The sequence below is a fragment of the Schistocerca americana genome, chromosome 1 (genome assembly GCF_021461395.2).
Source record: "Schistocerca americana isolate TAMUIC-IGC-003095 chromosome 1, iqSchAmer2.1, whole genome shotgun sequence".
Classification (NCBI taxonomy): domain Eukaryota; kingdom Metazoa; phylum Arthropoda; class Insecta; order Orthoptera; family Acrididae; genus Schistocerca; species Schistocerca americana.
The window spans coordinates 1,104,984,117-1,105,127,716 of NC_060119.1; the positions used below are offsets into that span (position 1 = coordinate 1,104,984,117).

The window sequence follows — 143,600 nt, forward strand, 5'->3', positions numbered from 1 at the left end:
GAAAAAATACCATAAAACAGGTCAACACACAGTGTTTATTGCAATATAAATCTACACAAGCTGCAGCAAAAGATACTGAAAAATTCAACTCCACTGGTGTTGTAATTATGCTAAACATGTACACTCAGTCCTTAATCAATGGGTTTTGCTAGATGAATATGCAAATCTGTTATTCACTTGGTAGTTGCTGACAGAAATCCCATTTCTTAGCTGGAATAATATTGAGACGTGAAGACTACGTCTTTCTTCCTGAAACTTTTTATTGGCAAAAGTTTATCAGACAAGACAGGGAAAAGTGAAGTTTTATATGGCAACATATTTCTCCTCCCAGTTTTTTTTTGCAATGCTTTGATAAACACACAGATGCACAATGTTATAACTGTTTCTTCTCCTTAATGTAGTAGGGGGTGATGCCAGAAATCCTCTGTTCCGTCTTGCAGACAAGGAATTCATTGTCCTTGTCACTGGTAATCAAAAATGGCTCTGAGCACTATGGGACTTAACATGTATGGTCATCAGTCCCCCAGAACTTAGAACTACTTAAACCTAACTAACCTAAGGACAGCACACAACACCCAGTCATCACAAGGCAGAGAAAATCCCTGACCCCGGGAACCTGGGCGTGGGAAGCGAGAACGCTACCGCACGACAACGAGCTGCGGACAGGTCACTGGTAATCAGTGGAATCCAATTGGCAGAGTTACACACATTAAAGAATCTCTTATCCTTCTCTATAGGCAATCAGTGGAATCCAATTGTCAGTGTGATACACAGAAAGAATCTCTTGTTCCTTTCTATAAAGGCATGATTCTACCACATGGTAGGAAAGTATCCCCTACAATGAGGAATTTCTATTATAGTATGTATGGATGATCAAGAGTCTGCAAAAGGGAAATTATCTGCCAATTGTGCCCAACTCACTGTTCAGATCAGATTCTGAACCCATCATACAGTGGATTGGAATGTATAAGAATATATTTTGGCATTCATGAAAATGTCTTTACTGAGCCTCTCTTGGTAATGCTTTCATGCCAAAAACCCATGAAAGCAGTGTTACTACCAGTATTACGTACTGGAAGATTGTGGCAAGAGTAATACCATTGATAAAATACAGAAAAATAATTTAACTGTCGGCAACTGTGTCAGCACAAAATTACTATTACCTGTTGGTTTACTTTTTCTGGTATCAGCAGCAAGTGTTTTGTATGCTGTTTCAGCCCTAGCATGATGAAATGTACCTTCCTTTTCAGCTTTCTTACTTCCTTCAGCAGGCTCTGCACTAACCACCTGCATAAAAAGTTTATTGCAATAAGAACTTGGCAAACACAATTTTAATTTAAAATCGCTTCTGAAAATATCTCTAAACCTACTGTAGCTAATTTAGTTCAGGGTACTTCTGCTGGAGAAAGAGACATACAATTACGCCTTCACAGATCTGGACTGCAATGGCAACTAACAGTTTTATCTCAAAAGTAGTGACTTTCTTGGTTTAGAAACAATTCAGTTTGTTTCTTCATTATATCTATGTCATGATCCAGGATTCTGTGAGGCCTGTTCAAATGCTTTCCTCTTTTGTCTTCAAGGTGTGGATTACTCTTTAATGTGTTGATAAAAATTTGCACACTCTGAAGTGTAATACACAAAACATTACACAGTGTCTTTCGGCAAATGCATACCTTACTGATTTCTAAAGGCAAATGATATGTAAGTGAACAACTGTGACAAGACACACTTTCTTCTGTTGTTCATCTCTTCACACCAGTTGTCTCAGTGCACTGGAAAACCAAAAATTATGTTTCTGCCATAATCAAGTGCATAAAATATCCAAATAGGTTGCACCTGATAATTTGCCGATAAATTTCCACGTGAAAACTGACAGTGACAAATTCTTTCCTAGAAAAGAACAAAATTCAACTTTGAACATCTCTCACAAAATCTGCTATATTTAGGGGAAGTATTCCAGTGGGATAGAAATTGATAGATGTGCTGTACATATACTGACAAACAAATGACTAGTTTTTCAGAAAAACTGGATGATTTATTCAAGAGAAAGAGCTTCACAAATTGAGCAAGTCAAAAAGCATTGGTCCACATCTGGCTCTTATGCTAGCAGTTATTCAGCTTGACAACTGATTGACAGAGTTGTTGGATGTTCTACTGAGGGATATCATCCTAAATTCTGCCCAATTGGCATGTTAGATCGTCAATATCCCAAGTTGGTTGGATGGGTCTGCCCATAGTGCTTCAAACATACTCAATTGGGGAGAGATCCAGTGACCTTTCTGGTCAACGTAGGGTTCGCAAGCACGAAGACAAGCAGTAGAAACTCTTGACATGTGCAGGGGGCATTATCTTGCTTAAATGTACATCCAAGCTGGCTTGCCATGATGGACAACAAAATGGGACACAGAATATCACTGACATACCAGGCTGTGCTGAAACTGCACTGCGGTTGACAACCAAATGGGTCTTGTTATGAAATGCAGTGGCACCTCAGACCAAATATTGTCAACGTACCACTGTGCTGTAAGAGTGCTGTGGATGACAGCCAAAGGGGCCCTGATAAGAAATTCAATGGCACCCTAGACTCCTGGTTCATGAGCCGTATGGCGGGCAACAGTCTGGTAGGTATCCCACCACTGTCTGGGATGTCTCCAGACAAGAATTGTCTTCGGTGATGACTCCTGCTTCGAACTGAGCCCTGACGACCAGCAAAGACTTGTCTGGAGACACCCTGGCTAGCAGTGTGATACCTACCTGATTGTCACCCATCATACAGCCCAACAACCAGGAGTGATGGTCTGGAGTGCCACTTCATTTCTCAGCAGGACTGCTATGGTTGCCATCCGTGACACCCTTAAAGCACAGCAGTTAGTCGACGATATTCTATGCCATTTTGTTGCCCTTCATATCAATCCACCCTGGGCTTACATTTCAGCAAGATACAGTCTGCCACACATGGTGATTTTCTACTACTAGTCTTCATGCTTACAGAAAGTTTGGAGTGGTAATGGCAGGGCCCTCCTACCAGCTCAAGATTTTGACGTTCTAAAATACCAATTGGACAGGATTTGGCACATATCCATCAGGTATCAATCAATGCCATGGCAAATAACTGTTTGCATGAGAGGCAGAGGTGGACCAATGCATTACTGACTTGCTCAATTTGCGAAAGTCTTCTCTTGAATATATCATTCAATTTTTCTGAAATTGTAATAATTTGTTTTTCTGTAAATGTATATCACATCTAGCGATTTCCATTTCATTTGGATAATTCCTTCGGGGTGCATTGGCTAAGAGTGTATAGGGCACCTGCTATCCTTCAACACCTTGCATATATTGTCCTTCACCTCATAAATATTAACTTAAATTTCCTTCCTTTATTCAAACACTGTTGCTCTCCACTCATTACGACAACATTCGGTGCATATCCCAGAATGATAAGTTACAATGTTTTGAGGTTTGACAACAGTACCAAAAATAATGCAAGATAGAAACAATTTAACCAGTAGATAAAGGAGATCAGATATAATGCTATCCCAACTCTAACTCGCTTTTGGTAAAAATGCTGGGTACAATATTGTTTGGGCAAATGATTCATTTCAAGAAATTAATCAGGTGCTAATAAAAAGAAGCAGAATAGATTTATAGCTTTTGCACAATGGGAAAGGAACTATCAGTTTACTTGCTTAGCAAACATACTTCCCAAATATTCTAACTACTGAAATCTCGTTAGCTTCTCCATGGAACAAACATAATATTTGATAAAAAAAACTTGTAACCTACTCCTTACCTTTTTACATCGTCCTCATGGTTTAACAGAATACAAGCAGTTAAATTATTAAAACTATATCAATACAGTTTCAAATTTATTTCAAGCAACACAGTTCTCATTTTTATACACTTTTCCTTCTTCGCCAACTATATATTGTAACATCATCAGTATTAATATCAGTACCAGTCAAACAAAGGAGAATATTAAATATAATACATTTTTCTTACAAAGGGTTTTTATTAAATTTATAATTCAGTATGAGGTGGAAAGTTGACTAGCTCTGTTTTCAAGGCAGTTATGGAACATAAAACATGATTCACACACCCACTTTTTGCTTTCGACAGTTCATGTTTTGGCAGTCGTTTTTAGTCAAGAGTATTTGGGGGAGACCCCTACGCAGTCTTATCACATTCCATACCAATATCAGTCTGTACTTCTCAGCAAACATTCTAGAAGACCAAATTAATGAATTTCTTGTCATCTCGTTTTTCTTCCACATTTTTGATCTGCAAAAATTTACAAAGAGTTGGCATTTGTTTTATACTGATTGCTTTTTATGGAAAATACTGCCTTTATTTGAATGGATTTCTGTTACCTTTACAAAATATTCAACAAAAGTATTGCATACATAGTGTGCAAAGGCTCTCTTCTTCAACAAAGAAAAATCTGTGGGTTTTACAGAGACACTCTTGACTACAAATAAAATATACAGCACGAGTTCTCTGAAAACTTCATTTCATTTCAACAAATATGACATGCATTCTTATGTGGTAGCCATAACGTATCAGCTGCAACACATTTCAACAATGTATTACAAATGAATTAGAAACACAATTGTTTCTACCTCCTACTTTCAACACATTCTCTACAATTGGCTAAAAATACATGCTACCAGCCAAAGTAAAGAGAAACATGTCTCAAGTCTTAACACAATAAATATTCCATAAATAACATGACATCCCCTACTGAATGTGTCAGAGGGCACAATGTCAGAATACAAAACACTGAAATGACTGGGTGGTGCCACCAAATTCAAACAGCACTATAACATATCTTCCAGCTTTTCTATAACAGTGGACATCTTATATCAGATTATTTATCCTATTTACATTTTTAAAAATCCACTGAGAGCACCAAGCATTATCAATGTAATTTACACGAAATAATTTCTGTTGCTGATTGAACAATCTAATTCAGTTGCTCAATGCACAGTTCTTATTTTGATCACTTACAAAGTATTACAATATTGTAATTGTAAACATTTAAGGATCTAATGATGTTGTCCTTTAAGTCATCACTTTTCACTTAACTTTTTCTTTAAGTCCAGTCAAATTTATTTCACTGTCACCTAACTATGGTCAGTCATCACGTCGTCATTTGTAATGCAAAGAATTATTAATTTTACGCATTTTTCATAGCTTCACTAAGTTTCACCATTAAAGACAGGCACAACATTGAATGCCTTTTAGAACCAAATTTACTTTGCGCAAAATGTTAACAATTCTTGGCGAGCAGGTAACAAAGTGGGGGCATGAACTACAAGGTATCAGTAAAGAAACTGAAAATGTTGTTCATTACAGCTTCTGTATGAGAAATTAAAGAAACTATACCATTCAAAAAGTGAAAGTTATCAGTTTCCACAATGTTTATGTTTCCTGTATTTTTCATGGCATGTCAAAATAAAATGAAAAAGTAAACAGTGTACATCATTTATTATACATAACGTAGCATTCAGAGGAAAAATACTGGAACAACACAGATGTACTCTGAGGGATTCTGTTAATAAAGGTAGATATACAGATGCAAAGTAACAGGACTGGGAATGGAACAGAAAGTAGTAGTGTGCGTTTTGAAAGGCATGAATGAAGCGAGGAAAAAACTATCATTTGCACTGACAGACTTTGTTGTGGGTTGTCAAAGCTTTTACAGTGTTCTTTACAGTAATTTCTATAGCATGTCGGGACAATATGAAACACTGTATCAGCATTTAATCACCCCAAATATTTATGAATTACCTCTGCATAACAACAAAATATGCCTGATATCAGTTCCTCTCCTTTTCATTAGAGAGATACTCTTTCAAGCTACAAACCAATTGAATACACACACATTCAAGAGGCCAGAAATGTCACAGCAAATTTTCACATTACAATATCATAAACTGCTGTATTTAGTTACATCTGCACAATGCTCTACACATGCAAGATATATTACAAACATTATTTAATTAAGAAAGTACTTTCACATAGCATTCATCTTTTAGGGTCCAGGCAAAAGAAACTGCATATCCAGGCAGAGGAATGGAACAGAAATCTACCGTCAACTGTGAAAGCTAGACACAATTACTTCAAGTAACACAAAAGTGTGTCTTTCAAGTGGCAACTATTACTCTGCTCCTGAACATCACAGATTCTTACACCCAGGATTCAGTGACCCTGTTATGAACTTGGACCCACAAATATTCATTTTTGTTGTATTAATTCTATGATGTTTCACAACCGGAGAACAGGAGTTTTCAGTTCTGCAGAATAATAAACAGCAGCACACAAGGCGTGAACTGAGACATTGTTGCAGAAAGAATATTAATTTTGTATTTCTTTTCTTCTCTGCACATCATTAGTTAGTGTTCTTATTTTCCGTGTTCCTTTTAAATGATCACAAAATTGCTCCATTTCTTTAAAATTTACAATTTTTGCCAGTTCAGTTCACTTCAATAAGAACGAAAATAAACTCCGAACTACTCACGAGGCGACTCTTGTGGCCCATCATCCAGAGTTTCAGAAATTGAAGCCACCCATTGGAACACTCTGGTCAGCATTGAACTGATACTGTTGTGCCTCTGCATCGACTGCTGGAGCAACTCTCGCATCCTCCTCCTCACTTCCAAAGTAGTGCTCAATTATGTCAAATGCTTTTTGATAGATGTCCATATTTTCATGTGACTGCAAGAATTCTATCTTATCCAGACCTGAAACAATAATGAAGTAAATTATTTTCAGAAGTATGTATAATTGGGTTGGACATTTTTTCACTGGTCAAAAAGATTTCCAGTTCTTGCATCCTGCACAAGGAGCAGCATTCCAGAACATGCTGTTACTAATAGCAAGAATTTATGATGTAAACACCAGAGACACAAACTACAAATTATCTTTGTACGACTATATTTGAGAACCAGCCATAAGTTATTTGTGTTTGTGTGTGTGTGTGTGTGTGTGTGTGTGTGTGTGTGTGTGTGTGTGTGTGTGTGTGAGAGAGAGAGAGAGAGAGAGAGAGAGAGAGAGAGAGAGATGGGAGAGAGAGAAGAGGTAAGAAACAAATTCAATAACTAAAATAACAAACTTCTTGGCAGATTAAATTAATATGATAAAGCAGGATTAATGTGATAAAGCAGGACTAGGACCAGGACATTTAAAACCAGCGCACTCTACTGCTGAGTGTGCACTTGTGTTAACAACTGAACAAAATGTTCAGTATCTAAAATTGTGTGGGAAAAAAGGGTAAAATTTTAACATACAAAACCATTTCAAATTATGAAAACACTTTGTTATTGTACTTCAGCACACTTTACAGAGCCATGTAATTGTGACAGATCATATTAATGGAAATGAAAGGATGCAAATGAAGAGAAGATGAAACTTTCTCCAAATAAATCACTGTGCACCAATGTACCAAATAATTCAGACTTATTAAAAAATTTAAACTGCGAGGAAAACTGCCTCAAGCCATCCTCTTTATATTTCAAGGTCATTGCTCTTACAAAATAAACTGTTAACATCCATTACACTACAAAATGGTAGATGGTTGGAGCAGGTGAAAACTTCATAACAGTAACTGAACTCATGTAGGTAACAGAGTTGGAACTACTGACTGTCATGATGTCAGAGGCTATAACCAGGAGCAAAATTATGACTAGCTACTGATACTAGCATTAGCCACTTTACTTTTGTCAAATATTGAGTGATGATAATGGGCTTCAGGTCTCATCACTGGAATGTAATTTCAACAACACGACAAAGTGTATTCACTGTCTGGTGCCCCAAAGCTAAAATTTATTTTTGGCCAGATTGCTTCCTGAGGCCTGAGGAAATCAGCCCTGGGCACACGCTGTGGTTGATGTGTGCACTCTCACGGAGTGCTGCACTGAGGAGAGGTATCGTTGTCGGCCGATGATGGCTGTCACAAGTCGGTGTTCCAGAACATCCCAAAGGTGTTCTACAGGATTCAGGGATGTCATTGTCATGTAACCACTCTGCCACAGGCCGTGCATTATGAACAGGGGCTCGATTGTGTTGAAAGATGCAATCACCTTCCCCGAATTGCTCTTCAACAGTGGAAAGCATGAAGGTGCTTAAAACATCAATGTAGGCCTATGATGTGATAGTGCCACACAAAACAACAAGGGGTGGAAGCCCCCTCCATGAAAAACATGACCACACCATAAAACCGCTGCTTCTGATCACCAGGCATTTGCATACCCACACCCTGCCATCGGACCGCCACATTGTGTACCACGATTTGTCACTCCATATGATGTTTTTCCACTGTTCAATCATCCAATGTTTATGCTCCTTACACCAAGTGAGGCGTCATTTGGCATTTACCGGGTTGATGGGTGGCTTATGAGCAGCTGCTCAACCATGAAATCGAAGTTTTCTCACCTCCTGCCTAACTGTCTTAGTATTTGCAGTGGATCCCGATGCAGTTCAGAATTCCTGTGTGATGGTCTGGATAGATGTCTGCCTATTACACATAACGACCCTCTTCAACTGCCGGCGGTCTCTGTCAGTCAACAGACGAGGTTGGCCCGTACATGTCCTTTCACGTTTACACTTCACCATCACATTGGAAACAGTCGGGTTAGGGATGTTTAGGAGTGCGGAAATCTCGCGTACAGACATATGACACAAGTGACACCCAATCACCTGACTACATCTGAAATCCATGAGTTCCGCGGAGCACCCCATTCTGCTCTCTCATGACGTCTAATGAATACTGAGGTTGCTGATATTGAGTACCTGGCAGTAGGTGGCAGCACAATGCACCCAATATGAAAAACGTATATTTTTGGGGGGTCCGGATACTTTTGATCACATAGTGTATGTTCACTGACTGGCTGACACAACTGCCGGTGTTTCAGATTTTCCACCACACTGCACAGAAGAAGTGTCAAATTCAAATTACAATCTTGTCACTAAAATTTACATTCCCTTGCAGCACTAATCCATATCCAAGAGTGTTCAGGTGCCTTCCTCGTATACATTGCACAAGTATTGTTCTATTAATTGCTAATATACAATCAACTTGCTATTTAAAACTGTATAAAGAAGTAGTATATGGACAGAAGAAAACTAATAGCAACCAAAAATACTTCAGATGACAATAAAGAAGACTAATGTCAAATGACAAAAACATTGGTGAAATACATGTTGATATGAAGCCAGTGAAGAACACCGAAGTGAAGTAGCACTGGGAGCCTTATTACCAATTAAAGAAACACAAACAAGTATCAAATCCAAACTGTGTATTCAGGGTAGCTGGAAAACATTCTCGAAAGAAACAGTATCACTGCAATTGTAACAGCTGCAACATACACGTAGCATAGAACTGATCCGAAGTATCTCATAATAAAGATGCTATCCTGTTGCGTACAGCAATTCTCATTCAGAAAGCACTCTCAGGAAAAATGTGGAACATTATTTTAAAACAAGACTGGTGTATCAAAAACAAAAGTATGGGTAACATCACCACGGACCAATATCGCTTAGCAGACCATAGTTAACATTTAATGGTTCACTTGAATGTGAAGCAAACTGATCACTGGAAGTTCCCATCATAAAATCAACTAAATAAATACTATTAATATAGGAGATTATTACCCTTCTCCTCGAATTAAATGTGACTTTCATCGTCACAAATGGTTATCATCAATTATGGCTCTAGGATCTGCCACCAGATCAGGTTATTTTGTTAATCCTACAATAAATCCTTGCTTTCACATAGTGAATGTTCATTACTGCTGGCAATCAGAAGCTGTTGCTACTTGTCAGCAGAAAGCAGCAGTTGCCTTGTGGGAATACTGTGGGATACTGAAAACATTATCCAGCAGCAGATCTGAGAGCCATATACTGAATATATCTGCTGAGAATACCTGAAGAGTCACAAGAAACGCTTATGTTTTTGCAACTGACTTATCTGCAGATTAATCAAGATTCTTTCTGGCCAATTAATCCGTGCATTATTCTTTCCTTCTTATACAATTGTTTCTTTTGTTAAGTTATTTACATATGAATGATTATAATGTTACCACCCAATTTTTTGCTTTCTTTGGGATAACTGTTTCGTATTCATGTGAAAGTTAAGTTTGATACATTTACTTGTTATATATGACTACTGCTATCTTTTCATACGAGTGAATGTAACTTTTTTTGCAGTGTCTATAGAACACACTTACAGCTACAGAAAACAGTGACAGATAGAAGTTTGCCCATAACTGCCAGCAAACTCCAGGTATTTTTAGTACAATGATACACAAAAATTCTCAGCCATACTAATTCACACGGAATTATACAAATTATGTATGGTTAGGCAACAAAGCATTTTTCTTTCGAAAGAAAAGTAGTTCTAAATGCACTGTAGAGCATTTAATTTTACTGAAGTGTCATCACACAATACATTTGGGAGGAATTTTTGTAAATTTGCACAAAAAATATTTACCATAGCATTCTTCAATAAGCACTGCATAGGGATTGATGCCTCCATGTGTCTTAGCATCTTGGTCACCTAGCCTGAGTATGTTTTCCAGACCATTCAGTGCCACCTGGACAATCTTGGCATCCATCACTGTCAATAGGTCACACAACGGATGTATGCACCCCTGAAACAAGAATCATTTTAATGGGTCTACCCCTGTTGAAATCATTAGATAAACACAAATTTACAAGGACACAGAGCAGCTGGCCAATACAAGGAGACAGAGAGAGTACTGCCAATACACACATGTAAAAACAGAGGAAACTACACACAACAAAAAAAGTTTTGCATCACCACAATTCCCAGAATTCCTGGAGATAGACGTTGACTGTGTATATTGTATCACATTGTATCACAGACACAAACCCTTTGGCTGTTCAGAGATTTCCACGAAACCCGCCCAAGGACGTAAACAACCAAGCATGAGCAGCGCGTATAAGACGGAGGGGGTCTGACAACCGATCAGTTCCAGTCACTCCACTAGGAAGGAGGTACACTGCTCGTCTTGTCTGTAGTTCAACCATGCCTAGACAGTCAATACCGCGGTTCGATTGCATCCACATTGTTACTTTGTTCCAGGAAGGGCTCTCAACAAGGGAACTGTCCAGGTGTCTCTGAGAGAACTAAAGTGATGTTCGAACATGGAGGAACTACAGAGACACGGGAACTATCGATGACATGCCTCACTCAGGCCGCTCAAGGGCTGCTACTGCAGTGGATGACGCTACCTACAGATTATGGCTCAGAGGTACCCTGACAGCAATGCCACCAGGTTGAATAATGCTGTTCATGCAGCCACAGGACGATGTGTTAGTAATAAGCTGCATGATGCGTAACTTCACTCCCGACGTCCATGGCGAGTTTCATTTTTGCAACCGCGACACCATGCAGCACAGTACAGATGGGCCCAACAACATGCCGAATGGACCGCTCAGGATTGGCATCACGTTCGCTTCACCGATCAGTGTTGCATATGCCTTCAACTGGACAATCGTCGGAGACGTGTTTGGAGGCAACCCGTTTAAGCTGAACACTTTAGACACACTGTCCTGTGAGAGCAGCAAGGTGGAGGTTCCCTGCTTGTTTTGGGGTGGCATTATGTGGGGCCGATGTACGATGCTGGTGGTCATGGAAGGTGCCGTAACGGCTGTACGATAGGTGAATGCCATCCTCCAACCAATAGTACAACCAAATCGGCAGCATATTGGCGAGGCATTTGTCTTCATGGACGACAATTTGCACCCCCATTGTGAATGACTACGTTCAGGATAACAACATCGCTCGACAAGAGTGGCCAGCATGTTCTCCAGACATGAACCCTGTTGAACATGCCTGGGATAGATTGAAAAGGGCTGTTTATGGATGACGTGATCCACTGACCACTGACGGATCTACGCCGAATTGCCGTTGAGGAGTGGGACAATCTGGACCAACAGTGCCTTGATGAACTTGTGCATAGTATAACACGACGAATACAGGCATCCACCAATGCAAGAGGATGTGCTACTGGGTATGAGGTACTAGTGTGTACAGAAATCTGGACCACCACCTCTGAAGGTCTCGCTGTATGGTGGTACAACATACAATGTGTGGTTTTTCTGTACAGGTTCCAGAACTCGAGGAACCAAGGTGATGCAAAACTCTCAAGGAGGATAGGATAGGATTTGGAAGGCTGGGAAAAATAGGCAGCTCGATCAATGCCCATGCTGAGAGACCCGCTCATTGTGAAGGTGAACGGAGACGTGAACAATGTAAGGTTGTTCTTACACGTTGTCTGAACATCAAAGTGTGCATAAGAGCCTAAGAGACAAAAGTGTTGGTGAGTAATGAGAATAAATGAAACCGCATCTGCTTAAATGGGTTGTAGTGCTGCAGGCAGTAGTTGTCTATCAGCACAGTCTTGAAATGATCCATCTGTGGATGATAAGAGTGTTTCCTGAAATAGTAGTTGACAGCACGAGGTCCAAGATTTAATTTAACTGTTAATCAGACATTCAGTTAAATGCAGTGGCATATAGTATTCTGTGAAGTTTAATTACAGAGGAGAAGGCAATGAGTAACAATGAAATGGTTATCATCCATCAGAAACCTCATGTGACACAGTGAAAGTCAATTTCCCGATCTATACTGCATCCTGCTTTAAGATGAGATAAAGAAAAGATCTACAAGACAATATACAACTAGAGTATAATTGCTGGGAAGGTATTGGTGAGAGAAGATCAAAGGTAGTACATTAGTAGGTGCTGTGTTAGCTTCAGTACAGAGATGACAGACAGAGAGGAGTAAAGATGTGTTGAGAGGAAGATATGAGAAGGTAAGAATATTATGGTTAAGACACAAGAAGAAATCAAACAAGGAGATCAGGGGGTGGGGGTGGGGGAATCAACAAAAGCAGCAGCTGCTACCTTCACAATTCTCTAATATTCAAATCTCGTATAGCACGCAGAAAGAATAAACACCTATATCTTTCCGTACGAGCTCTGATTTCCCTTATTTTATCATGGTGATCGTTCCGCCCTATGTAGGTCGGTGTCAACAAAATATTTTTGCATTCGTAGGAGAAATTTGGTGATTGGAATTTCGTGAGAAGATTCAGTCGCAATGAAAAACACCTTTCTTTTAATGATTTCCAGCCCAAATCCCGTATCATTTCTGTGACACTCTCTCCCATATTTCGTGATAATACAAAACGCGCTGCCTTTCTTTGAACTTTTGCGATGTGTTCCGTCAGTCCTACCTGGTAAGGATCCCACACCACGCAGCAGTATTCTAAAAGTGGATGGACAAGCGTAGTGTATGCAGTCTCCTTAGTAGGTCTGTTACATTTTCTAAGTGTCCTGCCAATAAAACACAGCCTTTGGTTAGCCTTCCCCACAACATTTTCTGTGTGTTCTTTCCAATTTAAGTTGCTCGTAATTATAATACCTACGTATTTAGTGGAATTCACGGCTTTTAGATTAGACTGATTTATTGTGTAACCGAAGTTTAATGAGTTCCTTTTAGTACTCATGTGGATGACCTCACAGTTTTCGTTATTTAGGGTCAACTGCCACTTTTCGCACCATTCAGATATTTTTTCTAAATTGTTTTGCATTTTTTTTGTAATCTTCTGATTACTTTATTAGTCGATAAACGACAGTGTAATCCGCAAACAACCAAAGACGGCTGCTCAGATTGTCTCCCAAATCGTTCATATAGATAAGGAACAGCAAAGGGCCTATAACACTACCTTGAGGAACGCCTGAAATCACTTCTGATTTACTCGATGACTTTCTGTCAATTATTACGAACTATGACCTCTTTGACAGGAAATCGCAAACCCAGTCACATAACTGAGACGATATTCCATAAGCACGCAATTTTACTATGATCCGCTTGTGTGGTACAGTGCCAAAAGCCTTCCGGAAATCCAGGAATACGGAATCAATCTGAAATCCCTTGTCAACAGCACTCAGCATTTCACGTGAATAAAGAGCTAGTTGTGTTTCACAGGAACAATGTTTTCTAAGTCCATGTTGACTGTGTGTCAATAGACCGTTTCCTTCGAGGTAATTCATAATGTTCGAACACAATATATGTTCTAAAATCCTGCTGCATATCGATGTTAACGATATGGGCCTGTAATTTAGTGGATTAATCAATGATGGTGGATGTAACAAGGGCTCTGCTTAGAATGTCATTAAGCAAAAAGTGCGCAGGTGCTAACTGCAGTACATCAAAAAGGAAAGCAACGTATTTGACATTTACACACTACTTAGGTGAAACAGCACGCTCTTCTACAGTGACAAATAAATTACCATACATGCTGCTGAATCAGATGGTAAAAAGTAATAAATTATTGCTTCTATTGCGGCAGTAATGTTGAAGTGATTTCACCATTACCAGCACTGGAACTCAAACCTTGTCTAAGTGATCCTGTCTGGCATAAAGTCAAAGAGCCTCAGCAATAATTACTGTGATGAACAAGCCACAAACAGTATGAAAAAGTCACAGGTAGCAATATAATTTAAACCCATAGTAACATGTCACATTAAATCAGTGAAGTACTAAATGAACAACTGATTAGCCTTACCTGATCTACAAGATAACGTATCTGATCTGGAGTACCCCCAGACGTAGCATTAGTGATGGCCCAAGCTGCTTCTTTTCGAGTTTTGAATTCGGCTTTTCCCAGGATATCAATGAGAACAGGAAATATGTTGGCATCAATGACAGCCTGTAAACATATGGAGAAAGTGTGATGCAGTTCGGACAGTGATCAGACAATGATAAATTCCCACAATTGATCAAAAACAATTACATCAAATTTCCATGACCCATGCCTTAAGCTATAGCAAGTAATAATACTGTGCAAGAATCAGTAAATCAAATACACCTATATGCTTATTTATTTCAAACAATGGAAAATCCATCATGGAATGTAGCAATATTATGAAAAGGAAAGTTGTTACTCACCATATAGCAGAGATGAGTGGCAGATAGGCACAACAAAAAGACTGTCATAAAAAGCTTTTGGCCAGTAACACCTTCGTGAAAAATAGACACGACACGACACAACAACACAAACACGCAAATGCAACTCTCGCACACGCAAATGCAACTCTCGCACACGCAAATGCAGTCTCAGGAAACTGCAAGCAGCTGGACCAGCGCATGATGGGAGTGGCGATTAGGTGGGGGTAAGGAGAAGGCTGGGGAGGGGAGGGACAGTACAGTATGGGTGGCGGACAGTGACGTGCTGCTGGGGAGCACGCGCGAATGATGTGGAGACGAGTAGGGCCGCTAAGTGGAGTCGGGAGGTTAGATGGAGGGCAGGGAAGTGGCGGCGGTGGTGGTGGTGGTGGTGGTGGTGGTGGTGGTGGTGGTGGTGGTGGTGGGGGGGGGGGTAGTGGAAATGGAGAGATGTAAAAAAAACTGCATGCGGCTGTGGAATGTAGGCTGTGTAGTGGTGGAATGGGAACAGAGACAGGGCTGGATGGGAGAGGACAGGTGCTGCTGCTCGCAGTGTAGCTTCAGTTGCCTGAGACTGCAGTTGTGTGCGAGAGTTGCGTTTGAGTGTGTGTGTATGTATGTATGTGTCTGTAGTCTACTTTTGACGAAGACCTTACTGGCCAAAAGATTTAATTGTGACAGTCTTTGCACTGTATTTATTTATTTCATTTTTAATCCATTAAAAAAAGTGTCAATGGTGCAAGGTCATATGAGATTATACAACACATGCAGAACTTAATTAAAAAAAAATAGATTAATACAAATCAAGATGGGTGGATTAGTTAAACAAGCCCCTACACTCATTATGCAAATGGTTTGTCATGTTTTTAAAGTGACTTAAGTATGTTACAGTTAGCATAACACAATGACATAGACATACGTGTACACGTGGCAATTTTGTAAATTTGAGCAACTACTATATACACAAATTAAGTTAACACTCTGCACAGTGGCTGATGGGAGCGACCATAAGTGATATATGCATTTAGGGTCGCTCCCATCAGCCAGCATGCTGAGTGTCAATTTAGTTTGTGTGTATATTAACACATGGAAAGCTCCACCACATATACTGAGATAGGGGACAAAGGGCACTGTGAAGCTAGCTAAGGAATAGCAGTTTAAACATGCCTATAAGTAGTATCCTCTGCTGTATTGAACAATTCACTTAGTTTTTGCCTCTGCCTACTGTCTTTAAGGTAATCATGTCACACAAGATGTGTTACTAAATACTGACAGATCTTCAAAAGATCAACAGATCATTTAAATGTGAATATTCAGTCATCTCAGTGCTGAAGTTGGACTGGAAGATGAAGCCCTATTCCATAATCTTCAGGTCACCCACATCTCTATTTCTGATGGGAACATCTGAAGAAACTTATTCATAAGAACATGGTGGGCGCAACTACAAAATGGTAACAAACTTGAGGGTATCCAAAACACACAGCTCAATATGAGCTTTAGCTTTTCTCCAAATGGTGTGTGTCTAGAGTGGACATTATTTAAAGCAACTATTGAGTTACAAAATAATATGTTGTTACACCTGAGTTACAAGATTAAATAATAAATTAAAGTGCACTGTAACATAAATATGCATATGAAAAGCACATATTTTTATTCAACCACACACGTCAGCAATTTGCTTTTATGAAGAATTACTGTTATCCCTAAAGTGTAATTGTTCAGCTCCGATGTTGACAACTGTAAGTAGGATGTAGTGCAGAGCACGCTTTCTGAGGGAAGCAGAGAAGCAACTTGGATGAATGAAATTCTGCTTATGTCTCATAGCACTGGAGCTACACAGTCATTGTCCCCTGTACGAAAGTAGAAGTGGCACATGGAACTACAGTTTCAATTACGATACTAACTTATTGCTGCAATTATGTATCAGTTCTCAAAAGCGGCTTTCAGCAAAACTTAATTCTTTTTCTTGCTACGCTCTACATTTTAACCAATCTTCACTCAGGGGAGAGAGAGCTCCTGCAATGGGAGCAGAACAGCTGTATCACAAATGATGAAATGAAAAGACCCTACAGAACTACACAATGCTCACTACATATTTTAATGACTGCTTTACGGCTAAAAACAATACCGTTAGTGTTAGATACGTAATACTGGCAGCAGCTGGACACTAAACATCAACAATACAAAGTCTTCAGACTGTTACACAATCACAACTAGAGAGACCAGTACGAAGAAAATGTTCGACTAGTAGTACGTGCCTTGGATGATGGTGGAATGCCAAATGATTTATATTTTCAAAATGTTTTCCAATGATCACATATTGGATGCATGTTTAGTGATTTTTAGCATAACTTACTGAAACTTTTTCCACTATGGATATATTCCATTAAGGAAATGGCACCAAGAGACAGGAAAGGACACCAGGTCCACTCAGTGTGTACGCCAGGCGCCGCATCAAACATGTTGAAGAGGCTATTCCAAGAGCCAATGAGGGAACAGGGTGCAATGAACTGCAGATTGTGGCGCACTTTGGAACAAATGATGCCTGTCATCTGGGCTCCAACATCATTCTTGGGCCATTCCAGTGAGAAAGTTGAGAAGACCAGCCTTGTGCATGGAGTTTCAACAAAGCTAACAATTTGTAGCATTGTCCCCAGAACTGATTGTGGCCATTTGATTCTCAGTCAAGTAGCAGGACTGAGTTAGAGACTTCGAAGGTTCTGTGACAAGCTAGGCTGCGACGTCCTGGATTTGTGCCAAAGGGATGAGAACTGTAGGGTCCCCCTAAATAGATGCGCACTACACATCAGAGGCTGCTACTCAGGTAGACGACTGTGTGTGTGGTGCACAAAAAGTTTTTTTTTAGATTAGGCAACTCTCCATCCAATCCAGATAACAATAGCTGTAGGAAACAAAGAAGTATCTGTGCAAAATCAAAAGAAATGCCTGCCACAACTGAGAGTATTAAAATCCTAATGGTAAACTGCCAAAGCATTTGCAACAAAGAGTCTCAAAGTTTGCACTGCTCATGAAAAGCAGTTAAACTTACATAATACTAGATACAGAATGCTGTTTGAAACGTGAAATTGGTAGCTGTGAGATTTTGGAGGAAAATATAAGTGTATATTGAAAGGATACGATAACTAGTTTGGACAAGAAGAGAATAGAACCTTTCGAAATGTGGTGCTACAGAAGAATGCTGAAGATAAGGTGGGTAGATCACGTAACTAATGAGGAGGTATTGAGTAGGATTGGGGAGAAGAGGAGTTTGTGGCACAACTTGACTAGAGGAAGGGATCGGTTGGTTGGACATATTTTGAGGCATCGAGGGATCACAAATTTAGCATTGGAGGGCACCGTGGAGGGTAAAAATCGTAGAGGGAGACCAAGAGATGAATACACTAAGCAGATTCAGAAGGATGTAGGTTGCAGTAGGTACTGGGAGATGAAGAAGCTTGCACAGGATAGAGTAGCATGGAGAGCTGCATCAAACCAGTCTCAGGACTGAAGACCACAACAACAACATTGAAAGGATAGACAAATGGGAAATGGAAGTGGTCTATTTGTCGCAGTAGACAAGAAACTCAAATCCACCAAGATAGAAATTGAAGTTGCATTTGAGATTGTCTGGGCACAACTCTGTAACAGGAGTGGGCATAAAATGATAATTGGTCCTTCTATTGGCCAGAAAACTCATCTCCTGATGTAATTGAAAACTTAAGAGGAAACCACAGTTTACTTAACTTTAAACTTTCAGAACAGGTCAGGAGCATGTATAGGAACTCTAGCTCAAGTTTAGAAGAATAGTTGACCACACAATGGATAGATATATACCGAGTAGAACAGTTCATTATGGGAGGGATTCTCCTTGGCATACAGTCACAGTAAAGAAACTTCTAAAGAAACAGAGATTACTGCGAAATAGGTATAAAACAAAGCGTAGGGCTATAGATAGATGCTGAATCAAATGCCTTTGGTTGTCAAGAGAGCAATGCACCTTCAGTGACTACCATATCAGAATACTGTCAAATGATATTTCACAAAACCCAAAGAAATTCTGATCGTATTTAAAATCTGCTGGAGGCACCAAAGTTAGTGTCCAGTATCTAGCGAATGGACGAACTGAAATTGAGCATAGCAAATCAAAAGCTGAAATGCTTAACTCCATTTTCAAATGTTCCTTTACAAAGCAAAAGTCATGACAACTGCCCCAATTTAATCCACATATCACTGAAAAGATGAATGAAATAAATATTAGTGTCAGCGGTGTTGAGAAATGGCTGAAATTGTTAAAACTGAACAAAGCACTAGGTCCCAATGAAATTCCTGTCAGATTCTATGCCGTATTTCTGGCTGAGTAAGCCTCTCGTAACTATAATCCACTGTGGATCCTTTGAACAAAAACTGTGCCCAGTTCTTGGAAAAAGGCACAGGTCACACCCGGCTACAAGAACAGTAGTAGAAGTTATCCACAAAACTAACATCCAATATTCTTGACATCGATTTGTTGGACAATCTTACAACATATTATGAGCTCAAACACACTGAGATTAGGCAACTCCACCAAATGACCACCTCAGTGCCAACCAGCATGGATTTCGAAAACATCAATCATGTGAAACCCAACTCTCACTTTTCTCACATGACATGCTGAAAGCTTTGGATCAAGGCAGCCGGGCAGATGCAGTGTTTCTTGGCTTCTGAAAAGCATTTGGCTGAGTACTGCACCTACGCTTATTGTCGAAAGTATGATCATATGGTCTATCAAGTGAAATTTGTGAGTGGACTGAGGACTTTTTAGTAGGCACAACACAGCATTTTATCTTGGATGTAGAACTGTCAGTTAAAAGTAATTTCAGGTTTGCCTCAGGGAAGTGTGTTGGGACACTTGCTGTTCATGTTGTATATTAATGACCTTGCAAACAATATTAACAGTAAAATCAGGACTTTTAAAGATGATGCAGCTATCTACAATAAAGTACTATTTGAGAGAAACTGTATAAATATTAAGTCAGATTTTGATACAATTGTGATGTGATACAGAGCTGGGAAATTGCTCCAAATGTTCAGAAAACTAAAACTGTGCACTTAAAAAAACAACACATAGTATACTATGATTATAATATCAATGAGTCACTGTTGGAATTGTCCAACCCATACAAATACCTGGGTAACACTTGTAGCGATATGAAATGGAATGATCAGCCAGGTTCAGTTGTGGGTAAAGCAAGTGTAGACTTCAGTTTATGAGCAGAATACTGGTGAAGTGAAATCAGTCTACAAAAAGAGACTGTTTACAAATCAGTCATGTGATCCATCCTAGAATACTGTTAAAGTACGTGGGGCCCACACCGTATAGGACTAACAGGGAATATTGAATGTATACAGAGAAGGGCAGCACGAATGGTCACAGGTTTGTTTAATCCGTGGGAGAGTGTCACATTGGAGGAACTCAACTGACAAGATCTTGAAGACTGACATACTATCCTGAGAAGTCTACTAACAAGGGTTTACAAACAAGCTTTGAATAATGAATCTACAAATAAACTACAACCCCTTATGTATTGCTCACACAGTGATAGTGAGGATAAGTTTAGAATAATTACTGCACGCACAGTGGCATTCAAACAACCATTCTTCGTATGCTCCATATACAAATGGAACTGGAAGAAACTCTAATAACTGGTACAATTGGACGTCCCCTCTGCCATGCACCTCACGGTGGTTTGTAGGGTTCAGGTGCAGATGTAAATTGATATTAATGTCACTTGAGCACATGGAACAAAATATTAACACTCCAGCTTTCTGTAATCCTATAGTTCAAGGAAATTCTGCAACATATGCTTATTACTTATTAAAATCACCATTTAAACCAAATCATTCAGAATTTCACAACACTTTCACATGTAGCACACAAAGCAACACTTCCACAACCCAAAGAGTACACTTGCTGTTAGACTTTAAAGGTACAAAATATTTTTTATTAGTCGTGTTCCGTAGTTTTAATAAACTGTAGAAATGACATCATGTAGCACCTTAAACTGATATTTTTATTTAATCTTTGTTGTGCAACCAGTTTCAGTCAAAGTCCTTCATCCAGCACCTGTTGTACACATGATCATGGAGACATGAAACTTTCAGTTGAAAAGGTTGTATGAAAATTTTAGTAAAAATAAAGGCAGTACTTACATATATTTCTTAACAGCAAGAGTTACACATAAACACCAAAAATACTAAACTATTTGTAAATATTATATTTTGACTTTTTTATGGATTTATGTATTCTAAATGTTGACTAAAATATTTAAGTCTTGCTTGTATTTTTACTACAATTTCCAAACATCCTCATCACCTGAAATTTTCCTGTATCCATGAAGTGTGTACAACAGGTACTACACAATGCTCTTTTACAGAAACCAGTCACACAATAAAGATTAATTTAAACAGTGGCTTAAGATGTTACATTATGTTATTTCTACATTTGAGGTAACACTTACAACTGTTAAGAGATACAACTGAAATCCCATTTGTCTATAGGATACAAAACTAACAAACATGGATATTTAAGAGCCATAGAATAAGGCTGCTTATTCACAGATTTTTAAATCTGTACATAATACGGAAAATTTGGGAAGTACATTGGGGCTGCCACTGACTCTAGAGCACTGAAGTTCATTATAATTTTAACATTGCCAACAAGTATTTTTACCAATAATATAATAAACAAGATGCAATTCCAGCATAGATGCTCACACACTGTTCCCAACCTCAAACCATTCTATATGGCATTCCTCATTTTATTTTCTACTGCTTTACAAAATCACTTTGCATATCCCAGACAAATTAAGTAAGAGTAATGTTTATCTTAATATGCTCACTGAAGCAACAGTGATTTCTTCACATAGATAACAGAAACTATCCTTAAATAAAGTACTCCACGTCTGCAAAATGGCAAAAAAAGTAGAATAGTTTCATAGATACTATTCACACGAAACTTACATTTACAGCCACTCTCTGTATCACACCTTTTTATTGTGACATAAAATGTAAGAAAAATTGCCTTACAGACTTCACTTATATAAGCTGTATTTGACAAAAATTTGAATCAGTAACCTGTATTTGTTGCCGATTTCCTGCAGTTATGTTGGAAATGGTCCAGCATGCCTCTTTCCTGATAGATTCCTTTTGTGATGCAAGCAGATGCAGAAGGCAAGGGAGGGCCGAGCAGTTAAGGATCACCTGCGTCTGAACATCGTCACCCGTGACAATGTTGCCCACGGCGCGCAGTGCGGCAGACACAACATTGTGCTGATTGTGCCTGCAAGTTTTCCACAGAAGTAAGTGCATTACACATATAGTAACATATGTTCAACATCTCAATGGATAAACACAGTTTTACCTTTACATTAAAAATGAAACTAGTTTCAACTTGCTAGTCCAGAGCAATTTATTAACTATCATTTGTTTTTGTCTCAAAAGGAAAAGAGTAAATGCAAAATCTTACTGAAGAGCCAACATAGGCGAACAATAATTTAATGCTTAACCATACAACAGATTTAATTTTCCTTTTTCTTGAAACTTCCAGACAGACTACAGCTTTGTGCCATACAAAGACTTGAACATACAAATTTGCCTTTTGTGGTTGTTCTTAATGATTGAGCTACCCTTTCATGCTCCATGGTCCAGATCAAAGTCTGAATCTACGAGTAATCCCCCTAACTTTGCAAGCTTCTTTCCCATTTTCCTCAAATTTTGAAAATGAAACATTTGCTCACAAAACCTCATAGATATATACACCGCAGGTTTCCAGTTTCAACTGTGACCATGTTATCCTACAGAGCAACAAGCTTTACCCACAGGTCAACCAGAATTTTAATGTAAAATAACGTAGATTCTCCTCATGCTGCACCCCTGAGTAAAGATCAAGAAAGTTTGACTAATGTCAAGCTATGCAGTCTCTACGACTTGTCTCTTACCTGAACAAGCTGCTGCACCCTGAATCCCAATGTGAATGATTGCCACAGAATTTGAAACTTCCCTTTTCACTGTTGCATCACTTCTCCCACTTTTATAAACCTCTTCAAAAAAATTTGTTTCGATAATAGCCAGAAAGTACATTAGAAAACTAGAGATAAGAAAATTTGTACACATCCCAGCTGTTCTATAATACTGGTGCAATGGTATTCATCCCAATAAATCAGAAAAAAATTTTGCAGTGAGCTCAAAAAGGATATCAGTCTGTTGTGACCTACTAAATGAGGATGCTTCTATCTTTGGTGGTGCAAAACGTTGCAAATATCACGTTACGTGCACTCCAGAAACAGCACTAAACCAAGTTTGCTCGTAATTATCTGAATTAGCTTCACTGTAGACTGATACATCTTTTTAGTATGTGCCAGAAGCAACAAGAAATCATTTGTACAAGAAAGATGAGGAAAGAGCTTGTAATAACTTCCAAGTACTTGCCCTACTTAAAACAACTTACAAACAGTGTGCCAGAATTATCAACAGCAGATTCGAGTCAATAGCTGGATATTTGCTTGCAGAAGAACCAATTGTTTTTAGACAATGGTGACAACAACTACTGACACTATTTTTACTTTATAAGTCGTGGAAAGACTTCTGTTTAATCAAGAAACACAATTACTATTTGTTTTCGTATGTCCATCCTTCTGATTGAAGGTTTGAGAGACTTTGGCTGTTCACTTACGTAAAACGGAACACCTACAGCCGTTCACTTATGCAATAAAACAGAACACCTACAGCTGTCCTTTCTATGTTATTTATTATACGGCTATCGGTTTCAGTGATTCAATACACCATCTTCAGGCCTTAACTGATGCTGAGGGGTTAACTCCAATCATATACATGATTCTATCAGTGGCCAACACCTACGAACTGGTTTCCATAGACTGTTACAATGATGATGTGTCTCCAACCATCAACTACCAACTGTTGGAATATTATGAAGTACTGTACAGAGCATATTCTTTATTTCTTTTATCACCAATTCAGAACATGCACAAGAACTCATTATGTGTGTCCAATACAGGTGTAAAAGTGATAGATCCAGGCCCATCAAAAAATGGCTGTAATTTATATCCACACCTATTAATCATCTAGGGGCAGTGTGGGGATCATTCTTTTTCCGGAATTTGCTCACTTAGCTCTTCAAACCATGGCAGCCCCTGAAGTGAAACATAATGTGGTTCAACTTGGTGAAGCTGTTTAAATCAAATGCTGTCCTAAGCATGTCAACAAAGTGTTTTCTACTGGAATGGGGGTTCATTGAATCGGGTCTGACTGAAATTACTAATTAAACTATACTCTTGGCTAAGAAATCTGTGCTGCATTCTAACTTCAGCAATACTCTTACCGCTACTAAGTTAGTGGCCATTCATTCTGGTTGACTACTGGTCGGTTGTCATATCAATGTAAAACACTGCAGTGGCTGCAGCAGATCTGGTATATAACATGGCTGCTTTCACAGGTAGCCCAGCCTTTGATGGGGTAGGATAAGCCTGTGATGGGATTGGAGTAGGTGGTGCTGGTTGGGAGGCTAGGCATGCCAGGTTTTGTAACTGGGTCTTCCACAAGGGTATGATCCCTGTGGCAGGGGATTCAGGGTGGGAGTGGCACAGGGATGGACTAGGATGGTGGGCGCCAGAACACCACTTTGGGAAGGGGTGGAAGTATCTTGGGAGGATGTCCTTCATTTCAGGGCAAGGTGAAGGACACGGTTCAGTCGTTCCAGTCCCAAGTGGTATTGGTATTCTTGGGATGGATGTGAGGATCAGGTGTGTGTGGGGATACGGCACAGGAGATCTGTCTGTGCATTAGGTATGGGAGGGGGGTATTGCCTGTCTACGAAGGCTGTTGGAAGGCCTTCCGTATACTGGGCGATGGAGTTCTCATCAGTGCAGATGCATTTGCCACAGGTGGCCAGGCTGTATGGGAGGAATATTTTGGTGTGGAAGGTTGTGGCAGCTGTCAAAGTGCAAGTCAGGGAGTTGCTTGTAATGAAAAGTTGTAAAATGTAGGTTTTGGGTAAATTTCAGTATCTCAAATTATTTCTGGTGTAGACCTGAAACTCGTATAGCAATAAACTACTGTCACTCTGAAAGGCTACATAATGACTTTATTAATCCACAGTTTGTTGTGTCATTTATACAGTCTGGAAAGTTAAACACGCATGAGTAGGCCTGGAGCGTTCAAGGATTGGGATGAGAGCTGGTAACTTCTCGGCATGGGAACGCATTCTGTAGGGCACCGGGCTACTGTGATCAGCAAGAAGAATCTTACAGATTCCTAATCATCAATGCATGTCACTACGTCACAATATGTATTAAAAATGAAGTTTTAAAGTAAACAGGGGGTACGGCAGAAAAACAATGCTTTATGCCAATAATCTTGCACTGATTTCTAAGGTAAATGATATGCACACAGCTGTTCACAAATGGCATAAATTGTGTTACAAATATTACCTCAAAATTTAAGTGCAGGCAACTAACAGCACGGCTTTTACAAGTAAAAACCAACTCAGACTAAAATTGTTATTAACGATAAAATAATAGAATAAGACAAACTCTTCAAATTTCTGTGCTATTATATAACATACAAAACATGCAAAATAATGTAAATAAGTTTAGAAATATTTATAGATAGCAGATAGCTGAAAAATAAAACTCTTGAATACACAGATTAAAGTTTTACGAGATGGTTGCACTAGGAAAACTATTAAATGGAAAAGAATAGTGGGTAGTAAACAAGAAGTAGGAAATGCATATCCAGTGTTCAGAGATAAGGTTTCCAAGTATTGCCAAGAGATGTGAAAGGACAGATAGAATCAGAATGGTTGATGCATGATAAAGAAAAGAAGGTTAACTGAACATAAAAAGGAATGGATCCTGAAAGATTACCTACAAAAATAAGGAAAGACAAACCAAAAAGAAATCAAGATTCTGGAAGCTTGGAACTGTAATAGGCAATAAATGGCTTAACATGGAAAGTGAAGAAAAAGAAGAAGAATAATGTGGCTTAGCACCTCTAAATTGCACCTATTTAGATGGGACATTACAGCAGTGATCAGACGTGTGGTACGAGTCATGCGCAGGACAGGTGACATCAGATTGCACGAGTGCATGCTGTTTCTACGCGATCTGATAGAGGTCACTAGCTGACGGACACTGTTTGCGCTGAGGTCAAAATACTGCCAGTTTTATTTCAGGTTCTGTTTGTTTAATTTTCTAATTGTTTATTAATTACAACTATAATTGTGTTTAGTTGTGAGAGTGAATGAAGGTTTGAATGCGAAATACTACACAGTGAAGTAATTGTTCACATGAAGAATGTTCGAGAATGACGTGTGTTACTCATTTGTACCGGGAAATTTGTTATAAACTGTTTAGTCAGTTTATAGTACTGGATAAATGAGATTATGATTTCAGAAAAGTAGTTTTATTAAAAGGGAATTAATTTTATATTTGTGGGTTTTCAAAATTTATTTATGTTAATTTACGCCTCTGGTTCTGTTTAAAAGCGTGATATTGAGCAGGCTTGATGCTGCTTTCTGATTGGCTGTGATGTTTCTCTGCCAATAAAAAATTAGCATATTTGTGCATTTTTTTGGAGAACTAGAAACTTCTTTTGCGTAGAGAGATAAATAGAGTCAGGGCTTGGATCTCATAGGGATCAGACCAATTGAGACATGCTCCGCTGAAAATAATTAATATTGAGATATTTTGGTACCAGAATGTTTGAAAGTGTCGTAAAGTGTGAAAGAGACTTTGATTTAATGCACAGGGTGAAATTCTGAATTTTTGGTGATATTTAAAATACATAAATTCCGAATGGCATGTTGCTTACTTGCAAACGTGAACATTGTGTTATGAGAGATTGTTTATAACAACATTTGAGCGAGCTATTCTAACAGAAACAATTTGGGAAGTGTCATTGATAATTGCCATAAACTGGCTACAGTTATGAATTATGTTTGCATGTGGACTTGTGAAAAAGCAAGGTGGGATAATTTTACTTCCCCTTTTGTTTTGCATCTGTCCCCTTAAAATTCATTTTTTCACTTTTAACTCATAACCATTAATGCACGTGAATATAATCTGCCTTCCCATAAAAGTTTTAAAGAATACTACACCAGGTCTAATTTTGTGCTTAGCTTTGTGTGTGTAATTGATTTTCTAATTTACTTCAACTATTCCTAGTTAGTATCTTTTGTTATAGGGTGAAATCAGTAATTCTTTTGTAACTTAAATTCTATTGTTGACTTATAAACAAATATAAATTCTGTAATAATTGTAAACACTTGGAAGACAAAATGCTAGTAATCTTACAGTGTCTATTTAGCTCTATTTAAAAACATGTTAGCTTAGCCAGCCCTTCATTAATTCCAAAGGAATTAACAGCTTTGTTGAAAGTATTGTTTGCATGACTATATTCGTTAAGTTCACAATTTAAACAAATAATTCGGCCTAACTCTTGTAGTAAATGAAACTGTTACAAAGACAGAAAATTTTTTCGATGTAGTCAGTTAATTTAATGAGTTAAGTTTTAATTGTAATTTCTGTAAATTTAACTTCAAACAACATGTAGTTTCGGCCCCTATTATTGCGAGGATATATAAGGGCCCGATTTTTGGTCATGAGACAAGTCAGTCCATGGCCAAGTTTCAGACAAGAAACCTGTGTTGGTTAGAACAACAACAATGCTTCAACTTACCTGTGAAATAAGTGTTACACAATTAGGCTGCGTGTTGAAACAATGACAGTGTGTGTTCCATACGCGCATGATTATTCCAAAAGAACTGCGAATTATATGGTTATGTTTTTACTACTCACAGATATTCAACAGTACACTATTGTAGCAGTATGTGGATGTTCACCTGAAAACTATTAATGAGGCTTATCAAGAATTAAATAATAGTGCACTGGCCTGGCCATATTAAATGTGTATATGGGGGGGGGGGGGGGGGGGGGGGGGTTGTGAAAAGTGAAAGTAAACAATTGTGGAACGCAAATGTGCACTTGTCACCTACATCATTTACAGCACACAGTACTGCACCTTCACCCCATATTTTTCAGCCAGTATGTTGACACAGAGGACAAAAAACAAAGAAATAAAGAAGGTGAACCATCACATTTCTTCTCCTTCCTCGTTCTAACAAACAGTCTTATTATCACTAATTCTGTAACTATTACTGCCAATGTCAAAGCTTATTCGCAGGTTAACTCCACTAACTCTGCCAGAATCACCGGTTTAGTTATCCCGCGATTATTCTCCGGTTAGGCATTGCTACATGTTCGTACAACGCGTTTTCCGCGCTTCTTCCAGAATAGAATTTAAAGCGGCTTCTAGCCGGCGACTGTACAACTGGCCCTTACTAGTATAGCGATCTGGCCAAAAATTTTCTGTCAAAATTTCATTTTCTTAGATACACCGAGAAGGTAATACGTAATCTTTCTTACCTGTTATTTGTTTATTTCCACTCCTGTAGTCTGAATCTATGGATTTAGATAGTAATTATAACAATGCTCATCATTCGCAAACCCAATCAACCACACAATCAGACAGCAGTTGGCATTCATCTGTTCGGCCTTACTCCGCTCAGCTCGTATAGCCCCTTTTGTCTGTAGGAAAGTTTGTTTCTACATGCAATGAGGATTCCCCTGACAGAGACATCATGTACACTATGCACGCATTCACAAATCAACTTACGATTCATTCAGAAATCAACTTAGAATGTGTTCAAAAATGTTCAAAAACCGACAGGAGTGCGTTTCAAAGTCGAATAATCGATAGACTAACGTGCCCTGGATGCTAGTCGCTTTGTGAAACAAGGCTTTTTCCCTCAATAGGATGAATTTGCCCCCCACCCCCCTCCTAGAACTGGGCCTGCTGCACATGCAATAATCAGTCAGCTTGGGCGCTCCAGTAAAATTTTTCCCGGTAGCATCTAGCTGCTTGCTGCGATTGCTTACACAGCCAACAGCCACATTTCTGTAGCTATAAGCGGGAGAAGGTACTACTCAACTACGCATGCGCATGATCCCGCAAGTAGCTGCTAAAACGAATATAATGTAAACAGTTGTGACGTCACGCTCATCGAAGGCAATTTGTTGTTACGGAACATTGCATAGACTTCCTAAAGCCTTTGACACATTTTGCTGTTGGCTGACGCTTGTATAAGCACTGCGTTTTGTTGCTGTATATGGCGCATTTCCTTTGCAGTTTAAGTTTTTATTTTCGTTTTTTCTCTTGTTCACGTTTTATTGTTGCAGTATTATTCTGAAATATCGGTATACAGTAATATCCTTTGTTAGAGTATCGGTTCTTGCCAGTCAAAATTACAAAAATTTAACTGAGAATAAAAACAATGAAAACTTCCTGGAAGTTTTTCCCGCTTTTCTCCCAGATGAAAAAATTCCCGGGTTTTTCCTGGATCTCCCAGGTCGTATACACCCTGATATAACACTAATGAGAAATTAACATTGACGAGTAGTAAATGTGTAGAAGAGAGAAAGAAGCTTTGTGACGACTGTAGTAGGAGGGTATGTAAAATTGAAGTCAAAGCTGCCACAAAATTTTGTGCTGAAAACAGAGTTAAACCTGAGAACCAAATAGATCAGATTAAAAATGATTTTGAAACTGAGGTAGAAACAAAGGGTGTAGTAGTGGCAGAGGAAAAACTGGTAAAAGTAAATAAAAATGTAAATTCAAAAGTGACTGAAATAGAGAAAACAGTGGAAGAGGTACAAAATCTAAAGCACAGAGAAAGTGAAAGTGTGTCTGATTTTAAAAGCAGTTGTAATGATGATAGCAATGACGAATCCAGTAGTGATGAGAATGATGTACAATATAGCCCCGATTTTGCGTGACCTCGATTTAGCGTAAACCCACATTTAACAGAAGAAATTTAAGACCCGAAAATTATTCCACAAGTGCAATGCCATTTTATATTTGATTTAATGTAATTCACATTACGGCAAAACCCACATTTAGTGTCAGGAATATTAAATATTGAAAACAATACAATAGTGGCTTTTGCGACCCGCATGCAAGCCACACTTTTTTTCCGGTTTTCAAAATCTATAAAACCACCTGCAGTTTACATCTGGGTGCAATTGTGGCCTTTATTGCTGCTTTTTGCTGCTAGAAGCTGCCACAGAAACCGTTGTGCTAGTTTTGAGTAATGAATGTTAAGGTATTTTTTATCATGGGCAAATTCAGCAATTTTTCAAATATTCATAGCAATTAAAAAAACTCTTTACATATACACCATCAAAATGGATGTTTTGAAGAAACTTCACAAGCGTGGCTTTACATTTCGACAACTCCAGCTAATGAGAGCAGTGCTCGCAAAAACGTTTGTTTCAATCTGCTTTTGAACTTCGGTAAGACATGGAGACAGCAAAAGTAACAACTTTCAGCTTGTTCCAGCAACAGAAAAGCATTTTCTGGACCAAAACATGGCTGCCACTATGAGTTGGAAGTCATAGTGAACAATTTTGTGAGAAAGTAGTAACTGTGCTTACCTGTAACTGCAGAAATAATTCAAGTAAAAGCACATCAGAAAATCCAGGATTTTAAAAGGAGCCACAATTGGGCCTGAAAAATACGGGGAAAAACTCGTCGCATTTCAGCGCTACATCATCAAACTGCACACCAGGAATTCATGCTGGCTTGTACAGCTGATTGCCATAAACTGCCACCATTCATTTCACACAGAAGAATTTACTGATGTCTGAAGTGTCTCCTAAAGATGTTATTGTACATGCTAACAAAATTGGCTGGTTCACGGAGGACACATTTTAGAGTGGATCAGACTTGTCTCGCAACATTGTCCTGGTACCTTGCTAGGTTTGCCATGCATGCTTGTATTAGATTTGTATGCAAGGTCACTGTACACTAGCTGTGAAAAATAAATTAGCAGAGAGTAAAACGGACTTAGTTGTAATTCCAGAATGGATGGTGTCCAGCCTGCATCCATTAAATGTTTGTTTAAACAAATCTTTTATGGACAAGCAGAAAAATATGTATACACAGTGCTTAACGAAAGAAGATAGACAATTAACGCCTATAGGACATATAAAGTGTGCAAGCTTGTTTCAAGTGTGTGTGTGCATTAGTCAATCTTGGAAATGTGTATCAAGTGAAATTGTTCATCACGCATTTAAAAAATACTGTATTTCTAATGCACTTGATGGCACAGAGAATGATGCTTTGTATGAAAGTAGCGACAAGGGGTTGCTAGCGTTAATAATAAAACATGAAAAATCATGACTGTGTTCCGGTATGCAGTGCAGCAAGCTTGCCTGTGACGTCACTGCTCACAGCTCACGTGTGTGTAGATATGGAATAACTGTATTTCGATAGATATTGTAAATTTTCGCTGTTGTCAGTGTTTTGTGATGTAATCGTAATTTTAAGTGTCCCATATCCCTGACAGGTAGGGCCACTTAATACTTTATCCATCATATGATGAGCCATATCTTTCACTTTTAAGTGTGGCTTGAAATTGGGGTAAAATTTATTTACTTAATTTCTTCCCCCCCCCCCCCCCCCCCCCCGAATCTCTTTACTGGGGTGCGGCTTGCATTCGAGGTCAGCTCACAACCAGGTAAATACAGTAACTATAGTACATTCCAGCATTTATATTGGATATGATTGATCATCTTCCATATCGATTCCTCGCTACATGTACGAGCAAGCTCAAACTTAGCTGGCCGCAGCCAAAGACTAACAATGTACAGCGTGCTAACACTCCTGGCACTTTGCATGCTTACACGCGGCCCAGCTCTGTCCAAGTTTGTACGTTCGTAGCAGCATTACAGTATAGTGTCAGTTTACGCAAGTTTGCATCAGTTCGTGTATTGCATGGAGAATCCAGCTGTATATCAGTTTGCTCACTCACATTCGTTGCTGTAGTGCAGTTGACTATGGCAGCAAAAAGAAAAACGCTATCTGTCACGGAGAAAATGAACTTGATTCGGGAACTGGAGAATAACACAAATGTGCCCGGTAAGTGAAATGGCTCAACGCCTGGGACTTGCACAGTCTTTATTGTCAAGAGTATCTTCAATATTCAATATATCAATAAGGAGAAGATTCTGGATCAAGAAACACAGTGCAGTTCAAAAGCAGAGAAAAAATGTTAAAAAGTCGCCGTACGAAGAAATGGAATCGAAGCTAATGGAGTGCTTCAATGGAGCACATGCTGAAAATGGGGCATTGATAAAAATGAAAGCATCTAGGATATCAGAGAAACTTGGGCTAACAGAATTCAAAGCTTCGAATGGTTGGCTGGATAGGTTCAAAAAACACTATGGAATAATTTGCAGGGCAGTATGTGGAGAGAGTGCTGCAGTTAGTGATGAAAGTGTTGAACACTGGAAAGAAGAGGTGCTGCCACCCCTCTTTGAAGGTTTCGATCTCGAGATGTGTACAATGTGGATGAAAAAGGTCTGTTTTGCCAACTCATGCCCTCTAAAGCCATGCCATGGAGGAAGAATGAGCAAGCAGAGAATTAGTGTACTCTTATGCAGCAATGCAGATGGCAGCGACAAGCTGGATCCCATAGTAATTGGAAAGTCCCACAAACCATGTTGCTTCAAGAACAGTGCTACGCTGTCATGTAAGTATTATACCGACAAAAGTGCTTGGATGCCTGCGGAATTGTTCAAAAAGTTCTTGCAAGCTTTTCATGCATGAATGGGTGCTAGAAGCAGGAAGGTTGTTCTCTTTATGGACAAATGTCCTGCTCATCCAACAGACTTAGGATTTCTGCAGAATGTGAAAGTGCATTTCTTTCCTGCAAATTGCACTAGCTGACTCCAGCCCATGGATCTCGGGATTATTCATAGCCTCAAAAGCAAGTATTGGAAAGCTCTTGTCTTTAAGGCACTTGCCTTTATTGATAGGAATGAACTGTTTAAACTGAACATCCTGCAAATGGAAACTAAGGAAACCATCTAAAATTGCTTTCATAAGGCTGGATTTAATGAAATGAGCACTCACAACACAGACGGTGATGAATCAGTAGTGGACATGCATGATTGGATGCAGGTATCTAACAATTTACCAATCACTTTTGATGAATTTGTGGCTTGTGATGATGATGCCATCACTACATGCATCCGAGATGTTGAGGAAATCTGCGAAGATGAAGTAAAGCAGAATGATGATATCGAAGAAGACGATGATGTTAGGGATGAAGAAATGCAAACAACGTCATTCAGTGAAGCTATTGCCAGCATAGACATTATCCAGAGATTTGTCACAGCATTTAAAGTGGACAACCCTGTTATAGACAAGAGTAAATCAATTGGAGATAGACTTTTGAACCTAAAATCCAACAGTGTTAAAAAGCAGACTACCATTTTTTATTACAGGTATTTCAAAAAACGAGGCATTGTAAATATGTGTTGTACATAGGAAAAGTAACTCGATTTATTATATTACTGTAATTGTGTAAGTATTTTGTGGATGTTTTCATTTTGTAGTGTCCTGGGAAACTACGATCTTTGACTACTGTATTAGTGCTACAAAAAAAGTTGTAATTACAGTATAGTGTGTAGGGTAGGTATCTCCTTGTTTTATTGTTGTTATAGTGTAAATTATGTGTGTCGGTGCAATTCATGTCAATACAGTCAAAGAGTTTTGGAAAAGGTTTGCTTTCTATGATTAATAAGGTTTTGTTGTATGAAGAAGATCACTTGGTACGTAAAAAGAAGGTATGGTACTCTATAATAACAGCAAGTGTATAGGAGATACATATTAAATGTTTACTGGACAGTGGTAGTGATTTGAATGGTATTTCACAGGCATTTTTTGAATCTATTAATAACACAGAGGGTATAGTAGAGATGCATGTTTCTGGAATAAAAATTATCGGTGCTATTGGTAAGCTACCATAGAGTGTGAAACAAGAGGTGCCATTAACTGTGGAATTGGAAGGACAGCTGTTGGAGTGCAATTTCTTGGTCATTCAAAATCTTGGAATTGATGTAATATTTGGGACTAATTTCTTGTGCAATTAGCAAGTAGGGGGTTCAATATTCTGTGTTGGATTTATTACGTGCCGATAATGCTTACCCTAGCTGTCTGTCTCATTTTTCATGTTTCCTGAGGCAGTCAAACTCTTCTCCTATACTATCTGTAGTTCATAAGTGAATCAGAAAAATTCTTTCTTTGACTGTCATGTGATTTTGTGCAGTAGAGTTCGTTAGTATAGAAATGTTTTAGAAAAAGCTTCTCATAGTGTTAGTTATAAGAAATGAAATCGTAAGAGGGCGGAAGAAAGTAAACTGGTACAATGGTTAAAGAATTTCTGTCAAACAGGAAGGTGAGGTAAACAGAAATAAAAGGTGTCTGCATATGTTGAGGAGAAGGTGCAGCTTATCTGAAAACATTACCATCTGACCTAATCAGCTCATTGGTGTAGCAGCAGAGGCAATATGCAGTAAAAACAAATCTTACATACTAGATCTTAATATTAATTATGTATAATAGAAGTTTTTGAGTTCAGTGCAGTCAGTATGTGTATATAACTATCTACCCATAGGGTACAGCCTTTTCTAAGAGTAAGGAATTACAACTTTCGACGCAGTTGTCTGGAGTAATGTGTGTGGAAAGAGGAAGCAAGATTTGTACATACAGACTTTTCAGACTTTGTACAGTTTAGAGTAAGGCTTGGTAGTGACTGGTGCATATGAGTTTATTGTAACAGAGTGAAATATTACACACATAAATACTTTTATGTAACTATTCCTTCCTCCGACAAAACAATTTTAGTAAAGCTTGTAGTCAGGATTGTAAAGAGCTGCCTTTTCTATAGCTTTTTATGCCTGATAACTGCATGTCAGTAACAAAGTAGGCGTGCATGTTAGAGGAGATTTACCATGAGGTGAGTGGAACTTTATACACTGTGCAATGCAATGTGCCACTGCAAGAAGAAGAAGAAGAAGAAGAAATGTTAAAATTGGTACTCACATCAACAATTCCACCAGTCTGCGGCAGACACCAGCATCGATTACAGCCTGAATCTTATCATTAGGTCCATCTGACAGGTAGGAAAGTGCCCAGCAGGCATCAGCCAGAACATCACCATCAGAATGAAACAGTAAACGTGCCAGGATGGGCAGGCATGGGCTAACTTTAGCAAAGTCTGGTGGTGGATTCTTGCCACGGCAAAGATTAGACAGGGCCCACACAGCATTTCTTGTCATAGATAGTCGACAGGATTTACTCAAAAGCCTGAAAAAGAAGATGGCGTAACTTTTTATTTGCATCTACACATACTAATCCCACAAGTAAACTGAAATGGAGACAGGCTCTGAAGCAGATAACCGTGCGAGCACCACACACACACACACACACACACACACACACACACACACGGATACATAGTATCTGCTTCTAACTTTCACTCACATGCTGATTTAATAGTTGTTACAATTCCTTCAGTTTGCTCTCAATAAAAACAGTAACGGCTGCCTTAGGCATACTAACACATAAAAGGAGAAGCAAGCTATAAGGATTTAAGACAATTTAAATATTTTGAACACTTGTCCCTCTAGGCTCTAAAATGCAAAGGTATCTCTGATGCTCAACCCTAATGACAAATGCTCATTCCAGTAAATGTAAAATTAGTAAAAGCAACAAAGTTTCCAAAACTTAATTCCAGTACTCACAGTCATATAAACCTGCTAATTCTCCCTGCATTTGTAGTACTTACTGCAACAGTGGAACTAGAATGCCAGAGTCCAGCACATGGTCACGGCACTCAGGAGAATCACCAGCAATGTTACCCAGGGCCCAAACTGCCTGCTCTTGGACATCCTCGTATTCAGAACCGAGCAGTTGAATGAATATGGGAACTGCACCAGCTTCAATGACCATCTGTGTCTGTGCGGAAGTTCCTGAAGCAATATTCGTCAGTGCCCATGCTGCCTCAAACTGCAACAGAAGATATTACAATATTCTCAGCAGTGGGCAATGTGGCCTCCTCCATCCTTGCAAGTGTATGCAGAGATGTGCTTCAGCAGGGTAGGAGCAGAGGGGCAGATGGGGTAGGGAAGATAAATCAAAAAAATAAGACTATGGCTTTTAGAACATTTTCAAAATGACAATTAATCCAAGTTTCAATGAGATGATTTACTCTTTCACTTGTCAACATTTGTGCAAACACACTGTGGAATCCAAATGAAATTCTTAGGTAAGGATCTAGGTGTTTTTTACTTTTTAACTTGAGCAAGCAGTAAAGGAAACAAAAGAAAAATTCGGAGTTGGAATTAAAATCCATGGAGAAGAAATAAAAACTTTGAGGTTCGCTGATGAAATTGTAATTCTGTCAGAGACAGCAAAGGACCTGAAAGAGCAGCTGAACGGAATGAACAGTCTTGAAAGGAAGATAGAAGATGAACATCAACAAAAGCAAAACGAGGATAATGGAATGTAGTCGAATTAAATCAGGTGATGCTGAGGGAATTAGATTAGGAAATGAGATGCTTAAAGTAGTAAATGAGTTTTGCTATTTGGGGAGCAAAATAACTGATGACAGTCAAAGTAGAGAGGATATAAAATGCCGACTGGCAAAGAAAGCGTTTCTGAAGAAGAGAAATTTTTTAACATCGAGTATAGATTTAAGTGTCAGGAAGTCGTTTCTGGAAGTATCTGTATGGAGTGTAGCCATGTATGGAAGTGAAACATGGACAATAAATAGTTTAGACAAGAAGAGAATAGAAGCTTTCGAAATGTGGTGCTACAGAAGAATGCTGAAGATTAGATGGGTAGATCACATAACTAATGAGGAGGTATTGAATAGAATTGGAGAGAAGAGAAATTTGTGGCACAATTTGACTAGAAGAAGGGATAGGGTGGTAGGGCATAATAATAATAATAATAATAATAATAATAATAATAATTAATAATAATAAAGATTTTATTGTCTTTAGGCCATTACATCAATTGACAACATCAAATGAAGATACAATTTGTAATACAGTGTGGTAAGGTATTGACTACTGAAATATTTTAGCTTAAATTACAATAAATGTACAGTGGGTCATCTGTTGGATTACTGCATTTTACAGTTGAAGAATTCATTGATATCACAGAACGGGTGGGCAACAAACCATTCATGCAGTCTTTCTTTGAATGTATGTTCAGGAGATCCTGTATAGCATGTGACAACTTATTAAATAGTTTGTGCCCTGTGACTTCATAGCTATTTATTGATTTTGATAATCTGTGATAAGGCGTGTATGTGTGTTTGATGCTTCTTGTGTTGTAACAATGTACATTTTCTCTACGTTTCACATCTTGTAGGTTCTTCTCCGTAAAGATTAAGACACTGTATATATAGAGATTTATTACCATCATAATTTTTTGTTTAGTAAATAAGGGTTTGCAGTGAGCCTTATGTGAAGAATTTGTAATTATCCTAATGGCTTTCTTCTACAATAATAGGATGTCATGTATATGACTACAGTTACCCCACAAGATAATGCCATAGGATATTATACTTTGGAAAAATGCAAAATAAGATGATCTGATGTATGTTTCAGGTACACAATTTCTGAGTTGTCTTAATAAATAAATTACTCTAGATAGCTTACTACTAATATAGTTTACATGTTGGCCCCAGGATAACTTTTCGTCTAAATAAACTCCCAGGAATTTAACAGAACTAGGGTCATCAGATAGTGGCTTGTCTCTTAGAGTGAAGATTATCTGCTGAGTTTTATTTTCATTTAGCAGGAAACCATTTGCTCTGAACCAATATGCTGTGTGAGTGTATTTTCAGCACAGGTTTTAAGATAATTAAGATTGTTACTGCTATGAAGAAAAGTCATGTCATCTGCATACAATACAGTGGTGGATCTAATAAACAAGGGGAGGTCATTGATCATTATCAGAAACAGGAAGGGGCCCAGTACAGATCCCTGAGGCACACCTACTTTAACATTTTCTATGTTTGACATATCCTTACCAACACAAACTACCTGTTTACGGTTGTTGAGATAAGCTTTTATAGTCAGAGACTGTTTCCTTTGATACCGTAGAATTCTAGTTTCTCTAGTAGTGGCGTGTGCTCAACAGTCGAAGGCCTTGCTTAGGTCACAGAATGAGATCTGAGCATAGCCTTTGTTCTCAAAAACTTTGAGGATGTAACTGACTACCGTGTTGATTGCATCAATGGTCGACAGATTCTTCCTAAACCTGTATTGTGTAGCATTAATTATTCCTAGATTCTCACAGTGAGAGATAATTGTTGGTACATGATGCATTCTATTACCTTGGAGAATGCAGGTACTATTGAAATAGGCCTGTAACTAGATGGAGATCTTTATCTCCCTTTTTGTATTCTGAGGCATCAAGGGACCACCAATTTAGTATTAGAGGGCAGCGTGGAGGGTAAAACTCATAGAGGGAGACCAAGAGATGAATACACTAAACAGATTCAGAAGGATGTAGATTGCAGTAGGTACTGGGACATGAAGCTTGCACAGGATAGAGTAGCATGGAGAGCTGCATCAAACCAGTCTCTGGACTGAAGACCACAACAACAACAACTACTACTACTACAACTTCAAAGAGAGAATGACATTTTCACAATAGGGAGAGTTGTTTCAGCGGTGTCTAGTGGCTACAAAACTATGGAAAGATGGCATTTCTATGACTGCAAAACCAAACTATTTTACTTTTTCCCCTCTGAAACAAGCAAACAAATAACACCAATATTCATACACAACTTACATAGCGCCACAATATCATACACTGACACTCTAAATATGTGTGTACATACTGAAACTCACTAGAGTGTCTGTAAAGTGATTTACATGAAAAGGATTAATATGGCATTCTTCATTCATCTTGTCTAAATCTACATAAATACTCCGCACGCTACTATGTGGTGTATGGTGTAGGGAAAAACAACAGTCAATATGCTTTCATACAAGTCCTGATTTCTCTTATCCTTAAGTGAAATGGAAGTTCTGCAGCCTGTTACAAAGCCCTATTCTCTAAACTTTTTCAACTGTTGATTGCAAAAAAACTTCACTCCAGAAATTCTCACTCAGGTTCATGGAGCATTTCATTTCACTAATGCTTGCGTGTTAATAGAACTTATCAATAACAAATCTAGCAGCATCTCTCTGAATGGCTTCAATCTCTTCCTTTAATCCGATCTGGCAGGGTCCCAAACACTAGAGCGGCACTCAAGAATAGATCATACTAATGTTCTGTAGGTGGTCTCTTTCATAGATGACCTACACTTTGTTACAATCCTCCCAGTGAACCAAAGTTGACCATTCACCTTCCCTACAACCGACCTTACAAGCTCATTCCATTTCATCTCATTTTGCAACGTTGCATTTACATATTTAATCAACATGACTGCATCAAGCAACGTACCACTAATAATATATTCAAACATTACACAATTCTTTTTCCTACTCATCTGCATTAACTTACATTTTTCAGTGTTTAGGGCAAGCTGCCATTCATCAAACCAATAGAAATTCTACTCAAGTCATCCTGTACATTCTTACAGTCACTCAAATATGACATTTTCCAGTAAACTACAGCATCATCAGCAAACAGTCTCATCATATGAGTCAGATGGCTTAGGTGTGTAGAGTGCAAGTGTCATCACACTACCCTGGGGCACTCCTGACAGTACCTTGGATTTCAACAAACACTCTCTGTCCAGGAAAGTGTACTGGCTCCTATTTCTCTGGATAATCATAAACTGCAGAATAACTAAGGAGCGTCTGCCAATTAGGTGTAACTATCAATTGTTCATCATTGAAAACTATGCAAAGTATGTTAGTAAGTGTAGCGTGGTGTTATATACCATTCCATAAGAGTGAATCTTATCCCTACATGTTCTTACTGATGAATAATACTAGGTAATGAAAGCCATAAAACAAATTCTTATACAGGAGAGGAAATACGTTGTGTGGATTTGTTATGTTATTTGCATATGGAGAACCACGCTGAATGTCAGCCGAAGTCTTCAAGACAGGACTTCGTGAGAGGAAGTACCTGTGTTGATGACAATACAATGCTAACAATGGTTGTGAGGGAACTGTTAACGAAATGTCATTTCTGATTTCATTGCCCCTTGCACAAACTTGCAAATAGAGGCTTAATGCTGGGCATTCTGAACTGATGTGTAATGTTACCTAAAGGTTATTGTACACTTTGTGGACAATACAGAAACACAAGAGGTGTCTGTGTATTTACTCAAGAAAGGAAGAAGTTGCAATATTGAATTTTCTTTTAGCAAGCAGAGAGCAAGGAGGGAATGGGGTTCTTCATTGCTGTATTCAAGGCAATCAATGCTCAAGAAAGTAAGAGATCAAGAAAAATCATATTAAATCTGCATCAGATAATTCACAGCTAACCCAAATAAAACACAACAGCAGATGCAGTCACTTTTAGGTTACACCTACTATCACTGTGTTAAAAAAGTAAGCCGGCCGTGGTGGCCGAGCGGCTCTAGGCGCTTCAGTCCGGAACCACGCAGCTGCTACGGTCGTAGGTTCAAATCCTGTCTTGGGCATGGATGTGTGTGATGTCCTTAGGTTAATTAGGTTTAAGTAGTTCTAAGTCTAGGGGACTGATGACCTAAGATGTTCAGCCCCTTAGTGCTTAGAGCCATTTGAACCATTTTTAATAAGTAACAAATCACAATGATTTATTAACACTGTATTACATGTTATGTCTCATCAACAGGTATTTGTTATTCTACTGCATTTTATTTCTACCCCTCCAGTGATTGCAAGAGTCTGACAACAGCTGGATAACTGTCTTCCCATTTCTAATATCAACTTCATGCAGATGGACTGTGATGAAATTTAATATTGTGTGACTTTCAGTTACAATTTTATCAAATGTCTTGAAATCTTTTACTATTAATTTAACTCAACCCAGAGCAATTTCAGCAACTATTCCCACTTCGCAGGTCAGTTCCACTGTCAAGAAAGCTCTTTCATAGCACAACTATAATTATTTAATAGCAACAGCTGAATGTAGCAGCAGCCTCTGATGTCTTATCCCAATTTTCACACTAAAGATGTAGACAGAAGACTATTAGTATTGCAACATGTATTTTATATTTGATGGGAAATAAGCTGAGACAACGAAGGAAAGATTGTACACAAATAATTTAATATATAAGACTTGAAGAATCATATATAGCATCAACTTATGGTATATATAAATGTGCCCTGGCACTCAAATCCTTTGTAGTACCTACTGTAAAAATTTAGCAGGAATGATTACATAAATGTCTGCATCTGCACTGTACATGACCTCATATAATTATTAATGTTATCATTTAAGTCCTTAGAAACTTATCAAGCAATTTTCTGCTTACCTGAAGTGTGCAGTTTGTGTTGTTCTGCAGAAATTCAACAAATCTTGGTACTATTCCAGTCTGTATAACCTCGTCAATGGGGGGATTTGGCTCACGCGACAGTAACTTCCGAAATCTCTGTGTTGCCATCAGCTGGTCATCAACATTTGTACTATATAGTGCCTGCACCATTGCCTGTGTTATTCCAGGTGCACTCATAAGAGAATGTATGTCATCCTGTAACAAAGACGTTACATCAATTGGTTGTCTGCTACACCTATAAATGCACCTTACCTGTGATAATTTGTCGAGATCTAACTGGGTGTCTGTGCAACACGCTACATCAAGGACCTTAACTGGCATTTATTAATCTGTCTGTCAAGTTCTGGAACAGAATGACTATCTAATCTGTTGAAAAAAAATTAAAAACAGACATCACCCACTCCTACAAATTATCTGATTATCTACATTCAAGGACTGAAAATTCCTGTTAACTCTATGGTATGTAGAAAAATTCATTCGAATGCTGCATGATAACCAGTTGTGTGTTGTTACAGATGTAAATAACTATTTTCTTTGAAAAATAACAATGTACTCAATGTGAATATTAAGCTACTAATATAAGATAGACAGAGGCCATTTAGTAAACTGAATACACAGCAATTTGTTTCAAATAGTGGCTTTCCTCTAAATTACTACGTTACAATTAGTTGGTGTAGCACAAATAATATTAAGCATAATAATTTATTTTCCAGCACAACCACATCAATTTAAAATGAATTGACAGGTCTCGGCTGGTATTTGTCATCCTCAGATCATAAAACACATTATTGTTCAATCCCACCACTGCAGAAACCACATTTTCAATCAATTGCTGTGCATCTCCAGCTCTTCTGCAACATGCCTCTTTCTAAAATAATAAGCATCATGATACTTTGTTATTAATCCAGTACACAGGTTAAGTTTCTATGAATTTCTTCTTTTGTTAGTGTATACATTGGTTTCACATCCAAGAAGATTCCTCTTGATGGGATCTATTAAAATAGAAGTGATGGATCCTCATGGTCTGTGTATAAATACTACATTCACCCAACTTGGAGATCTACCATTCACTACCAATCCTCCATTACTCCTGAATGTATTGCAACTCCATATTTGCTCAATTTTACCATTTGTGAATTTTTTTTGTTTCTGACACACACTCATCTTCATCTCCCCCTCTCCCTATATCCTTGATTTTTTTAAATTTGATATTCCATTATAATATGGAAAAATCATGTATCATAACCGCTTGATAGAACAAAACTGTGATTCCAAAGATTGCAATTCCTTCTGAGCACTAGTAATGTCTTCTCATGAAAGAAGGAAATACCGATTGTTCTGGAAACTGTTTTATGTGTGGGAGCAAATATATGCTTGTAATGTTCTCAAGTAGGACATCATTAATTCAAATTTTTTACTACCATAGTGGGAAGTGATACAGCAATAGTAAGATATTAAAATACAATGAAGATCAAAAGTATGCAAATAGCTGTAGGTTATTTACAGAGTTTATACAAAATGTGGAAGGCAGAAGGGAAATAAATCTGGAAGGCTTAAAGACAATTCCAATGTGGAAACAATATACACAAAACGAGGACAGACAATAATTCACCTGCAATGTGTGGCACTCCCGCAAACTTCAACATCTAACAAATGCATAGCTGCACTGATTTTCAGCCTTATTATGTCCACTGAACAAACACCATCGCACATTCAAACAGGGAGCAAAATGCTCACCTCTGCAACTGCTCTGTGTGCAGATCTGTGTGGTGCGCACTACACATTGTTAACTAGCATGCAAGTGGTCATCTACCCCCAAGATGAAGACAGATGACCACTTTATTACAAATATTTTCCATACTTCGAGTGTTAAATGGTGGTTTTCAAACAACCACAATAATTTCTGTGCCTTGTCGTGCTGTGAAGTGCCACAGGCAGAGTTTCATGTAGGACAATGTCTTCTGTAGTCCATATCATGGAGAATATTGTGGATGCTATGGGTATTCAATTAGCTGCTATGTGAATTGTCTGCTTTTACTGCAACCTGTGATAGTTGTCAATGTCCCTTTAAAAAACACAACATCAGCCACTCCAGCTACTTCTTTACTCAAACTGAGACACTCAATGTACACTGTCGACACGTACGTCTACAAGGTCTGATAACATTCCAGCTATGTGATATGACTCACCACTACATTTCGCATGGCAATAACAATACTTTCTCTTCAACAGAGAACGTATGTGTAATTCAACGGCTCAATTATGTACTTCATAAGAGGAGCAGTTAATCATGAGATGACCATTGTTAATTACCACAAAATAAGTAAGTGCTGTCCAGTATTCCGCATGTTAAGCTGTCAACGACAATGAAAACACACTGGCAAAGATTGGTAACGCACAGTACCTAACCAAAGTACACTCTCCAGCACAACAGCTGATAGCTTCAGAAGTTACTTCCCTGCGAAGGCAATTCTGACCCCCCCCCCCCCCCCTCCCAAAGCACTGCAGTACTACACATATGAAAACTTGCTCTGTAACATGTGCTCATTTAGCCTACTTCAATTTAAAATAATTTGTGTAACTCAAATTTACTTCCTTTTCATTGTGTCCAACATGTACGCTTTCTGTCTCCTCTTCATCTCCTTATCTCTTACCCTCAAGACTTATTCTCACCATTCCTAGCTGCTTCTTCCTTTGTGTTAGTCTTATCTTCTGCCCCTTACAGTTAAGAAATAATGTGTTCTTCCCTTGTACTATTGAGTAATAATTATTGCATAATACTTCCTAATTAATTTACATTTTTAATCAAACATAGGATTTATCTCATACCATAAGTAAAGTGCTTGTTCTTCCAATTTTTATAAAATGAGGACTGTTACGTACATCTGTCAGAAAAGTTTTGTCCAACTTTCAGTTTCACAAATCCTTTTGGGGGTGTTTAAACGTAACAGCCCATTGAGGCCTATTTAAAATGAACATTTCCCAGTCTAATTCAGGATCGCAAATGTAAACAAAATATGTAACTCATCTAGAAAAACTTATAACTGAGAAAATAACTGTTTAATCTATTTCAGTTCAAAGCGTAGAAGCTCTGTAAATGAAGGGAATAATTCCCGTGACTGGAGTCTCCAGTAATTAATAGAAAATATACATGTATTATTGTAATTTCTTATTTGAGAGTTTACTCTCAAAAGAAATAACAGACATGTAATAATACCGTAGTGTTCTTACTGTTCTGAGCAGACATACATTTATATATGTATTTTGATATGAATATAATAGAGGGAAACATTCCACGTGGGAAAAATATATCTAAAAACAAAGATGATGCAACTTACCAAACGAAAGCGTTGGTATGTCGATAGACACACAAACAAACACAAACACACACATTTTATGTTTGTTTGTGTGTCTATCGACATACCAACGCTTTCGTTTGGTAAGTTACATCATCTTTTTATATATATATAAAAAAAACAAAGATGTAGTGACTTACCAAATGAAAGTGCTGGCAGGTCGACAGACACACAAACAAACACAAACATACACACAAAATTCAAGCTTTCGCAACAAACTGTTGCCTCATCAGGAAAGAGGGAAGGAGAGGGAAAGATGAAAGGATGTGGGATTTAAGGGAGAGGGTAAGGAGTCATTCCAATCCCGGGAGCGGAAAGACTTACCTTAGGGGAGAAAAAAAGGAAAAAAGGACGGGTATACACTCGCGCACACACACACATATGCATCCACACATATACAGACACAAGCGCGAGTGTATACCCGTCCTTTTTTCCATTTTTCCCCCCTAAGGTAAGTCTTTCCGCTCCCGGGATTGGAATGACTCCTTACCCTCTCCCTTAAAACCCACATCCTTTCGTCTTTCCCTCTCCTTCCCTCTTTCCTGATGAGGCAACAGTTTGTTGCGAAAGCTTGAATTTTGTGTGTATGTTTGTATTTGTTTGTGTGTCTGTCGACCTGCCAGCACTTTCATTTGATAAGTCACATCATCTTTGTTTTTAGATATATTTTTCCTACGTGGAATGTTTCCCTTTATTATAACCATATATAAAAACAACGATGATGTGACTTACCAAATGAAAGTGCTGGCAGGTCGACAGACACACAAACAAAAACACAAACATACACACAAACTTCAAGCTTTCGCAACAAACTGTTGCCTCATCAGGAAAGAGGGAAGGAGAGGGAAAGACGAAAGGAAGTGGGTTTTAAGGGAGAGGGTAAGGAGTCATTCCAATCCCGGGAGCGGAAAGACTTACCTTAGGGGGGAAAAATGGACAGGTATACAATCGTTCGCTCGCCCACGCCCTCGCCCGCCCGCCCACACACACACACACACACACACACACACACACACACACAGACACAGGCAGACATATATGTCTACCTGTGTCTGTACATGTGCAGATGGATGTGTGTGTGCGAGTGTATACCTGTCCTTTTTTCCCCCCTAAGGTAAGTCTTTCCGCTCCCAGGATTGGAATGACTCCTTACCCTCTCCCTTAAAACCAACATCCTTTCGTCTTTCCCACTCCTTCCCTCTTTCCTGATGAAGCAACCAGAGGTTGCAAAAGCTTGAATGAATGTGTGTGTGTGTGTGTGTGTGTGTGTGTGTGTGTGTGTGTGTGTTATTGTGTCTATCAACATACCAGCGCTTTCTCGTTTGGTAAGTAAAAGCATCTTTGGTTTTTTATTTTTCCCACGTGGAAGGTTTCCCTCTATTATATTCATATATATGTATTTTCATTTTTGTATGAATTTTAATTGTTAATTAATCAAATGTTCATCTTAAACAATGCCGAGGATTGTTTGGGGTTGTTAAGAAAGTATAAAGGGTGGCTGCCATGTTGGCAGAGTGAGTCAGTCTGGTTTTAGTTTTTGAGCAGCGAGCATGTAGCTGCTCTTTTTGTATTGTCAGTATTGTTTGCCTTTGTAGTAATGCTTTAACTATGTTTTGAAAGTATAATAAATGTATTTAAAATAACATAATGCAAGATGATTTTTAATTTTAACTTTTCTGAAGTTGGAATTTTACAGTAACTGTCTCCAGGACTTATGCTGCGACATATTGCCTGATACGATGAGTAAAACAACCCCTAAGAATGTTATAAAAGGAACCTGTCAAAGATCTCGGAAATTTTTGTTTGTTGAAAATACTTTTCTTGAAAGTAGTCTCCCTTATGTATGCAAAGCTCTTCAGCTGTATTTGACTGCACCACTTACTTCTGCTATGGCAGAAATATCATATTTAAATTGAAATTAATAAGCATATCTTCAAAACTAAGTTCGAAGTACTTTGGCAGTACTAAGAAATGTTCGAGAACTGGAAAAATATGTTTGCTTGAACTGAAGGCATTCTTTGTTCTATGAGGAACACATCAACTGGTGAGTTTATTTCACTATTACCTTGAATTACGGTATGTGAATGTTTCATGTTTTCATATAAAACAATGGAAACTCCAGGTTGGAATATCAACAATGTAGGACAAGACAGATTGCTACTTACCATAAAGATGGCACGTTAAGTTACAGACAGGTACATTTAGAAGACTCTTACAAGTAAGCTTTTGACCACAGCCTTTGTCAGAAAAAGCAGCTTTCACAGGTAGCCCAATCCGAGACAAGACTGGAATAGGAAGTGCTGGGTGGACGGATTGGGTAGGTCTTGTACCTGGGTTTTCCACAGGGATCTGATCCTTGTGGCATGTGGTTGGGACTGGGAGTGGCATAGTGATGGACTAGGATGTTGTGGAGGTTGGGTGGGCAATGGACAACCACTTTAGAACAGTTGGGAATGATTTCTGGTAGGATGTCCCTCATTTCAGGGCATGATGATACATAATCAAAGCCATGGAGAAGGATGTGATTCAGTTGTTTCAGTCCAGGGGAATATTGGATGAAATAGGGGGTGCTCCTTTGTGACTGGTTCTTGGTGATGGTGGGAGGATTGGAGGTGTGAGAAATGGCACAGGAGATCTGTTTGTGGACTGGAGGAGGAGGAGGAGGAGGAGGAGATTAGTGTTTAATGTTCTGTTAACAATTAGGTCATTAGAGGCAAAGCACAAGCTCAGATTAGGGAAGGATTGGGAGGAAAATCAGCCCTGCCCTTTCAAAGGAACCATCCCAACATTTGCCTGAAGCAATTTAGGGAAATCACAGGAAACCTAAACCAGGATGGCGGGATGCAGGTTTGAACCGTTGTCATCCCGAATGCGAGCCCAGTGTGCTAACAATTGTGCCACCTTGCTAGCTGTTTGTCTGTGGACTAGGTCTGGAGAATAGTGCCTGTCTGTGTATGACTTGGTGAGACCCTCACCATGACTGGGCAGGGGCGTTCTTGTCACTGCAGGTACTCCATCCCCATGTGGGCAGGTTGTATGGGAGTGATTTTTTGGTGTGAAAGGGATGGCAGCTGTCAAAATACCGATGCTACTGATGATTTTAATGTGGACAGAGGTGTGGATGGAACCATCAGAGGAAGAGGTCAACATCTGGGAAGGTGGCATGTTGGGTTGACAAGGACCATGTGAAGCAGATGGGAGAAATAGTGTTATGGTTGTGAAGGAATGAAGATGGGTGTCTTGGCCATGAGTTCAAATCATGAAGACATCACAATGAACATGAACAAGACTGGGTGTATGGCATTTTGGGAGTCTAGGGAAGTCTCCTGTAGATGGTCCATAAACAGTTCGGCATTGGAGGGTGCCATGTGGATGCCCATGGCTGTGCCGAATATTTGTTTGTGTGTTTTCCATCAAAGGAAAAGTAGTTGTGGGTTAGGATAAAGTTAGTTAGGTGTATGAGGAATGAGATAGTGAGTTCTGAAGAATGTTGGTAAAGGTAATATTCAATTGTAGTAAGAATATGGGCATAAGGGATGGAGTATGGGAAGGTGCTGTCAACAGTGGTAGGTAGGAATCCAGGAGATAAAGGGGTGGGGATGGTGGAGAATCTGTGAAGGAAGTGCTTGGTATCTTTGATGTGGAGGCTAGATTACAGGCAATAGGTTAGATGTATTAGTCAATGGGGACCGAAATTCTTTCAGTGGGGGCACAATAACCAGCCACAATGGGGGCCAGGATTGTTGGGGTTTGTGGATTTTGGAGAGCCTGTAGAAGGTGGATCTGCCGGGTATCATACAGGTGAGGAGGGAAACGGATTCAGGGAAGAGGTTCTGGGAAACGCCTAAGACTTTTAGCGGGGACTGGAGGTTGTGTTGGACTTCTGGAGTGGGATCATTCTCGCAGAGCTCATAGCAGGAGGAATCAAATAATCGGCATAGGCCTTCTGCCAGGTAGTCACTGTGATTCATAACAATAGTGGTGGCACCGTTGTCAGCATGACAGGATGACTACAGCATGACAGGATGACTACGTCAGAATTTTGAATAAAAATCTCTCAGTGTCAGAATTTGTTTTCAGTTTGTGTATAGTTATTCTTTCTTCTGTGGAAAGACTAGTGAGGCCAAGTTGGAGGTAAGGAATTCCTGGAAGGTGAACAGCGGGTGGTTAGGAGGGAGGGACAGAGGGAGGATCATGGTTGGACGGTGGTATAAACTGGGAGAGGCAGGCTCCGGTGTTTGATTTAGGGTGGCTCTGGTTGGAGGGATTTGCAGCAAAGAAGTGTTTACTTTGCAGGCATCAGAAGAAGGAGAGTAGGTCTCTGACAAGTCCAGCTTGGTTAAATTTGGATGTAGGCCTAAAGGTGATGCCTTTGCATAGGACAAACTTCTGTGGAGGCTAGGTTTTGGTGGAAAGGACTGTTTCGGCTTTGGATTTGGTAGAGTATTGGTAGAGAGTTTTGGGGGATGTATCAAGTTTAAAAGTCAGCTAGGTAGGATATAGCTGCTACATGGGGTGCACAAGGAGGAACAATGTAGGTACGATAGGGGTTGGATAGTGGTGCCCTGAGGCGGCAACAGGATGCGAGCAGGTTGGATAACTTATGGAGGTGGTGCCTGGAATGCTCCTCCATATGCTGGAAAGCAAGGGATTAAATTTCAGAGATGTAATGTATGTAGCAGAGATTGCACTGTAGCAGTATCTTGCAGAGGGAGGAGAGGTGGTTCTGGGATACCTATGCCATGGAGATGTGTTTTTGCAGTACAAGGTTTGTGAGGTCCAGTGACTGGCAGAATCAGAAAAGATGAAGGTCACTATGAAATGAGGGGTGGGACCCAGTGAAAGGAATTTTTATGGTTAAGGCATTGGGGGTGGGAATTCCAAGCTTTAGGCAGAATTTAAAAAATAGGATGTGGGATTGGGTTTTAACCAGGGAAAGGGATACTTTCTGAACTGGTGTAGAAAGAAGGAGCAGGGGTCCACTGCAGCAAGGTTGGCGTAAAGGAAAAGGGAATGATGTACAGGGCAAAATAAGATGTTGATGGTTGTGAGAGGAGCTGGATAAGAGAAAAGATGCTTAAAAATACCTAAAGACACACAAAAACATGCACAGATACGCCAAAACACACCCAGATACGTAAAAATACATACAAATAATGTAAAAACACATAAAATGTATGAAACCACATAAAAATACCTTAAAAATATACAGAAATGTGGGTGCAAAAGAACAGATGAGGTACGGGACTGTGTGTGTTGCAATAAGAGAAAAGAGGGGGAAGGGAGTGGGTTTGGTTGAGGATCACAAGTTCGTATGGCATGGGCAGCTGTGAACTACTTGAGAATGAGGGATGAAGTGGGATCAATAGGAATAAATGTAATTATCAGGGGGAAGAAACTGGGACATCAGATGCAGCATCAACAATCCGTACGTCCATGAAGTCGTGTATTGTGCGCGAACTATTGTTGATGGAGTGTGGCTCGGGCTTTGATCATCTTATCATCATGCCCTGAAATCTTACAGAAGATCTTTCCCACCCCTCCTAACGTGGTGTTCCATCGCCTACAACAACCTAGTCCATTCCTATGCCACTCCCAATCCAAACCACTTGCCACAAGGGTCATATCCCTGTGGAAGAATCAAGTACAAGACCTAACCTGTCCATCCACCCAGTTCTTCCTATTCCAGTCCTGTCACAGGACTATCATACCCCATCAGAAGCTAGGCGACATATGAAAGAAGCCATGTCATATATCAACTCTGCTGCAATCACTGCACAGCTTTTTATACTGGTATGACCACAAACCAGCTGTCCACCTGGATGAACAGCCACTGCCAAACTGTGGCCATTAGCAAAATAAACCACCCTGTGGCACAACACGAGCTGAAAATCAAATGCCTTATTTGAATGGCTGCTTCACTCCAAGCCATTCGGATCTTCACCTCCACTACCAGCTTTTCTGAAATGCACAGATGGGAGTTACCCTTAAAACACATTTTCCATGCCTGTAATTGCCCTGGCCTCAACCTACAGTAACATACTGTAGTAATCTACTTGAACTGGACTTCTGTCTTATCATTGCTCAACATTCCGATGTACTGCACAGGCACGAACTGATTGTTCCAGAAGAACTGACAGGCACACAGCACTTTGGATATAATTCACAGAATTTACAGAATCTAATTTCTGATTCAATGTGGTCCCAGGGCGTGATAAATGATTCTTAAGGCTGCTAAGTAAGAGTTGTTCCTGCTTCTTCATCTTCTGTCCTTCAATTCTAACACAAACATGAACACAAACTTTGATCCCAAGACACATCCTGCTATATTCATCATTTTATTTGGTCTGAAATCTTTTTTCCTGATTTTCTTCTGGGCAGTGTAAAAATTTCTTTCTTTCTCCTAACTTTCTGTCAATCTTCACCATATTTACTGGGACATTAAATGTGGATGCTGTTTTTCGCACTATACAGCTTCTTGGTTCTAGCGTCACAATCCATAGCTGTTCATTTAAATTTGATACACGCAACATCTAGTTGTTCCAACATATAGTCAAAATCAAGGCAGCTTTAGCATACATGGCTTGTACTTGATTGCATCACTTCATCCAGATCAGGGGTACTCAACCTTCTTAGGCTTAAGATCTACTACATGCAGTTTAGTCCATTTGGAGGTCTACTGATTTAAAAATTTGTAATTGTTTAAGCATGAAACAACACTGTAGCCAAAATTAATCATTTTAATTATATAAAAACATTAAGGCAATTCTCTCTCCATCAACAGTTGTAAACTTAATACTCAATTTTCAAGACATTACCCATGAGAAAAAATTACAATATACAGCATCATAAATGGTTAAAAAAGTTTCGTGAGACTCTAGGCTTTGCATATCATTGCCAAGTTTATTATACTCTGGTAGATAATTTGTCAGAACCAACCTTATGTAGTCTGAAAGATGAGGATCAGTTAGTTTATTTCTGCACTTAGATTTCACAATGTTCATTATTAAACCAAAAATGATTGAACATATGATGACACTTTTACAATGTTAGGGTAGGTTTTCACACTCACTAATTTCCAAAAGTTATCTTCACTGTATTTCACTTTGTGGAAATGTCATTTTGAAATCCAACGATTTTCTGTTCAAGTTCAGTCCTAGTACAATAGAAAAGAGCACTCATTTTACTTTAAATATATTCAACATCCAGCTTTTGGAAAAGTTGAGCTATGAATGCTAGAACAGAACTGCCTTCAAAACTGAAAATCAGTTTTGAAACTCTGTCTTCTTTGCAGCTTCTTGATCCAGTGATGTTTGTTGACATTTCTGACTATTTGAGGACAGTGTTTCACATTTAATATCTGTAACTGTGCTATCCAAAGGTCAAGTCTTGCAGCAAACCCTGAGCACTTTCCCTGCTCACTGCAGCCTCCACTCACAATGCACCTACTTCCAGTTCACAAGCAGTAACTTCACCAGGCAAGGAGGGAAGATGGTTGCTTGGCATGAGTATTAAGGGTGGTGAAAAGCATATGAAGATGAAAGAGGTGAGACAAGTGTTGTCAGAGTTACTCTCTGCAAATCCGTGTGAAATGCTAATTGTCAACAAACTGGTATTTTACAAAAACAGCTTATTTAAACACATTTATGACAAAGGATTTGAAAGATTGACTTGTAAAACCATGGTAATTGACCGGTTGATTGCAATCGATGAGTTGAGCATCCCTGATCTAAATCAAAACAACAGTGATCTGAATTTTGTTACTGACAACAGCTTGTTCAGAGGATCTTCCGCTTTGCATAACCACACAAATCTCCACTGCTAAGATTCGGAATGTGTGTGCAATTCCTACCTGAAGTCTCTAATGTTTGACACGCAAAACACACACAAGTGACCACTGTCTGCACACTGAGCTTCAGATACAAGTGTGTGTGTGTTAAAAGAAGGTCTTTTGGCTGCATACTTAAATGTCTAGCAGTCTTCTTGTTCTGCCTGTCTATGACTCAATGTCTCCTCTATATGGTGAGCAGCAATCTATCCTTGTCATAATACCGTCATTATTCCATCCCGGATTTTCCACTGTTTCTAATAGAGGTGTAGCAGATTCCCCATCATCTTAAAGGCACCTGCAAGTCTGAGGGGCTGTGTGCAGTGAAAAGAGTAAAGAGATTCAATGAATAATGTGTTATTTTTCCATGTTAAAAGGTGTACAACTTTGCTTCCGCCGTTTGCCGATAGGTGGCGACAATGGTAAGTTGCGGACGTAAGAAACAGATCGCAGACGTCAGGCAGTTAGCTTGGACTCGGTCAACATAACCCCATTCAAACATTAGTTGATTTGTGTCTGCATCATAAAGTTGTTCTTGATTGAAAATGTAAGTTTACGAGCCTAATTCTCATAATTTAAGGGAGGTGTTACTATTTCGTTTAAATATAAAGAAAACAGCGGCTGAGTCCCAGCGAATGCTCTCACGTATGTATGGTAAAGAAGCTATTAGTGAAAGAACGTGTCACGAGTGGTTTCAATGCTTCAAGAACAGTGATTTTACCGCTGTAGACCGGCATAGTGGTGGAAGAGAGAATGTTTTCGAAGATGCAGAATTCGAAACATTGCTGAGTGAAGACTCGCGTCAAACTCAAGAAGAAATGGCACAATTAGTGGGAGTGACACAGCAAGCCATTTCAAAACATCTCAAGGCTATGGGCATGATTCAGAAAGAAGGAACTTTGGTCCTGTTTGAGCTGAAACCAAGAGCCGTTAAACAGCGTTTGTGAACAGTTGCTTCAGAGGCAAAAACGGAAGAGATTTCTGCATCGCATTGAGACCGTGGACAAAAAATGGGTTCATTATGATAGCCCTAAATGCAAAAATTCATGGGGATATCCTGGCCAAGCTTCCATGTCAACGGCCAAACCAAATATTCACAGCTCCAAGATCATGCTCCGCATTTGGTGGGACCAGCTCGGTGTCATGTACTATGAGCTGTTAAAATCAAGTGAAACAATCAGAGGTGCTCGTTATCAAACACAATTAATGCGTTAGAGGAGAGAATTAAAAGACAAATGGCCGCAATACAGCGGGAGGCACGATAAAGTGATTTTGTAGCACGACAACGCTCGACCCTATGTTGCAAAAGGGGTCAAAACATACTTGGAAACGTTAAAATGGGAAGTCCTACCCCACCTGCCTTATTCTCCAGACATTGCTCCCTCTGACTATCACCTGTTTAGATCAATGACACATGGCCTGGCTGACCAACACTTCCGATCTCATATAGTCAACAATTGGATAGATTTGTGGATTGTTTCAAAAGATGAACAATTTTTTCGACGCAGGATTCATACACTGCCTGAAAGATGGGAGAAAGTAGTGGCTAGCGACGGAAAATACTTTGAATGATACATGTGTAACTAATTTGTTTCATTAAAGCCTCAAATGTTGGGGAAAAAACAGCGGAAGCAAAGTTTTACACCTTGTACTAAGCAAACTTATTCCAATCTAACCAAGCAAACTTATTCCAAATATGTAAAAACATTAAGAACTGTACATTAGGTATAACTGGCTGAGGCAGGCCCCTATAGATGAGTCTGCATATATTGGTCACTGGCAGTCACAGTGGGCTGGACGCAGCAGCTTCAGGCATCTACCTCATCCAACAATGTATCGTGATTCTGTAAACAACTCTGTGGTGATACCTCGGTGTTGTCACAGCTCCACAAATGGCTGCCATTTTCACCTGTAGCAGCTTGCACTTTGCAGTTAAAAGTTGTCAATAACACTGCAAGCCATCCTGTTCTTCTTACGCCATTTTGACTACAGTGCACTTACTAAGATACAGGGGTCGGATTTGGGAGGATGGAGGTTCATGCTCTGTCTGGCAAGCCTGATCTAGGTGGAGGTTCATGCTCTGTCTAACAAGGTCGGTTTAGGTTTTCACTACAGCCAAGCCCTGTGTTTGTAAATTTGTATGTCAACATAAATTACTCTTGTTTTACTTGAATTTAACCAAGAGATGCTATATCATTGCAAAATGACCTTTGGACAACTAAGTTATTGAAATTGAAACGAGGCTTGTGGTTCACCACCTAGAAAATATATGTGGGTGATGACTGAGGTTTTAAGTCTTACAATGTTTTGCACATGCTAGTCTTCTTGCAACCAGAGGTTCTGGGAAGTTTCTTAAAGGGAAACTATCGTCTCAAAAATATTGAACAACGACGTCAAAATATATAGGCCTAAATAAACTATAACAAACAATGTACAGATTATAAATGGCCATCAAAGCAAGAAACTTACCTGCATACCGCCTTCTTCATCAGCAAGTGCTGGCATAAGCACATTGCGCCTTTTGAATAATTGTTGTTCACGTTTTTGTTTCCGCAACTGAACACCTTCCTCTTCTCTTCGACGCCGTAATTCTTGGGAATCCAATCCCACATTTTTGTAGCGATATTTGTGAGTAGGCCCCGACATCTATAAAAAGACCGATGTTATGGTTAGAACCAACTTCGGAAAAAGTTTCAATGAGAATGCTTTTTATCCCACAGCATCCGACTCATCTATTAATACTTTAACCTCTCAACAAAATGTGACTGTCAAGTTGTTAAAAGGCTTGATGACTCACGAGGTCAACAGTCACTTATTGATTTTTATCGACAGAAATATTCACAGTTGCCTGAACCACGATAATTCAATATTCATCAGGTAAACAGTAGTACTGCTACTACGACACTGATTAACGTGCTGCAGCAGTTTCTGCAAAATGGTTTTGTCACTCGCGTACAGCTGACATTCACACTGTCCACAGGCTTAAAATTACACGCAATTTCACACAATTTCCTATTTTTTCCCTAAGTTCAGCAGTCTCCTTAATACTTGCACAACGTTAAGAGAATCTTGTTAGACTCCAATATTTACCTTTTATCGTGTTACTAAGCGAGATTTATAAGAAGAATATATCATAGAAAATTTCTTCCGCAGCTTTCAACTTCAAGGCCCTTCGCTTCCAGGGGCTCATGGGTATTCTCTTTCGGTGTACGAGATTTAAGTAAAAATGGCAGCCTCCTCTACCGTAGAATGTGGCGATTTTCTAGAATTCCAGGTAAAATATAGACATGTTTGCAATGACTGTAGGTAACGCGGTAGTTGAAGGTAAAATAGGCGCTTTTCTTTGAGACAAGCACTTTATATTGTTACAGTTTCTTAGTTACACGGACCGGAATACATAACCTACAAAGACAAGCTACCAAAGAGCTTATCACTTTGTACTTTGTAGCCTGTGTAGGCGGCGCGTGAATATGATGTGGAAGTACTCCGGTGTTTCTACTATGTTGTGCTTGACTAAAGGCCTTGATAAGCATATAGAATTGAAAAACAATAAGTGAATCACGTAAGAATTTTAAAATAAATGACAAAAACGGTAAACAAATAAGTGTTTTGTTTACTCAGCCACTGTAGTGGTATTCGTGTCTAAAGTCCACTGTATGGTACCCAGGTCCAGATTCCGGCCAAGTTAAAATGTCTTGAAAATGCAAAAATGCACCATCTGTTTCGTCTTGGCATTATCCATAAAAAAAATTTATTTTCCGGGTAACATAAATATGTTTTCCCATTGCACATTGTCTTCGTTGCCTCAAAGCATTTATACGCAGATTTGTATAATAGATATTTAAGGTACTGCTCCATATACGATATGTTTCCACCCTTAAATGTAGAACTTCACGTTCAGTTTGGGAAAGATGTTAGATGTTTACGAAATTTATCCCCTGCAGTATGTGACGAGCTGACTGCTCCTTGTTTAGGTTGGTGGAGAGCAAAAACTTTGGTATTTTTATTACAGCATGTTCCAGTTTTTGTTTTACGGTGTCATGTGCCCACTGCCATTGCATAATTTAAGTTTGAAGACAGCATTCGCTATGGAGATTGTTTGCAATTCAAATTGCCCTTGAAACAGAAATAATCTAAAGAGAAAGTACTTACTCTCAGGATGAGAAATGTGTTGCAGATAGACACACAAAGAGTAAAAGAGACACACTGCATAACTTTTGGAACTAATAGTTATTTCGTCAGGAAGCTCTACCCTTGTTCTCACTAAATGTGGGTCCCTCACACCCTGAGGCTTGGATGACCTGATCTTTTTTAACTTTTCCGAAAATGCCCCCTCTCTCCTCTCTGAAAAAGCACTATTAGTTCTGGAAGATAGGTGGATGTATAAGAAACTTATTTCACCTATATATTGGTGATATTCCAGCTTTGCAAAACTACATTACATGTATTTTTGCTTGATGCTCCAAAGAAGGTATCTCAAACAGAATGACCTCCATGCCAACCAGCTTGGCTCCAAAAACATTGGTGATGCAAAACCCAGATCGCATTTTCTCACATAACATATGGAAAGCCAAGGATCAAGGCAGTTAGGTAGATTCAATATTTTTTGGATAAAGTGAAAAGCATTTGATTCAGTTTCACAACAATTAATAATGAAAGTACAATCAAACAACAATCTGTTGAGATCGCCGCAAAAGCCTGAAAAATTACAGTCAAAAGGGCTATCAAATGAAATTTGTGACTAGATTGAGAATTTTGTGGTAAGGAGGACACAGCATGTTATCTTGGATGAAGAATCACTAACAGATGTAGAATTGATCGCACTGTTCATATTGTGTATTAATGACATCACAGACAATATTAATAGTAACCTCGGAACGTTTTGCAGTTGATGAAGTTATCTACACCGAAGTTATGTCTGTAATAAAAAATGAAAATACATAGTATATATGATAATAATATCAGTAAGTCACATTTAGAATCAGTATTATTATTCAAATGCCTGCGTATATGAAACAACTTGCAGGAATAAATGATAAGATAGGCTCAGTTCTAAATGAACCAGTTGTCAGACTTCAGTTCATTAGTAGGATAGTGGGAGAATGTGATCAGTTTGGAAAGGAGGTCACTTACAAAATCTCGTGTGATTCAGTCTTGAATAATGCTCAAATCTATGGGACCCACATCAGATAATACTAACAGGACATTGAATGTACACAAAGAAGGGCAACACAAAAGGTTTGTTTGACACATGGGAGGATGTCGCAGAGATGCAGAAAAACCTGAAATGACAGACACTTGAGGAGAGATGCAAACTACACTGCAAAAGCTTGTGTACAAAGTCAAAGAACCAGCTTTAACCGAGCGAGGTGGCGCAGTGGTTAGACACTGGACTCGCATTCGGGAGGACGACGGTTCAATCCCGCGTCCGGCCATCCTGATTTAGGTTTTCCGTGATTTCCCTAAATTGCTCCAGGTAAATGCCGGGATGGTTCCTTTCAAAGGGCACGGCCGACTTCCTTCCCCGTCCTTCCCTAATCCGATGAGACCGTGGACCTCGCTGTCTGGTCTTCTTCCCCAAAACAACCAACCAACCAACCAGCTTTAAGTGAAGAATCTAGGAATACGCTATGACCCTATACATATATCACTCCTGTATACAGGTGAAGACCACATCAAGGCATTTCAGCAATCATCTATCCCACGTCCAGTATGTGAATGGAACACAAAGAAGCCCTAATAAGTGGTCTAGTGGAAAGTACACTCTGTTGTGCAATTACAGTGGTTTACAGAGCGATACAGATAGCCGTACCGTAGGTACAACCACAACGGAGGGGTATCTGTTGAGAGGCCAGACAAACGTGTGGTTCCTGAAGAGGGGCAGCAGCCTTTTCAGTAGTTGCAAGGGCAACAGTCTGGATGATTGACTGATCTGGCCTTGTAACAATAACCAAAACGGCCTTGCTGTGCTGGTACTGCGAACGGCTGAAAGCAAGGGGAAACTACGGCCGTAATTTTTCCCGAGGGCATGCAGCTTTACTGTATGATTAAATGATGATGCGCCCTCTTGGGTAAAATATTCCGGAGGTAAAATAGTCCCCCATTCGGATCTCCGGGCGGGGACTACTCAAGAGGATGTCGTTATCAGGAGAAAGAAAACTGGCGTTCTACGGATCGGAGCGTGGAATGTCAGATCCCTTAATCGGGCAGGTAGGTTAGAAAATTTAAAAAGGGAAATGGATAGGTTAAAGTTAGATATTGTGGGAATTAGTGAAGTTCGGTGGCAGGAGGAACAAGACTTCTGGTCAGGTGACTACAGGGTTATAAACACAAAGTCAAATAGGGGTAATGCAGGAGTAGGTTTAATAATGAATAGGAAAATAGGAATGCGGGTAAGCTACTACAAACAGCATAGTGAACGCATTATTGTGGCCAAGATAGATACGAAGCCCACACCTACTACAGTAGTACAAGTTTATATGCCAACTAGCTCTGCAGGTGACGAAGAAATTGAAGAAATGTATGATGAAATAAAAGAAATTATGCAGATAGTGAAGGGAGACGAAAATTTAATAGTCATGGATGACTGGAATTCGAGTGTAGGAAAAGGGAGAGAAGGAAACGTAGTAGGTGAATATGGATTGGGGCTAAGAAATGAAAGAGGAAGCCACCTGATAGAATTTTGCACAGAGCACAACTTAATCATAGCTAACACTTGGTTTAAGAATCATGATAGAAGGTTGTATACATGGAAGAACCCTGGAGATACTAAAGGGTATCAGATAGATTATATAATGGTAAGACAGAGATTTAGGAACCAGGTTTTAAATTGTAAGACATTTCCAGGGGCAGATGTGGACTCTGACCACAATCTATTGGTTATGACCTGTAGATTAAAACTGAAGAAACTGCAAAAAGGTGGGAATTTAAGGAGATGGGACCTGGATAAACTGAAAGAACCAGAGGTTGTACAGAGTTTCAGGGAGAGCATAAGGGAACAATTGAAAGGAATGGGGGAAAGAAATACAGTAGAAGAAGAATGGGTAGCTCTGAGGGATGAAGTAGTGAAGGCAGCAGACGATCAAGTAGGTAAAAAGAAGAGGGTTAGTAGAAATCCTTGGGTAACAGAAGAAATATTGAATTTAATTGATGAAAGGAGAAAATATAAAAATGCAGTAAATGAAGCAGGCAAAAAGGAATACAAACGTCTCAAAAATGAGATCGACAGGAAGTGCAAAATGGCTAAGCAGGGATGGCCAGAGGACAAATGTAAGGATGTAGAGGCTTATCTCACTAGGGGTAAGATAGATACTGCCTACAGGAAAATTAAAGAGACCTTTGGAGATAAGAGAACCACATGTATGAACATCAAGAGCTCAGATGGAAACCCAGTTCTAAGCAAAGAAGGGAAAGCAGAAAGGTGGAAGGAGTATATAGAGGGTCTATACAAGGGCGATGCACTTGAGGACAATATTATGGAAATGGAAGAGGATGTAGATGAAGATGAAATGGGAGATACGATACTGCGTGAAGAGTTTGACAGAGCACTGAAGGACCTGAGTCGAAACAAGGCCCCCGGAGTAGACAACATTCCATTGGAACTACTGACGGCCTTGGGAGAGCCAGTCCTGACAAAACTCTACCATCTGGTGAGCAAGATGTATGAAACAGGCGAAATACCCTCAGACTTCAACAAGAATATAATAATTACAATCCCAAAGAAAGCAGGTGTTGACAGATGTGAAAATTACCGAACTATCAGTTTAATAAGCCACAGCTGCAAAGTACTAACACGAATTCTTTACAGACGAATGGAAAAACTAGCAGAAGCCGACCTCAGGGAAGATCAGTTTGGATTCCGTAGAAATACTGGAACACGTGAGGCAATACTGACCTTACGACTTATCTTAGAAGAAAGATTAAGGAAAGGCAAACCTACGTTTCTAGCATTTGTAGACTTAGAGAAAGCTTTTGACAATGTTGACTGGAATACTCTCTTTCAAATTCTAAAGGTGGCAGGGGTAAAATACAGGGAGCGAAAGGCTATTTACAACTTGTACAGAAACCAGATGGCAGTTATAAGAGTTGAGGGACATGAAAGGGAAGCAGTGGTTGGGAAGGGAGTAAGACAGGGTTGTAGCCTCTCCCCGATGTTATTCAATCTCTATATTGAGCAAGCAGTAAAGGAAACAAAAGAAAAATTTGGAGTAGGTATTAAAATCCATGGAGAAGAAATAAAAACTTTGAGATTCGCCGATGACATTGTAATTCTGTCAGAGACAGCAAAGGACTTGGAAGAGCAGTTGAACGGAATGGATGGTGTCTTGAAGGGAGGATATAAGATGAACATCAACAAAAGCAAAACGAGGATAATGGAATGTAGTCGAGTTAAGTCGGGTGATGCTGAGGGTATTAGATTAGGAAATGAGACACTTAAAGTAGTAAAGGAGTTTTGCTATTTGGGGAGCAAAATAACTGATGATGGACGAAGTAGAGAGGATATAAAATGTAGACTGGCAATGGCAAGGAAAGCGTTTCTGAAGAAGAGAAATTTGTTAACATCGAGTATAGATCTAAGTGTCAGGAAGTTATTTCTGAAAGTATTTGTATGGAGTGTAGCCATGTATGGAAGTGAAACATGGACGGTAAATAGTTTGGACAAGAAAAGAATAGAAGCTTTTGAAATGTGGTGCTACAGAAGAATGCTGAAGATTAGATGGGTAGATCACATAACTAATGAGGAAGTATTGAATAGGATTGGGGAGAAGAGAAGTTTGTGGCACAACTTGACCAGAAGAAGGGATCGGTTGGTAGGACATGTTCTGAGGCATCAAGGGATCACCAATTTAGTATTGGAGGGCAGCGTGGAGGGTAAAAATCATAGGGGGAGACCAAGAGATGAATACACTAAGCAGATTCAGAAGGATGTAGGTTGCAGTAGGTACTGGGAGATGAAGAAGCTTGCACAGGATAGAGTAGCATGGAGAGCTGCATCAAACCAGTCTCAGGACTGAAGACCACAACAACAACAACAACAGGTATAAATGTAGAAATGTGTGTCAGTGCAGTTGTGTGAGCCTCAGCTGGTGCACATTTAAACATTTGAAGCCTGAAACAAAAAACAAGTAATTAGTGTCATTCATCAAGCACATATATAGGACAATGGGCTAATTACTTCTGTAATGATTGGCTCATGTAGTTTGGAAGAAAAACTAAACTTGTATATTTAAGAAGCATATTGAGAACTCTTAAATTGTATGAACTGCATTTAAAAAAAAATGCACCATGTGCATATCTGCAAACGTGTGGGATTAAATTTACTGTTAAGACAAAGAAACTAACTAAAATAAAGCCAGTTTGTTTGAATGTGCCTTCTGTGAAATTAAAGTTTGCTGCTATGTAACATTCAGTCCCAAGTTGCTCCACTTGTAACATTTATGGATCCTCCTCAACCTGCTGCCCACAAGGTAGTTGCGACAAGGCACTCGAGCCTGTCTCATTCTCTGATAATGGCCCTCCTGAGTTCATCCAATGTGTGAAGAGGTTACCTGTGACAATGCTTGCAAGCATCAACTGATCTCAGTTGTGCTCAATCATCTTCGTGTCAGCAAATACCACAAGCCATTCCATTTGGGTTTTTCCTAACAACCTGGCACCACTGATTCAGATTCGAATCCAGATATTCCCTTGCCCACAATCTACACATGTAATTATGCTGCCGAATTGTTCTGTTGTTCATAATGTATGCCTGGAGAACAAATTGATAGTGGAGGTGGTTGTCTACTGGTTGGGTCAACAAAGCCCTTCCAGTTGACTCCAAAAAGGCAACGTGCAGTTCTGCTTTCTCTCTCTTCTGACTGGTTTAATGCGATCCTCCACAAATTCCTTTCTTATGCCAACATATTCATCTCTAGAGTAGCACTTGCAACCTACATCTTCATTTGCTGGATGTATTCCAATCTCTGTCTTCCTACACAGATTTTACCCGGTACAGCTGCCTCTAGCACCATAAAAGTTATTTCACGATGTCATTAACAGGTGTCCTATCATTCTGCCCCTTCTTCCCTTGGAAGGGTTTTCCGTATATTTCTTTCCGTGTCGATTCTTCAGAGAACCTCCACATTCTGTACTTTTTCAGTCCACTTAATTTTCAATATTCTTCTGTTTCACTACCAGACAATGCTGTGCTCCAGTCTCAGAAATTTTTTCCTAAAATTAAGGCCTATTTTTGATACTAGGAGGCTTCCTTTGGCCAGGTATGCATTTATGGCCATTACTAGTCTGCTATTTACGACCTCCTTGTGCCACCTGTTGTGGGTTATTTTGTTCCCTTGGTAGCAGAGTTCCTTAACTTCATCTACTTTGTGATCACCAATTATGATTTTAAGGTTCTTATTGTTCTCACTCATGCTACTTCACATTACCTTTGTCTTTCTTCAATGTACTCTCAATATGTAAGCTGTACTCATTAGACAGTTCATTCCATTCAGCAAATCATGTAATTCTTCTTCACTTTCACTGAGGATAGTAGTGTCATCAGAAAGTCTTGTCATTGATATCCTGTCACCATCAATTTCAATTCCACTCTCGAACCTTTCTTTTATCTTCGTTATTTTTTCTTTGATGTATCGGTTGACTACTTCCCTGTCTTACAGCCTGTTAATCTGAGCATTTCGTTATTGTTCTTCTACTCTTATTGCCCCTCTTGGCTCTTGTAGGTATTGTGTATTGCCAATGTTTCATTGTAGGTTATCCTTATTTTTCTCAAAATTTCAAAAATCTGCCATCATTTAACATTGTTGAAAGCTTTTTCCAGGTCAACCAATCTACACCTCTACCCTGCAAACTGTCGTGAAATGCATGGCAGAGGGTATGTCCCATTGAATCAGTTATTAGGGTTTCTTCCCATTCCGTTCACATATGGAGCATGGGAAGAATGATTTTTCAAATGCCTCTGTGCATACAGTGATTATTCTAACCTTATCCTCATGATTCCTGTGTTAGAACTATATAGGGGGTTGTAGTATATTCATAGAGTCATCATGTGAAGCTTGTTCTTGAAACTTTGTTAAAAGACATTCTCGAGATAGTTTACATCTATCTTCAAGAGTCTTCCAGTTCAGTTCGTTCAATATCTCTGTGACTCTCCCACACATAAAAAGGAACCTGTGACCATTTGTGCTGCCCTTCTCTGTACAGGGTATTTCAAAATGAATATATGGGTTTTATGGCTTTATATCACATATTACATTCACCTTACAATTATAAATAATACAGCAGAGTCCCACTAATCCGAACCCCAGTAATCCGAACTTTCAGTAAATCTGAACATGAAAAATGTTAGTCTAAGTATTGAAAACTGTGCAGTAAATTGCTGTACGTACACAGTATTTTAATTTACACTGTGCAGTAAACATGTATTACAAAAGTTGTCAAGAAAACATTTGGTTTAAACAATGCATAACAATGAAAGAAATGCTGTCAAACTTACTAAAATACAGCGGACATTTTCTCCCTACTTTTTAGATGACAAAAACTGTCATTGTTTTTTGGCTTAATGAAGACAGTCTATTATATGACGCATAGTTGCACCATTGTCTCATAAACATCAAATCAGCAGGTGAAGCAGTGGGCTGTTGCTCCAAATAACATAGTGTGAGGTTAAGGGCTTCAGCTGCGTCACTGTGTGGCACCAGCTCTCCTTTGTCGCTTTCTGGCTCATTGTCACTTCTGTCACAGCAGTCCACTTCTTCCTGGTCTTGAGTCACAGCAGCAACTAAATCAGCGTCAGTAAGGCTCTGCACACATGCCCCATCCACTGCAATCCACTCATCTACGTCTCCTGCACTAGCTTCTTCACATCCAGGGTTTATCTGTATCGTTTGTAGTAGATTTTCCTCTTCATTTTCACCTAGGTTGTCCTGAAATTCAAGAGATGTCCACAGTTTTCTCCACGATTTTCTCAGAGTTTTTTCTGAAATATTCTGCCATGCCTCAGCAGCCCAATAAACAACATCCTTCACATGGGTCTTTTTTATTTTGCCCTCTAAAGGAATGCTATCATCTTGGATCAGCATTCTTAAGAACTGTTTTCTGTAAATCAGTTTTAATTTTGCAGTACGCCCTGGTCCATCGGCTGTAGAAGTGGTGTAACTTTAGCACAATTTCTCCATCGCATAATTGCTCACTGCTGGGGTGAGACGGCGCGTTATCAATCAAAAGTATTCCACAGGGAGACAAATGATTTTCCATAGAAAACCATTGAACAGGGGGAACAAACTGGCCATGAAACCATTCTTTGAACAGCTTACCATCCATCCATGCTTTTTTCTGGTTGCAATAATATATGGGCAGGGACTTCACGTTGCAGTTCTTAAAAGCTGTGGACCTAGCAGATTTGCTGATCAGCATTAAAGGCAGCTTGTGATTACCAGCAGCGTTGCTGCACGCTAATAAAGTCACATGATCTTTGCACATTTTAAAACCAGGAGACTGGTCTTCTGCTTTTGATGCCAGGCTTTTTGTTGGCAATGCCTTAAAATTAAGGCCAATCATGTCAGCGTTATAAATTTGTTGGGGAAAATACTTTCCCTCTTTTATCATTTTTTCAAACTCACCCAAGTATTCCTTTGCTGCATCACGGTCAGAAGAAAGGTTCTCTCCAGTAATTGTTAGCTGACAGATTCCATGACGTTTTTCGAATCTGTCCGACCATCCCATACTTGCACTAAAAGACTCATCACCATTCATTAACTTTTTCAGGTAAATAGCCTTCTCCTGAACCAGTGCTCCACTCAAAGGAGTTCCCCTTTCTCTTTCTTGCATAAACCAAAGGAAAAGAGCTTCATCCACTTTATTGTACTGGGACTGTTTCAAAGTCTGCCAACTTTCGAGTGTTTTTCATGAAGGCATTGCACAGGACTGTTGAAGTTTCACTCAGTTCTTCCAATCACAAATGGTTTACCAACACCCAGTTCCGTTGCCCGTTTAGATACATTCTCACCATTGTCTATCCGCTTCAAAGCATTCAGCTTTTCTTTGAGAGTTAACGTTGCATGTTTCCATTTACTCATGATGAAAATACATACACCACTACACCTGAACAAATACATTACAACTGTTACACATGCCAGCGATTGGTAACTAACCTAGCACTTTGCTAGCCAAGTGGCAGTGCACTGATCACAGACACTACAAAGGTCTCAACAGTGCACAACAACAAGGGCAGGTAGTGAGGGTGAGCCATTGTTCCCCACTTGTTTCCATTTGTTACCAGGGTGTACCTACTTATTTGCTTGGTGTACTTCATCCTAGAAACTCGTCACCGTAATTCCGGCTAATCTGAACAAATTGGTAATCCAAACAAGCTCCAGTCCCATTAGTTTGGATTAATGACACTCTACTGTACACCAAATGAAAGAGAAGCACAAACAGTTTTTCTTACAGTTATTTGGTGTGAACACCGACCACACATCAAGTTGATGGGTGAGTTGTTCTGGAACTCTGATCAGTGTGTCGGGAGTAACTGTTGCAGTAACACTGTTTCTAAAGTCGGGTAGGTCAGCTGGTATCAGAGGCACATACACATGATTGTGTCAGATTGTGTGTGAACATGGTGGTCGTGCATAAAATGCTGTGTCATTCGGCCCATTGCACCCAATCAACTGGTCGGATACAATGTCGTTTAACTGGTCGTCTACTGAGTTCCATCTTGCTCCCAAATAAAGATGTATTTTTCACCTTCTTCCCATTGAGGCAAGGGTTGTAGCTGTAGCACATCAAGATAAGAAACAACAGTTACAGTTGATTCACTGAAAAAGATAGGCCCATAAACTTTCCGTGGGGATATTTCTTGAGGCTATGTGTGAAAGACCCGCACCCATTCAGCACGGTTTTCAGTCACTCTTTTTCATTCTATACTCTTCCCATTGCACACAGGTATGCAAACAAAACTGTTTGAGTTGCTCTTTCATTTGGTGTATTATTTGCAATGCCTTAAAACCGGTATTTTCATTTTGAAATACCCTGTATATGTTCAATATCCCGTGTTAGTCCTATTTGGAATGTATGCCAGATACTTGAGCAGTATTGTAGGATGAGTCACACGAGTGATTTGTAAGCAATGTCCTTTGTAGATTGTTTGCACTTGCCCAGTGTTCTACCAATAAAACAAAGTCTTCCACCTGCTTTACTCACAACTGACCCTATGTGATCATTAATTTCATATCCCTACTAAGTTTTACACTCAGATATTTGTATCAATTGGCCGATTCCAGCAGTGACTCATTGATAGTATAGTCATAGGCTACTACTATCGAGTGCACAGCTTTACATTTCTGAATATTTAAGCAGGTTACCAATCTTTACACCACTTGGAAATCTTATCAAGACATGACTGAATAATTATGCAGCTTTTTCAGAGACTACTTCATTGTAGGTAACTGCATCATTTGCAAAAAGTCTGGGATTACTATTAATATTGTCATTAATATACAACATGAACAGCAACGGTCCCAACACACCTCTCTGGTGTCCTTGACCTTCACTAAAATCAAACTTGTCATCACATAATAGATCCTCAGTTTTCTTTTCCATTCTTCTGTACATTATTCTTGTCAGCAACTTGGGTTAATGAGCTGTTAAACTGACTGTACAATAATTCTTGCACTTGTCGGCTTTTTATCGGCTCTTGCAGTCTTCAGAATTGTGTAGATGATGTTTTTCCAAAAGTTGGGTGGTATATCATCAGACTCACACATTCTACAAACTGACTTGGATAGTTGTTTCGTTGCCACTTCCCCCAATGATTTTAGAAATTCTGACGGAATTTTATCTATCCCTTCTGCCTTATTCAATCTTAAGTCTTCCAAAGCTCTTTTAAATTCTGACTCTGATACTGGATCCCATATCTCTTCTATATAAGTTCCTGTTTCTTCTTCTATCATGTCAACACACATCTTCAACCTCATAGATGTCTTCAATGTACTCTTTCTGCCTATCTGCTCTCTCCTCTGCCTTTAACAGTGGAATTCCCATTGCACTCTTAATCTTGCTTTTAGTTTCACTGAAAGTTGTTTTGATTTTTCTATATGCTAAGTCAGTCCTTCCGAGAATAATTTCTTTTTTGATATTTTTCATGCAGCCATTTCACCTTAGTTTCCCTGCACTTCCAATTTATTTCATTCCTAAGTAACTTGTATTTCTGAATTTCCCCGAACATTTTTGTACTTCCTTCTTTCATCAATCAACTGAAGTATATCTATCTTCTTTTACCCATGGTCTCTTTGCAGTTACCTTCTTCATACCTATGTTATTTTTTTTCCAACTTCTGTGATTGTCCTTTTTCTTTATGTCCATTCCTGAAACTTTCTGGAAGACCAAATCTGTGTGCCAGACCAAGACTCAAAGTGAGACCTCTACCTTTCATGGACAAGTGCTCTACCAACAGAGCTACCCAAGCACAACTCACAACATGTTCCCATAGCTTTACTTCGGCCAATATCTCATCTCCTACTGTCTTAACTCACTTGGTAGAGCACTTGTCTGCGGAAGGCAAACATATTGAGTTTGAGTCTCGGTCTGAAACACAGTTCTCTGCCAGGAAGTTTCGTTATATCCATTCCTCTTCAAATGAATTGCCTACTGAGTTATTCCTTAGTGCAGCATAGTATCTTAAACTTTAGTCTGCTCTTCATTACTACTAAATGGTGATCTGAGTCTATATCTGTTCATGGGTATGCCTTATAATCCAGTATCTGTTTTCAGGATCTCTACCTGTCTATGATCTAAACTAACTGAAATCTCTTCCTATCTCCCAGCCTTTTCCAAGTATAACTCCTCCTCTTGTAATTCTTGAACTGAGTATTCACCACTACTAGCTGAAATTTATTGCAGAACTCAATTAGTCTTTCTCCTCTCTCATTCTCAGTACCAAGCCCATAGTCTCTCGTAATACTTTCTTCTACTCCTTCCACTACAACTGTATTCCAATCTCCCATGACAATTAGATTTCCATCTCCCTTTAACTACTGAATTACCGATTCAGTATCCTCATATACTTTCTCTATCTCTTCATCTTCAGTCTGCGATGTTGTCAGTGTTGCTTTGCTATCAACTCTGATTAGAATAACAGTATCACTGAATTGTTCACAGTAAGTCACTGTCTGCCCTACCTTCCCATTCATAATGAATCCTACTCCCATTATGCCATTTTCTGCCGCTGTTGATAGTATCCTGTAATCATCGATCAGAAAGCATTGTCTTCTTTCCATTTCCCTTTATTAACCCCTATTATATATATATTGAGTCGTAGCATTTTCTGTATCAGATTTTCTGGCTTCCTTACCATGTTCAAACTTATGACATTCCACACCTTGACTCAGAGAACATTATCCTTTTGATGGTTAGTTACCTTCCTCTTGGCAATCCCTTACGAGAGATACAAATGGGGGCTAGTTCAGAATCTTTTGCCATCATCATGACTTTTTTTCAACTACATGCCCCATGTCCTCTGGATACACATTATCTGTCTCTAATGCAGTGGTTTCCATTGCATTCTGCATCCTCATTCTGTTTACCATTGCTGATTCTTCCGCCTTCAGGAACAGTCTCCCACCCCAAGGGCAAGACCGTGCCCTTAACCTCTGTTCGGTCCTCAGCCCTCTTTGACAAGGCTATTGGCTGAATGAAGATGACTTCTTATGCCAGAAGTGTTCGGCCGCCATTGCTGATGCTTTTTATTCACAATTTAAGGGATGGCAGGCTTCAAACCAGGACCAAGGACGTTTTGATTAGTAATCAAAGACATACCCCTACACCACTGGTGCACCTATGAATCAGACGTAGGTGCCAATCATCGGTGTTGTTGACTACGGTTGATGTCTTTGAACAGATCTTCAATTTTTTTCACGTCTCATGATAGCAGCTGAATGTTTGAATGATGTCTGTGTTGTGTTCACCAATTTGGTGGGCTACTTCTCTCACTCACAAACCATCATGCCATAAAGTGACAATGTATACACTGTCTAAGCTTGAAATGTCAATTCAAGGCAAGTTGACAAATTGAAAACTTTTCACAAACCACATTCTCTCTTTCATGACTACAGACACAGTATTGCACCACGAATGTGGCTTTTATGTCCATTACACAGGTAGTGATTTCATGTGGGCAAAAGAGGATTAGGACAGCAAAAAACAGAAAATTATGAGGTTGGTGCAGAACTTTTTTTGAGCAGTTTATAATGCTCTTGGCCACATATGTCATACATAATTTATATACTTGTGTGTGTCATTTGTCCACCTTTTGATAACAGTATAGGAAAAATTAGTACAGACATGAATAAAAATTTATAAAAAAAAGCAGTAGCCAAGAGGTATTTCTATTTAAACATTGTAAGGGTTGAACGATTATGTACAACCAACAGTTGTATACAAGACTCATTCTTCATTTTCCACAAAAGGAATTGGTTGCATGTACATGCATCTGAAATCTATGTAAACAACTACAGTTTCCCGTGCTCTTCATTTCCACTGACTCACATTTCCCAGTTGTATTTACACACTTCATGTCGTCAGTAGAAGGAAAGATTTGCAGAAGCTTAAAAAAAAGAAAAAGAAATATTATTTTACCTTGCCATATTCTTTAAACATTCTTGTTATCTACTTCACTGGCTTTTTCATAAGTATTCTCTACTACCACAAAAGCCAGTTGAGATTGCACATGATCTTAATTTATCTTGCAAGTTGATATCATTTTTATGTTTTATACTGAGGGTGAGCCAGGTACCTAATATACACCAATGTTTTCTAAGATTTTTTTGCAATTTAAGATAATTATCAGCACTGTCAACATGGTGATAGCGACCATGATGTTTGAGATCGTTTGCAGTTAAAACATAATCTTTTAGCTATTGGAGTCCACTTTATCTGGCAGGATGTAGGGGAGGGGGTTCCATGCTAAGTCATACCATGTTTTTCTGATACTATGGCATCATCATTGTCTTAAGTCAGAAAATAGCACATCATATTATAAAAAACTTACAATGACAGAGCAGCGATAAAATATGTTTGGATCAGTAAAAATAAGCTTGTGTTTTCTTCCATGCGGATAGTTAGATGTGGAGAAAACTCTAAGTACTAGTGTAGTTTGATGAAGATTTTTGTACAACTGTTAACATACGAATAGTACTGGCATATATAATATCTGTAATTCTTACTGGTTTTTACTGACTATGTAGCTAGTCAATTTCCTATACACTTAATTGTTAAAGTCTCCAATTATAAATTTCTGCATATACGCACACCTGCTGCCGTGTCTATACCGATACATTTCGTAAAAAATGGTGGAATTACCAAAGTTAGGATCTGTCTGTCAGTTTTGGCATGTGACCTAGTCAAGATGGCAGACATCTGAACTTCAAACATACTAAATATGGTGACCACTACCTCACACATTTCACCTGCTGATAGATCTCAGTAATAAGCTAAATGTTTAACATACACTATAAAAAGTAACCATCAGGACAATCACAGGTGAGGTCAAATTAAATCCATTACAGTAACAATCAAAACACCACTCCAAACAAATATTCACCCAAGAGTAAAGTACACAAAATCATCAACACCCAACCCAAAATTGGAAAAAGCATAACATTGGTACTGTACATTTTGATTGACCTATATAGTTGCAAAGAAGGCAACATACCAGGAACCCACATACAACTCGAAAACCCGATACCGTAAATTTTTCTTTACCTATGCAACTCAAACGAAGACAGCAATACCAGCATCCCAGGCACAGTTCAAAAGCCCGGTACCGCAAATTTCACTTGCCCTATATTGCTCAAACGGAACCCACAATTCTAAGATCCCCCAATTAGGAGAACTAAGTATTATCAAAACCTCCTTGCCGCAGTGGTAACACCAGTTCCTGTCAGATCACTGAAGTTAAACACTGCTGGGCTGGGTTAGCACTTGGATGGGTGACCATCTAGTCTGCCGAGTGCTTGGCAAGCGGGGTGCACTCAGCCCATGTGAGGCAAACTGAGGAGCTACTTGATTAAGCAGTAGCGGCTTCAGTTTTGTAAACTGACATAAGGCCTGGAGAGCAGTGTGCTGACCACATGCCTCTCCATATCAGCATCCAGTGACACATGTGGGCTGAGGATGACATGGCAGCCAGTCAGTGGCCAGTACTGTTGGGGGAGGGGAGTGCACACACACACACACACACACACACACACACACACACACACACACACACAGAGAGAGAGAGAGAGAGAGAGAGAGAGAGAGAGAGATACACACCTGGTTTGAGATGCAGAGATATTCCTCGTTTCATAAATTCCACACACTGCCGACACTTCACACATTCCACTGCATAGACACATGACTGGAGAAATTAAAAGTAGCAGCAACTAACAAAAGACTATTAAATACCATTGTAAGGTCGATACACAGTACCAAATGAAACACCAAAAAGAAAAAAAAACTTTCAAACAATTAATAACATGGTGAACAAGCAATTTCAAAACCGAAAATGAATCAGTAGCCTGTAACTATCAGCATTAAGATAACTCACTGACAAGCCAACAGAAACAAACTCCCAAAACACTGAGTAACACACATCACAAAGTCCAATGCCACACTAACTTCATTCACAAACAATTGAAAAACATAAACATCCCACACACTCTGCAAACACAATCCATTTCCAACACACCATGTCTCAACATCGTCACACAAAACAACACAGTTAACTGATGAGTCAAAGCCGATGGGTGTTATCCCGCTTTTCAGTTGACTCTTAATTACTGTAGTATACATTAACTTTATAGTGCTGTGAATTTGAGGAGTATTTTTATTTGAAAATTTTAGAGTGAGTTTTGATTATATGACTTTCCCATGTCTATACTCACCTACCATAACCCAAAGAAGTCAGTTGCTGTATTTTGAGAACTTTCCAGTTGCTCATATACAGGCCCTAATCAGAATTTTTACATTTTATTGTTGTGCTTTGTGTTTAGGTTATTGATTCGTGATGATTTTAATTCAAGTATCTAACAGATGTTAGACTGAAATGGTCTATGGACGTTACTGGCTCTTTGTGATTGAGTACCAATCATAATTATCTTTACTCAGTTAGGTCCTAGAGGTAGTAGTACACTGATACATAATGTAAGATGAAGCTAAATAAACATATACCTAACCTGTTGTAAACAGTGTGTCTGATTTCAGAATAAAATTTTCACTCTGCAGCAGAGTGTGCACTGATATGAAACTTCCTGGCAGGTTAAAACCGTGTGCCAGACCGAGACTCGAACTCGGGACCTTTGCCTTCCGCAGGCAAGTGCTCTACCATCTGAGAGCGTGACTCATGACCCATCCTCACAGCTTCAATTCTACCAGTACCTCATCTCCTACCTCCCAAATTTCACAGATGCTCTTCTGCGAACCTTGCAGAACTAGCACTCCTGGTAGAAAGGATATTGCGGAGACATGGCTTAGTTACAGCCTGGGGGATGTTTCCAGAATGAAATTTTCACTTTGCAGCGGAGTGTGCACTGATATGAAACTTCCTGGTAGATTAAAACTGTGTGCTGGACCGAGACTCAAACTCAGGACCTTTGCCTTTTGTGGGCAAGTGCTCTACTATCTGAGCTACCCAAGCACGACTTGTGAGCCGTCCTCACAGCTTTCGGCCAGAAGGCCTTCTTGTGAAATGTACAGTAGAAACACAAACATTCACGCAAATACAGCTCACACTCTCATGACCACTGTCTCTAGCTGCCAAAATGTTGGCAATTTTGAAGTTCACAGTAAGGTAATCATTGATATTAACATTCAACGTATTTATGAATAAACTTTAAATTAAAATAAAAAATTAAATACAGTACTGGGGAAAAGTAAATGAAAGATTACATTGTTACTGGTATCATTGTCTCTTCAGAAAAGCATATTAATTCTGTAAAATATTCCAATTTAGTAATGACACAAAAATACTTCCATACATACTATAATACATTGTTTTTTTTTCTTCTTAAGTTGAGAAGATGTTCTCATATTCTACCTGAAACTGATAACTCTGAAAATAAATGTGAAATATTGCTATAATGAGATTTATGAAAAGTAGACATGAAGGATGAAATTATTTCTGTTAAGAGGAATGAGAAAGTTATAAGTACAGTCCATTTGTAACAAATACAAGGGTTGACTGAAAGGTAATGCCTCCACATTCGTAACTCTTCAATAGTTGGCAACGTTGGTTTGCGGCAGGTACTGGTTGTTCTGTAGCCTCTTCTCTGCAGCTCCAGTTGGTGGGAAGCCTTAGCATTGAATGGTTGTATTGTTGCAGTGTAAAGTATGGAACCATGCACAGGCGGTCGGTCAGTGCGATTTAAGTTACATGCAGTCATTGAATTCTTGACAGCAGAAGGTGTCACCCCAAAGGAGATTCATCAGAGAATGAGAGCAGTTTATGGTGACTGTGTTGATGTGAGTACTGTGCATCATTGGGCGAGTAAGTTTAAAGATATTGAGGCAGGAACGTCTAACCTGCGTGACAAACAAATAGATGGACGTCCTGTGACAGCCACCACCGAGTTTCACAAACAAAATGTTGACAGATTGATTCAGGACAATTGTCGTATCGCTCAGAGAGAAATTGCAAGCACAATCGGCATTTCACAAGAACGTGTCACATTATTGGGACACATTATCGGAAGATCTGTGCACGGTGCGTACCCCGGATGCTGACTCCTGAAATGAAAACACACAGACTTGAAATTTGCCAGGAACTCCTCTCGCATTATGAGAATGAAGATGATGCCTTTCTCCATTCAATTGTGACAGGAGACAAAATGAGGGTACACCATTATGACCTGGAATGAAAAGTCAGTCTATGGATTATCAACACAAAGACTTGCCCCTGAAAAATAAATTCAAGATGCAGCCCTCAGTTGGAAAAATTATGGCCACAATGTTCTGGGATGCAGATGGTGTTATCCAAGTTGATTTCCTTGATCGTGGAACAACAATAAATTCAGAGCATTACATCACAATGCTGTGAACTCTGAAACGATGGCTAACGAGGGTCCAAAAGGAAAAGGGAAATGTTTTCCTGCAGCACAACAATGCCAAACCACACACTTCGTGTGCCACCAAAGCAGAACTTCAGAGACCGCCTCTCATCATCGTACGGCGTCCTCCACACAGTCCAGATTTAGCCCCGACTGATTTCCATCTGTTCCCGATAATGAAAGACAATCTTTGGGGACATCATCACGCTTCTGATGAAGACCTTGAGAGAACTGTGAGACTTTGGTTGCGGAAACGGATTGAACGAAAGTGAAGGCATTACTTTTCATTCAACCCTCATACGTTGATAGAAGTTGTGACTACATATACTACAAATTGCAGTCATAACAATAATTGTAACTATTACTTCATAAAACAATTACCAAGTGTTTGCAGGGAGTAAAGGTTGTGACAAAGCAGGTGGATTCCATGTAGCTGGTAATTATCCACCCCCCCCCCCCCCCCCCATTTTTTTTTTTTTTTTTTTTTTTTTTTTTTTTTTTTTTTTTTTTGCAAATATCATTGATATGATAATTTATATGCCACATGCACAATACTAAAAACTGTGAATATTAATCAGAGCTTAGCTAATGTAACTTTATTGTCCATTATATTCTTTTGATTAATTAGAACTCATAAGTGTGATTAGTTTACCTGAAAACTGAACACTAGAAATACCAGTAATTTCAAACTTAGTTATTATTTGTTCATATGCCAACAAATGCCTGTTTGCTAACTTCCTGACAACGTAGATGAAAAAGCCACGTAAAGAATGGTAGCATTTATACATCTTTGGAAATACGTTAGCAACTTTTGCACTCATTTAATTCTGGAGTAATTAGCATTCACAGTTAAAACATTGTTATTGAAACAGAATAAGATATTTTAGAAAAATAGACAGCGTAATTCTATAGTCATTATTGCTGTATCTAAAAGTTCAAATTCAGAAGAGTCTCCCTCCACTGTTCAGTTAATCAGATGCATAAATGTTTAATTGTAATTTGTAAAAGCCAGTGAATGACAATAGATAAATGTAGCTCTAATTATTGTAATTTTTTAAAAGAGAAGCTGCTGGAAGCCATTTTAGTCAGCCTGTGGAAGATTATAAAATGTGCAAGGTCTGTCTCCACTGATAAGGGAAATGTATACCAAAGATGCTTTGGCATCAGTTATAAGTCAGGAAATGTATTTTATTTTATATAAATTCTGTATTTGAGAATTTAGTTAGTGACTGTTTTTAAAACAGTTGGACGTTGAATGCGTAATAGTATCACGGACTATGCGTAATAGTATCACGGACTGTGCCAAACGTCAACAATGCTTCTGTGATAATAGAATCAGACTGTGAACTGTGTTACTTCCAAATTATACTTAAAGTGCACTTCATTTTCATATTGAAATAACGGTTATACTTCAAGGACAGTGAGTTAAGAAGTTTAATCAGCAACTGTGTTAACTATCTGTTTGTCACGTGTAAACTTTTGTGTCTCTTCAATGTTAGATTACTGCTCTCGTGAACAATCCCTTTATAGGACATTGACTGAGTGTAGTATGTAGCTAATCATTTATCTGTGCATAAATTATGTTAGATGAGACTTGATCTGACCATGAACAGTATTTAATTCAGCAATCAAAGAGCAAGTAAAATATTTGATTTCCAAATCCTGTGTGGACCACAATATTCGTAGTACACTGTCTCTACCACCAATTTCCAGCCAGATTCAATGGAGGTACTGCTACTGAGGGAATTTTTTGCACTGGTAAATATGGCTGAGCTTTAAGACAACAAATCACTGTATAGCTGAGAGGGCAATAGGCACATAAACTCCCTCTGAAACAAAGAAAACTATCAGGGCTCTCAAAGGGGAACATTCTCCTGAGGTACAGCACCAAGTCATTTGAGCTTGCTTACTGCATTGTAGCCTTGTTCTCCCACTATAATTTTTAACTCCTGCATGTTCCTACACTATCAGATTAATTATCCCTTGATGGCTTAGGATATGTGCTATCAACAAATCACTTCTTGTAGCCAATTGTATGCTGAAGCTCTTTTCACGTCAATTTGATTTATTTCCTCCTCATTAGTTATCTGATTTGTGCATCTAATATAAAGTACTTTTCTGCAACCACTTGTCAAAAGCTCTCTTCTCATCTGTACTATTTATCGCCACATTTCACTTCCACATAAGGCTATGCCGCACCCATATACTTCCAGAAAAGTGTCCTCAACACTAAAACTTAAATTAGATGTTACATATTTTGATTACTCTGAAAAGCTCTTCTTGCCATTGTCAGTGTTCATTTTATGTTCTCTTTACTTCTGCCCTCAATTATTTTGCTACTCAAATAGCAAAACTCGTCTACTACCTTTACTTTCTCATTTATGAATTGAATTCCTTCATCACTACCTGACTTAATATGACTACACTCTATTCCCCTGTTTTGCTTTTATTGGTGTTTCTTTTGCATCTCATCTAGAGACTAACCATTCCAATCAGCTGATCTTCCAAGGCTTTTCCGGTTTCTGTATAGAATGACAGTGTCATTGGCAAATCGTAGTTTTCTTTTTTTTAATGTAATTAATTTTTTTGAGGAAAATGCAAAGCAGGAAAGTCTAGAAGGCAAATGCAGAACTGCAGAAGTATGTTTGGCTATAGGATTTTGATTACAGAAAAATCAAAGAAAACTCTGGGAAACAGAAGCAACTGTATGGCCATCAAGAGTGCAGATAGCAATCCAATATTAAGGAAAAATAGAAAACTGGAAGGTGAAAGTAATATGTAGAATGTTCATATACACAAAAGAAAATTTAAGACATTAGTGTGGAAAGGGAAGACACTTGGTGTAGATGACCATGTCTCAGAATTTTTAAGATATTTGGAGGAGTCAACCACACCAAAACTGATTTGTTTATTGCTTTTGCAAAATGAATCTGTAGTCTCCGTATGTATTGCAGGTTGTAAATGCATACTGCAATCATAGCAATAATTGAAACAATGAGTTGATAAAATCATTTCAAAGTATTGCAAGGAGTAAATTGAGTGCTTGATACACATATAAAAAAGACTGAAAGCAGAAAGCTTTTGGTCAAAGTATACAGACTCTGCAAACCTCTGTGAAGGGCAAGGCAGTGTGTACTTACATTGTATTATATGTTAAGGTTTCTTCTTGTTCCAATGATGTATAGAGCAAGGGGAGGATAACTGCTTAAAACCCTCTTTGCCTCCTGTAATTAATGTAATCTTGTCTTTGAGGTCTCTGCAGAAATGATACACTATGTGATCAAAAGTATCCAGACACCCCAAAAAACATACATTTTTCATGTTAGGTGCGTTGTGCTGTTACTGCCAGGTACTCCATATCAGCAGTATCAGTAGTCATTAGATATCGTGAGAGAGCAGAATAGGGTGTTCCGCAGAACTCACGGACTTCGAATGTCGTCAGGTGATTGGGTGTAACTTGTGACATACATCTGTATGTGAGATTTCCACACTGCTAAACATCCCTAGGTCCGCGGTTTCCGATGTGCTAGTGAAATGGAAATGTGAAGGGACACATACAGCACAAAAGCATACAGCCTGATCTTGTCTGTTGCCTCACAGAGACCACCGACTGTTGAAGAGGGCCGTAATGTGCAATAGGCAGACATCTGTCCAGGCCATCACATAGGAATTCCAAACTGCATCAGCATCCACTGCAAGCACTATGACAGCTAGGTGGGAGGTGAGAAAATTTGGATTTCATGGTCAAGCGGCTACTCAGAAGCCACACATCACACCAGTAAATGCTAAACGATGCCTCACTTCGTGTAAGGAGTATGAACACTGGATGACTGAACAGTGGAAAAACGTTGTGTGGAGTGATGAATCATGGTACACAGTGTGGCAATGCGATGGCAGGGCGTGGGTATGGCGAATGCTCAGTGAACGTTATCTGCCAGCGTGTGTAGTGCCAACAGTAAAATTCGGAGGCGGTGGTGTTATGGTGTGGTCATGTTTATCATGGATGGACCTTGCACCCATTGTTGTTTAGTGTGGCACTTTCACATCACAGGCCTACACTGATGTTTTAAGCACCTTCATGCTTTCCACTGTTGAAGAGCAATTTGGGAATGGCAATTGCATCTTTCAACACAATCGAGCACCTGTTCACAATGCATGGTCTGTGGCGGAGTAGTTACACGACAATAACATCCCTGTAATGGACTGGCTTGCACAACGTCCTGACCTGAATCCCATAGAACACCTTTGGGATGTTTTGGAACGCCAACTTCATGCCAGGCCTCCCTGACCAACACCAGTACCTCTCCTCAGTGCAACACTCCATGAAGAATGGGCTGTCATTCCCCAAGAAACCCTCCAGCACCTGATTGAACGTATGCCTGCAAGAGTAGAAGCTGTCATCAAGGCTAAGGGTGGACCAACACCATATTGAATTCCAGCATTACCGATGGAGAACGCTACGAACTTGTTAGTCATTTTCAGCTAGGTGTCCAGATACTTTTGATCACACAGTGTATATATGGGGCTGAAGTACATTTAACGTGATATGGTTCTTGAAAATTTATAAGTAGCATTTTGTGGAACGATAGGAGTCTGTAGCAGCCAGGACCACTGCTTCTCACTGTACTGTGGTACCACGAGCGAATATTTTTATTGCGCTGTCAGATATTTTGATGCCACCTGTGAGAGGCACTGTGTTTCACAGCAATATTATGCTCACAAATACTTATTAGTTAGAGGTAGGAATAATACTACCATAAGGTGGAATTTCTCAAAGTTGTGTTCTCCATTGACAAGCTCTTCCTTCCTGAAAACTGAATAAAGTTTGAAAATTTCTCATGTACGCCAGACACCTTGACTATGACATGCACGGTAATTGATCAGATAGCTTAGGTGTCATGGCTTATCTGACACTGGTGACCCTGGCACGATTTGAACACACAATAGCACTGAAAGGATAAGATTGTAACATAACATTATCATTGACTGAACATGCACCTTCAGTCTTCTGGCTCTCTGTGCACTTACCATCCTTCTAGCCACGTAATCTGACATTGTGGTTCGACCAAGTGGAAGCCAGTTTCCTCTACATGGGCATTACAGCAGATTTCACCAAATTCATGATCGTGGTAAGCTGGGTGGAACATAAATATGCCTGGAGATTGAAGATGTAATCATTGCTCTGCTTATGAAAAAATGGAGACAGAACTGTGTCTTAGGACGTCTGCATCGCAAGAGGAATTAATCAGATAAGTTTTAACACAAGAAGAAGTTGGTGGCAGGAAACTGTCACAATATTCTAGACATTTACGGAGTAAAGATGACATTAGTATCAACCCTGATAGTCTTCTGCATACATTGTGGAGTAGTTGTCAGCCACTTCAAGTGAAGGCTATTATAGTGACACAAACCGACATGGCTTAGGCACAGTGGCTGAATAGGCTCGTAAAATATTCAGCACAATCACGCACGTGTCGGTAAATTCAGTCACAGTGCCATGCAACAGCTTGTCAATGCCCCTGGTTTCACACACCATTCATGACGCAGCCAAGGTTGATTTGTTGACTAAATAGATTGGTGAACTGTTGACTAAGCAGGATCGCAGCAAGGACAGTGGACATACTACAAGAAATCTAGAAGTCACTCTACAACTGCCTCTTCAGCATCTGGTACAAGTGAAACCTCTGTCTGTTGGTACTATAAAAGATTTGGAGACCAGGCGCATAAATGTACTAGGCCTTGCATCCATCCAAAGGCCAGCAGAAATCGGACGTAGCCACATCAGCTGATTGCCAGGCTGCATTGCAGTGCCTTCTCACAAAGGACTGCAAGTCCGATTGAAAATATATAGTAGACATTGGATCAAACCTATGCATATTTCCACACATGCTGTTACACAACAGGCAACCAGCGACCACCTTCTGCCTGACAACAGCTAATAATTCCACCAAACCAATGTATGGTACACTGCGGATCAAGGGGATCTTGGATTTTGGTGTGAACTGCCATGGGACTTGACAGTTGTAGCTGTGTTAGAACCCATTATAGGGGGAGAAGTTTTCAGCGTAGTGTCAACTGTTAGACACGGCAAACACTCAGCTAGTTGATGGCATTACCGGCTTAACAATCTCAGTTTTCATATGAAATGCAGTAGCATACACTGGTGTCCTGTTGACTCTAATGTTTATCCGCAGACCGTCTGGCCATAGCAAAAGCTGAGTTCAACAGCATGTTTCAGGACTGTGTTATGTGCCAGTCGAGCAGCGGTCCTTGATTGTCCCCATTTTGCTTAGTGCTTAAGAAGTGTGGTGCTTGGCACTCGTGCGCAGTTATCGAACCCTCAGTACCAGAACTGTGCTGAAACGATACCCCATACCCTTAGTATGAGATTTTAACTACATGCCAAGTGGTATGACTTTATTTGGTGTTCTAGACTGCACCAAGGTGTACACTCAGATTCTAGTGTCGGTGGCAGACATACTGAAGATGGCCATAATCACTCCGTTTGGTTTATTCGAGAGTCATTTTGTGATATTTTGCCTCCGAAACTCTGCACAAACTTGGCAAAGGTTTATAGATTTGACATGGTCTCCCCTTTTCCTTTGTGTATTTTGATGGTATCCTGTTTTTTTTTCTGCCTTGCCAGAACAGCATTGACTGCTTCTGACTGGTATTTAAATGTTTAGAACAGTATGACATAGTTTTAAACACCATTAAATGCATTTTTGGCCGGACACAGATTAATTTCCTGGGCTGTAAGATCTCATCATGACGTTCACTGCCTATATCTGAAGAAGTTGAAGCCATCTTATAAATTCCACCACCAAGAACCTTTAAAGAACTGCATATCTTCCTCAGTCTGCTTAACTTGTGTCACCGACATTTGCCACATGTGGTTGAGTTGCAAGAACCGGCAATAGCAGCACTAACTGGCCCAAAGAGCTAAGGTAACTTGCCAGTTCCCTGGACGAATAGCTTGGACCGTAGGCCTGATGCTCATGAATGGCAACATCTTGATGCAAGGATGGGCTCAGAGGTATAGAGAGTATTTTTGCATCAAAGTCTTTTTGCTAGGACAAAAATTTCCATAGGGTTTAATGCACATCTGCTAATATGTTACTCATTATCAACATTGAGTTACGCCGTTCATTGATCCCAGCAGTTTTTGTTTGATCTCCTCTTGAGGATCTGAAAATACTTGTTCCTGATTTATTTTATATAAATAAGATTTGTGAAATCTGCTGTTGTTTTTTCCCTGCTAAAATTTCTTAGCTCTCAACAAACCTGCTAACAAGGCCATCAATTGCCACTCTTAGTGACTCTTGGTAAAAATGTCAAATTAATTTCTTTTTTACATTTGTAGACTTTTGTGGACAGAGACAATTATAATAAAATTCTTCTGTGTTGTAGACTAAATTATTTTATTATTGATAAATTTGTATCATCTTGTGATGCACACAAGGATGAATACTGGAAAAAATACAGTTTACAAGTGATGTCAAATAGAAAGTCGTGAGAACTGGCACTTTGTTCTGTACAGTAACTTTACACACCATATGTGGTGATGACACAAACTTGTTGCTCTGGTGTATTGAGAGTGTGGTGGAGCTGATGTTTCTTTTATGTGAGACAGTAAGCCGTGTGCTGGTGTGAACCGATAGCTGTGACATCAGTATCTGAACTGGAGGAAGTGTTTTCTTTGAAGAATATGACACAATCTAAAACCGAGAAGAATTTGTGGTAACCAACTTTTGATTGAAATTAACTAAATTTTTCATTGATGCTTGGCAGAACACAATAATAATATTAAAAAGGAAAACACTTCATAGTGTTGTGAAAATCATTACAGAACATTAGAAAGTGTTTTCCATTTTAATACAATTTTGGATTATTTGTTCAGGAAGAACACCTGAATAAAATTTTGCTGTGATCTATTTCACCATCAAATATCTAGTCAAAATCTACTGTCATGAACTCAAGTCAGTTCCACCAATTCATTGATTGTTTTGCAATGATAAGATGTGACCCTATTATGTGATGTATTGACCATTACCATTTGTTCTAGAAGCTGGGCATCATAGTGCAAAGAAATATCTACCTTTGAGATGCAGTCATTTTTATATTGACAATACTCTGGAGACCAGTTATTGTTGTGGTGCAACTTAGTTGCAGTTGGACTCCCGGCCAGGATGGAGTGAGTCAAGTTTGGATAATGCATTTGTCAACAGTGCTCAGTAGCCATCTCAATGCTTTTATAGCTTGTCTGTGCCACGCTTGGTCATTGCTTAAGTTTCAGTGCGGAAGCGACCGGTAGCAAATTGTGGCATGTAAACTGAAATGCTGATTGCTGATTGTTATCAAAATATTAATGTTTAGTGAGTATTTGAATATACTATAATTCATAACGCCTTAACAATCGATGTTCTCACTTGAAACAATTATAACATCCCTGGAGGAATTATTTCATGAGGTAAGCTGTACAGAAAGTTTGTTGGAAAAGTAAGAAGAGACTGTGACTTAATATAGTGGGCCTGGAGGAATACCAACAGGGTTATAGTGTGTCACTTAATCAGCAAACAGCCTTGCAGTGATGGTAACTCTGGTTCCTGTCAGATCACTGAAATTAAGTGGTTAGTACTGCAGTGGATGACCATCTGGATCTGCTGAGTGTTGTTGGCAAGTGGGGTGCACTCAGCCCACATGAAACCAATTGAGGAGCTACTTGACAGAGAAGTAGCAGCTCCAGTCACAAAAACTGACACCAGCTAGGAGAGTGGTGTGCTGACCACATGCCCCTCCATAGCCTCATCTATGATGCCTGTCAGCTGAGAGTGACATGGCAGTTGATCAGTAACACTGGGCCTTCCAAGATTTGTTCAGACACAGTTTACTTTAGTTTTTATGTTGCTTAATAAAGTTAAATGGGTCCTGCAATAAAGGCATAGGAATTCTGTCAAGACAATACTTGGAAATCTGATCTAAAACTACAAGAGGATGAAACTGCTGCACTTCTGACCACAGATAAAAAAAATCATTACACTGGTGGGTTGCTCTATAGATAATTTTATGACTGCACTTTAACATAGTTCCTTAGAGGAGAAACGTCTCTTATTGCTTACAGAAAAAAATAACCAAATTGATCATAATCATAGCTGCAGAATGAGTGTATTTCTTTTTAATTTCAGGATGCATTGAAGAAAATGAGGACTGTTGATGACAAAATTGTGTATATGCTGAATACATCTATACCAACAGAATCATTTAAAGGGCAAGTTGATCCAACAGCGACATGCAAACAGCTTTATGAAGAGGTATGATTTATTTGTACTTTTTAGTTACTGCTGTTGCATAAAGTGCTTGCTTGTGAATAGCATGCATATTTTTCATTCCAGCTGAAATCCAGTTATGATACAAGAGAAGCAGCCATTAAAAAATGTATTACTTTAACTGCAGAGCGAGTCAAAGAGCTGAAGGTTCAAAGGGAAAGTAGAGTCGATGATATAAGCCTCCTGAAGAATCTACGCAAAGAACAAACAAAGGTAAAAAACCAAAAATTGAATGTTCATTTACTTTTTTTTACAGTACTGCATGATTTTGCTGTATAACTGAACAAAATAAAGACTCTCACCTGCATTCATTTATTCATTTCCTAAAGCTACTTTGTTATTCCATCCATATTGTTCTTGCCATTTTCTTCAAATTCACATTTCTGTTTCCTCTAATTGGGTCCTGTCTTGTTTCCGATATGTCCAGCTTTCAAATCCACAGACAAGTGTACTCCGCACAAATGATTTTGTGGATTTCTGCATTGATGTGTTTTCCTAGTAAAAATGTTTTTCTTTCCCACAAATTCTTGTTTTTCTAATGATATTCTTTACTTCTGTTAAACAAGTGTTGTCTTATGTAATTATGTTGCTGAGGTAGTAGAACAACTTTACTTGATTGACTTTAGTGACATTAGTTTTCCTCACATTGTTAATCCCTTTAATATTTTTCCCCTAGTTGTCGTTACTTAAGATTTTTCCCTGTTTACCTGCTACATGTGATTCACTTCCATATCTGAATGTGAAACCAATTATGTCGACAGCAGTCTGATGCAGTGTTTCTTTTTTCAGTGGGTTTTAATGTTTTCAGATTTTGTATAGCTTCTCTGTCGTACATATTAGAGTTGGCAAGAAAATAAATTTATGGCATAACATGAGTAAAAGAAGTGACCGGTTGATAGAACACATTCTGAGACATCAGGGAATCACCAATTTAGCATTGGAGGGTTGGAGGGAAGTGTGGTGTGTAAAAATTGTAGAAGGAGACCAAGAGACAAATACAGTAGTAGCATGGAAAGCTTTATCAAAGAAGTCTTCAGACTGAAAACCACAGCAACATGAAGACAAAAGACAGCATTAAGTTGCCTCTTCCTTGATTTTAGCCTTCGTTTCTGACCTCTTCATATTAATTTTTGCTTTCTTATTGTAGTACAGTTCGTAAATTATTATTCTTTACTCCCAGTGCAACCCTATTATTTTCATCAGTATTGCACCATCATTGTCAGCTGCAACTTAGTTGTGAGTATGCACTGTGTTTCCAGTGGCTGAACAGACCAATCCTGGCATAAAACATGTGTCCACACAAATTGCACTGAACATTTGGAGGAGGGCGGGGTTGTAACTGACGGAGCTTTCTTGCTTGTTGCTTGGCCTCTTTGTGCCTGTGACATTCTCCTTCAATCAATTGACAGTGGTGGACCTGCAGTTAAGTGGTCCACAGCACAATCTTCCCCTGTTTGTTCGTTTATGCCAGTCATCTTTATGATGTGTTTTAGTTAGTCCTTAAAGCTCTTGAGAGGGACTCTGTGAGGTCTACTGCCAGAGCAGAGTTCACAATAAAGGATTTGGTGGGGAAGCCTAATACCACATTGTGATGAAAATGGCCTAACCATCTCAGTTGAGTGGGGAAGCCTCATACCACCCTTGTGATGAAAAAGACATAACCATCTCAATTTGCTGAGATGTGCTTCCTTGAGAACTGCAATGTAGGTCACATAGTCCTCTCACTTAATGTTCAAGATGTATCTAATTTTTTGTTGGTGGAAGTGCTCAAGTTTCTTGATATCGAAGCAATAGATTGTCCAAGTTTCACAGCTGTACAGGAACGTACAAACGACAACAGCTCTGTACATTGTGAGTTTGTATTGAATCATAAATTTAATGAAAGTTGTTAACATAAGATAAATATGGTTATTAAATGAGGCTATTAGAGGTGAGCAGACAAACACACACGCGCACACACACACACACACACACACACACACACACACACATATCACAAATATTTGTACACACATTTTATCCGTATGTCTAGCAAATTTTGTCCTGCAGCTACATATGGGTTGCGAGGAAACTTGTAATTCTGCCAGTAACTGAGATGAGAAAGTCTCTTCGGGTTTGCTGCCAGATCCTAAAATCAACTTGACTCAATATTTTGGTGATCCAACTGGTCGCCATCTTCAGGAGAATGGTGCTTCTGCTGATGAACCCTGCTGAGAACTGACGCCAGGTTGCAAATAAACATCCTATATAGGCCACCATTCAGTACACGGCGCATGCGCTGCCCATCACGGTGGCTGCCCTCCAAGACTGGGAGGTAGCACCACCCTTAGTAGAACATTGCCTCGGCCACTGCAGGATAACATCTCTTCCTCAGAGAGAGCAGCCATTCGTTCCCTTAGGAATGATGATGAAGTAGTAGTTTTATCAGCTGACAAGGGGAATGCCGCAGTAGTAATGATGTGGGATGATTATGTCCTAAAAATGGATTTACTACTCAACGCCTCGGCGTACAGTAGACTGTCTAGTGACCCCACATAAAGGATTAAGCGCAAGACACTTTCACTGTTGGAAAAGAGTTTGTTGTCCAAAGATTTACATAAGAAACTTCATCCTGGTGCTGCTGTTCCGCCTAGGTTGTGTGGTTTGCCTAATTTGCGTAAGGAAGGGATCCTCTATGCCCTATTTTTAGTAATTTGGTTGCACCCACTTGTAACCTGGCAAAGTATGTATCACCTGTTCTCAGTCCATATGTTGGCAAGTGTGAACACCATATCTCCAATTCGGTGGAATTTATTCGGTGACTGAAATCTTTGAGGCTGAGTCCTTCAGATCTATTAGTGAGTTTTGATGTGGTATCTTTGTTTACAGGAATCCCTAGGGAAGAGTCCCTTAGTTTGATTAGTGAAAAACTGGAGGAAGAGTTGTTGAAGGTTTGTTGTCATGTACAGACATCCATGTGTTTTTTATTTAATGGCAACATTTTTGAACAGAATGATGGAGTGGCTATGGGTAGTCCTTTATCACCCATAGTTGCCAATTTATTTATTTATGGAGGACTTTAAGGATATGGCACCAGAGGACTTCGGCTTTGCAGCCAATGTGCTTCTGGAGATATGTGGATGATACCTTTTCTGTCTGGCCATATGGACCTGATGCTCTTAATAGATTTTTGGACCACTTTAACTGTCTTCATCCCCACATTAAATTTACCATGGAGGTTGAAAGTGATGGGATGCTTCCATTTATAGAAGTTATGGTTTATAAAAAGCCAGATGTTACTTTGGGACACAGTATTCACCGAAAGCCAACTCACACAGATGGGTATCTGCATTCTAAGAGTTGTCATCCACCATACCAATGCAGTGGTGTCCTTAGGACTTTGGTACACAGAGCATATGCCATTTCCTATGCGGACAGCTTAACCCAAGAACTTGTGCATCTGATGGCTGTTTTTAAGGAAAATGCATACTCCGAGAAGCAGATTCTTCATTCTATGGAGTTTGGACAATCACTGGAGGTGCATGAAGAGGAACATAGATCGGTGGCCTTTCTTCCTTATGCTGGAGGCATATCGTTTAAGATTGGATGAATTTTAACATTAAGAGTGTGTTCCATCCACCTTCTAAGATTAGGGCACTACTCGGCTCTGTGAAAGATGATTTGGGGCTTAGGAAACCCGGTGTATACAAAATTCTGTGTCAGTGTGGGAAGCCTTACATTGGCCGTTCAATTTGTACAGTTCATGACAGGTGTGTGGAACACTGCCGTCATACGAGGCTACAACAGCTGGAAAAGTCAGCAGTAGTAGAACACTACTTAAATGAGGCACACGGTATGAAATTTGATGAAACTGTGGTAGTTGCCAACATTTCCGGTTTTTGGAACAGTATGTATAAAGAGGCAATTGAAATTATGTTGGTGGATAATTTAATTAACAGAGACAGTGAGTTTCCTCTTAGCAGGATGTGGAATCCTGTACTATAATGCATCAAAATTGAATGTTCTTCAGTGCGACCCTGAGTGCGATGTATCATTGCCGCCAAAGTTCTACTAAGGGCAGTGCCACCTCTCAGGTCTTGGAGGGCAGCAACCGTGATGGGCAGCGCATGTGCCATGTACTGAATGGTGAAACAGCATTCTCCTGAAAATGGCAACCAGTTGGATAGCTGAAATATCGAGTCAAGTTGATTTTAGGATCCAGCAGCAAACCCAAATAAAACATAAATAAATAAATAAAAATTTTAAAAAATGTGATTGCATGTCTAGAACTAAAAATTTCAGTAATATTAATATTAGCACTATTCATGTGTGTATATATATTTTGTAATCTGACTTGTTCCACATCATATCGATAAAATAATTGTGAAAATGATCTACGGAACATGACGTAACTAAACTAAACTTTCAAGACTTATTACATTGGGAAAGCCTACGAAATCACAACTGTTTAAAGAGGAAGGACTGTTACTGGGAACTGTCTGACTCTCCACTATATTATATCATGTGACTGTAGAGAGGGCATTAAGTGTATCTGTGGTTTTGGGACATGTGACATGATCTTTCACCCCAACGTGCCGTGTAGTAATAGTGGGGGTACCTTACTCCATAGCATTTTTTTATACAAGTCGACCATAGGGGCGGTAGGGATGTCTTACAGTCACAGTAAATATTTTTAGACAGCATATGACACATGTGCTGATTTTGGTAGAAATTCCTTCAGGCACTGCAGAGATTTGGTGACTTGTCACTGTCTTTGCACCCTGGCCCTACCCCAAATTCTAGGTGTGAAACACGATCAGACTGTCACCAATAAGCCTAGCAATTCCAAAAACTATGGATTTGATAATAACATCAGTTGTTGTCGAATGTTTTTACATGTTCCATCTTCTCACCCCCACCCACATCTGCAGAAGTGGTTGGGGCACAGTACCCTCACAGTATTTTTATATCAGTAATAAGTCACATATATACAAAATTTGATGGAAATTGCTCCAGATGTTTCTGAGTGAAATTCCTACCAACACCAGCTTTTCTGAATGGTGCAGGTGGGAACTCTCGCTGTGATATATCCTACATTCCCGTAACCCCCTGGCCTCAATCTCTATTAGTCACTGTCCTTCACTCACCTTTCCCCTCCAGCACTTCACGGTCTTCTGTTCCATCAATGCACCCACAGTCTCTTTACTTCTCTCCTTTCCTGCTCCCTTCCGCCCCCGTCTAACCTCCTGACTGCACCTATATGCCCTACACTATCCTCACCATGTCCCTGTATGCTCCCACAAACAGCACTTTATCATCTCCTCACACCTATGCTGCTATCCCTCCCCCTCCCTGCTGCAGCCTCCTCCTTTCCCCCATCAGCCAGATTGCTTCTCCCATTATGCACTGTTGCTCGCAATCCGGCATTGGTGGCCAGAGATAGTGGTCATGTGTGTGTGAATTGTGCTTGGGTGAATGTGCATGTTTTATCTTCTACAGGAGAAGGCTTTTTGGCCAAAATCTCATTTGTTTAGCGGTCTTCTTTCTGTGCCTGTCTGTGACTCAACATATTCACTATATGGCGAGTAGCAATCTATTCTCTTCATAATATTTCATTATTCCATCTTGGATTTTCCATTGTTTGAGTGAGGTTTCTATGTCACCACCTTTTTCACCTCCACCCCTTTGGATGGTAGGTGGAAAACTTCACAGGCAAACACACTACATACAACTCACCAAAGTTTCATCATAACTGGGTTACTTATACAGGAAGCACATACGGTAAACAAACAAAGAAATATTCATTGTTATATATTAGATATAAAAAAAAAACATGTTGTGACAGAAGATGTATTATATAGAGTACTAATTGCTACAATTTATTTTCGACATCATTTTCTGTAATTGTCTCCACTTGTCTTTCTCATTTACAGCACTATATTATAACAAATGACAAATTTTACAACAATGGTGGTGTCAGATCTCATGCCAAGAGCGCAATGCAGTGGCCATTTCTAAAAACTTAAATGTTGGCCCTCATTTTCATGTTCTGTTGTAGTCTTCCTCTCTTTTCTTCCACTTATAGTCTGTTTTTCACTCCGTTATGACAGCAGGAATTTATTATTAATAACATATGTTCCTTACACCATAGGTTTTGTTCTGTTATCAGGGCATTTTGTTGTTTTGTAGCTTTACACTCATAAATACTTAGGATAATGCACAACATATGAAAACAAAATTCTGTATTTTGAATTTGAATTAATAGGGCAGTGGCACTGGATTTCTGTTGTATAGCTTCTAAGTAATGATGGTACAACTGCTTTTCCTTTTGAGTCAACATTTAAAACCTGTTGTTTTTAAACTTTTAAACATGTTCTTTACTTTTTTAAATTGAATTTATTGGCATTTAGCTTATACCATACAGCCAGGTCATACTTACATATAATATGCAGATAATGTTGAAAAAATTATAAAATCAAATGTTTTATAATGTTACGTAAATGTAATGTAAACAAATAATATAAAGTTATAAAACTTTATATATGTTTGACATTACATCATTCATTGGAGGTGATCTGAAGGTTATATTAGTCTTGAAGAATCAAGTTTGCCAAGATTGCTAATAACTCTTTATTACTATTACTGGTTTCAACAGATCTACACTATCATTATTGGATCTTCTAATGTTACTAGCTGTATGTGCTTTTTATAGCTCTGAAAGTCACATAGTGATGATGCATCAAATTGTAATAAAAAGTGGCATTTCACAAACAAAATACAACACAATTAAAACATACAACGTGTTATGCTTATGTCCCAGTATACACCACCTATATTGTGTACAGTTTGATGCAACATCACTATATGTGGTCACCTTTGGCAACAGTGAATCTGTACATCACATTGAAAAGTTTGTGATCCTGTGATACTAACAAAGTAATCATGCAGGCTGACAACAGACAACCCCAAGCTTCATAAGTCCTTCTAAAAAGATTGGAGTATTTCCATGTAGCCTGGGGTGCCCTAAGGAAAGGTGATTTGCATCTTCTTCTTCTCCACAATGGCAGAAAGGTGTCTCTACAGTGGGTATGAAGATGTTTAGGAAAATATGTGATTAAATTTGAGTGGGCTATGAGAGAGGTGAGGTGCCTAGGCATTCAGTTCGTATGAGGTTTCATGGACTAGGGGACTGACAGGTGAATTGTTTTGTACTTCTTGCATTTGTGCCATGTTAGATGTGTATAGGACTTACTGGTAATCCATACTTCGTATAGCAGTCTAGATGGTATGCCTTGACACAGCATAAGTGGTCCCCAGCTTCATTGCCAGTGATCCCACTGTTAGTAAATTGAATAGCTCAGGCTTCTGCAAATGTGGTATGCAATGTGCACCTCTGACAGATTCAATGGTTTTGGAACTGCCAGTGTATGTGCATACTGTCTCATGCACAAAGGGGCAGTAAGAGTTCTAGTGATCCAGAAGTGTCCAGTTAAGCACTCTATGGTAAGGTCCGAGGCAATCAATTTCATATTCATATTGATACCTTTTAAGAAGAACTTTGGTGCAAAGATACTGCCAGCATAAGTAGATTGGAGGTACATGTCTAGAGGTGGACTGCATTGCTTCCAAACATTCTCTCGGCACTTTATATTGGCATTTATTAAATCTATTGTGGTAACTGTCAGGTGCAGATCCATAACATCCACTTGCACAATCAATGATTCGACGTATCATTGTACAGTAAAGTGTTAGTGCTGTACTGACATCCTAGCCCCACCCAAATCCTATCATTGCTTTGATTATGTTGACAGATATCTCACATTTCTTAGCCACATATTTTCAGTGCACATTCCAGGTTGGCTTATGGTCAATGAAGAATCCCAGATATTTGACTACCATCTTTGAAGGGAAGTGGTGTGGGTCTAGGGCTTTTACCTGAGGCAGGTTCACTCTGTGCCCCGAAAACAATAGTACATTTTATTTATCCAGTCCACTTCTTATGAACCACTGCCAAAGCTTGAACTTAGCGGTTGTCAGTTGTATCTTGCTGTTTTCTGGGGATGTACTTTCCATGTAAATACATATATCATATGTGTATTGCAAAACTGTCACTTTCTCCAGAAATGTCCTTTGTAGATAAATGTTGGCGGACACATTAAAGTTGCAGAAATTGAAAACAATATGGGCCACACAAAAAAGTTGAATTTGGATGAAGAGGATAACATCTGACCTTTATATACAAATATATAAGTTTATTAACACCATGCACAAACAACACTTGAAATGGACTACTGTTGTTGTTGTTGTTGTGGTGGTCTTCAGTCCTGAGACTGGTTTGATGCAGATCTTCCTGCTACTCTATCCTGTGCAAGCTTCATCATCTCCCAGTACCTACTGCAGCTTACATCCTTCTGAACCTGCTTAGTGTACTCATCTCTTGGTCTCCCTCTACGATTTTTACCCTCCACGCTGCCCTCCAGTACTAAATTGGTGACCCCTTGATGCTTCAGAACATGTCCTACCAACCGATCCCTTCTTCTAGTCAAGTTGTGCCACAAAGTCCTCTTCTCCCCAATTCTATTCAGTACCTCCTCATTAGTTATGTGATCTACCCATCTAATCTTCAGCATTCTTCTGTAGCACCACATTTTGAAAGCTTCTATTCTCTTCTTGTCCAAACTATTTGTCGTCCAACTATAGACTCACTAAAAGGTTACTGAAAATTATTAATTCAAAGGAGGTGAAAAATTGGTTGGTTTGGAAACACTAGAGAAGATTTACAAGACATGAGCATCACAGATGCAAACACAATAAATTCTCTAGCCTTTGGAACATAATAAGCAAAGATTCATGGAGAAGTATAAATAGTAGTCTAGCTAGAAATAGTCAGAAGAACTGAAGTAAAAAGCAGTGAGTTCATGAAGAGATTTTGACAGTATAAGAAGACGGAAAACATCAAGCCAACTACCAAGTTTAAACACATTCCTTAAATGGCCAAAACAAATAAAGTAGAATAAGATTAGATAGTTATATTTTAGTAATCTGTCTTCAATGTGACACTCAGAACACTATTGTATGAGGCATAGCATTTTATTGCAGATTATGTGAATCAGGATAAGAAAGTCTTTCACCCATTAAATATTTTGTGATTATATTGATTCAGATTGGTAAATCTTTATTGGCACACACTCTGTATTTGTCATGCTCTGCTAGCTTCCATGCTCCATTGTACTTCTCCCAATTAATGTTCTCTAGTCTCTAATAGCATTTGCTCTGATACTTTACATATCTACTCCTGAACATGAATCAGTGAAAATATATGACATGTACAGATTTCTCTCGAAATAAGAGTTATTGACAAACTTTAGGCAGTTTGTACAATGACTTTACAGTAAGCATAAACATAAAACATCACCCACATTTTAATGACAGTATAGAGCATGTTATACACAAAATCAAAAAAAGATTATGTTTCATCTGAATGTGATACTATGTTTTTATGTTAGAATGTGTAATTTTTCTTTTACAGCTGAGATTGCTTCAGTCAGAACTGAATGTGGAAGAAGTGGTGAAAGAGAGAAGCACAAAAGTGTACTATGAACGATGTCGACCGTTTTTCAAACCAGCAGACATTGAATTATGATGAACAGGCATTACTATCTTCTAGTCATGTGCCTGGTAGTAGAGTATGAATTCTGTGAGAAGGAAAAGGGCACTTGTGGATTGATATTCAGTTTGTATCAAGAGTGTGAAGTGGACTGCTTAGAACAGGGTGATTACATGCACTTTTTTAAAGGAAATTTTTGAGGAAGAAGAAGAGTGTCTTTCATTACATAGAAGAGTGAATCGTCTGTTTATTTAGCTGCAATATTTTGATAAACAGTTGTATTACAACATGGTCACTAATGTTCATTTGTTGTTATTCAACATTTTGATAAAAGATTATATTACAAGGTTGTTGCTAGTGTTCATTTGATTTAATTATGCAGACTTGCCCAGGTAGCAGTGAATGGAATTATATTTTCCTTAAAATAAAATGAGTCTTTGATACCAACAGGTACATTTATAATGAATCACTTTTCGTGTGGTAAACATTTTTCTGCTTGAATTAAAAGCAGAATTTGACTTACGTATAAAAAAAACATTTGCAGAAATACTGTTAACCAAACTTTCATTGGAAAAAAATATGCTAAATATAAATTTTTTTAAAGTGTGAAGACTGATAAAATGTGCTCAGAGCAATTGTATGATTGCTAGCCATGTATATTATTTATATATGTTAGTCATATGTAGAATCACAATTTTGCCTCTTTTGTCAGCAGTCAGTTTTGAAGTCCATGAAATTAAACAAAACTGTACTTGCATTTGTGGTCACTTTAATGTTCAAGTATGTAGTTAACATTAGACCTTGCTGATTTCCACAAAGCCCTTGACAGAAGCTGAATAATGTTTTTATGTTATATACTTTATACTTTATTTGTACAAATGTTGCTTTTGTATAACACCATTTTCCATCCACAAAGAAAATAAATTTCATGATATTCATCAAGAAAAAGTATGTCCATCTGGAACTTGTTGATAATAATGTCTTTTTTGCTTTGGGGCAGTTTTAGTAGTTATTTGCAAGAGTTAATTGCTGTTTGTTGCTGGTCGTAATATATAGCTACAACAATGTGTAACTAAAAATGTAAATGTAACGTACATATCTGAGACACTTATACATGGTTACATTTATGTTACACAAATAATTGTGAGTATAAAAACATTGCACACATTTATAAATGTATTTACATGGATATTCTGCAAACTGTTGAAAAGTGCATAGCAGGGGGTTTTTCCCAATGCACCACATATTAGTGTGTCTTCTCATTGCATTCACATATGGAGTACGGAAGGAATGAGTTTAAATTCTTCTGTATGCAGTGTAATTAGTCTAATTCTGACTTCACAGTCCCTAAGGGAATGTTACATAGCAGGCTCTATCTGTAATAGATTCCTCACTTAATACTAAAGCCTTTGCAGAATAGTTGGCACCCATCATCGAACATCTGCCAGTACAGGCTTTTCCATAACATTCTACATCTGTACTCTGCAAACCAATATGAAGTGCATGGCAGAGGGTATGTCCCATTGTACCAGTTATTAGGGTTTCTTCCTGTTCCATTCACTTATGGAGTGCAGAACGAGTGATTGTTTGAATATCTCTATGTGTGCTGTAATTATTCTAATCTTATTCTCACAATCCTTGTGTGAGCAATACGTAGGGGCTTGTTAGTATATTCCTAAAATCATCATTTAAAGCTGGTTCTTGAAACTTTGCTAGCAGACTTTCTTGGGATAGTTGACATCTTATCTTTAAGAATCTGCCTGTTCAATTTCTTCAGTATCTCTGTGACACTTTCCCATGGATCAAATAAACCTGTGGGCATCTGTGCTACCCTTCTTTGTACACATTCAGCATCTCCTGGTGGTGCTATTTAGTACCAGTTTCACACACGTGAGCAATATTCTAGGTTGCTTTGCAAGAGTTTTTTTGCAACCTGTCTCCTTTGTAGACTGATTGCATTTGTCCAGCATCCTACAAGCAAACTGAAGTCTGCCAGATGCTTTACCCATGGTTGAGCTTGTATTCCATTTCATATCCCACAAACTGTTAGGTCCTGGTCTTTATATGTTTTGACTGATTCCATTGATCTTACAGTAATAGAATTCTACTTTTCTGTATTTTTTAGGAGCACAGTTTTACGTTTCTGAACATTTAAAGCACACTATCAGTCTTGTGTCAACTTCTGATGAGATTTTATGCAGCTATTTTCAGATAGTAGTTCATAATAGATAATCGCATCAGGTGTGAAAAGTCGGAGGTCATTGTTGATATCGTCTGCCAATTCAGTAATACACAGCATGAAGATCAAGGATCCCAACACACTTCCCCGGGGCACACCTCAAGCTTTATCTATGTCTGTCGATGACACTCTGTCCGATATATGTCATTCCTACCGTGAAATTGTCAATCCAGTCACATATTTCATTTGACACCCCTTATGGTCATAGTTTCATTAAAAACGGTTGGTGTGGTGCTGAGTCAAATGCTTTTCGGTAGTCATGAAATAATGCATTCACCCGATTTTTTATGCATGATTTTCCAAATGTCTTGTAAGAAGAATTACTGCTAGTTGAAATGGAGATAGTCATTCTGTTCAAGATATATGGTTATGTTTAAACTCAGAAAATGTTCGAAGATTCTACTATGGATGGATTTGGTAACTCTGGGCATTAGTTTTGTGCACCAGTTCTGCTATCCTTCTTACAGACAGTTTGACCTGTGCTTTCCTCCAACCACTAGACACAGATTATGTGTAAATGATTAGAGATGCATCCATTACACAATTGTAAGATGACACTATTCAATTCCACACAGCCAAAATTAAGGTCTTAATATACACAATAATTGAGGATGAAATTCCAATTCAGAAAATATTTGTGCCTCTGCTGTAGTTGCTGTAACACTTGTAAAACAAGATATTACAATGATATCATCACTGTAAATACTTAGAGAACATTAGTGACTCAACTCGATTATAACACTTCCAAAATAGAATTTTGCAGTGACACCATTGCTATAAATACCTATAGAGCACTATCGGTACTACTCGATTGTGAAGATAAAACACAAAAATACAATCTCTCTTTCTCTCCCCCCCTCCCTCCCTCCTTCCCTCCCCCCCCCCTCTCTCCCCCCTCCCCCTCCCCTCCCCCCCTCCTCTAAAATACCCATACTTAAGGTTCATGGGGGTAATCCATATCATAAGTTCCACTGAACTAGCTCTGCTCGGTATGACTAAATATGAATATATAATTAAGATTGATATGTGTATTTTTTAACAACTTTTGGCAGTTCCAAAGAAGAAAAGTTGTACAGATAAGCCATCATCACCATATTTGTGCTGTTTTTTTACTCATATTTGATTTTCAAGCTGAATGCTTATCTGTCCTTGTATTAATTTTCTTCGGTTTAATTTTCCACCCAGAATAGAACAAAAATATGATATTGAGGCCCATGTGGTTAAAAAGTAGCTCATCAAGTACCTACCAAACTAATTTCAGAAAAAGGTAGTCATGACCAGAACAGATTTTCACTACGATCCACCTTTCTGACACAGATGAGTGTCTCACTAGGGAAAGACCACTGTAACTGGTATTAATTTTGACAGGCTGTCAAGAAATATTAGCTTGTAAAGTTGGATCTGATCCCAGAGAAATGGAGTGTACTTCAATCACAGATACACAAAAGAGCGTTAGGCAATATGCTCAAGAAATACTGGCAATATGTCAAAGCTGGAATCTAGTAAGAGCTAGACACTTAAATCAGATGACTTGTTAAGTGTACATAGAGCCTCATTAAAAAAGACTTTTTAAGGGATAATCTCTGCACTACGCACAAAAAATAGAAATTGTTAAGAACAAGGTAACAGTAGTTTATAGTATTATTAAGCATGAAACTAATAAACTATGTAATGGAAATGATATTTTTCTCTTTGGTGACAGTAGGTTTAAGACAGATATTACATTCAAATAATTGGCCACCAAATTCAAAGAATTCTTTGTGACAGTAGCTGAAAACACAGGGATAAAACAAACGGACCACTGGAAGCAGATCTATTTTATTTTTTCTGGGCAGTCATTGCATATTCCACAAGAAGACATGAGTTTTGTCATTAGAGCTTTTTAAGATATCACAGAATTCATCAGAAGAATATGGAAAGGATAGATTGCCACTCACCACATAGAGGAGGCAATGAGTTACTGACAGGCTTAATTAAAAGGAATGCTAGAAATATTTTAGCTCTTCAAAGGAAAATTGCCAAACAGCTGTACATTTTGAGAAGTTATTTTATTCAAACAACCAGTTTCGGCATCTCAATAATGGCATCTTCAGTCCCCTATACACTTCTTATACAGACAGTCAGATACATCGGTATCTGGATACTGTGAATTCATTTTTCAAGTGTTTCCTTAAAAGACTTGCAGCTGTTGTCAAGTCTTCAAGGGAAACACTTGAAAAATGAATTCACAGTCTCCAGATATCGCCATTATGTCATTATTCTATCCTGGACTTTCCATTGTTTGATTTTGTATAACAGCTTTCCTTTCATCTCACAACCCAGTGCTGTTTCCTTTGCTATTATTCTCTGTCACATTACATTACTTAGTATTCATCCTTTTCATTCCCTATTGCCTGTGCAGACTTTATGTGCAGTGTCTCATGTCCTACATGCCTCTCATCAATATAATTATTCCTGGGCCTTCAAACTGATCGCAGTAACTCCCTTCTAACAATGGAAAATCCAGGATGGATTAATGACAAAACTGTGAAACAGACAGATTGGTACTCACCTTATTGTGGAAATGTGGAGTTGCAGACAGGCACAACAAAAAGACTGCTAAACAGTAAGCTTTCGGACAAAAAGCCTTCATCTCAATTATACAAAACACACACATTCATGCAAATGCAGTGTGTGTGTGTGTGTGTGTGTGTGTGTGTGTGTGTGTGTGTGTTTGTGTGTGTGTTTTGTATAATTCAGAAGAAGGCTTTTTGGCAGAAAGCTTACTGTTTAACAGTCTTTTTGTTGTGCCTGTCTGCGACTCAACATTTGCACTATATGCTGGGTAGCAATCTATGCTTTTCATAATATTGTCCTACCTCCCTTGTAACTCGCATATTTTCCTGTGCCACACATATTGCATTGAACCACATACCTGTGAGCTGCATCCTCCTCTCTTCCCTCATTCAGGTACATAGCTTACTCACGTCACATAATCCAATTATACCTGCTGCACCCATTCACACACACACACACCTACTAACTTGCAACCTACTCTGTTACAATATTTTTATTTATTTTTTTCACATTGCCCTCATCCCATTTTCATGTTGATTTTATTTAGTTTTAATTTTTTTCTGTAGGCCCCACTTACTCAGATTTTACACCTTTTCACTACATTTAATCCATTTTGTCCTTTTTGTGATTTTCCCATGTACTTTTATATAATTTTACATATTTTACGTGATTGTTGTCCTCCAATATGAATCCTTCCATCTGTGCGAAAACAGAAACATTTCCCTAATCCCTAGCCAAAAGCCAGTCCCATGCACTGTTCCTGTGTTCTAGCGTAATTTATGAAAGCCCCCCAAATGGCCAGACCATCAATTTATCCCGTTGCGACACCTCCTTCCACAACGACCTCTATCTGTTGAGATTCTGTCAGTTCATAGTCCACACCAATGTAGTCTTGCAAAACAAAATCAGTCAGGCCCAAAACTCCATTCATAAAATTCTCCTGCTCTGTAATCCTGAACTCCTGCATTCCGTCTTCCAGACTGAAACACTTGCTCTCCAGGCACTAAAGCATCATGCACAATGCCACCTAAAATACTGTGCAACCTGTGTACCTCATACTACCACCTTGGAACACCACTATCCACCACCACCGCAAGAGCCCACATCAAAGCTACCCCGCATTCCATCATAGCTGCCAAACTCTGCATTGCTGACCTACTACATTTATGACACCCTCAGAAATTCTCTCACACCACCCTACAGAACCAAGGCCTAAACAGACCTGCAACACAGTCATGAACCTGTCCTCCAAAAACCTCAGTCCAGTTGAAGTATCAGCCCTTTCCAAAGACCTTACCTTTTGCTCTACTCTCAAATTCAGTCATGCTTGGCTTGTTAAAGACCTCTCCTTTTCACAATCCCTACAATGGAAACACATTTTTGCCATTAATCCTACCAATAAGACTCAATCCAAAACCAATATTGAGCACTACCCACTCAGTTTATTCCTCGATCCAATTGTGCTCCAATTCCACTGCCCCCAGATCACCTCCTTTTAACTTTCTAGAATTTCCTAACCTCAAACCTTACCTCTCTGTCTTTCCCCAAATCCCTCAACATGCAAACTAACATCACAACTGCAGAAAGAATTGCAGTCCTTCACCTAAAACTGATCTTAACCTTTCAATCCTACTTGCCAACAAAGGTTCTCTCACTATGATTATGAACCGCAGGGATTATCTAGCAGACGGACTCCCTCAGCTGTCAGATACGTCCACCATCAAGCCTTGCCACAGTTATGCTGGTCCTGAAATCTACCAGGATCTCCAGTCCCTGCTCACTTCATAAAATCTCACCTCTGAGTCTATCTCTCTTCTTACTGCCATCACTCCCTGCACTCCTGCCTTCTACAGGCTGCCTAATGTTTTGTCATACCCAACCATCCTGGACACCCCATTGTGGCTCATTATTGTGCACTCATAGAATCTCTGCCCTTGTAGACCAACACCTTCAGCCCATTATCAATAACCTGCCCTCCTATAAAAAGACCCCAACGATTTCCACAGTTTGTGTTGGTTTACCACCAGGCGCCTGCTCATCATTGTCGATGCCACCTCTGCACCAACATCACCAATGCCCATGGCCTTGCTGCTATTGGACACTACTTTTCCCAATGCCCGCCTGACTTCAAACCTACAATCTCCTTCCGATCACGATGACCAACTAAATTGTCACCTGTAATTACTTTTCCTTTGAAGGCTTCACATAGAAACAAATCCACAGCACAGCAATGGGCATCTGCATGGCGCCATCCTATGCTAAGCTATTCATTGACCATCTAGAGGAATCCTTCATAACCACCCAGAATCTCAACCCCTGATCGAAATTTCCCTCCCAACCATGTCCAGAAACAGATCTCCCTTGCCTTGTATCACCAGTCACGTGCCACTGCTCACGTCCTCACTGTCCGGCCACAAAGGAGCACTCCTCTCATGAGTCAATTATGCCCAGGACTGTAGAAACCGAATCACATTCCCTGCCATGGTTTTGACTCTATCTCATCCTGCTCTGAAATTAGAAATATCATCCCCATCCCTCCTCTCCCACAGTTGTATTCTGCCACTCACTCAACTTGTGAAATATCCTTGTCCGTCCCTACACCCAGATCCTTTACTTCTTGGCTCATATCCCTGCAGCAGATCCAAATGCAAGACCTGTCTCATATGTCCTCCCACTACCAGATACTTCAGGTGTGTCAGAGGCATCTCCTACCCCATCAAAGGCAAGCACATCTTTGAAAGCAGCCATGTGACCTACCAACTTTGGTGCAACCACTGTGCTTGACAACTAACAAGCTGTTTGTCAGATGGATGACCAGTGCCAAACTGTGGCCAAGAGACAGCTGGACCACCTAGTTGCTGAACATACCACCCAACACAACACGCTTCACTTTAATGACTGCTTCACAGCTTGTGCCATTGGAATTCTACCCACCAACACCAGCTTACCTGAATTGTACAGATGGGAACTCACGTTACAACATATCCTTCACTCTCATAACCCACCTGGCCTCAGCCTTTGCTTGTCCTTGTCCTTCTGTCTGCTCCCACTGCAGTACTACGCCGGCCTCTGATCCTGCCAGTCCACCTACATAGTCTTTTCCTCTTCTCTAACTCTCTTTCTCTCTCTCTCTCTCTCTCTCTCTCTCTCTCTCATCACACCCTTCAGCCTCCTGATTCTCCACCTAGCAGTCCTATCAGGTCTCTACCACTGCCCCGCATGGCCCCCACAGGCAGCGCTAGCATCTTACCTCCACCCTGCGCTGCTATCCCTCCCCTTCCTCATCCAGTGCCTCCTCCTTATTCCCACTACTCACCTCAACTAGACCACTGCTCATGTCAGATGCAGTCGCAGTAAAGCCATAGTGCCCAGAGACAGTGGCCATGTCTATGTGAGTTGTTGTGTGGATGTTTATGTGTTTTCTACTTCTGAATAAGGACGTCTGAAAGCTAAAATATTTCTAACATTCCTTTTCATGCATTGTGCTTGTCTGTGACCCAGTGCCTCTCCTATGTGGTGACAGTAATCTACTCTTTCCATATTGTTTTTATTATCTCCTGAACTTTCCATTTTCTTTTATGCATACAAAAATCAATAGGTCACTGAAAAGCATGATGGTGCTTCAAGCAACGTACTGATCTCTGGATGCATCAAAAGTGGAGGATGTAACATTATATCAATGGAAGCCAGTCATGAAGGGAGAACATCTCAACTTCATGGCATTGCTAGTGCAGAAGGGAGTACAAAACTTGAGGACAGGACATCCAGCAGAGGTCAGTCAGCTGGTTGAGGAGTCAGTCAGAGGAGTTTAATCTGCTAGCACAGAAGGGAGCACAAAACTTGAGGACAGGACATCCAGCAGAGGTCAGTCAGCTGGTTGAGGAGTCAGATGAGTTTAGTCCACTCAGCTCATTTCAGTCTAACCAACCAGCAGAATTGAGATCTGGAACTATGATTAGTTAAGTTCATATGGATACAATATGTAAAGGGTTTCTGTTATGTAATCTGTGCAGACAGAAATGAAAAATATTTTGCAACATTATTTGTGTGCTGTCTGTCTTTCTCTCATGCCACACCCTTCAGTCAGTGCCTACCATGGTAACTGGCAATGTTGAGATAATCACCATACTGGGCCACTGTTTTGCTTTTGACTTTCCCTAGCAAAAGGTATAATGTTCAGAAAACTATTGTTGTCAGTTCTTAACATAATATTTGTCGAGCATTGTTGGAAAGAACACACAGAATGGTGACTGACAGTCAACCATCTCTGTGTAAGGCCTTCACGACTTCTGTGGGACTCCTCGGTCAGGACAGCCAGCTCCTGTAACTGAAACCTGAAAATCATAGTATCTCTTAAGTCCATTATTCCCCTTGTCATCTTCCAACCCTCAGTAAATTGAGCAGAGATTCTATCAAACCAAGTCTAGCCCTCGTCTCATGGTGATCAACCTCCTGAGTCCCTTGGCATGAACATATGTTGGTCAGTCTCAGGCAATACCCCCACTTGGAATTCAACAATAAGTCATATGTATTTCCTGAAGGACTGAAATATGCAGTACTATAACCCCCTCCCACCGCTTTTTTAAGTGAAAATAAACAAGAGACTTTTATAAGGGGCGGTGAAATGAAAATGAGGCAGTCGGAGAAAAAGTAAGTAAACTTTTCATAATTTCAAAAGTAATCACCATAATTATCAATACATTTATCCCACCGTGAGACAAAAAGGTCAATGCCTTCATGGAAAAATGTTTGCGGTTGCCTACGGAATCGTGGTTGTACCCAGGCGTGCACCCCTTCATCCAAAAACAAATCAACAGCCATGAATGTCATTCTGCAAGGTTGCAAAAGCTTGCAAATCAGAAGTGGGGAAATCAGGACTGTATGAAGGGCAAATGTTGTTTTGACTACACTGCAGAAGTTTCACTGGAAGCTCTTACACATCTTCCATAAAGACCCAATCTTTCCCCATACGATTTCCATATTTTTGGAGCCCTGAAGAAAGACATTTGTGCTCATCAGTTTGCTTCAGACAAAGCCTGGGTACAATTGTGGTTCCATAGGCAAACACAAGTGTTTTTCACTGGAGGTAGTTGACAGTCTTGTCTCATCGTGGGATAAATAAACTGATAGTTATGGCGATTACTTTTGGAATAATAACCAGTTTACTTAATGTTTTCCCATTCATCTCATTTTCGTTTGACTGCCCCTTATAGTTATGACTCAATCACTTCTTCCACTTTTTTCCCAAGGAGGGATCAATTGGCATACACTGTATGAGGCTCATTGTGTTAAGTTCCTGAACATCGGAAATGGACAATAAACCGAGGTGGACCAGTCAACCAAAATGCTTAGTTCTACCTTCTGACCCTTAGAAATCTCTCTCATTGTGCTGAACTGCAAACAGGACTAGAAGCATACTTTTACTCAATATTGTAATGGTATAATCTTCGGGGACAATGCAGCTAATATCAAAAACGATTTATTTTACAGATGCATTCCATAAGAAAATAACTGAACTTCTTAAAGAAGTCTTTTTCAGGGAGTTGGGAATTCTCACACTCAAATGCCAGTACATATACAATGATGAGCCAAAACATTATGACCACTGCTCATAATGATGTTGAATATCTCCTGGTGGTGTTGCAGGCATGTGACACAGTAAGGGAAGAATGTAAATGGAAGAGAGACGAATGGCCAGTCATTATAGCAAAGATACAGGTGCAAATGCGGAAATTCACTGATATAAGCAGTTTTGACAAAGGGCACATGTTTGTGGCGAAGTGACCGGAAACAAGAATCTCTGAAACAGTGAAGCTGGTCGCCTGTGGACGTACAACTATCATGAGCACCTATAGAAAGTGGCTGAAGGATGGTGAAATAACGAGTAGGCTGTATGGTACTGATGAACATGTCTCACCACGAAATCTAGAGGTGGGGGGGTTGCCCCTGTGTAATCTAGAACAAGTAGTGATCTGTGGCAGAAATGATGACGGAGCGCAATGCTGGTGCAAGCACAAGTTTTTCAGAGCACACCACGGAGCTCTATATCACGTGATCCCTACGTGTTTCTGTATTGACCCAATGACATCGTTAGTTATTGCATTAGGCACAGCGTTACTGAATTTTCGCTGTGGAACAATAGATAGGTGTCGTCTGTTGAATGAACCACATTTCTTGTTACACCTGGTCAATGGTTGGGTTCTTACACGCTGACATCCATGTGAATAGCTGCATGTAACATGAATCGCACCACAGATGAAGGCCAGTAAGGGCAGAATTATGTTATGGGGTACATTGAGTTGAGCTTCCATGGGTTGCGTGCTGGTAATTGACGGCAGTGTGACAGGAGTGAACTTCAGGAACAATACTGCGGACCACCTGCATCATTTCATGTTTCAAGTCTCCCCCTACAGTGATGACATCTTCCGGCAGGATAACTGTCCATGCTGCAAGATCAGAATCATGCTACAGTGGCTTCAGGGGCATTATAATGAAGTAGTATTGATGTCTTGGCCAGCAAATGTACCTGATTTGTACCCATTGGAACACCTATCAGGCACCAGCTGCATGTCTGTAAACCACCATCTGTAATTTGTGGGAATTGGTTGACCTTTGTGTAGAAATCTGGTGCCACATACTTCTGCTTTACTTTGTTGGAAAGTGGAACAACATCCTATTAAGCAGGTGGTAATAATTTTTTTTATGCTCTTAATGCGTATGCTGCCAGATATCTACATCTATACTCCGCGAGCCACCTTACGGTGTGTGGCGGAGGGTACTTATTGTACCACTATCTGATCCCCCCTTCCCTGTTCCATTCACGAATTGTGCGTGGGAAGAACGACTGCTTGTAAGTCTCCGTATTTGCTCTAATTTCTCGGATCTTTTCGTTGTGATCATTACGCGAGATATATGTGGGCGGTAGTAATACGTTGCCCATCTCTTCCCGGAATGTGCTCTCTCGTAATTTCGATAATAAACCTCTCCGTATTGCGTAACGCCTTTCTTGAAGTGTCCGCCACTGGAGCTTGTTCAGCATCTCCGTAACGCTCTCGCGCTGACTAAATGTCCCCATGACGAATCGCGCTGCTTTTCGCTGGATCATGTCTATCTCTTCTATTAATCCAACCTGGTAAGGGTCCCATACTGATGAGCAATACTCAAGAATCGGACGAACAAGTGTTTTGTAAGCTACTTCTTTCGTTGATGAGTCACATTTTCTTAGAATTCTTCCTATGAATCTCAACCTGGCGCCTGCTTTTCCCACTATTTGTTTTATGTGATCGTTCCACTTCAGATCGCTCCGGATAGTAACTCCTAAGTATTTTACGGTCGTTACCGCTTCCAATGATTTACCACCTATGGCATAATCGTACTGGAATGGATTTCTGCCCCTATGTATGCGCATTATATTACATTTATCTACGTTTAGGGAAAGCTGCCAGCTGTCGCACCATGCATTAATCCTCTGCAGGTCCTCCTGGAGTACGTACGAGTCTTCTGATGTTGCTACTTTCTTGTAGACAACCGTGTCATCTGCAAATAGCCTCACGGAGCTACCGATGTTGTCAACTAAGTCATTTATGTATATTGTAAACAATAAAGGTCCTATCACGCTTCCCTGCGGTACTCCCGAAATTACCTCTACATCTGCAGATTTTGAACCGTTAAGAATGACATGTTGTGTTCTTTCTTCTAGGAAATCCTGAATCCAATCACAAACCTGGTCCGATATTCCGTAAGCTCGTATTTTTTTCACTAAACGTAAGTGCGGAACCATATCAAATGCCTTCCTGAAGTCCAGGAATACGGCATCAATCTGCTCGCCAGTGTCTACGGCACTGTGAATTTCTTGGGCAAATGCAAGATATTTCGGCGATCCATATGACCACCATCTTCAGGTGTGATCACTGAGTACACAACCATGCTGAACTTCATGAACATCAGAAATGGTGGCTCCTTTATACCCTGGGTCCAGGCCACTGCGCCTGCACGAGAAGCTGAAGAGCTGCCCCCAGCAAAGCGAAGAATTGCAGCGCCGCCGGCAGTAGAACATGTCGACAGTGATAAGTCACAAATTAAGATGTAGGGGGTCAAAAACCAGACTGTTGTTGTTTCATGTCAGATAAAATAGGGTTCCATGTATTGCTTTATCTCTATTAATAATGTCATCAGATAATCGTATTTTGATGGATTCCTTGAGAACACAATCCCAGTGATGAGAAGCCAGAGCAATAATTTGTGTCTCTTTAAATGACATGGTATGCCCTTCATTGAGACAATGTTCAGCAATGGCAGAGTTTCCAGGCTGAAGCAAATGTATGTGACGCTGATGTTCCACACATTGGTCATGAACAGTGCGAATAGTCTGTCCAATGCCTTTCCACAATGACAGGGAATTTTATAAACTCCAGGCTTTCTCAATCTCAAATCATCTTTAACAGATCCAAACTGGGTACTAGTCTTGGACAAAGGCAAAAGAACACTTTTAACAGCATACTTCCTGAGAATTCTTGAAATTTTTGACGAAATACTTCCAGCGAAGGGTAGAAAAGCAACTGATTTACTAGTATCCGGCACTGGTTCACTTGATGGTCCAAATTGAAAAGCATGAGTAATTTGATGATCAGTGTATCTGTTGAACTTGAAGACAGCCTTAAGATGATCCAGTTCCTGTGTCAAAGTTTTGGGATTAGAAATGGCATAAGCTCTCTTGACCAATGTACGTAGAACTCACATGCGCTGGTTGAATATAGTAGAATGAATATAGTGGTCCGTTGGTGTGGGTTTATAGTATATGCTATGTCCCCAGAACAACCAAAAAAGGTAATTTGACATTTTTTCAATTTCCATTGAAAATTTGATGTGTGGGTGAAGACAGTTAAAATGATCTAAAAACCGGTTAAGAGCTTCCATTCCATGTGGCTAAATAATGAAAATATCATCCACATATCTCCAAAAATATGTAGGTTGAAGAGAAGAAGTCCTGAGTGTGATATCTTCAAAATCTTCCATAAAAAGATTGTTTACAATAGGAGAAAGTGGGCTCCCCATAGCCACACCATCAATTTGTTCAAAAAATACGCCATTATATAAAAAATATGTCGATGTCAACATATGGCAACACAGCTCTGCAGATTTATCATCCAAAAGTTGACCAATTAACAACAAGGACTCTTCCAAAGGTACCTGGGTGAAAGAGAAACAGCATCAAAACTAACTATTAGCTAAATTATATATAGGAGCGCCCACATTACTAACGATAGGACAAAGAGGAGTTCCAGGTTTACAAACCCTCGGTAAACCATACAACCTGGGTGGTACTGCCGCCCCTGGATGAAGTTTATTGATGGTGTGCTTTGGCAGGGAGCTCCTCTTGATAATCAAATGGTCTTCCACTTTATCCGGTCTGTAGGATCGCTCTGAAGTTTACGGTGAGCAGAATCATCCAATAAACAGGCCATTTTAGCTAAATAAACTTCACGAGACAAAAGAACAGTAGCCCTACCTATATCAGCAGGAAGAACTAAAAGATCCTTATCTTACCTCAATGACCGAATGGCCTTCCTTTCACTGGAAGAAATGTTACTCTGTGGTGGCAGTGCACGACGAAGATGATAAGAAATTTCCTGTCTAATTTCCTCTGCCAAATCTTCAGGAAAGCGAGCAATGGCCTGTTCAACAGCACTAATGGAACCAATGGTAGGCAGGTTCATTAGTGTAGGAATAAAGTTCATCCATTTTCCAAAACTGACCAAGTAGCAACATCCAATTTCTTGTCAGTTAAATTAATAATAGTCTGACGATGAGTAATGTCATTAGATGTGGATGGTTGTTGGCGAAATCGAAGAAATTTGAAAGATTGTTTCTTAAAAGTATTCTTCTAAGTGGAATCCGAATATGCCCAGGATGCAGAAGACAGACAAGAAGAAAGTTCTAAATGCAAGAAATACAATTCTTTAGATATCAAATCCAATTGTTGATGTGTGAAACAAATTCTCTCCTATACTAATGCCAAACTAACATGTTTCTTGATCCTTTTCGAATTTTAGTATCAATAAAGTGAGAAAATTTAGCACATTTGAGAACATAACCTTCATCATGGCAGCTCAATAAAAATACAAGTGAACTCAGCAACTTCCCTTTCTTCTTTAGTGAAATTTATCAAACCTCTTAACAAGAATTAGTAGAGGTTTCTGATGTGATCCTGTAGATTTTCCCTGCATCTTATATATTTATGCTCTTCACGGGTATGCTGCCGGATATGATTGTCTTCACCTCACGATCTTTCGGCGATCCATCTGGCCGCCATCTTCAGGTGCAGTCGCTGAGTACACAACCACGCCGAATTGGATGAACATCAGAAACGGCAGCTCCTTTATACCCCTGATCCAGGCCACTGGCCTGCGTGAGAAGCGGAAGAGCTGCCCCCTGTGAAGCGAAGAATTGCAGCGCCGCCGGCAGTAGAAACTGGCAAAAGTGATACATTGCAAATTAAGATGTAGTGGGTTGAAAACCAGACAATTGTTGTTTTATATCAAATAGAATAGTGTTCCATGTTGGCGTGGTTGTGTACTCAGCGATTGCACCTGAAGATGTCAGCCAGATGGATCCAAAATATCATGCAGTGAAGACATTGGGAAATGTGAGCATCATTTGTCCAACTCGACTGATTTTATTCAATGGTTGAAGTCTTTATGCGTTGGAACATCTGATTTTTTAGTTAGTTTTGATGTGGTTTCTCTTTTCACCCAGGTACCTGTGGAAGAGCCCTTGTTGTTAATTGGTCAACTTTCGGATGATGAATCTATGGAGCTGTGTCGCCACATGTTGACATCGACATATTTTTTATTTAATGATGTATTTTTTGAACAAACTGATGGTGTGGCTATGGTGAGTCCACTTTCCCCTATTGTAAACAATCTTTTTATGGAAGATTTTGAAGATATCACACTCAGGACTTCTTCTCTTCAACCTACATATTTTTGGAGATATGTGGATGATATTTTCATTATTTGGCCACATGGAATGGAAGCTCTTAACCAGTTTTTAGATCATTTTAACTGTCTTCACCCACACATCAAATTTTCAATGGAAATTGAAAAAATGTCAAATTACCTTTTTTGGTTGTTCTGGGGACATAGCATATACTATAAACCCACACCAACGGACCACTATATTCATTCTACTATATTCAACCAGAGCATGTGAGTTCTACGTACATTGGTCAAGAGAGCTTATGCCATTTCTAATCCCAAAACTTTGACACAGGAACTGGATCATCTTAAGGCTGTCTTCAAGTTCAACAGATACACTGATCATCAAATTACTCATGCTTTTCAATTTGGACCATCAAGTGAACCAGTGCCGGATACTAGTAAATCAGTTGCTTTTCTACCCTTCGCTGGAAGTATTTCGTCAAAAATTTCTAGAATTCTCAGGAAGTATGCTGTTAAAAGTGTTCTTTTGCCTTTGTCCAAGACTAGTACCCAGTTTGGATCTGTTAAAGATGATTTGGGATTGAGAAAGCCTGGAGTTTATAAAATTCCCTGTCATTGTGGAAAGGCATTGGACAGACTATTCGCACTGTTCATGACCAATGTGTGGAACATCAGCGTCACATACATTTGCTTCAGCCTGGAAACTCTGCCATTGCTGAACATTGTCTCAATGAAGGGCATACCATGTCATTTAAAGAGACACAAATTATTGCTCTGGCTTCTCATCACTGGGATTGTGTTCTCAAGGAATCCATCAAAATACGATTATCTGATGACATTATTAACAGAGATAAAGCAATACATGGAACCCTATTTTATCTGATATGAAACAACAATGGTCTGCAGAATGAGATTTTCACTCTGCAGTGGAGTGTGCGCTGGTATGAAACTTCCTGGCAGATTAAAACTGTGTGCTGGACCGAGACTCAAACTCGGGAACTTCGCCTTTCGCGGGCAAGTGCTCTACCAACTGAGCTACCCAACCATAACTCACGCCCCGTCCTCACAGCTTTACTTCTGCCAGTACCTCATCTCCTACCTTCCAAACTTTACAGAAGCTCTCCTGCAAACCTTGCAGAAGGTAGGAGACGAGGTACTGGCAGAAGTAAAGCTGTGAGGACAGGGAGTGAGTCATGCTTGGGTAGCTCAGTTGGTAGAGCACTTGCCTGCGAAAGGCAAAGTTCCCAAGTTCAAGTCTCGGTCCGGCACACAGTTTTAATCTGCCAGGAAGTTTCAACAATGGTCTGGTTTTTGACCCACTACATCTTAATTTGTGACTTATCACTTTCACCAGTTTCTACCGCCGGCGGCACTGCAATTCTTCGCTTTGCTGGGGGCAGCTCTTCAGCTTCTCGCGCAGGCGCAGTGGCCTGGACCCAGGGTATAAAGGAGCTGCCATTTCTGATGTTCATCCAGTTTGGCATGGTTGTGTACTCAGCAATCACACCTGAAGATGGCAGCCAGATGGATCGCCAAAATATCATGCAGTGAAGACGATCATATCTGGCAGCATACCCGTGAAGAGCATAAATATATAAGATGCCGGGAAAATCTGTGGAATCAATTGGTCATAAAGTTTTGCCTCATCACTGTACTCCCTAATGGTATATATGGTTAATTGTATAAGAAAGCTTTTAACAATATTGACTAGAGTGGTGGTGTTGTGGTTTTCAAAGACTGATTTGATCCATTCTGCTCTATTCTGTACGAGCTTCTTCATCTCTGAGTGACTATTGCAACCTACATCCTTCTGAATCTGCTTACTGTACTCACCTCTTGGTGTCTCTCTCTATGGTTTTGACCCACCACTACTAAACTGGTGGTCTTTTGATGTCTCAGAATATGTCCTATCAATTGATCCCTTCTTTTAGTCAAGCTGAGTCACAAGTTTCTTGTCTCCCCATTTCCATTCAGTATCTCCCCCTCCCCTTCCCCCCCACCGAAATTAGTTATGCAATCTACCCATCTAATTATCTAATTTCCAGATCTTCAGCATTCTTCTGTAGCACCACAATTCAGAAGCTCCTATTTTCTTCTTGTCTAAAATTTTTGTCATGCATGTTCCACTTCCATGCCTGGCTACACTCCACACAAATATCTTCAGAAAAGACTTCCTAACACTTAAATTTATATTAGATGCTAACAAATTTCCCTTTTTCAGAAACACTTTCCTTGCCGTTGCCAGTCGCAGTCTATTTCAGCCATCATCAGTTATTTTGCTACCCAAATAGCAAAACTCGTCTACTACTTTTGATGTCTTGTTCCCTAATCTAATTCCCTCAGCATGACCTGATTTAATTCAACTACATTCCATTATCATTGTTTTGCTTTAGTTGATGTTCATCATATATCCTCCTTTCAAGACACTGTCCATTCTGTTCAGCTGCTCTTCCTGGTCCCTTCCTGTCTCTGACAGAATTACAATGTCATTGGCAAACCTCAAAGTTTTTATTTCTTCTCTCTGAACTTTAATTTCTACCCTGAATTTTTCTTTGATTTCCTTTACTGCTTGCTCAATGTACAGGTTGTACAACACTTGAGATATGCTACAACCCTGTCACACTCACTTCTCAACCTCTGCTCCTCTTTCATGTCCCTTGGCTCTTATAACTGCATTGACTGGAATACTCTCTTTTAAATTTTGAAGGTAGGAAGAATAAAATATAGGGAATGGAACACTATCTGCAATTTATACAAAAACCAGACTGCAACTATGACTCAAAGGACATGGTAAGAAAGCAATAGTGAGACAGAGCTGTAGCCTACACACAATGCCATTCAGTGTGTACTTTGAACAAACACTAAAGGAAACCAAGGGGAAAATTGGAAATGGAATTAAAGTTTAGCAGGAAGAAATTAAAACTTGGCTGTCAGCATCATAATTCTGTCAGAGACAACAAAGAATTTGGAAGAGCAATAGAACAAAATGGATAGTGTCTTGAAACGAGGATAAAATCAACGTCAACAAAAGTAAAATAAGGATAACAAAATGTGTTCACATTAAATTAGGTAGTGCTGAAAGAATTAAATTAAGAAGTGAAACACCAAAACTAATAGACAACTTTTGTTATTTGGTCAGCAAAATAACCAATGAAGGTCAAAGTAGAGAGGACATAAATGGCAGATGAGAATAAATAAATAAAATCATTTCCAAATAAAAGAAATTTGCTAACATTGAATATAAATATAAGTGTTATCAAGTCTTTTCTGTAGGTATTTGTCTGGTGTGTAGCCTCACATGGAAGTGAAATGTGAGTGATAAACAGCTCATACTTGAAAGAATAGAAGATTCTGAAATGTGATGCTAAAGAAGAACGTTAAAGATTAGATGGATTGACTGAATAGCTAACAAGGAGGTACTGAAACAAACTTGGGAAAAAATGTGGTGCAACTTGACTAAAAGAAGGGACCAATTGATAGAAAATATCCACAGGCATTAGGAATCATCAGTTTGGTAATGGACGGAGCAGCAACAGCAGTAAGAGTATATCTATGAGGCTATGACAAATTTATAAATACACAGCCATAGTACTGATTTCCATAGAGACATTTCATCCCTGTCTAGAGTTCAGAAGGGTGTTTTGTATTCTGGAGAAAAAGTTTGCTGCCAGTAATTAGGCACAAAATTGGAATACCTAAATATTCAAAAATAAAGTGAGGTTATCTGACATACTGCTATACTTTATCAGAATATTTGGACATAGAGATGCAAATTTTGGTTAACATTACTGCTCATAATAAACAAGTTTTAACTATTACAGAAATGAGACAACTAATAGAATCCTCTGAAGTCACTGAGATTACATAAATGCTTTGTGTGAAATAGTAGATAAAAACAGCAGTTGCCTAGTTTAAGTGGAAGACCTGTGGCTACATAGTATCATTAGTTACAGCACTTAGGGAAAGTAATCTAGCAGTAATTCCCACAATAAACAATGTGAGTGGATTCACACTAGTTAGGGTTGTTAGCCAGTAAAATTTAGTAGAGTACACAGGCTACTTCTGCCTGTTAATGTATAAGTTAAGTTGACTTGCTCCACATTCTTCATGGCTGTCCTTCATTACATCATGAATGAATGAGCCAGAATCAGTATGCATAGCAGCTCAGTCTGAAATGTTGAAGCAATTGAAAGTTTAAAAAACATTACACAAAAAATATGATAATGTATAGAACACATAAAAATGTGAAAAAGTAATTAGGGTAAGGGAAGAAAGGAACAGAGTGGCTGATAGACAGTGGGCAAAGGATAGGCGAAATGGCAAAGAAGGCGCAATGGTGGTGGGAAAGCAGAATTAGCAAGTACAGGGAAGATACAGCAGTAGAAATTATCTATATGTAAACCTATAATCTGCAAACCACCGTGAGCTGCATGGCAGAGGATACATCCCATTGTACCAGTTATTAGGATTTATTCCTATTCCATTCACATATAGAGCACAGGAAGAATGATTGTTTGAATGCCTCTGTGCATGCAGTGATTATTCTGATCTTATCCTCATGATCCATATGTGAGTGATATGTAGGGGATTGTAGTATATTACTAGAATCATCATTAAAATTGGTTCTTGAAACTTTGTTAACAGACTTACTTAGGATAGTTTAGGTCCATCTTCAAGAGTCTTCCAGCTCAGTTCCCATGGGTTAAACAAACCTGTGACCGTTCATGCTGCCCTTCTCGGTATATGTTCAATATCCCCTGTTAGTCCTATCTAGTACAGGTCTCACACAGTGGAGTAATATTCTAGGATAGGTCATAAGAGTGATTTTTAAGCAATCTCCTTGGTAGGCTAATTGCAGTTCCCCAGTATCCTACCAATAAATTGAAGTCTACCACCGCTTAACCCCACAATGGAGCCTATGTGATCATTCCATTTCAAATCCCTGCAAAGTGTTACACCCAGGTATTTGTGTGAGCTGGCCAATTCCAGCAGTGACTCATTGACATTATGTCATAGGACACTACATTTTGGTTTTGTAAAGTGCAAAATTTTACATTTCTGGACATTTAAAGCAAGTTGCTGATCTTTGCACATCTTTAAAATCTTATCTGACTGAATATTTATGCAGCTTCTCTCAGACAGTACTTCATTTTAGATAACTGCATCATTGCAAAATGCCTGATTTTACTATTAATGTTGTCTCCATGGTCGTTAATATACAACATGAACAGCAAGGGTCCCAACGCACCTCCCTGGGTACACCTGAAGTTACTTCTACATCTGACATTTACTTCCATCAAAGATAACATGCTGTGCTCTCCCTCCAAAAAAGTCCTCAATCCAGTCACAAATTTCATTTGATACCCCATACGATCGAACTTTTGACAATAAGCGTAGCTGTAGTGCTGAGTCAAATGCTTTTTGAAAATCAAGAAGTACTACATCTACCTGCTTGCCTTGATCAAAAGCTTTCGTATTTCATGTGAAAAAAGAGTTAGTTGGGTTTCATACGATCGAACTTTTGACAATAAGCATAGCTGTAGTGCTGAGTCAAATGCTTTTTGAAAATCAAGAAGTACTACATCTACCTGCTTGCCTTGATCAAAAGCTTTCGTATTTCATGTGAAAAAAGAGTAAGTTGGGTTTCATGTGATTGATGTTTTCTTAATCCATGCTAGTTGGTATTGAGGTCACTTTGTTCAAGATACCTAATTATGATTGAGTTCAGACTACGTTCTAAGATTCTACAACAAATCAGTGTCAAGGATATTGGACAATAGTTGTGTAGATTAATTCTTCCCCCCTTCTTGTAGACGGGTGCGAGCTGTGCTTTCTTCCAAGAACTGGGCATTGTTTTCTGCTCAAGGGGTCTACAATAAATTATAGTCAGAAGAGGGGCTAATTCAGCCACAAATTCGGTGTAGAATATGACAGAGATTCCATCGAGTCCTGGAGCTTTGTTCAATTTTAATGATTTCAGTTTTTTTCTCAATACCACTGAAACTAATACTTATTTCCTTCATCTTTTCGGTGGTATGAGGACTAAATTTGGGCAAATTTTTGTGGTTTTTCTTTTTAAAGGACTATCTGACAATGGAGTTACAGATTTCAGCTTTTGCTTTGCTACCTTCAGTTTCAATTCCAGTCTCATTCACTAGGGATTGGACACTAACTTTTGTGCCACTAACAGCCTTCACATATGACCAGAATTTCTTTGGGTTCTGTAAAAGATCATTTGACAACATTCTGCTACGTTAGTCACTGAAAGTTTCTCGCATTGCTCTCTTGACCGCCAAATACATTTCACTCAGTGTCTTTCTGTCAATAGCCTTACAGTTTGTTTTACACCTATTATGCAGTAATCTTCGTTTCCTTAGAAGTTTCTTTACAGAGACTGTATATTATAGAGGTTCCCTCCATTATGGACTCTGCTATTGGGTATTGTCGTAGTGTCCCCTTGTTGTCAGAGGGCCCGCAGAACTGACTTGCAAGATGGGTTGCCAACCCCTTTTCAGAAGTGTGGTGTGAAACATCGCCAGCAGACAGAAATAATAACAGGCTTTCCGAATAAAAACGGAACTACTTCGCCAGACAACATGAGACAGTGTTCCAACAATTGAAACTCATATGACTAAAGTAGCACTCCACCGACCTGGCTTTATAACCATGCCTAGACTGTCAGACCAGCAGTGTTTACCAGCTGCTAGGAACAGCTCTGCGCAGTACTTACGCCAGCCCTAGCCTTGTATTAACTCGCCATAGTCTTGTAGTAGCATGATGTATTTGGTAAAGTAGTTTTGGTCAGTATTCTCTTCTGTAGTAGCACCACCATTTAAGATAGGAAAGTTCAATTCGGTGCAATATTTCTGAGTGCACAAGCTACAGCTAGGTGCAGGCCTGTTGACAGTAAGATATGCTGGCCAGTGGTTAAGAAGTAGAATGTAGGCCACAGGGCCGTAGAACTGCTGAAAAGAGTAAACACAGCAGTTTGCATGGCGGAAGTTACAGACAGAAGGGGCCCACTGGCACAACCTATGTGTTATGAGTACATGACTCGGAGTGGCGCGTTAGCAAAACAGAGGTGCACAGCCACATGTAAATAGGTGCCAGTTTTCTAACGAGGGGGATTCAAGTGTGGCAGCTCTCCTGGACGGCAGCGTGTGTTACACCACCGGCTACACGCAGCAGTAGATGGGGTGCCAACATTCCAGTCCACAGCGGGTCACTTGTTCGACCCTCTGAGGCCAACATGGGGTCCGTAGCCAGCCAGTGGCGGGCCACTCGACCACTCACTACCATGGGCAGTCTTTTTGGTTACCAACATACGTCAGAGGCATCCTGAGGCGAGGACCGCAGATTTGGCTGTCAGATCGCAGGAGATTGCTGTTGCCACAATCTTAACCACGGTGGTGAAGAAACTTGCAGCAGGCCACCATGCAGCTCCCAGTAAGCGGCACTGAGGCAACGGGGATGAAGGCTGCTGAGTCGGCTGCTGGCACATCCTGACATCATCAAAACTTTGCGGCTGTACAGGGCCAGCACGCTGCAGTATGCACAGATCGCCGAGGTAGCCTTTCCACGCCAAGCTGTTTTGCAGACGGTGAAGTGGCGTCCTCAGCATCGCAGGACCCTGTGACGTAGACAGAGCGGCATGCAGCACTGTAGCTGAGAACAAAAAAACACTTGAAGATCATGGCCGTGTTTTAATACAGCGCATCCTGACAGTTTCCATCCACATCCTACATTCCTCCACCGCATGCCAACATTTAAATTTGGCAGTGATGTCTACACTTTCATTGTCTTGTTTCCTTACCTGTTTTGCTACCACAGAGTTGTGGCTTTTTTCTGTTTGTTCTGCATTTAAAACTTAGTGTATGCCAAGAAGGTGTCTTTTCTTTAATTGTAATAAAGTGTGATCAAATTGACTATAAGTTCTTTCCTGCCGACTGCATGACACTACAGGTATTTGTGACAAGGATAAAACTTTCATTATCAAATGGAATGGCCTCCTCAGAGGAGCTTCTTCAGTCCTTGGTGGAAACTCTACAGCAGATTCAGGCAATGCTCACACATTCAGAAATTTGCTCTCACTCGCCAGGTTGCAAGAAGTAGCCCGTAGGGTCAATTCCATCGCAGGTAAATTGAACACATTGCACGTATCTCCACCGATGTTTCCAGCTTTCGATAGGTCTGTCAAGCCATGGTCAAATTATGTTGAACAGTTGGAACAACATTTACTGGCACATGGAATCTGCGATGAAAATTGAAGTTGGGCTTTTATTTTTTTTTAGCAACAGTCAGTCCACAGGTGCATCATTTAATTCAACAGTTGAACCCTGAGCTGTCCCCTCGAGGAGGGTGTTTCCTATTTAATTTTCTTTAGAGTACTAGGTGCCTCAAGACATTTGTTGATTTACCACAGAAGATTATGTATAATTATGACTTGTTGCATAACCATGCAATTCTCTTATATACTGGATCAATGGAACAAAAATTAATAAATAAAAAATAACAAACTGTAACAAATAACTGACAGAAAGTAACAATGATAAGTTATTTTTCTGGTGTACTTTGTGGCACTTGACAAAATATACATTGCAAGTGCTAAGCTATTTAATTTATTTGATAAGTAGTCCATGTGTATCTTCCAGTTTATTTTTTGCATAGATTTAGGCCTAAGATCTTTACATGGTTTGCCTCTGTGATCTGATCATTCCGAGTTATTTTTATGTATTTCCATCCTAGTGATTTGGATCATCTGGCTTCTAGTTACATTTAGATTTAGTTCATTTTGACTGAACCAGGCTTCAACTTTTTAAGGTATCCTAATTTGGACTGAACAGTAGCCCACACTGCCTTTGTCCTAGTTCTGTGTTGAAGGCTGAAGATACAATTTGGCAACTTTTTAGTAGCCAATACAAAATTCTTGTATTCAGCTTTCTAGAATTTAAAATACATAACAAAATCAGAATATTTGTTTGATTTTTGATAGATGTTTGTAAAGACCACATTTCTCAATTTCATAAAGTTGCTTCAGACGTTCTCATATAGCTGAATGAGTAGTGTGGTAATTTGCAAGACAATGACATGAAGCTGTCTTGGATCAAATTTGTGCATCAGATTAACAACCATTGACCTTAATACATCAGTTAGAAAGTGTCATTTTTAGGCAGTTTCCCACATTTTCCTAGGAAAATGCAAAGCTTGCCCCTTATCTCCCCACTACAAACACATCACATCCACTGTTAAAATTAAGAAACACATAACAAAGGTTCATTCATACGTATAGTTTACATTACATCCCTTCCATCTTAAGGTAAATTTCAGTGTGGAAATACAAATTGTACCCAATCACAGAAATTACAAAATTCAAAATGAGTAAATGCCTATCAGGTGCTTTTTGAATATGCTACAGTCACCTTATACTATAATAGTATCAGGACAACTAGAAGAGTTCTTGGTACAGTAATGAATTATTATATTTTTAGATCTATGATGCACATGGGATTAATGTTACATAGGTGATCCGGAGCGGATTCAACCTATCTTTCTCAACTGTAAATCTAGCTCAGTGAGAATATGATGTACACGAACGTTACCAAAGAATGGAGTGCACGAGAATTCTGTATCCTGTCTCCTCCAAAGTTGGAATGTGACTGCTTGACAAATAGATTAATATGGTCATTCCATTAAGTGGCCAATAACATTAACTAACTATTAATTATTCGACTGTTGTGACTGAATGAAATTATATTACATCTGATGTAATAAAATAGTATAGGATCTGGATGAATTTCCACTCTTCAGAGGAGTATGCACTGATTTGAAACTTTCCGGTGGAATAAAACTTTGTGCCAGACCAGGACTCGAACCTGGGACTTTTGTCTTTCTATTGCCTGAGATATCCAAGCATGATTCAAAACTCATGCTCACAGCTCTGTTTCCACTAGACATCTCTCCTACTATACAAATGTCACAAAAATTCTCCTTTGCTACCTTCCATAACTATCACTAGAAGGAAAAAGGATATTGCAGAGAAATGGTTCACATACAGCCTAGGAGATTATTTCCAGAATGAATTTTCACTCTGCAGCATAGTATATGCTGATTCAAAACTTCCTAGCAGAGCAACACTGTGCGCCAGACCATTACTCGAACCTGGCACCTTGGCCTTCCACGGAAAAATGCTCTACCAGTTGAGCTACCTAAGTATGGCTCCTGACCTGCCCTCACATCTTCACTTTCACCAGTACCTCTCCCATATCTCCTAAACTTCATATAATATCTCCTGTATACCTTGTGGGACCAGCATTCCTGGAAGAAAGGAGAGAGTTACCGGCAGAAGTAGAGAAGTGAGAGCAGGTCATGAAGCATGCTTGGGCATCTCAGTCAGCAGGGCACTTGACAATGAAATGAAATGAAATGATCGTATGGCATTGTTGGCCGGGAGGCCTCATGAGGGGAAGTTCGGCCACCGTATTACAAGTCCTTTTTAGTTGATGCCACTTCGGCGACTTGCAAGTCAATGATGATGAAATGATGAAGAACACACAACACCCAGTCATCACGAGGCAGAGAAAATCCCTGACCCCACCGGGAATCGAACCCGGGACCCCGTGCACGGGAAGCAAGAACGCTACCGCAAGACCACGAGTTGCGGACATGCTATCTGTATGTGCCCTGATCTTCCTTATTTTGTGATGAGAATACTTATATAATGTATATAACAGAGACAGTAGGCTGATGCACATTCTTCTCTGAACATCTCTAAATTTATCAGACACCTTTCTTCGTGTTTGAGTTTCCAGAGAAGTTATGATAGACTTTTGAACATGATATACCTGAGCTGATGCACTCAAATTATAAGGGCAAGTAGAAAATTTCTTGATGTGGGAGTGAAAGATTACATTTTTAAATCAAAAGTGTGCTTATTTTTCACTGTAGTCTCATTTGAGAGCAGTGCAGCAACTTTCCATCCCTGGAATGCAATACTGAGAGACCTTTCATTTGTTTCATTATGTCCCATAGAACTCCTTACATTGACAATCTTCAGGGGTATTGAATGAGTGAACTGAAGCAGTTGTCAAAAGCTGTATTAATAACTAGTGCTGTATTGCAATTTGATTTTACTGCTTGCTTGTGCTAAATTCAGCTAAAAAACAAGTTAAATAATAATCTCCTCTCAAACACAGTAAAAATACTACTACTGCTCGTAGCTGAAGTTGTTAGCTGTGTTTGCAAAATAAGTATCTCATATCTGTCACTTTGTGATCTTAATAAAGTCCTTGACTGTGTTCCTTTGACAGCCTACTTGCAAAGCTGGAATTTTATGGCATATACAACCCATCTTTGCCTATAATCAAGACCTATTTAAGTACCGTAGCAGGAACCAGTTCATCTCATTTAAAAATAGGCTCTATTCAGTAAACAAATGTTCCAACTAGTGCATCACAGGGCTCAGTCCTTGGTACATTTCATTTTGTTGTTTCAATTGATGATTTACCTTTCCATATAGGATCAAATTCAGTAGTATATTAAGCAAGTAACATGACACTGCTTAATACACACCACAACATCTAAGAATTAGTGACAACTGTAACAAGTAACAAATGGGTTTTCTTGAAATGAATTCTTCTGTAATTGTGATAAAAGGCAAGAAATAATTCTGGGATTAACTAAAGATGTACAAAGTAAATCAATAAAACTGTTAGACTTTGAAAGTGATTCAAAATTTAACTGGTAGGAACATATTAGTCATGTCTGCAAAAGAGTGCTATCCCAACAGAAACTGGAAGATGCATACACTATCTGAAGAGGGCATATGGCATCCTTGTTCTTTTCCTAACACACCTCTCTAACAGTGTCAACCATGAAATTCTGCTAAATAAAGAAGACTACTATGGCTTAAGTGGAATAATGGGAATATAGATTAAATCCTACCTTGCAGGTAGGAAACAAAAGGTAATAGTTACTGACGGTAGTGGAATCCCAGCTTTATCCAAGTGGGGCATAGTCAACACTGGAGTGCCTCAAGGCTCAGTACTGTGACCCTTATTGTTTCTTATATTTGTAAATGACCTCCCACACTGCACGACATCAGTGAGCAAGTTCACCCTATTCACTGATGATACTTCTCTTCCAGTTGACAAGGCAACAGGGAACAACTGGGAAACATATGTGAACAATACATTTGATGACATTCTGAAATGGTTTAACTGTAATCGACTCTCTCTAAATATAAAAAAAAACCATTATGTACAGTTTCACATGGCACAGAGAAGAGAACTATATATAATATTCAGACAATCCAATAATCCCCTCCAGACGAACTATTATAGGACATACTGTAAAATCTTAACTAAAGTCATTAAAAAATCTAAAAGTATGTCCATACAATCTGAAATTAATTGTTCAAATAATAAAATCAGAACGATTTGAATGTAATAAAGAGGGAAACAGGTACTGCACCATCTGACAATGTAAAAACTGCTGTCCTAAAAATTAACGATTTGGAAATAACTGATAGTAAACATATAGCAGACACATTTAACAACCACTTCCTAACTGTCACTTCTCAAATAGGTTACAGTGGTGACCTAAGGGAAGCTGCAGATATTCTGAAACTTAATCTTCCACAATGTTTTAATGATATAAATGTGACACCCATAATTGTTAATGAAATAAAAAAATAATTCACTCATTGAAAAGTAAAGGATCTTCAGGTATAGATGACATCTCTAGTAAACTGTTGAAAGCCTGCAGTAATGATGTAAGTGCAGTACTTGCTCACATTTCGAACACGTCTCTCTATGAGAGAGTTGTTCCTGAGAAAATGAAATATGCCATTGTGAGACGTCTCTTTATGAGGGAGTTGTTCCTGAGAGAATGAAATATGCCATTGTGAGACATCTCTTTATGAGGGAGTTGTTCCTGAGAGAATGAAATATACCATTGTGAGACCCCTTTTCAAGTCTGGCAATGTTACAGATGTCAAAAATTATCGTCCTGTCTCTCTCTTAACAACATTTTCAAAGGTTCTTGAAAAGGCAGTGTATAACAGGACTGTGGCACATCTTGATAAACTTAATATTATTAACCACAGACAGTTTGGTTTTCAAAAAGGGATTTCCACAGAGCGTGCCATATATTCACTCAAAAATGATGTCTTGGTGTCTATTAATAATAAGAAGTCACCAGTTGGTGTCTTCTGTGATCTTTCCAAGTCCTTTGATTATGTAAACCACAAGATACTCTTGGAGAAGGCCTATCATTACAGAATCAAAGGGCCTATAGGTAACTGGCTAAAATCATATCTTGAAGACGGGAAACAAAAGGTGGTTGTAAATGGTTGCAACAAAGGATCTTCTAATCTAGTGGATTCTGAATGGGACAAAATTCAGCATGGATTTCCCCAGGAATCTGTCCTTGGACCATTGCTGTTTTTAATATATGTTAATGATTTACCCCTGTCCATTAGTAAAAATTGTAAATTCACAATGTTTGCTGATGATACAAGCATTGTAGTAGATGGTAAGTCTACTGCTGATCTGGAGACTGATGTTAATGATATACTCAGAGAAGTTATGGCTTGGTTTTCAATTAATTCTCTTTCAGTTAATATTAAAAGACTAATTTTATACAGTTCCACACAAAAAATAAAACTGTAGAAAATAAAGTAATTGCTCATGACAACCAGGAACTAGAACAGGTGCACTCCACTAAATTCCTGCGGGTTCACATTGACAGTAGGCTCAACTGGGAACAGCATGTGTCCCTTACTCTAAAAAGGCTTTCATCAGCAACTTTTGCTCTAAGAATCATTACTCATTTTGGGGACATCAACATTTTAAAATCAGCTTACTTTGGATACTTTCACTCATTAATGAGTTACAGAATAATCTTCTGGGGTAATTCACCAGCCTCAAAAAAAAACTTAACTGCTCAGAAGAGGGCAGTGAGAATCGTGTGTGGGGTTCCTCCACGAACCTCATGTAGAAAATGTCAGTACATATACTCTCTGATGAATGTAGTTAATAAAGACTATGCTCAGTATGAAACAAATTGTTCATACCATAACTACAATACCAGAGGTAAAGATGATCTACATGTTGAACTAAAAAAATTATCACTTGTACAGAAGGAAGTCTAGGAGTTTATCCATACCATGTAGCCCACTCTCACCGGTGGTAGCAAATTTGTACATGGAGAACTTCGAGGAGGAAGCCCTGTCGTCATCCATATGGAAACCTACTTGCTTTTTCCGTTACGTGGACGACACGTTCGTCATCTGGCCACATGGTATGGATAAACTCCTTGACTTCCTTACACATCTAAACTCCATACACCCCAACATCAAATTCACTATGGAGACTGAAACGGAGGGTAAATTACCTTTCCTTGATGTCTTGGTCAAGAGAAGGGCTGACGGCACCCTAGGTCATGGGGTGTATCGGAAGACTACGCACACTGATCTGTATTTGCACGCAGACAGCTGCCACCACCCTTCACAGAGGAATGGGGTACTTAAAACTCTAGTACATAGGGCGCGCACTATCTCTGACGCAGAGAGTCTACCCCAGGAATTGGAACATCTGAGAACTGTATTTCGAAAAAATGGGTACTCGGAGTGGCAGATTCAACGTGCTCTCCGCCCAACCACTGCAGCACAACCTGTTGAGATGGATGAAGTCACGAGGGAGGAGGTAGGCACTGCATTTATTCCATACACAGGCGCACTCTCGGGGAAAATCGCCCGCATTCTGAAGAAACACCGGGTCGGAACTGTGTTTTGTCCTCCAAATAAAACTCGTGCACTGGTGGGGAGCGCCAAAGATGACCTCGGTTTGAGGAAGGCCGGCGTGTACCAGATTCCGTGTCAATGTGGCAAGTCGTATATTGGTCAGACGATGTGTACCATCGAGGATCGATGCCATGAACACCAGAGGCACACTCGACTGATGTATCCGAGCAAGTCGGCGGTCGCTGAACATTGTTTGTCGGAAAATCACGCCATGGAGTATGACCGCACGAGGATTCTGGTACAGACGTCGAGATACTGGGACAGCGTTGTTAGAGAGCCCATCGAAATTCGCACCAATGACGATCTCATAAACCGTGACTGTGGCTATAATCTTAGCAAGGCTTGGGAACCGGCGATCGGGTTAATCAAGAGTAAATCGAGCAAATGTATAGTTGTGACGACCACGGCGGACAGAGCCGTCACACCGACGTCATCTCAGACGCCGTCGCAATCTGTTCCACCGCGCGACCGTGGCGCGGGGCGCGGACGGCGGAGGGAGCGCGCCGCGGGCGGAGGGTATTTAAATCAGCCGCCGCCGCGACTGAACCCAGTTCCCTCTGAGCAGCCATAGCGTACGGATCTCCGTGCCGGCATGTTCACAGGAGCTCAGTCCGTCAGTTCACCTGATGATGGCGACATGTATGATCGCCGAAATATTGTGCCCGTTGGACACTATAGACTGGCAGCACACCCGTGGATATTTTGATTATCAAATACGCTGGGAGAAACTCAAGAATCACACCTACGAAATTCTCATTTTCTGAGAAAGATGTCAAACTGATCTTCTAGGAGATCTTTCCAGAACACGCCTAACGTCACCGAGAGTTTCTTCTGTGAGTACTGTACGTGGTTGTCTATGTTTCCTGACAATAACACTACCTATTTGATGAAATTTATTTATCAACTGATGAATTGTCCTCCAGTTGGAAACTTGAACATCAGGAAATGCCTTTTGAAATAATCTCCTTACAACATGCACCAATAGTGTATGCACATACAAATCATACACAAATACTTTTTGGCAAATAGAACAGTTGTATTGTGCCATTTCACTTGAAACACTTTCTATCAGGACACTGTATTCCTTTGCATAGCAAACACATATTACCTGTGCAACAATTCTACACAAAGAAAGGACTCACAGCAGAGTGGAAATATACTTCCTGCTAGCACTGTCACTAGATGGCTGTTGGCAGGGCAAAAAAATGCAGTCTTCTTTAAATACTGCTCATATAAATTTATCCAACAGGGTCTTGTGAGAACAGTGTCACCATTCTTCCAAAGATTTTTTCTAAATATCTCTGTAATACTTTTGTATGGACTATGTAAGGTCGCACTTCTCACACCTCATCTGAATATTTATGTGTTCGTACAGATGATGATGATTATTACTATTGGTTATCAGTGTCTCAGTCCACAGGAAAAAAGCAAAAAACAACATGAAATGAGAAAAGGGGAATTGTCAGCTCCAGGGTCTGTGACCACATTATCCTGGTTGAAAATGTACATGATATCAGCTTTTAGCTAGATAGTTAAAACTGAGATAAAATCAAGAGAGCTAACATTGTAGCTGGTCACTAAAGGACACACCAGCAAGAGTCATCATACTCAGTACAATTAAAATGGGGTGAGAAAATGCAGAGTGTATGGATTACAGTACTAAATATGCATATAAAAGTGTAGAAATACATGACAGTGCAGAGGGAGAACATAGTCTGAGGCCACTCAGGGATACACACCACAGTGAGAGGTACTCCTCACACAACCACCTGTGACATCAAACATGGAGGTGCATTAAATTTTCTAATAAAATACGCTGTCACTCATGAAACATAGGACTCTGGTAGGTGCTAACTTATCGTCCACTACTATCTGAGGCAGTGAGGTAGACAGGTAGATTGCTCGTCTCAGATCAGCCAGCAATCATAAGGTGAGTACCACAGCTGCATTGATGGAAGTACTCTTGATGCAGTTTGATGGTGTCTTCTAGAGAGGGTTCAAGAGAAGTACACTATGCCTTGGTGGTCCCCTTGATTTCTCAACATTTTGAGGGTTTTGGTAACCAGCCATTCCAGGTTATCAAAACTTGATGTAGCAGTTGCAATCACAAGTGGGTGCTCAGTACTCTGACATCAAGCTTGTCTCCTGTGGTTGCTTCTGTAGCTAATTTGTCAGAGAGTTCATTTTCCACAATACCCATGTGGCTCAGTGTCCAGATGAATGTTGCTGTCATTCTAGAGCTGTGGAGGTCAACTAATAGGTGTTGGATGTTAGTAAAAGAAGGCTTCTGGGGAGCACTGAGATATGACTTGTAAGCAGCTCATAGTCACACAAAAAAAAAAAAAAAAACAGAAAGTCCTTTCTTGTAGAGTTTTAATGTACTGCAGAGCCCATGATATGGCAACCAACTTGGACTGTATACACTGCATACACTCAGCAGAAAATACTTCTTGGCCCCCTTGCATGTGCAAAATCAAAACCAATTCCTCCATTGACTTTCAATCAATCTGCGTAGATGAATACCAAATTTGGGTAGTCATGGAGAACAGATGTCTGAGAACAAAAGAGATCCCTCTGTATAATAGGACTGGGTACTTATGACATGGGAGGGGAAATATGCTGAGAGAGGACTTTATGGGCACAGGGACAAGAGGCGGCAGTTGGACGCCCTTGCAGAACTTTCAGTCATAGCCCAACTGGTCCATCCATTTTTGGCCAATTTATAAACAGTCTGAACTATCAGTTATGAAACAGAGTAGAGTAAAATGGCTGAGAAGACATCTGACAGACTGTGACTGCATAGTTCACCAAAAATCGCTGGCATGTGACCCTCAGTAGTAAGACATCAGCTTCAACCAGGAGGCTGTTTACAGGACTTGTACGGAAGGTTCCAGTTGTCAACCACACATCACTGCAGTGGACTGGGTCTAACAAGCTCAGCACTGATGGTGCTGATGAACTGCAGGCAATGTATCTGTAATCTGGTTGGGATGATATCAAAGCATTATAAAATCACAGAATAACTGTACAGTCTGCGCCACACGAAGTGCTGCTGAGAAATCTGTTGGTATTAAGCTATCTTATGCATTGCCTTGAAATGCCGACCATGTGGTAACCACATTAACTTACTGTCAAATAAAAGGTAAAAAAATATGAACGTTTCAACATCTTCAAGCAACAGGTTACTGAAGTAGAGTTCTAGGCATCAAAGCGCAGTCTTTAATCAACAAAAGAGCACAACATGAATTTTGGTGGGAGAAAATTAATATCCATGATTCAGGGCCACTTTATGTATGACCATCTGAAGTTGGCACTCTGTGGTTTGCAGTGATGGAGAGCATCATCCACATATAGTGATGGTGAGATCATGGGTCCCACTGCAGTCACGATACCACTGATTGTGATGGAAAAGAGGATTATGCTAAGAACTGATCCCTGAGAGAGCCCTGTTTCCTGTGGTTGTTGATTGCTGAAGGTGAAACCTAAACAGAATTGCAATAGGGATACAAAATTCTGGACAAAAATGGGTAAACAGCCCCAGAAGTGCTACTTATGCTGTGTAAACAGCATGTGATGGTGCCAGGTATGCCTTCTGTAGGCCAAAGGTCACAGCGATCAGGTTTTGGCAATGCACAGAACTTTGCACACTGCAGATTCCAGGTGAATCAGTTGATATGTGGTTAATTAGAATGCCCAAGAGCCAATTTGAAACTGTAATAATGTCCTCTGGCTTCCAGATACCAAGACTCTCATTGACTGACTATTGATTGAAGCAGTAGAATTTTGTTTAACTTCTCATTTATCCTTCTTGTCCTTGTGGTCTTTCTGTTTCTGGGATGATTTTATGTCTTCACTTCTGGGATAGAAGAGGTCCATTTTTTTTTACGACTTGCAGCCTGTGGCTCTGTCAGCCACTGGGTGATGGTAGACCGTGAGACTGTTTCACCTTGGCAGATGTCCTCTTCCTTGAAGATGCTGGAGTAGAATGAAGTAACTCCAGCTCCACTGGCAGGGTAGTTATCACTGGTGCTGTGGTTCTGGAGGGTGTGGAGGTTGAGAGAGATGGTGTCCTCTCCGACTGACAAACAGGCATCGACATGTGGCTAGGGCCAGGAGCTGCTGTTTGAGACCTTGTCATAGTGATAGATGTGAATTTTGACACGTTTGCAAAGTTTGTCATCATATCAATTGGGTGGACTCATCCAAGTTTTTTCTTGGTGTCTTGATATGACAGATAGTCAAGTGTTTTATATTTCTGGGTTTTCTTCTCCCTCTTGAAAATGGAGCACATTGGCGAATGAGCAGCTGGTGTTCTGGGCAATTTACTCATGTAGGGGATTGTTTGCAAGGGCTGCCCTCATGCATTGTCCTGCCACATGCCTCACAGGTAGCCTCATTAATACATAAGGAGGGCATGTACTCAAACATCTGGCACTGAAAACATTTTAGGAGGAGGAAAGTAGGGCTTGACACTAAACCATGAGCTTAACTTTCTCAGGTAAACCATTTCCTTTGAAGGCTAGGACGAAAGTTCCATTGTCCGCACTATTATCCTTAGGTCCTCTCTGGATGTATTGAACAAAAGGACTCCATGCTACTCAAGATTAGCACATTCTTTATCTGTTTGTAGCATTAGGTCTCAATGAATATGAAACCTTCTACATCTACATCTACATGATTACTCTGCAATTCACAATTAAGTGCTTGGCAGAGGGTTCATTGAACAACAATCATACTATCTCTCTACCATTCCACTCCCAAACAGCGCGCGGGAAAAACGAACACCTAAACCTTTCTGTTTGAGCTCTGATTTCTCTTACTTTATTTTGATGATCATTCCTACCTATGTAGGTTGGGCTCAACAAAATATTTTCGCATTCGGAAGAGAAAGTTGGTGACTGAAATTTCGTAAATATATCTCGCCGCGACAAAAAACGTCTTTGCTTTAATGACTTCCATCCCAACTCGCGTATCATATCTGCCACACCCTCTTCCCTATTACGTGATAATACAAAACGAGCTGCCCTTTTTTGCACCTTGTATCATATTAAGTTTGTTATGAAGAGAGATAGTAACTGGCATATCCTCAAGCATGTCACAGGCATGAAGGGCCTGGGATTGGTTAGCATTCAATGTTTTGATCAAAAAGGATCCATTTCTCATCTTCTCTATTGCAGCAACTTTTCTGAACCTATCCTCAATGCTTTCAGTGGAAAGCAGTTGCTTCATTGTTGCAAAGGATTCTCTGAAAGTTCTATAGCATACCAAGAACTGTTCTTTTCCATTTCTTAGTGCCTGACTCTCATCCTGTAGTGTGGCCAAAGACAAAAACACCATTCAGTTATAGGCATCTGCATTAAAATCTTGCTTTCTATCCGCTGAGATGGCCACATTGGTTCAACCTCCGATATGGGTGAGTCTGATCTGCTTCATTGAAGATCATTTGTACTGATTCCACTCACTCATATCAGTAGCTCTCCCTATGGATGCCACCCCACAACAGCAAAATCTGCCCAGCATAGTAGCCATTGCCCCAAGTCCTGGTGCCCCAGACTGGACAGACACCTACTCCTCGGCATACATGGGGAGGTTACAGCTTAGGCATCAGTAATACTATGATCCCTGCATTGTCAGGGGGCTACAGCTATGAGCGTACATGATGAACTCCCCCGTTCTGCCCCCTCCCCCACCCCGATGAATTGGCTACAGTGCTGGCTTTTGGGTGCAAATATTAATCCACTCTAATAGTAGATGTAGAAGATTACAACACATGGTGCCTTTTGTCAAATGCCCAGTACTTCTGTGAAATTTGAAAAACTGGAGATCAAACATAAAGCATTTAAACTGAAAAGGTTGAGGGAAAGATAGTGAAATGAGCTAAAACTGATTGGTGTCCTAATAATGGCTGAGTTGTCAATGTAAAAGCTTTGCTATGCATAAGCTTCCTTTTACGTACCTCTTGTAACAGGTCTATTTTAACCCCTAATACCACATGGGGGTGATGTGTGCAGACAGGCCCAGAGGGCAATAGCATTGCTAGTTGTTAGAATATGTAACATGTGGTCTGGGTTTGATCGTCTTATGTTTAGTGCTGCAAGCAATAGTAGTCAGTCAGCAATGTCATTGGTGAGCTATTGTACTGTGTAGATTGGTTGCAAAACTTTGAAACGATAAAGTTTTCTGAAGTCGTAGTTGTTCGGACTAAATGGTCCAAGGATTAGTTAAAATTGCTGATCAGCTAGTTCAGTAAAAGGCGGTGGCATCGAGTATTCTGTGAAGTTTCATTACAGAGGAGACGACTATCAGTGACAATAAATGAATATCATCAATTGAAACCCTCATGTATGACAGCTAACTCAGTTTCATGATCTGTACTGCATCTCACTTAGAACAAGAAAGAAATATGAGATATACAAAGGAAGGAAGAAAGATAAGGTTTAACATCTCATTGACGAGATGTACAAAATGAGGAACAATGAGAACACGACAGAAGAGAGATTACAACTACAGTGACGTATAGGATATGTAGTATCCAACAATGCACTTCTGAACCTGTTTGGCGTATTATGTCACATCTCATTCTAAAGAACTGAAAATGTTGGAGCAGTACTCCAGAACTAGTTGTACTAGTGCCTTTTATCAAATTTCCCAGAAATTTGCGTTCCCTGCTGCTAATTTTGTATGTTCCTCTCATTTCAAACATTTTTGTAATTGTTGCTGCTGTGGTCTTCAGTATGAAGCAGGTCTGATGCAGCTCTCCATGCTACCCTATCATAAATTGGTAATCCCATAATGCCTCAGAATGTGTCCTATCAACTGATTCCTTTCTTTAGTCACATTGTGCCACAAATTTCTTGTCTCCCCAATTCTATTCAATACCTCCGCATTAGTTACATGATATACCCATCTAATCTTCAACATTCTACTGTAGCACAACACTCCAAAAGCTTCTATTCCCTTCTTGTCTAAACTGTTTATTGTCCATGTTTCACTTCCATACATGGCTACACTCCAGACAAATACTTTCAGAAAAAACTTCCCAACATTTAAATCTGTACTTGATGTTAACAAATTTCTCTTCTTCAAAAACACTTTTCTTGCTATTAGCAGTCTACATTTCATGTCTCCTCTATCTCGAATATCGTCAGTTATTTTCCTGGCCAAACAGCAAAACTCATCTGCTACTTTTAAGTGTCTCCTTTCCTAATCTAATTCCCTCAGAATCACCTGATTTAAGTTGACTACATTGCATTACCCCTGTTTTGCTTTTGCTGTTACATCCTCCTTTCAATACACTGACCATTCCATTCAACTGCTCACCCAAGTCCATTGCTGTCTCTGACAGAATTACATCATCAGCAAACCTCAAAGTTTTTATTTCTTCTCCTTGAACTTTAATTCCTACTCCAAATTTTTATTTTGTTTCCTTTACTGCTTGCTCAGTGTATGGGTTGAAAAACACTGGGTATAGGCTACAACCCTGTCTCACTCCCTTCTGAACCACTGTTCCTGTTTCATGCCCCTCAACTCTTATAACTGCCCTCTGGTTTCTATACAGTTTGTAAATAGCCTTTTGTTCCAAATATTCACCCCTGCTACCTTCAAAATTTCGAAGAGATTATTCCAGTCAACATTATCAAAAGCTTTCTTGAAGTCTATAAATGCTGTAAACTTAGGTTTGCCTTTCCCTAACCTATCTGCTAAGATAGGTCTTAGGGTCAGTATTGCATCATGTGTTCCTACATTCCTATGGAATCCAAATTGATCTTCTCTAAGATCTGCTTCTATCAGTTTTTTTTCCTCTCTTCTGCAAAGAATTCATGTTAGTATTTTGCAACTATTACTTATTAAACTGATAGTTTGGTGAGATTCACACCTGTAAGCAACTGCTTTCTTGGAATTGGAATTATTATATTCTGCTTGAAGTCTGAGGGTATTTTCCTGTCTTGTACATATTGTACACCAGATGGAAGAGTTTTGTCATAGCAGGCGCTCCTAAGGCTATTAGTAGTTCTGACAGAATTTTATCTATTTCTGGGGCCATGTTTCAAATTAGGTCCTTCAGTGTTCTGTCAAATCCTTCTTGTAGTATCATATCCGCCATCTGATCTTCATCTGTGTCCTCTTCCATTCCTATAATACTGCCTTCACGTTCATCTCCCTTGTATATACTCTTTCCACCTTTCCCTTCTTTGCTCAGGCCATCTCAGCTCTTGATATTCATACAGCTGCACCTCTTTTCTACATAGGTTCTTTTAATTTTCCTGTAGGCGATATCTATCTTTCCCTAGTGAACCATGCTTCTAAAATGCTACACTTGTCCTCTAGCCATTTTTCACTGTCTGTCGCTCTCATTTTTTGAACATTTGTGTTCCTTTTCACCTGCTTCACTTGCTGCATTTCTATATTTTCTCCTTTCATCAGTTAAATTGAATATCTCATCCATTATCCAAGGTTTTCTACTAGACTTTGTCTTTTTACCTATTTGGGCCTCCACTGCCAGCACAATTTCATCTCTTAATGCTACCTGTTTGTCTTCCACTGTATTCCTTTCCCCTGCGCTAGTCAACCATAGCCTAGTGCTCACTCCGAAACTCTCAATAGCCTCTGATTATTTCAACTAATTCATCTCCAGTCTCCTTAATTTCATACCTTTTTGCAATTTCTTCACATTTAATCTACAGTTCATAAGCAATAAATTGTGGTCGGAGTTCACATCTGCCCCTGGAAATGTCTTACAATTAGAATCTGGTTCTGAAATCCCTGTCTTACTATTACATCAATATGAAACAGTCTGGCATCTCCAGTTCTCTTCCATGTATACAACCTTCTTTCATGATTCTTAAACCAAGTGTTAGTGATGATTAAATTATGCTCTATGCAAAATTCTACGAGGCAGCTTTCTGTTTCAGTCTTCTCCCCCAGTCCATATTCAACTACTATTTTTCCTTCTCTTTCTTTTCCTACTGTCAAATTCCAGTCCCCCATCATAATTAAATTTTTGCCTCCCTTAACTATTTGAATAATTTCTTTTATTTTATCATACATTTCCTCAGTGTCTTCATCATCTGCGGAGCTAGTTGGCAGATAAACTTGTAATACTGTGGTAGGTGTGTGCTTTGTGCCTATCTTGCCAATGATAATGTGTTCACTATGCTGTTCGTAGTAGCTTACCTGCATTCCTATTTGCTGAACACCTCCTGATAGCCAGTGATACACCAAAACATTTAGAAGACACTGTTATCCTACACAGAGAAGACAAAGAGCGTAGATTAGATCTATGGAAAGGGTTACAAATTTTCAAACATCTTGAGCGCAAGGATGGTAATATACTGAACGACCAATTGAACCTTGCTTGTAGACAATTTTTCGAAGGCTTTAAATCTGTACTGTTTACGGTATAACATTAATGCTGGTAACCTTAGTGGTTTATTTCCTCAAGAAGCTATGATGCACCTTCAGTGCTTTAAGCTCACTACCCTTTATGTAATGGTGGTTTTGTCATGATGTATGTTGGATACTACATCGGCCCTTATATGATTTTGCTGGCTCTAAAATTTTGTTTTTCCTGTGAATGCATATTAACAGGATTGTGTACCAGTGTTCATAATTCTTTCTTGAGAAGAGCCATTATTGTCAATTTTAAATTTCTGACATGTATACCGTTTGTGGGATTCACTAATATAGTAATGTAATTTTTTATATATTTTGGCTGTATATGCCACTGGCATAAGTTTCTTGGCGTAACCGCCACTTGCCTTTTTTGATGTATAACTACATTATTTGTACCAATGCTCCCACACTGTTATAACGGGAGTGTTAATTTCCTTCCTCTTTTTTTTGTGTTACTTTACCTAAGGATGTTATTAATACTGATAATTTACACGTTGCCTTTGTATGCCAATTGGCACATGTTTCTCGGCACGAGCGGCACCTGCCCTGTTTTCAGAGTAACTACGCTCACCGATTACACTCAGTTGGTTGTAAGCTCTGCAAGATCCATGAGTTATTTTATATTAACGTGACAAACCCTAATTCTAGGGCTATGTTTTATTTTTGACACATGGATCTATGCCGACAATTGTAAAAACGGCGATGGTACATTAGTCCTTACTAATGTAAAATCGTAAGTACCAGTTGTCGCTATCATACTTCTGTAAATCAAGAGTTCTGTAATTTGTCTTAAAATTTATTCTTGGCTTATAAGTTTCATAGGTTTTTAATGTAAGCTATGATGTTTATTGCCCTTAGTTTACCTTCTGAAGAAGACAAATTTATATTTTTCGAAACCTAGGTAAAGAATTTCTTCATCCATTGCAACTGGTCAGCTGTGTATAATTTTAAAACTAGAGTTGCGAGAGTCACATGAAAGATCTAGCAAAGTAATGTTCAACAGCAGTAAGTGTGTGTGAGAGAGAGGAATAGTCAATTAAAATTTTGTACTCTAATTGAAGAGCCTGGAGCGAAAACCAGACTGCTCCAGAATATAAAAATCTTCAGGAAACACACACACACACACACACACACACACACACACACACACACACAAAAGTATCACAAAATAATTATACATTGAAAAAGCAAGGGTTATCTACTTGCACTAGCACATCGAACCACACATCTTACTGGACTTCTCTGTTTATTCACACAACCAATGGAGCTGTCTTGTTTGCTGCCCTGGTAAACTCTTTACTATGGAGAATGCAATAACCAGCACTATTTACCTGAGTTATCACAGTACGATATTTGTTATACAGCAGACTTAGAGTGAGAGTAAATACTGTTGCAATGCAACAAAATTTATGTACACCAATGAAATGAGGTTCACAGGAAGTTCGTCATTATTCAGCACCAACATTATCACTGGGTGTATCATCACTCCCAGTTCAAACTATCCACTTGGAGAACCACAGTGAGGTGGAAAACATTTTGAAGCTGTATCTTTAACATCTTTTGTCTTATTTGCATTGACTTTTAAGATACTTAAAATTCCCCCAGAAATACACAAACTAAAGGAAAATATGAAGGACCTTTATGTGCTGTTCTGAGAAACAAAATTGCAGTACTTCTTAACAAAGTACAAAAGCACCAGAAAGACATACAGGGAATCCCTGAAGAGACTAAAAGCACTTCATTATGCTGAACAGATAAGAAAAACTAGTAACATTAGCCAAACAGCCTGGCATATTGTAAACAAAGAATGTGAACATAGAGAAAAACCAGGCTGCAGCAACATTGCATTAGAAGAAAATGGAATACTGTTGAATGAACCAAAGTCAGTATGTGAGGCCTTCTTTAAACATTTTAGTAGGGCACGCAGAGAAGAAAAAGATGAATCAGTCCTGAAAATAAACACAGTTAAAATGAGTAATTCGTTTTTCCTAAGGATTGTAACAGAGTTTGATGTCATGAATATAATCTCAAAACTCAAAGTAAAACCATCTAGTGGCTGGGATGACTTATCGTCCACACTACTTAAAGAATGCAAAAATGAGTTAATAAAATCAATAACACATCTAATTAACAGTTCAATTGGCCAGGGGATCTTTCCAGAGCTTTTAAAAATCACTGAGATACAACCAGCGTATAAAAAGGGGGCTATCACAGACATAAATAACTACCGGCCAATCTCTTTGACTTCAGCACTTGGCAAGCTGCTTGAAAGAATAATTCTAGATCAAATGGAATCCTTCTTCTGTAAATACAAACTATTAAACAAAACACAACATGGGTTTCAAAAAGGACAATCTACAATAACAACATTAGCAACTTTTTTCCATGAACTACTGAACAGGCTGGATGAAGGAAACAAAGTTATAGGACTTTTGTAGATCTGTCTAAAGCATTCGATTCTGTGAATCATGCAGTACTGTTATCCAAGTTAGAAAATTATGGGATAAGAGTAGCAGCTCTAAAATTACTAAGTTCTTACCTCCGTGATAGCAGACAGTGCACAAAACTAAATTATAAGAATGAAAGTAAGATCCAAACAGTAAAGTCAGCATACAGAACTCTCAATTGTGGAGTTCCCCAAGGAAGTATACTTGGACCATTCTTGTTTATAGTATATATTAATGATGTAACACAGCCACAAAACTCCAAACTAGTGAATTAGGCTGATGATACATCTTTTAAGCTGGGGCTGTACAGAGCGGGCAGCATTCCAAAGCAACAAAGAGAACTTTGAAATGAACACAGAATATTTAACAGCGAATGAGCTTCCACTGTATAAGGACAAGACTGTAGTAATAAAGTTCTTGCTACATTTTAATAATACTCATACTCAATCACTTTCTACAGTTGAAACTTCTGACAAGCATAAGTTTTAGGCATATTGATTGATGAATATCTCACTTCCGGCTCCACCTGTAAAAAGGTTTCTAGTAATATTTACTTACTAAAACGTCTTGCAAATATAATAGCTCCCCTTGTCCTCAAACACGACCTTGCCGCAGTGGATACACCGGTTCCCGTGAGATCACCGAAGTTAAGCACTGTTGGGTGTAGCCGGCGCTTGGATGGGTGACCATCCAGCCGCCATGCACTGTTGCCATTTTTCGGGGTGCACTCAGCCTTGTGATGCCAATTGAGGAGCTACTCGACCGAATAGTAGTGGCTCCGGTCAAAGAAAACCATCATAACGACCGGGAGAGCGGTGGGCTGACCACATGCCCCTCCTATCCGCATCCTCACTTGAGGATGACACGGCGGTCAGATGGTCCCGGTGGGCCACTTGTGGCCTGAAGACAGAGTGCTTGTCCTTAAACATGTGTATTATGGGTTAATACACTCACGTCTGCAATACGGGATCGAGGTCTGGGGTGGGGCACCCACTGTCTATATGGATCGCATTTTCAGGCTTCAAAAGAGAGCAGTTAGGATAATTGCTAATCTAAGCAAACGCCAGTCATGTAGGGACTATTTCAAAAATTATAAATTACTGATTGTGTACTCATTGTATGTATTTAAGACCATAATGTTTGTAAAAGAGAACGAGGAAAATAGTGTAAAGAACAGTGACACCCATAATTACAATACTCGAGCTAAAAGTGACAAAGTGACTATCATAGGATACGGACTAACAAGAAAGCTACAGACCACAGTCCATACGTAACTGGGAGACAATTCTATAATAAGTTGCCAAAAAATATAAAGCAACTCCAAGGCAATCTTTTCAAGGGCAAGTTGAAAAATTTGTTAATATAAAGATGTTTATACTCATTGAAAAATTCTGAGCTGCCGTACTGTTAGTTTATTCTTTTACATATTGCAGTATATTAGTGGTGGTATTGTTATAATTGGCTAATTGATGTATATAATCATCATATGCATGGAGTGATATATAATGTGCTAATGTGTTTATAACATTATTGCATGGAATGATGTACAATGTGCTACTTGATGTATATACTCATTCTTGGAATGACATATTGTTGTAATTGTACAAAAAATGACGATGTCCAAGACTGTAAAGTGAACATGGACAAATAAACATTATTATTATTATTATTATTATTATTATTCTTTCCTTTCTCAGACGTTATGTCTGGTTCAAAATGGAAAGCGACGCGGACCTTGATCAAGGGTGACCTCCTTTTAACTGTACAGTATATGTTACATTGCATTTAGGAACTTTCGGGTAATTGAAATTGTATCAATAATTACAGATTTCTGTAGTTGTATATATACGTTTGGATGTAGCTGTATTGCGTTGATGTACTGGTGGATATTGTGTGGTATGACTCCTGTAGTTGATGGTATAATTGGTATAATTTCAACTTTATCCTGATGCCTATTATTATTATTATTATTATTATTATTATTATTTCTTTTCTCAGACGTTATGTCTGGTCGAAAATGGAAAGTGACGCGGACCTTGATCAAGCGTGACTTCCTTTTAACTGTACAGTATATGTTACATTGCATTTAGGAACTTTCAGGTAATTGAACATGTATCAATAATTACAAATTTCTGTAGTTGTATATATATGTTTGGATGTAGCTGTATTGCGTTGATGTACTGGTGGATATTGTGTGGTATGACTCCAGTTGTTGATAGTATAATTGGTATAATGTCAACTTTATCCTGATGCCACATGTCCTTGACTTCCTCAGCTAGTTGGATGTATTTTTCAATTTTTTCTCCTGTTTTCTTCTGTATATTTGTTGTATTGGGTATGGATATTTTGATTAGTTGCATTAATTTCTTCTTTTTATTGGTGAGTATGATGTCAGGTTTGTTATGCGGTGTTGTTTTATCTGTTATAATGGTTCAGTTCCAGTATAATTTGTAATCATCATTCTCCAGTACATTTTGTGGTGCATACTTGTATGTGGGAACGTGTTGTTTTATTAGTTTATGTTGTATGGCAAGTTGTTGATGTATTATTTTTGCTACATTGTCATGTCTTCTGGGGTATTCTGTATTTGCTAGTATTGTACATCCGCTTGTGATGTGATCTACTGTTTCTATTTGTTGTTTGCAAAGTCTGCATTTATATGTTGTGGTATTGGGATCTTTAATAATATGCTTGCTCTAATATCTGGTGTTTATTGTTTGATCCTGTATTGCAATCATGAATCCTTCCGTCTCACTGTAAATATTGCCTTTTCTTAGCCATGTGTTGGATGCGTCTTGATCGATGTGTGGCTGTGTTAGATGATACGGGTGCTTGCCATGTAGTGTTTTCTTTTTCCAATTAACTTTCTTTGTACCTATTGATGTTATGTGATCTAAAGGGTTGTAGAAGTGGTTATGAAATTGCAATGATGTAGACAATGTATTTATATGAGTGATTGCTTTGTGTATTTTGCTAGTTTCTGCTCGTTCTATAAAGAATTTTCTTAAATTGTCTACCTGTCCATAATGTAGGTTTTTCATGTCAATAAATCCCCTTCCTTTCTGCTTAATGTGAATCTTTCTGTTGCTGAATGTAAGTGATCTATTCTATATTTGTGGCATTGTGATCGTGTAAGTGTATTGAGTGCTTCTAGGTCTGTGTTACTCCATTTCACTACTCCAAATGAGTAGGTCAATATTGGTATAGCATAAGTATTTATAGCTTTTGTCTTGTTTCTTGCTGTCAATTCTGTTTTCAGTATTTTTGTTAGTCTTTGTCTATATTTTTCTTTTAGTTCTTCTTTAATATTTGTATTATCTATTCCTATTGTTTGTCTGTATCCTAGATATTTATAGGCATCTGTTTTTTCCATTGCTTCTATGCAGTCGCTGTGGTTATCCAATATATAATCTTCCTGTTTAGTGTGTTTTCCCTTGACTATGCTATTTTTCTTACATTTGTCTGTTCCAAAAGCCATATTTATATCATTGCTGAATACTTCTGTTATCTTTAGTAATTGGTTGAGTTGTTGATTTGTTGCTGCCAGTAGTTTTAGATCATCCATGCATAGCAAGTGTGTGATTTTGTGTATGTTCCAGTAATATTGTATCCATAATTTGTATTATTTAGCATGTTGGATAGTGGGTTCAGAGCAAGGCAGAACCAGAAAGGACTTAATGAGTCTCCTTGGTATATTCCACGCTTAATCTGTATTGCCTGTGATGTGATATTATTTGAATTTGTTTGGATATTAAGTACGGTTTTCCAATTTTTCATTACTATGTTTAGGAACTGTATCAATTTAGGATCTACTTTGTATATTTCCAATATTTGTAGTAACCATGAGTGGGGTACACTATCAAAAGCTTTTTGGTAATCAATGTATGCATAGTGTAGCGACCTTTGTTTGGTTTTAGCTTGATATGTCACCTCTGCATCTATTATCAGTTGCTCTTTACATCCTCGTGCTCCTTTGCAACAGCCTTTTTGTTCTTCATTTATAATTTTGTTCTGTGTTGTATGTGTCATTAACTTCTTTGTAATGACTGAAGTTAATATTTTGTATATTGTTGGTAGGCATGTTATGGGGCGATATTTTGCTGGGTTTGCTGTGTCTGCTTGATCTTTAGGTTTCAGATAAGTTATTCCATGTGTAAGTGTATCAGGGAATGTGTATTGGTCTGCAATGTAACTGTTAAATAATTTAGTTAAATGTGAATGTGTTGAGGTGAACTTCTTCAGCCAGAAATTTGCTATTTTATCTTTTCCAGGGGCTTTCCAATTGCGAGTAGAATTAATTGCTTGGGTGACTTCATGTTGCAAAATTATCACTTCAGGCATTTGTGGTATCATCTTGTATGCGTCTGTTTCTGCTGGTGTCCATTGTGCATGCCTGTTATGCTATACCGGGTTTGACCATATGTTGCTCCAGAAGTGTTCCATGTCTGTTATGTTTGGTGGATTGTCTATTTTAATGTGTGTGTTATCTATTGCCTGGTAAAATTTCTTTTGGTTTGTGTTGAATGTTTGGTTTTGTTTTCTTCTATTTTCACTCTTTTTGTATCTTCTAAGTCGTTTGGCCAATGCTTGTAATTTCTGCTTCTTTTCATCTAATTGCTCTATCGCTTCTTGTTGTGAGATTTTAACTAACCTTTTTCGTTTTTTGTCTGACATTTCATTTCTTATAAATTGCGTTAGCTGTCCGATGTCTTTTCTCAGTTTTTCTATTCTGATCTGTAGTCTGTGTTGCCATGCTGGTTTTGTGAGTTTCTTCTGTGTGTTGGTTGGTTCTAATCTCTGCCTAGTGTGTATATTTAGTGTAGTGAGTGCTCCTATATAAACCAGTAGCTGTAACTCTTCCATAGTTGTATTTTCATTTATTTTGTTGTGTATGATTGTGTTGATAGTTGTTATTGTTATTGTTGTTTTGACTTGTGGGTTATTTGGTGGTCTATGCAAGATTGGTCTAATGTCTGTATTTGTGTCTTTGTATTCTATATACGTCAGCTCAATTTTTTCTTTTATATCTAACATGTGTGTCACTTCGTGTTCTATTTGTGCTTGGTCTCGTGGCTGTCTTAAGATTTTGTTTTCCTCTAATTGTTTAATTGATGTGTCTTCTTTGTTTGTTTGCTCTGGGATGTATGAGTCCATTACTGTATTTTCTTCTTTTTCTTCTGATTGCACATTATTTTGTTCCAGTATTTGTTGTACTTGTTGTTTGATGTTTTCTAATTCTGACTGCTGTATCCTGTTATTTTTGATTATTACACGGATCTGATCAGCTAGTCGTTGTTATGTTAAAAATTTTAATTCTGGGTATCTGGTAACAAATGTTGTGTGTACTTATGATCTGTATCCAGTTGTGTTGGTTCCTAAGTTTGTTGCTTGGTAATAACAGAACATGAGGTGTCTGTTAACTTCATCTGACCATCTCATCCTCTGTCTTTGTTTTCGTTCTAGGGTGGTTGCAGGAGGCATATCCAGCAAAACACCTCTATTTGGATTTAAATCATTTTCCGTGTGACTAGCAGTGTCATTACCATTGTGGGCGGGCATAGGGTTCAAGCGTCGTCCCCGACCGTGACGGTGCTTGTCCGAGGCTTCTTTAGTTCTGTCCTGAACCAACTAATCACACTAAAAGGGGGGTTTGTTCCTTTCGTCACCTTTTACGACTGGCAGAACATACCGAAGACCTATTCTTTTCCCGGGCCTCCACGGGTGGTATTATTATTTTTATCATCATCATCCTTTTCTCAGACGTTATGTCTGGTTAAAAAAATGGAAAGTGACGCGGACCTTGATCAAGCGTGACTTCCTTTTAACTGTACGGTATATGTTATATTATTATTATTATTATTATTATTATTATTATTACTGTGATGTAGAACACTTGATGTGTATGGAAAGGGAACAGTAGTTCCTGCTTTCTCCAAAACAAAGACTTCTCTTACCATGGTACTCACACTGACACTGACACTGACACTGACACTGCTGTTGTATTCAATATATCTGTATTTGTACACTGTCAACATTGCACTTTTATGAGGACTGGCCTTTGTTTTGAAGTGAGTTGTATAGTCCAAAAACATAGATTATGTTGCATCACAAACAATGTATTTGCAACTCACATTCTGTACCAGGGCACAATAATCTTGCAGCAAATATATATCTCTCACTTCTGTTTTTCCTCCTCAATTACGCCTAAGGTCTGGTAATAGGGGAGGAAGATGTACCCAGGCTCTGGATACTGCTGTATTATTTTTTCAAATCTAGTCTTTTGACAAGTGTGCACAGAAAATGAAAAATACCATCATTCTTATTCTGTGTCAAATAGTTAGCAGGAAAGACTGTGATGCTTTGTACAAAATGATTAAGTGTGAGAGCCACCTCATTTTGACACTTCCTAGCAACAGTTTCATCGTACATACAAAAGAATTATTTGCCTGTCTTTCCAAAGCGAATACAAAAATATACAACCACAACTGCCTTTTATAAAATATATCTCCACTTGGTACTAATGGCTGTGGCAAAAACGAAAGAGGGCACTTCAATGGTTTCATTTTCCTTAGCCTGCTTTGTTTTCTCTTGAAGACCTCTGTAAAATTCCTCACTTTTCCGCATATGCTCTCTAGTTCAGTCTTGAGTTTCTTGACAACAGCAGAATCTTTTTCCCCCTTGATCTGATCATTCAAATGGTCACATCTGGCACATGTCAGTTTTTGGCACCCCGAAGGATTGGTTGTGGCACAGAGAAAATGACAGCAATAAAAAATCATGCGACACTAATGGATGAAATTTTCTCCTTTCTGCATTTTTTCTTAGGCAGTCGCTTCATACTTTTCCATGTATAGTTTATGCATTTTTGGCAAATTTAATTTTGGTGAGAGATAGCATTTCTTTCATGAACATACTAAGAGCTTGCTTTGGGGAAGCTAGTTATCTGGTCATAAGTAGTTTGTGGAATATTGTCAGGTACTTTATTTGGCCTATTGTGTTTCTCACAGCTGACCACAGGAAACAGGCTTGTGTCCTGTAAGTTTTTGATTACTCATCGAGACTTTCCTTGACCCACACCACGCCTGAAACGGAAAGCCCTGTTACACACATTAACCTCGCAGTCACCTTGCTTTATCCTATACTTCCACGTGAAATATCAATTTTGTCCACTGCTGGCTTTAGGCCTACGTCTTTGTATACAGTAATACTTATTAGTCTGCCTAAATATATATCCTGTTTCTCCCTCTTCTCTACTGCGCTGTGTTTTAATATTATCTGCCACTTTGGTGAAATATTTCCCTTTGCACTTACAGTCAGGCCCTGTAAGGTGTGCATCTACACCCACACCAGTTGGACTTGAGTGTTGATGACTACATGCTCAGTGTCTTTTTCACATATTCCTCTTCCATCATGCTTCCCTTCTGTGGCACTTCTTTCTTTTAGTAGAAGGCGTGATGTTGGGTGGGCTAGCATTTGACGTTCCTGGAACTGCTTTGATGATGTCACCATCTTGACGATGAACACCGTCTATGTCTTCCTACATGTTGACCTTGTGCTGTCAACAGCTGCGCAATGCTGAGTGGTCAAATACTGAACTACTTTTAGACTCTTACGCACCAAAAGAGCAGACCAGTACAGTTCTTGCACCAGCAGATAGTGC

At 39.3% G+C, this 143,600-nt stretch overlaps 2 protein-coding genes across 9 annotated transcripts; one reads left to right on the plus strand and one right to left on the minus strand.

The window, feature by feature from the left end:
• Positions 1-3,856: 3,856 nt before the first annotated feature.
• LOC124618310 (importin subunit alpha-7) lies at positions 3,857-55,907 on the minus strand. 3 transcript variants are annotated; one of them, XM_047145338.1, is made up of 9 exons: positions 55,668-55,907; positions 55,047-55,223; positions 41,373-41,588; positions 35,724-35,944; positions 34,979-35,242; positions 22,091-22,295; positions 14,598-14,741; positions 10,490-10,649; positions 3,857-6,743 (listed from the first exon to the last, which is right to left on the minus strand). In XM_047145338.1, the coding sequence occupies exons 2-9, from the start codon at positions 55,221-55,223 to the stop codon at positions 6,553-6,555; spliced, it is 1,578 nt and encodes a 525-aa protein (XP_047001294.1). In that variant the 5' UTR covers positions 55,668-55,907; the 3' UTR covers positions 3,857-6,552. The 3 variants fall into 3 exon arrangements, with proteins under 3 accessions (XP_047001294.1, XP_047001296.1, XP_047001295.1); XM_047145340.1 differs by lacking the exon at positions 55,668-55,907 and adding an exon at positions 55,375-55,527; XM_047145339.1 differs by lacking the exon at positions 55,668-55,907 and adding an exon at positions 55,326-55,348.
• On the plus strand, positions 55,730-94,090 carry LOC124618346 (protein MIX23). Of its 6 annotated transcripts, none has more exons than XM_047145343.1 (5): positions 55,816-55,851; positions 82,719-82,847; positions 83,839-83,964; positions 84,046-84,192; positions 93,488-94,090. In XM_047145343.1, exons 3-5 carry the CDS (start codon positions 83,854-83,856, stop codon positions 93,599-93,601), a joined length of 372 nt encoding a protein of 123 aa, XP_047001299.1. In that variant the 5' UTR covers positions 55,816-55,851; positions 82,719-82,847; positions 83,839-83,853; the 3' UTR covers positions 93,602-94,090. The 6 variants fall into 6 exon arrangements, with proteins under 6 accessions (XP_047001297.1, XP_047001299.1, XP_047001302.1 ...); XM_047145344.1 differs by lacking the exon at positions 55,816-55,851 and adding an exon at positions 56,121-56,139; XM_047145341.1 differs by lacking the exon at positions 82,719-82,847 and having other exon boundaries at positions 55,730-55,851.
• The last annotated feature ends 49,510 nt before the right edge of the window (positions 94,091-143,600 follow it).

What these genes read in the sequence shown, in the direction of transcription:
- LOC124618346 (XM_047145341.1), top strand. Translation starts at nt 55,804, where the DNA reads ATGGCAGCCTCCTCTACCGTAGAATGTGGCGATTTTCTAGAATTCCAG. An exon ending in GCGATTTTCTAGAATTCCAG is followed by an intron (nt 55,852 to 83,838) that starts GTAAAATATAGA and finishes TTTTAATTTCAG; the next exon opens with GATGCATTGAAGAAAATGAG. An exon ending in GCAAACAGCTTTATGAAGAG is followed by an intron (nt 83,965 to 84,045) that starts GTATGATTTATT and finishes TTTTCATTCCAG; the next exon opens with CTGAAATCCAGTTATGATAC.
- LOC124618310 (XM_047145338.1), bottom strand. Translation starts at nt 55,223, where the DNA reads ATGTCGGGGCCTACTCACAAATATCGCTACAAAAATGTGGGATTGGAT. An exon ending in AGACTGGTGGAATTGTTGAT is followed by an intron (nt 22,296 to 34,978) that starts GTGAGTACCAAT and finishes GAAAACTTGCAG; the next exon opens with GCACAATCAGCACAATGTTG. An exon ending in GCTTATTGAAGAATGCTATG is followed by an intron (nt 6,744 to 10,489) that starts GTAAATATTTTT and finishes TTATTGTTTCAG; the next exon opens with GTCTGGATAAGATAGAATTC.